At 37.9% G+C, this 144,179-nt stretch overlaps 2 long non-coding RNA genes and 2 pseudogenes across 2 annotated transcripts; 3 read left to right on the top strand and 1 right to left on the bottom strand.

The window, feature by feature from the left end:
• The first annotated feature begins 70,031 nt into the window (after positions 1-70,031).
• LOC123807742 lies at positions 70,032-71,255 on the top strand (annotated as a pseudogene).
• Positions 71,256-94,830: 23,575 nt separating this feature from the next.
• Positions 94,831-95,374, top strand: LOC123807741 (annotated as a pseudogene).
• A 6,666-nt stretch (positions 95,375-102,040) lies between these two features.
• On the bottom strand, positions 102,041-142,966 carry LOC123807566. Its single transcript, XR_006783668.1, has 4 exons — positions 142,894-142,966; positions 104,016-104,076; positions 102,998-103,043; positions 102,041-102,575 (listed from the first exon to the last, which is right to left on the bottom strand). It is a non-coding gene; the product is annotated as an uncharacterized LOC123807566 (long non-coding RNA).
• LOC123807565 lies at positions 109,055-110,474 on the top strand. The gene is made up of 3 exons (XR_006783667.1): positions 109,055-109,355; positions 110,051-110,098; positions 110,395-110,474. It is a non-coding gene; the product is annotated as an uncharacterized LOC123807565 (long non-coding RNA).
• Positions 142,967-144,179: the final 1,213 nt, after the last annotated feature.

Here is a 144,179-nt window from a genome sequence, read left to right as displayed (position 1 = left end):
ATTCTCTCACAGTTCAGGAGACCCAAGGACTGAAATCACGATGTCTGCAGGATTCCTCATGAGTGCCCTGGGGAAGACTCTTGTCCAGACCTCTCTCCCAGCTCCCTGGCAGTGGGCAGTCCTTGGTGCTGCTGGGCAGTGGCTCCAGTCTCTGCCCACACCTTCACTGGCCTCTCTCTCCCCAGTGTGTATTGATTTCTCTTCTGTTCTTTTTAAATTTAGTATTTTATTTTATTGAACTTATTGGTGTGATGTTAGTTAATAAGATTATAGAGGTTTCAGATATACAATTCTATAATATATCACCTGTATATTGTATTGTGTGTTTACTATTCTAAGACAAATAAGTCTCCTTTCTTCACCATTTATCTCCCCTTGACCCTTTTCTACCTTCCCCTACCCCTGTCTTTCCCTCTGGTAATCACCATATTGTTTGTGTTTATGAGTTATGGGGTGTTTTTTTTTTTCTTAATTCCTTCGCCTTTTTCACCCGGCCCCCTAACCTCCTTTCCTTCTAACAGCTGTCAGTTTGTTCTCTGTCACTATGAGTCTGTTTCTATTTTGCTTGTTTATTTTGTTCATTAGATTCCACATATAAGCGAAATCATATGGTACTTGTCTTCCTCTGATTGGTTTCTTGTAAGGACATCAGTCACATTGGAGTAAGGAAGGGCTCACCACACTTCAACATGACCTCATCTTAATTTCATCCGCAAAGATACTCTTTCCACATCAGGTCACAGGGATTAATACTTGAATGTAAGTGTCTGAGGGATTCCACACACACAAGTAGTTCAAAACACACAAAAATTCAACCATGACTGCAGTAATTGTTTAGAACTTAAATCAACAAATATTTTTATGTGCATGGAGGAGTATTTTAACAGTGTTTACCATGATTAGCACATGGTGATAGTAAAAGTAGATCAATTTTATTTGCAATTGAAATAAACAACAAACTGATGGTTTTGTTATTGTGTTTAAATTCTTTACTGCCTGCACCCTGGGCAACACCCTCAGCCCAGCGCATGAGAGCCACTGACTCTAACCTCCTTGGCAGGTTTGTGATGGTGCTTGAAATTCCCCTAATGTTCCTTTTTGCCTGAAGACCACGCTTTCACCAGAGGTAGGACACCATTAAGGAGAATAATGGCCTATTGTTACCACAGCTCTTGAACCACTTTTCTTTCTGGACCATCAATTTTACTTGATAGCAAGCAATATTAATATTAACATAAATACAGTATTAAGTAGGTAGTGAGTTTTATATATACTTTAAAAATTACATAAGAGACAACAAAATAGATCATAATCTCAGGCATCTGAAGTTACTTTCCTGTGTATTATTTAAAAAGATACACAAATTTATCAGACGTAGTATTTCTGATTTCGTCACTTATTTGCTCTAAATCCTAATTGGCAATAGAAATCATGCCACCTTCTTATTATCTCAGTAAACATTTTGTAAACAGTAAAAGTTTATAAACAGTAAACAGTAAAATGGCTTGAACAAACAATATCTCGCAGGGAAAGAGCTCCTGAGTTCTCAGAGGGATGTTGTTTTCCAAGTGCTCAGAGCAGAGAGGGCAATGTTTTCCTGCAAAGAGCCAGGTAGTAAATAGTTTAGGTTTTGTGAGTCAGGATCTCTCTGTCCTAACTGCTCAACTCTGCTATTGCAGCCTGAAAGCATCCATAAACAACACACAAACAAATGAGTGTGGCTGTGTTCCAATAGGATTTATGAAAACAGGCGTGGGCTAGATTTGGCTTGTGGGCTGCAGTTTGCCAACCTCTGACTTAGAGGAAAAATAATTGGGAGAACAGAGTAAGCACTGATAGAATGAAAGAGAAGGCACTCAAGTTTTCTATGTATTATTTTTCTGTCTTGATGAAAAATTTGAGATTTTTTATACTTGCACAAAATTGAAACTATGACTTAGGGTTCATGATTTATGTCATTGATATCAGCAGCTTTGATAGTATTTGCTATCTATTCTCTAAAATATTGGGATATTACATGGAGATGAAGGACTGAGAGACGGGAATGGAAGGACGTTGGGTGAAGGAAAGGACCCTCCTCCCCTTACCTCACCCTCACCATACCTCACCCCTGTGATAACCCAGAGAGCCACTAAACCAGTGGTTTTCAAGCTGCCAGGTCCTGACTATTTGTAGGTCATTAAATCAGTTTAGTGGGTCATGACCTGCTTTTAAAAAATAGATGTGGTTCAACTACATTAGCTGGCTTGGAATATAACAAGGGTCATCATTTATAGCATGCAGAGTTTTGTGACTTTTGTTGTACACTTGAACATATGTATGTGCCTGGTTGCTGGACTTAAGTATAAAAACTGTCAGTAGGGAAAGTTGTTCCTGTGAAGTTAAAACTTTGAAAAAAAAAAACATAGTCAAGTCAACAATGTTATATGTTGGTATAGCAATTGTGAAAAGTGAGGAAGCAAATAAATCTAGGAAGATTTTGCATGTAGATTGCCTCCCAAAGATTTCTTAACTTCTTTAAAGTCCCAGCTATAATTTGGGAATAGGCACTGTGTTATTTCTGTAAATGAAAGAGAAAAGAAAGATGCTAAATTCCAATTAGTTAATCCATCTTTAACAAATGCCTTTACTTCTAAACAAATTATTCATGCATGAGTATAAAATGTATGGACAGACGATTCTTATAACTGCCTACCTGTGCCCAGCTTTTTTTTTTTTTTTGGAACTGATAGGCTAACAGTCCCACTTCCAGTCTACTGAAACACTCCTTGCAGTGGATGGCAAGTACACTCTCCTTCTACCTGGGAGTTGAGGTCAAGATAAGAATGACTTCAGGAGAAGTGAGAAAGAGCTATTTCTAGCCCTTTTCCCCTCAATATCTTGGAAAGATAGGTCTTGATCTCATCATTTCACTCTCTCCTGCCCCCTGCCAAGACATATGTGTGGCTCTGGGCCCAAGCACAGAAGATCTGAAGGACATAAGACGGACTCTACCAAAGCATCCAGACTAGCCAAACTGCCTCCTTAAGGCTTTCTTCCCACTCCAGAGTGTCTCCCCTCTTAGCTCTTGATGGAGGGTGTACCTGTGTGTAATCTAGGCATTTGCCTCCTCTGACCTAGTTGGGGATTGGGACTCCACAAGCATCAGGCAATCTCATGGTGCTAACACGTCTCAGGAGAGACCAAAGGAGTGTTAATCTAAATAGCAGCTGGTGGTGGCCAGAGGTGGTCAGTGGTAAAGGCAGGGAAAAATAGACATTGAGAGATACATTGAACTCAAAATCAATTTGTAATGTTGAGGAAAGTGATAATTTGTAAAGAAGACACCACTGGATACAAAAAATCTCTCTTCCTCTGCATAGAAGGAAGATTCATTCATTCTCCTTAGAAAGGTCTCTCTAGGGGCATTCTCCTTAGAAAGGTCTCATTCTCCTTAGAAAGGTCTCTCTAGGGGCAGTTCAAACTACAAACAACAGAAAGCAGGAAACACTCTGGACTGATGCTTAGCACCTATCTCCTGCCTTCATGGCTAAGCCCTGATGTCTGCAATCTGCCCAGCAGCCTCACCCCATCAGCAGCAGGCCTGAGAGCTGCTCTTGCCTGCTGGGACTGGGGGTCGTGTTTCCTGGTGAAAAAATGTACCACTCCATGTTTGTGTCCACACAACTAGCAGATCTCAGTACAAGGGGAGAAACGTCTTGTCCCAAGCAGGGAGGTGGGGTGATATAGCATTATATGGAAGTTTTAATTACATTCTCTTATAATATCATCAGCTAATGACAAATAAATTCCTTAATGTGAAACGGTATGTTCCCTGCTTTTCAGGAACCTCTGGGGAGAGGAGGGAGGAGCCCAAACCTTAACTTCAAATGATATAAATGGAAAATATACAGATATACTTAATTCATAAATTAAAGCTCAAAACAGCCAGTGGTGTTTTTATTAATGTATTTTGTTATTAAATATCAATTACTATTTAATACATATTCATTATTAAATACATATTTTTATTAAAATAAAAAGTAAATTTTGGGGGAGAAAGTGGAGGGATTGAGCAAAAAAGAGAAAAAAAGAAAAAAAAAGAAAAAACTCATGGACCTGGACAACAGCACAGTGATCAACAAAATAAAATAAGAAAAAATAGACTAGTATAATGAACTCTCATGTGCTTACCACCAAGGTTTGCTGTATATTAACTATTGCATTTTGCCACATTTGCTTTGAATAATAGTTTTTACAGAATCCACACATTTGATTCTATGGAAGCCCATCCTTGTTCTTACCATTCTTTCTAAAAGATTTTGAAGGATCATTTTTGCAAAGTGGCAACATTAAACAGTTGACAGTACTGCCTGCCGGTTTCACTCTGCAAGTGAAATCCAGAGGTCACCCGGCAGACGAGCATGAGGTTCAGAATGCACAGTATGGGGTCAGGGAGGGGGGAAAGCTGAATTTCAAACTAATGTCCATTCTGCATCAGCCTTATTTTTGGTTTTGTGACAGAGAAGATATATTGACTACTGCAAGCCTACATTCTTTCCTGATGACACATTCTGTACTGGGGTTGCCAAGAGGCCTGGCTGTGGAATAAAACACATTGCTATGTGGTCAGGTGGGACCAGGCAAGCCTTGACAGATCTCTAACACCTATCCTAATACAAAGGTTGCCACCACCACAATTCATTATAGATGAACTTTGAATTTCTGTGAAAAGGTAACTTTCCACGAATGGCCACTGAGCTATTTATTTCTGATTGCATGAGTGGATGAAGTCATCTGTTTTGTTGCAGGGGTTGGTGCCCTCCTATTTAGTAAAACTTCTAGCCCTCTGCTCCCACTGCCATGTTCATGGTAGGAGAAAAATGGAAACTGATGGTTTCCCATCAAAGTGATGGAGGGTTTTTCCAGGGGCAGGGTGAGATTTCTCTTTGTAATTTGCTATGATAGATTAAACATATTCTGGACAAGTTATTATTTTTATTTATAATTTTTAAAGATTTTATTTATTTATTTTAGAAAAGGGAAGAGATGGAGACAGAGGGAGAGAAACATGGATGTGAGAGAGAAACATTGATGGGTTGCCTCTCTTTCATGCCCCGACCAGGGACCAAACCTACAACCCAGGCATGTGCCCTGACCTATAATTGAACCTGTGACTTTTCGCTTTGCAGAAGGACACACAATCAATTGAGCCACACCAATCAAGGCAGTTATTTTTTTAAAACTATTTTTATTGAATTTATTGGGGTTACATTGGTTAATATATAGGTGGAACCACTATGCCAACAGCAGAGTGTCAATCTTTTGAAAAACAAGGTGCTACAGCATTTGGGTTGTCCTGGCACTGCTTAGGCTGCAAAAGTTGCAGGGGATTTGACCCAGAGCCATGGAAACCCAGGCTTTCTATGAGAACCATGTGGCTATGTGGTCTGAAGATGGATGCTGTTCACAAACCAAGTTCAAGTGGATCCAGGGAGCTTGCTCCCATTCACTCACTTGTTTCCTTGGCTGTCATTTTCAAAGAAATCTAGGTCAGATGAGGAAGCTCTCTGACAATTTACAGAAAAACATCAAGATGAGCTTTGGCAGAAACCAGGTGCCTTCTCAAAGCCAACTGCGGTCTCGGTGAGTTTTCACACTGAGGGTGATTGCCAGAGCTCATCCTTCTTTGTCCGCCACACAGTGAAAGTAAATTAGTGGAAACGATTGAAAGAATGCTTTGAAAACTTTCAGCTGAGGTTGAGAACACAGGTGTGTCTGGTAGAAGTAATATGGGAATTCTGAAATGACAGAAAAGTTCAATTCTTAGGACTTTGACTTTTGTACTTACCTCATAAAAGAGTCATTGGGAGGCTATTTAAATGTGTCGAGCTACAAAGGCTTTGGGGACACTGAGGTCCTAGAAGGGTTAAAGAGCAAATCCTGCCCAGAGCCTGACACCTGCCAGCCCTCTTCCCGGAATGCTCTTGTCCCAGATAGCTACGTGCTTTGCCCTGAATTTGTCTTTTGGTTTCCTGTTTAAATGTCACCTTATCTGTGGGGCCTTCCCTGTCCACCTTAAGTAAAACCTCCCTTTCCATCTCCTATATCCTGCTTGATTTTAGTTGTAGCCCTCACCACCACCTGCCACGTTGTATTACTAAGTGTTATTGAATTGTTTGTCTTCTGTTTACTTCTTCCAGAATGTCAGTTCCATGGAAACCGGTACTGATATATTTTATCTACTGTTTTATTACCAGCCCTGGAGTGGTGTCTAGTATAGACAGAACAAGCTCCCATTAATTATTTGCTATAAGAATGAAAAATTGAACAAATGACTAATTTAAAACTCTAGACTCCTAGACTCTAAAGATTGTTTTCCAGGGCTGCGGGAGGAGTCAGTATTTGTTCTTGTTTGTGTTGTATCTAAATAACTTATTTATATATCTTTTTCTTTTTGCAAAAGGAATGTATAGTGTCTCACAAAATGTACAAGGAATAAGATAAAATTAATAATGAGATTCAAGCTAAGTAAAGAATAAGAATGGTTTCAATGTTGCAGGCAAAAAACACATTCTAGAAAATTCATTCTAATATATTGTAAGACAGACATAGGAAGTAAAAGACATCTTAGGGCAATGCTTTTCCAACTATATTCCTGTGGAAAACGTGTGTTTTGCAGGCTGAAGCAAGAATTCTATTAAAATGAAACAAGAACTTCCCCCACTGCACACACAAGGTTGAGAAAATGAGTAGCATTTTGACAATTTAGAAGGTTCCCCAATAATTTTTTCTTAAATCTTTGACACATGCTACTGCTTATCTGCCAGGAAGTGCTTAAACTGATAAGAAAAAGAGTGACTAAGCACCAGAGCTTAGGAGAATGCAGCTGGATTTTCACGGAAAGCTACACTGACAGTTGTGAATTTGTATCTCATGCTTTCAATGTTGACATACTTTTAAGCACTTAAAAGAAAAAAAATTTACTTTTGAAAATAGAATTAGATATCCATATTGTATTACATTTTATGACTCTCTAGTGTTTCACTGTCCCTCACCAAATAATTTTAAGAACCCCTGTTTAGGCATAATGGCTCCACTGGATAGTCAAAAACATAAATTAAGGCATTTTTCAAAGACAATTTATAACCAGAAATGTATACTGAAAATAAATAGGCATCTGCTTTACTAGATTTTTTCTCTCTGTGTGAAGATTAGCTCTTCCTATCGATCAACTTGACCCCAAATAATTGTTCAGTACTTCAGTTGATGTTGGCCATTCTGCCGCACCCTAAAATGTAAGCCACAACTTTACCCTTTAAATATAAAAGTCCAGATTTTCCCCAGTGACTTTGGTCCAACATCTTTTATACAGGGTCCTGTAGAAGTAATGCCTGTGTGAGTGTGGTTGGTAGGGTAATAGCGTGGGTGTAAAAATTTGTAGTTTTAATTTGAACATTTTACCTAAAATGTCATATGTTGTGCTTGAGTGTGATATTGTTATGTTACAGAATTGCATACTTATGATTTTGTAATAAAAATTTTGTAGTAAAAGCGGGGGCGTTACTTGTGCCCTACCCTGTATTTGTCCTCAAAAGGCTCAGTTTGCTACAAGAGATTTTTAATGAGCTGATTGCAATTATTCAGCAAGTGGCACATTTCAGGAGGGTAAACAAATGGGTGTAGAAAGCATGACGTTCCCCTATACAATAATGTATAGATTTGTGTAAATCCTCACCCCCTTCCTCTCCTCCTCCCTTCCAGCAATCTAGGAAGGACTATGAGGTGACCTTAAATTTGCAAGGTAGCTCTCAAGTTCTGTGATTCTTCCTTAATTATTGAAGAAAAAGCATGTTTTTAGACCCCAGCTCCAGTCAAGACTGAGAACTTAAAACACTGGTGCCATGAAGGTAACAGTCACTCTGTGAAAGAGACACTTCCCTGGGTACTCATTCTGCATGGACTCCAGCAAATTTCACCAATACAGAAGGCACATCCAACCCGCGCAGGACATCCTCTCAGGGGTGGACTTCAGGACCGCCTTCCCCTGTGTACCTTCTCAACCCTTCCCTTCATTTTTGCCTGTTGACACAGATCTGTGCTCCAGATCTTATTAATCTGCTATTTTTTCAGACAGTTGCCTAAGTTTCCCCTTTTGCCTAAAGGTAACTGAGCCGCTTGGCCAGGGCTGATGGCAGTGACACTGTGTCATTTGCTGCAGTTCCAGCTCTTTTGCCGCAGATTGTCCACGTTTCCCGAGCCCTGCAGTAAACATCACCTTTTCCCCAGTCGACCTGCTGGTGTGCTGAAAACACACCCACCCCTTCCTGCTCATATTACAAACTTAGACTTGACCGTGGGCCAAGTTCCTTTTCACACAGGAGCAATATCTCTGCCTCACACTTGGTTTTCTATGGGCAGTCAGGACTAAGACCGGCTTAGACAACACTTAAGTCTTTTTATCCTCTGGGCCTCAGAGAACCACAGGACATTTATTTTGATTCAGTAAAATTTAATCTGTGTTGACTTCTGGGGGTGGGAACTATAAGGGGACTATATGGCAATGGAAAAAAATACAATAAAGATTATATTTAAAAAAGAAAGCAACTGGTAGGTCATTTCTCATGTGTCCCATTTGCAAAAATTTGTTGGTTCCCTACCCAACCACATGTCCCTATTTTCAAGCAGATTGTCTGAGATTTGACTTAAATTTGCTCAACCCTTCACTTGCTCTGGGGGTGCACATATATTCTATGACAGCTCCACATCTGTGACTATTGCAGGTTTGTCCTGGAGCAAGCTTTGTTACATAGACAGATTATACTAGTTCTTAGAAATGTGAGGGAAGTCCAGAGCTAGCAGGTGAGTTAGGCCACAAAACACATTAGGAAATATATTAGGAAACTCATGTACCATAAAAGCAAATCAAAGAACTGAAGCTGCTGGGTTAGGCTTAAGTGTTCTGGGAACAGGGTTAAATTATCTTACATATCCACCTGACTTTATGTAGTTTAAACAAAGGAACTTTCTTTGCTTCCTGAAGCAAAACTTTCAACTGCATTATGCTTTTGGTGCTGACCTGCTCCCACACGGACATCACTAGACACCAGGCACGGATAAGTTTCTGGAGCTGCCAACCCCTGCTATGCTTTACTTGCTTTCATGAGGACCTGCTGGCTTATGACCTTCTTCTCAGCAGCAAGTCTGTGTCTCCACCTCTGTTCTTCCCCTGTGCACCTGAGCGTGCAGAGCTGTTCCCTGGAAAATCACACAGCTATGTCAAGTGATATCACTGAGACTGGTGGTGTCCGAACAGCTGGGTGTGGATGTTGCTGTGGGGGGAGGGCAAGGTCCTCTTTCAGCCTCTAGAAAGCTGCTTTTCCCATTCTCCTTAGGGGCCATTTTAAACTTTTATGGTTTCCTCTTACTCCTCAGGCTATCCCTTCCCCACCTGCTTCCCACCCACACTGAGTGGTTGACCTTGACTTAGACTTCAAAGAAAACAGAAATCTCCAGGATAAACCCCTCAACTTGCAGATCACTTCCCCAGCAACCTAATTCTATCTGTTCACATATCTCTTTTAAGCTCCTATCAGAAGAAAAGTTATTTCTCTGTTATGGAGTGAATGCTTGTGTCCCCTCAAATTCATACATTGAAGCTCTAACCCCCAATGTGCCGGTATTAAGATAGTAACCAAGGGGAGGTTGGAGGGGATATTGGGGGGATTAGGGGGAAGGGCTGTCCAGGAACATGTATAGAGGACAGATGGACAAAGCCAAAGGGGATAGAATCAAGGGAGGGAGGTGGGGAAGGGTGGGGTCTGGGGGATAGAGACAACTGCACTTGAACAACCATAAACATATCATAAGGTAATAAAAAAGAGGTGTGGCTTATGGGAGGTAGAGTTAGATTAGGATGTGAAGGTATAGCCTCTATGATGGGATTAACATCTTTATATGAAAAGGAAGAGACACCACAGCTCTGTCCTCACTGCTTGAGGCCATGGCAAGAAGGAGGCCCTCTGTAGCCCAGGAGAGGGTTCTCACTAGAACAGAGCCATCTCAGATTTTTAGCCTCTAGAATTGTGAGAAATAAATGCCTGTTGGTCGACTTGCCCAGTCCGTGGTGTTTTGTGAGAGTAGCCCAAGCTGACTAAGACATTCTGTTACTCTTCAATGAAACACGCAACATTGCCTTTTTCTTCATCAACAAAGTCATCACCCCCCCACATCTCGTGTCTCTCCAGTCTTTTTTGCCACTACTTTAAAAAGGCAAGTACAAAAACTTCTATACAACTTCAATGTTAAGAATTCTTGGCAGGCTCCATCTGTTTTCTCTATTTTCTCTGCTCTTCTGCTATTTATCACATGTTCTCTAAACATGTTTTTCTTTACTTAGTACTTCATTATCATCATCATGCTGATGTTTACCATTTCACACTCATTCAAAAAATTTATTGACATGTACTTTACATCAAAAACTAGGTTGGCTCTTGAAGAATAGAAAAGAGAAAGCTACAGCTGTAGTGTATCTGTCATTCCCAGAAATTGTGTTGCTGATTTATGTGATTGCTTATTTCTAAGCATCAAAATTCCAAAACTTGTGCCTTCCCTACTGTATGCACAGTGGGTGTCTGGTATGTCATGGGGCTGAATAAATAATTTTTGAATGAATGACTGAAGTTTTCTCCAGGAGGTTACAGTGTAGGAGACACAAATAACAGCTTTTAGCACCACTGTGCATGTAATGTGGCTTGAAAAATGTCTTTGGGGTGTGTTATGCCAGAAATTCCTCCCAAATCTGGCTGATGGGGAAGTTTTTCTTGAACTGTGTCTTAGAGGATGTAAAGAAATGGGTCAGTTGATGGAAGAGAAAGGGATTGGGAACATTATAGACAGAGAAATTTAAAGAAAGCTCAATGGTGAAGGGCTGAAAACAAGCTGATGCATTCAGGGAGATTTTAGAGAAGAGATTTTCAGAGGACAAAATAGGCCAGGTGTGGACTAAAAGGAGAAGACTTTACAAAAGTGGTGTAAGCTTTTTAGCTTATGACTATTGGGGAGCCATGGCAGGAGGATGTCCCAATTGGCATTTATGAAGATCTTGTTGATTGCAAAGCAAAGTTTATTGGGAAGGGACAAGATTGCAGCAGGAAGACCTGTCTAGGAACTAAGGTGGTGAATAAGGAAGGCTGACCAGTGGCAGATGGTGGGGGAGTAGAGATGACCACAAGTTCATGCTACCTTGACATTGGAGGGATGAAGTGCTCAGAGAGTGAGGGAGGAGGAGGCATCTGTCAAGTTCTCTTTGGTTTTAGAATAGATTTAACTTTGCAAACAATGTATTCTATGTTATTTTTTACTCCAGTTTCCTCAAAACCAGCTGCTGTGCTGCAGAGAGACAGAGGACCAGTTTTCCTATGCAGTGAGGAGCTTGTATGAGAGCAGGGAGCAGGAGGAGGAAGGGCGAGGGGCCCCCCTTTTGTCTAGGCTGCCTGTGTTTGGTTTCCAGTGCTCAGTTCACTCTGGCTGTGGGCTGTTTCTCAATCCGATTCTATTGTCCTTCTCCTTAGCTGGCCTGTCTCCCAGATTCCGGCTGTGGGTTGATATCAGTCCTGGTTTTCTGTGTTGTGTTTTTATCCTTTTCTGTGTTTTCATAGGTATTCTAGTAGAAAATGGGAAGTGTCTGAGTCAGACACTGTTTGAAAGATACCATTTTTATACTGAACCACCCTCTGCTTGAAATAACTGTGTTGAGGAGAACAGTAAATTTTTTGGAAGGGAAAAAGAGTAACTAGAATGAACTATGTGGTGTTAGTTCCAGGCAGTGTGTGCAAGTGTGTGAATGTGTGCACTAAGAGTGGGTATGTGTAAACCAATGGAGTATTCTGGATAAGGCACAGAATTTAGAACCTTACAATCTGAGCTTTGTCAGCTGTGTGATCTTAGTCATTCTGTAACCATTCTGGACTTCATTTTTCTTACCTGGAAAAATAAGATTAATAAACTGTTAGTCCTGGATTTTTTTTGAAGAATAAATGAGATCCCTTTTATATGGTAAGCATTTAGTTCACTGGTTAATGATAATAATATGATATATGATTACAGTAAAAGCTCTTCTCTTTCCAAAACCCTAAACAAACAAATATGGTGTTACAATATAAACCTGTTTTTCATATTCCATATGGGTTAGTTACAAAGAAACAATCTTGTAATTTTTTCCAACTTGAAGGTGTTTCTCTGATTTTGTTGCTCCAATTTTTAAAAAAATTCTGAGCCTTAGATATATACACAGTAATCAGACAACAAGCCATGATTATTTATAAAAAGAAAAGTAAACGTGTTACTGAAATCCACTTAATAAAAAGATGACAATATAATCAATACTTTGGAGCACAAGTTGAATACATATGTTTTATTTGTTGTATGTCACATTTTAAAGCAGAAAATCTTTTATGGTTTTGCATCTCTAGCACCCAAAAGGAGTATGGTAGTGATGTAGCTGACATCGTTGTTCAGCACCCGTATCTGGATGCTGGCATTTTCTGAAAGCTTTTGCTCACGGCTCTGGAGTGTGGCCTGGCCCTGAATGCTATTTCAGTGTGTCCTGTGGCTCATGGTGAGAGATAGGTGACTGGAGAGTATGAATTGATCAACACAAACTCATACCCATTGTGGGAAATACACATTAACCCACATACTATGTTGAGATTAGTAGTAGTGGTTTGTCAGAGTTTTGGTAAAGGTAACCAGAAGGTACCATGATGCCCTGGTGGTTATGATCTGGAAAGCCAAGTAGATAAGCCTGGAAACCTATAGAGAAGTATATTGAAATTGTGAACTACAATGGAACTCAAATGTAATTAGTTATAACAAGTATATTAGTCATAAAGCATATACCTGCATTTTTCCATCCTCTATGCCCCCATTCCCAAGTGAGGCATCTGAGGAGAATTTTGGGTCTCTAGGATATAGACCAATGTAAGTTTTCCCATATGTGGCTCTAGATCCAACTATGGTAGGAGAAGAGCTGATTCAACACTTGAAGACAATTCCCCTTGGAGTATGTATCTCTGGTGTACTTCTCTCTGTCCTGATCATGGCATTCAATATCACTGCTTCTGAGACCTAGTGGCACACGCTCCCCACTCTTTAACCTCTAGCATTGTAGTTGGTAAGTCACAAGTAACATTACATTGTAGATCTCTCTTTTCTAGTTAACCACATACCATCTTAGCTCTTCATTATTATGTCTTTCCTTGGCCTCCAAACCCTCTATTGTCTGAGCACTCTGTTACTCCTACCCTTTCCCTTCATATCTTTGCTTCGTAAGTCAAGCAAGGCTCCTCATATGGGACCTGGAACATCAGCTTTCATATTTTTACACCCAAGGTATACTCCTGTAGAATTCCCATCACCATGTGTTGAAGTTTCATTCCATCTTCCAATCCCAGTCCCACAGGGACCCCCTCACCCGGACATCAGGTCTCTCTGCTGAAGAATCATGGAGCCTTAGCCTATATGTCTTCTATGGCTTTGCCTGTTTCCAGCTGGTAGGGTCGTCATTCATGGTTGCATTTTTGCACCACTTCTGCGTTAATCATGATAGTCTTCACTCAGTAGATGCTCAATGACTTTGCTAAATGGATGGAAGATGGACTCTTCTGTTTTCACCTTGGTTTAATTGCTCACATCATATCTATATCTATGTCAATAAGAGCAAGAGCCAGTTGCACACAAACTTTCTTTTTTAGTCTTTACCCAAACAATCTGAAGTGAAAATTAGAGCATCGAGTGCTTAAAAGTCATTTTTTCAATAAACAAATATTTATGGTGCATTGACTATGTTCGGGTAAATCAATGTATGTCTCCTCCCACCCAGGCAACCCCACCCCCCAAAAAATCCCTGCTTTCATAAATCTTATTTTTCAGAAGAAGATGCATATAATGAACTATAGACATAATAAATATATTACAATCATAATTTCTGTAGAAACAAAACAAAAATAAAGCCAGGTGGAGAGTAAGGAAGGCTCTAGCAGGTGACAAATTTGCAATTTTAAGTGGTGTGGTCATGGTGAGACAGTCTAACAATTAAGAGAGAGAAAGAGATAGGGAGAGAAAGAAGGAGAGACAAGCCAAGCTTGCTGTTACTGTTACAGTTGTTCAGAGGTATGATGGAAAATAATTTTCACTTGGGATATGATTTATAAGTAAGGCTCACTGGGTTTTAAACATAATTTAACTGTATTTTTCTATAGTCCTACATTCTAACTCTCCTAGAGATGAAGACATTAATTGAAAAATGTAGTAAAGATTTTATTATAAAGGAGAAGTTTATAAAATCTACAGTAAAGGGCTTTGAATCTATCTTAATTTTCAAGCAAAGGCTCAACTATCTAATATTTATCTAGTATGTGTATCAGATGAATTCTTTATTTAGCCATCTTTCTCATCCCTTATCTGATCCATCTGGATGTTGTTTTTCTATTCTAATTTCCCTAATCTTCTCTTTGACTTATCTATCTAACTGCTTATTGTCTTTGTGGTAACTGATCTTCATGTTGGGGAATAACATTTATATTAATTTTAATGCATGTCACATATCTCTTTAGTTAAAAGTATAAAAAGTTGATTTTCAAAACAAATAAACATATGTAAAGCTGTAATTAATGCTTGCTATTTTTCATTGAATTTTTATTCAGCTAATTGTAAATTTACATGGGATTGAAAAAAATAATATGAAGAGACCTTTACCTAGATTCCTCAAAGGATGATGTGTTACAAAACCATAATACAATATCACAACCAGAATGTGGGCATTGACACAATCCACCAATCATTTCAGATTTCCTCAGTTGTACGTGTACTCCTCTGCACAGCACATAAGTGTACTGCTTTCCAAATACCAATAGTCTCATGACCAATAGACTACAAACTCTATTCACTTATTACTGAATTTATGGCAGCTTTTTTTACATGTTTTCTCAAAGGTTTCTTTTCAAACAGAAAGATCCCCTTCCCTCTGTCTCTAACACACACACCACACCCATGCACACATACTAATCCACACACACTCACAAGTTACCCAGCCCTGAGAGCAGACTCAGCAGGTCTGGGGAAGGGCTTGATTATCTGCACTTCTAACAGGTTCTCAGGTACTGCTGACATTGCTGGTCTGGGGACCAACCTTTGAAAGCCACTATAATTTCGGAATCATAGACCCCTTTTCTCACCATCTACTCATCCCCACTCTTTGAACAACTGAATTGCCCTCCTGGGTGTCACTAAGGACCACACTGTTGCCTGATTTCATGGCTTTTCCTTAACACCGTTATCTTCTCTCATCTCTGCAGTGTCTGACCCAGCAGACAAACTTTCCCCACTCAGGAAGTGCCTCACTCACAGGCTCTTGTTACTCTCTGCTCACCACTATTGTATTTATCATCCTCTTTTGATTCCATTGGTTCTTCCCCTCCACCTAAACCCTTGGTCTAGCTGCTCTCCAAGGTTCCTTCTGTGACCGTCATCTCTCAATATGTTCTCCCCTAGATCTGTCACTCCCATTTCTAAGCATTCAACCTTCATTTCTAGGCTAATGATCTCCAAAACTCTGGTTTAATCACAGACTACTGAACCCAAGTCTCTCATTCTCCACTGCAAGCCATCCTTTTCCACCAGAACATCTGCTCTTTCTTTTGACATAAACCATTCAAAATAGTTTTTCAAAAGATTGAGAATTCAGTCTTGCTTTCAAATCAGCTCCCGTCTTTACCTGTTTCTGATACAGCCCTGTTAACTGCATTGCCCAGTTTTGTATATGAAGATCACCAGGAAGCCTGTCCATCCTAATCCTTCCATCCCCTCTGCATATCTTTTCTCCTGTCTTCTCTCTCTCTCCCCATTACTGCCATCAATGCCACTGACCTTGGGCCCCATTGATTCTCAGATGGATTGTGCCTTTCCCTCCCAATCAGTTTTTTTCTACCTTCAGTTGCTTGTTTCTCCAATCCATCACTTCCAGCTCCAATTTCCTGAGTGCAGCTTGGATCATTATGCTCACCAGGCAAAGCCTTGGCTCCATTCAAGCCCAACCCCTTGCTCTCTTGTTCGAGGCCTCTCACTCCAGACCTGGTAATATTTTATGTGTCTTGTGCTCTAGTCAGATCGATGGATGCAACCTGACTTTCCTCGGCTTGTGGCTTTTCCCTTATTTGTCTTTCCTCAAGTCCAAAATTGCCATAAAATTTTTTTAATTAACAAACATCTTTATGATCCTTTATTACATGCCAGACACTCTTATAAGCATCTAAAAAGTGCTAATTCATTTACTATTCACAACACTCCAATGTAAGTGCCAGCATTATCCCCACATTACAGAGAACACTGAGGTAGAGTGGTGAGTATATTGGCCAAAGTCGCACAGTTTGTCAGTGGCAGAGCTGAGGATACAAAGAGAGCCATGCTAGTGCCCACGATGATTATGTACATTAGATTTTGGCAGGGACTCTGTTTCATGCATTAAAGGCTCTGTATATAGGTACTTAAATATGTAAGGGGAAAAAAAACTCTCCCTGAGTTGCCATCCCTGACAACTATTCTGCGATTATTTGGGCAATGGTTAGTTTGTAGAGGGGATGCTTGAACTAGAATGCCTGAGTTAAAATCCAGTCCTGAAACTTGCAAGCTTGGTGTACATTTTATCACTGGTCAATTGGGAGTGATAACAGTGGCCAACTTTTGGGGGTGGGAAGAGCTTCAGCAAGGCAGTACTGGTCAAGCAGCCATACCAGCACTTAGCATGCATAGGCACTTCTGGTTGTCAAAACATCATAAGGTGTAAATAATGAACAAAATCACTGCAAAATTTAAAAAAATGAGCCTAACAAATTTGCTTCTAATTTTGCAAGAGCATTTGAAATTATTATTTCCAGTGTGAACAAAATCTGTTCATCTGGTATACTTGTAGTATGTGTGTGTTTTAATATTGTAAAGCATCCCCTTCTTTACTTTTAATCATATAATAGGGGCCCATAGAATTAGATTGTTAATGGTTTTTACCAAAATATCATGAGCCTTCAGGAAATAATCTGGAGGTTTCTGAGTGACCCAGGTACAGAATTATAGCCAGATTATATGTGCTCTAATTCTTGTTAACTCTACTTTAACAGTAGATGGCAAGCAAGCAAGCAAGCAAACAAACAAACAAATAAGAACATGACTTCACTTTGCCCTTGGCAGATAATCTTGAAAGAATTTTACCAAATAAAATATGTCACTTTTAACATAAAATGAGTGATAATGAGGTCTATGACTCAGATATATTCTTCAAATCATACTGGAAGCTTAGCTCACTTGAGCACTATTCACCATGTGCCTACTATGTGCCAGGCATGCCAATATGAATAAGACTCAGCCTTTGTTGGAAGAAACTGGACTCATAAACAGATGATTGCCATGGAGCATGGGAAATGCACATGACCCTGCCAGCAGGAAGAGTTCTATGGCCTCTTCCCCACCGCCTATGGTCTACATTTCAACTTGGCACACCTCCTCTTGGAGTCCCTTGTCAGTTTCTGCCTTCACTTCTTTGACTGTCTTCTTTCATCTGATCCTGTGTTTTAGGGACCATCAATGGCAGCCAGGATTCAAGCCCAAGTCTCCTGACTCCTGGCTGTGGGTATACTGCCATGGTGAAAGCACTGGGATCAGAAATCACGGTTCTTAACATTTAAGGAGCACTGGGGCTCACCCCTTAATTTTATGTGTCTCAAATTTAAACTATAAAATGCTGTCAACCTTCATTTGTTTATTCAGCACATACATGTTAAATTTCTACTGTGTGGTAGGCATTTTTTTCTGGGTCTCAGAAGCTACAGAAAGGTAGGGTGAACCAACCAGGGGCCACCAAGATGGAGAACAGGCAACCAATGAAGGCACAGGCAGAACCCTCCGTCGAGTCTTCAGTGCGCTCCTCTTTTCCAGTGTCACCATGTTGGGTAATTTCCATGATTATGGTCAGCAGGATGTGGAAGGAATTCATCTGTTTATTTCCTTTGGTGGACAAGAGTGTTGAGGATTAGCCTCTCCAGGACACACTTAAGAATCAACAGGGCACTGCTCGGGGTGAGTCACTGTTAACTACGTGGTGCAGAGGTGAGAAAGAAGGGAAGAGAGGTCAGAAAGCCAAGAGCAGCTTATGCATGGATCATAAGGGCAGGAATAGACAGACAGTTGTTGCAAATAATAAAGTGAAAACCAAGGAACTGGGTGAGTTTTAACAGAGTTGTGGCCCTGGGAACTGTGTTTTTGTCTCTTTTACCTGCCACGGTATAGTGAAGATCCACAAAAAAGGGCAGACCCATTGAAAAGCCTAAGAACTGGAAAAAAATGAAGTCTTTGTTTTCCATTCATATTATTATTCTCTGTGGGTTTACTTCATGTCTTCAAGATCTGTGGTTATATGGACACCATGCCATTTCCCCTGTTTATCTGTCCTTGGTGCCTAAGCAATTAAGAAATGTAATTTCTTACTCAACATTTACTGATGTGGAAATTGGGGATCTGAGCCAGGGGGTTCTGTTGCCATCAGGGCACGGGAAATGTGCATAAGAGAACACAAGGTCAGCGTACCTAGGTTGAGAAATCAGCTTGCCTATAAATCCATTCAAGTTGGCAAGGAAACCCTTTCCTATAGATAGCAAAAAGAAAGTCCCTTGACATTAGTTAACTGAAAACACATTTTTATTGAGTTGAGGATTTGTTATGAAATATACAAACGTGCATGGTTTCCAGGCCAAAGTTATTCAAACAACTAAGGTCTTGGCTAAGTTGGCAACTCCTTCTAGATGTCTCTTAGTTTCCCTGCAGTTCATTAAAACAAAAACTCAAAAGGGACATGTGAGTTAACCAGGAAACTGAGTAAGTCATGTACCCTAGAAAGTTTCATTGTAACATTGGGTACTCATCCAAATCCCAGTGACCTTTGCCTCAAAAGAGATTATTGCATAAAAGTGGTGCCACGTTAAGGCCTTGTGTGAAGGTATAATGGATAAGGAAAGTAATTTCTGTTTTCATTTGCTATTGCCCCTCATTTATTTTATTTTATTTCTTTTGAGATATGGTTCAGATATAATATCCTCCCATTTAAAGTGTACAAGTCACCACTATCTAATTACTGAATATTTATAGCACCCCAAAAGGAAGCCCATATCTATATATCACTCCCTACCTCTCTATCCCCAGTGCCTGGCAACCAGTAATCTATTTCCTTTCTCTATTAAATTAGGTATTCTAGGTATTTCATATAAATGCAACCATACACTACGTGGCCTTTTGTGTCTGGCTTCTTTCATTTAGAATAATGTTTCAAGTTCATCCATGTTATAGCATGTATTAATACTTCATTCCTTTTTATAATCAAGTACTATTCCATTGTGCAATATACCACATTTTGTTTCTTCATTTTTATAATAAGGAGACCTTTTTTAAATATACCAATGCAATATGCTGTTTTTGGTATACTTTAATCCTAACGCAGTAATGTCTGAGATGTTGTCCATCAGTGCTCCTGTGTTTCTTTAGTGACTTTTTTTACATTCTCAATGATGTTACATTGCTGTTTTTATCCTGCCTGGGTTCTGTCCATTTTGTTGGTTTGAAAGTGACTTTGACCATGCCCTTAGGATAGGTGACTGCTGGTGCTTTGCAGTTGTTATTTTCATGTTTTTTTCCTGAGATATGCTCTCTGGATGGGAGAAACACAGAGTTTTCTGAGAAAAACATTTGCTAGCTTCAATGCTCGGGCAGCACATAATTTTCCCTGAGTTGAGAGCTGGCTGCGGTGTGGGTGTGGGAGAATAAAAAGAACCAATCTTTTGTTTCTGATAGTTTTTCAAGACATAGAACAGCGTCCCCAGCAAGAACCTGGTGGTCCTGAAGATTCTGTTTTCTCCTTTCCATTTCCCAGCCCTCATAAGTTCAAGTCGTTCTGAGACTGAGTACCTGGTGAGGCCCATGTGTTTAATAACCCATGGAGGGGCTCTCGCCTTGACGTGACTAGGGACTCAACAGGACCGACTGAGTGCAACATCACAGCAGATGTGAGTGTTGAGCCCAGTAGGGTGAGGGGAGGGGTAATGTTGGGTAAGAGGAGACAGTTGAGCCAAAACCACTGAGTGTGCTCCAGCTGGCTCCATAGGTCACATCACCCACCAGTGGGAGGATGTGTTGTTATAGATTATAAGGTAAGGATCCTTCATGTGCTTACAGAGGAGCAAACGTTCTCCCACCTTCCACCCTCAGAGCGATGCTACAGCTGGCTACATTGCTCTTGTGGGCACAGCCTGAGGAAGGGAAGGGAAGAGAGGGCTCCTTCAGTGCAGTTTCATGTGTTGTTCCACTGTTTGTCTTTCATCCCAGCTCAGCCCACTGTGCAGCATATGTTCAGCAAGAGCTTGTTGAGTCATTTTTGAAGTCTGCCATGAGAGTGTTTTGCCTCTGAATGTAGCACTCCCCCCATTTCAGAACTATATATTTTGTTTTCCTATAGAAACAGAATTAGTAACTAAGCATGTCTCTGAGGATGTCTGGACAAAGACATTCAGGAGATCTAACACAGAGTCGTCTTTTCTTTCAATTGTGTCATATTAAGGAGAAGACAGAGAGGCAGGCCAGTGGTTGTTGTGTAGGTATAAATATTTGTTGGATTGAGGTTTAAATCATTACGCTGAGTGAAATAAGCCAGGCGGTGAAAGACAAATACCATATGATCTCACCTTTAATAGGAACCTAAACAACAAAACAAGCAAACAAGCTAAATATAACCAAAGATACTGAAAAAGAGAACAGGCTGACAGTGACCAGAGAGGAGAGGGGAGAGAATTTCAGGGGATAAGGGGAAGGGTTTACAGGAACAAATATAAAGAACACATGGATAAAAACTAGGGGGGGGGGAGTGGAAATGGGAGGGAGGTGGGGAGCACTGGTGGGATGGGCTGGGATGGAATAAAAGGGAGAAAACTGTACTTGAACAACAATTAAAAAAAGATCTACTTCAAAACAGCATAGGAAGAAACCTTGTCTTTGTTATGCTGAGTCAATGAAGAAACTGCCAAGTAGTGTCTGGCCTCAAGTGGTCTTTCAAAGTCTCTGTTGGGTACAGTTTAGGATGTGGATTTGTCCATCAATTTCTGGATTTATTTTGTGATAATTGGCTCAGGGAACATCAGCCAAAGTTAAGTCTGACCTGATCCTGAATTTCCAGCTGATGCCAGATGGAGACGCTTAGGGCTTGTGCTTACCCTGGACACTCATTCTCCTTGGGAGAGCGAAGGACGATGAGAAGTCCAGCCAAGCTACTATTCAATTCTTCAGCAAATCCTAGGATGTAGGAATAGCACAAACCCCTGTACCTCAGCAGGGCTGAGCAGGTGAGCCCTTAGCTGAGGTTGCCACCTGCTCTGTGGGCCTTTACCTGGGCACTGGGGAAGGATGCCATGGAGCACACAGAGAACATCTCTCTGAAGTCTGTTCTCAGAAGAGACCTTTTTCAAATATTTTATTAAAGGCAGCACAGCTTGGGCAAATGGACACACTAGAGAAGCACAAAAATTCCTTGGACCACTAGGAACAGCAGCTCAGAATGGGCAGGTGCCTCTGAATTTCTGAAGTGAAGGCTGTCTGTCCACTCTCATCCCTGAAGGCAGCCTTGGACAGCAAACCTCAAGGTGTCTAGGCTCAGGCAGGTGCTTCCCCCAGGGACAGGGGCCACAAATCCCAGGGAGGGTACGCTCATTTAGTAAGTGTTAATTGAGCTCCTTCTATATGATGACGTGTTGCTCACCATGTCTTTTTGATACTTGAAGTGCTGCAGTTCCCCAAGACCTAGGAAAGCACATTCCCACCAGGTTCTTATCCACTAGGAAGGGGCAGAGAAGAGTGACCCATTGTACCTTATTCTTTCACCCCTGCCTGTTCCTCCTGCGTTGCAATGCAGTGGAGTATACAGGGGAACACAAAGGCTCAGTGGAGGTGGTGTTGGTGGAGAAGGGGGCAGGGAATGCCCAGGGCCTCAGAAAAGCAGAGGAGGGGTCTCCTATCATAACTCACTGCATATCTTGGGTGTAATTAAAATTTGAATTATAACCTTTCATGCGAAAGCACTAGAAAACCGGATCCATATACTTTTTCTCATACCAGCAGGGTCTAATTTTACCTGACAGTTTTAAGCCACTTGGAAAAATATCAAAAGGAAAAAAAGGAGGGTTACGTTTCCAACACGGGAAAGGCTCAAGTAACGAAAGTTCTCTCTTAAACGTATACGTGCCCTTATAAGGAGTGTACTCTACCTTTCCTGCTACCTGTAACTATGTGTTTTTGAAGAACTATTTACTTTTTTTTAAAAAGTGACTTGTCCCTGTTCTTTCAAAGTAAATATCTTCAGAGACATTCATCACATTATCATATCTCTGGTTGGAAACAATTACATTTTTTATTTGATTGATTTTGTTTTACTGTTAAAAGCTGCTCTTTTATTCCCAAATGTAAAATTCTAGCTTCAAAGTAAATACCTAGTCAATCAACACCAAATAAGGGGGTAGGGGCAAAGAAAGAAAAGAAGAAGAAAAAAACAACTTCACAAAGCAATAGATTGTAGGGACTTCTAATCAGGTTTCAGAAATTCCAATCCAAATAGGCATTCCTAACATATTCCAGGCAGCTCTAACCTCCAGGCACTTAGCAACGGGCAGTCTTTTGAATTTGCTAAAAACTATTAAGAAGTAATTAAGTAGTTAAAGGGTCTTTTTCAGCCTAGCTGAGGTTTGGGAGGTGGCCTAACTGAAAGAGAACAGCACAATTGCTCAGCCTTGTCTTCCTTTTAGCTGACCTTGCACGCTAATAAATTCATCCTGTATTTTTCTGCTACTGCCAATTTATGGCCTACAGGAAACTAATCTTGTACAATAACTACCTTCCTGTACTTAGTTCCTAAGTAGAGCCAAATGGATTTGGTGGCGGAAGAGCTCCTCCGCGGTTCCTGTGAAACAATGCTGAGCCCACGAGAGCGGAGAGGCCTGGGTGCTCTCACAGACTCCACGGTGTCATTATGTTCTTGTTTTGGTCGCTGTGCACTTAAGAACAGAAAATAAAAAGCAATCCTCCATGCAATGACTCCCACAATGATCTCAGCTCAAACTGGAGGGGAAGATGTGTATTTGAAACATGCGAGAGACACAGAGTTCGGGTGAATTTAGGGAGTGAGACACACCAGTTATTCCTACTGCACTGAAGCCTTTGAGAAGAAATAGGTCCTTGCTCTGTGATTTTAAAAAGTAATCACAAAGGACTGAATTTTGTCATGAGCTAGTGAAAGAATTGTGTTCTTGTTTCAAAGTCAAATGTGTTTGTTATTTAGCAGAAGTGGGGTAGGTGAGAGAGATATCAAACTCAGCAATATTAATTCAGTAGTAGTTTACAATCGAGTTGAGATAAGCATGAACTAAAATAAGGGAATGTTGCCAAGAGGCAGGATACCCTGTGTGATATCTTGTCAGAGCCACCAATAACTGAGCTGGAAAAACTCAGTTTGTGCTTTAATGAAACCCAAAGCACTTAATCTTTGATAAGTGCAGGGCTCCTCACTGGTGCTGCTTCTCTGCTGGTCTGATGACTTCATGTCCACATCGATTGGCGCTGTGTGGAGAGAGTCCACTTCCTGCGTTAATTTAGAGTGTTGTTCTAGAACTATAATGAAGCCACTAATGCAAAGGGAAGTGGAGCTTTCTATAAGGCCTGAAAACATCACCCTGACCAAGATGAAAGGCAGGCATAAATAATCGCAGCTGGGTAAGAGGATGCTCACCTGTGGAGTTTTTACACCAGGAGAGGAGGGACTCCATTTAGACCTATTGGATTGGAGCCCCTGGGGCCTGGCCCAGCGTCTGTATTTCCCAAAATTTACACAGGGGACAAACTGGATTAGCACTAGGGTTGATAAGGACTGCCCTTGGCCATTTAATGTTTCAGGTGTAGTTAAGTAACTTATGGTCTCTGCTGATGATATACTCTTTCTTGTGAGGATTAGGGATACTGAATAAAAAGTAATAAATATGCCTGTTATATGTTGGGTGATACCATAAGTGTTTTAAAAAATCTTTATTATGGTGACTAGCCAATATTATCATCATTATTGTTAATAATATTAATAGGAGGACTGTATGATTCAGTGGTGTCTTTGAACTGTGGTCATCCTACATGGGGTTGGATTGGAGGAACTGAAGTTTTCTGAGTGGGTTGAAATGAACAACACAAGGATTACTGAAAGTGGCTAATAAGGAGATCAAAGAAGTAACTTTGTTCTGAATTCATTTAATAGTCATTTCACCTCATGCTCCTAAAGTAACTAGGATAATATTTATGCTTTATGTTTTTATAGCATTTTATAGCTTATATTTTCCTTTTATAGCTCTTGTCTACTTTAAACATTTAAACAGGAATCAGAAAAGAAGTGAATGTGGAAGAACACTCTCCACATTCCAAATTGACCACAATGGTTCCAGATTGTTATCGAGAAATAAAAAACATCAAGATTTGGCCTTCCTCCCTCAAGAGGTCTTGACACCACAAAGGAAAAGGGAATAAAACTTACCAAGAAAAACGGCTTAAGAAGAGAGAAGCACTCAACTCTGACTCACGGCTAGCTGTGGAAGCTGCATATTTGGGATCCATCCCTTCTAATTTTGGCCTTTCATTTCCTATCCTAAGACATGTTGAAACCATGTTTTTAGTTGGATTAAAGGGCATCGTGTATAAGGACACTCCCTGCAAAGTTCCTTCACGTTGGCTCCTTGGGAATATTAGAGTTCCCTGTCTCCTTCCCACTGCAGCACATGGCAGGACCTCTGTGCATGGTGGGGGACAAAAAATGGTCAAGAGTCTCCATGAAAGAACACTATGGGGCTGTCCCCAGAACCAGGCTCTTCCTCTCTCCCTTCACTCAGATCTTAGCATCCCACTGCTGCAGGGTATGGTAGCTCAGACTGCACTCAAGTAGACATCAAGGGGGCATCCTTGGTCACAATATCAATATTCCAGTTAAAAAGAGATGGCCTGGCTGGCTAGCAGTGAGGGGGAAGAATAAACTTTCCTTTACCCTCAAGTTTTTTCTGGCTGGTTCAATAATCAAATAGATGTGAGAAAAATTAGCAAGAGAAAATAACCAAATTTAATACTTACATAAGTATGGGAATTCTGCATACATAAGAGAGTCAGAGACCCCACATATAAGAGACGTTCAGAGACAGAAAGGGAACATAGATACATAAGACATCCTGAGCTAGGGATGAGGTTATGTGCCATGAGGGCTTCCAAAGGTTATTGAAGGATGGTAAGAAGAGCAGACCTTTAGTAAATAGAAGGTTGCTCTGACCTATAGATAGGTAAAACAGAAGTTATCTCTATCTCTTATAGGCAATACCTCTAATTCAAATTCTTCTAGATTGGGGGGTGGGTGGAAGTTTCTCTTGAGCCTTTAGTTCAAAACATACCACACAGGCAGACCCTGGGGTGACTCATTCTAGAACCCCACAGCAACAATAGGTCAGCTGTGGAGCTTCGGCCACTGCCATGTACATCCTCTGTATCTATGGGTGTGTCCTCCAGGCATCCCCATCAGTCATGGAGACAGTCTTAATGAATATAATGACTCCATGTTTAGCCCTGAACATTGACATTATTTATATATTTGAAAGAAGTGGCTCAAAAACAGCAAGGGTATCTAATGCCAAGCCTCCCAACCTGGGAACCCCTCATCTTGAGCATGTTGGGTATGAGGCTCAAGTTGCAAGATAAGATGCGGCTTTACCTGCTTTTTGAATCAGAGAGTTGACATAAAGCACAGAAAGGATGTTGGGGAGGTTGGGAAAGAGGAAGGAATGTGGTCTACTTCCAGAAAGAGTAGAGAGAATTGAACAGAAGGCCGTTGCCAGCAAGCAGTGGAGGTTGAACCCAGGAATATTGTTCCACTACCTCAGGCTGCTTAAAAAATAACTTGTAGTGCCCTGGTTGGGTAGCTCAGTTGGTTAGAGCATGCCTAGGTTGGAGGTTTGGTCCCTGGTCAGTATACATACAAGAATCAACCAATGAATACATAAATAAGTGGAACAACAAATCGATTTTCTCTTTCTAAAACCAATCAATAAAAAATTAAAAAGAAATAACCTGCATTGAAATGTGCTTACATGGCTTTTGGTATGAGCTCTATGGTGACAAGGACCATGTCCATGAATGCGAGCCCTTAAAATAAAGCCCTGGAAGTCAGGGGAGCACAGGGCTCAGAGAGCAGGTCCTGAGTGAGAAAGTTACTCACCAACTGTGTGACAGCAGGCAAGACACCAGGCATTTCTTTGTTTCAGGTTCCTCATCTATGAGAGAATATTTGTCCCTCTTCATAGATTACTGTGATGATTAAACAGCTGAGTGACCTTCACCTCCCTCCCTCCCTCCCTTCCTCCCTTCCTCCCTCCCTCCCTCTCTCTCTCTTTCTCTTTCTTTTTTCTTTTCTTTTCTTTTCTTTTCTCCTTCCTTCCTCCCTCCCTCCCTCCCTCCCTCCCTCCCTCCCTTCCTTCCTTCCTTCCTTCCTTCCTTCCTTCCTTCCTTCCTTCCTTCCTTCCTTCCTTCCTTCCTTCCTTCCTCCCTTCCTTCCTTATTTTTCTTTTCTTTCTTTCCTTTCTTTCCCCTCCCACCCTCCCTCCCTTCCTCCCTTCCTTCCTCTGTTTATTGCTGTGTAACTGACATATAACATTATATTAATTTCAGGTGTACAGCATGATGATTTGATATGTGTACATATTGTGAGCTGGTCACCACATTAAGTCTAGTTAACAACCACTGCCATATGCCAAGTTATTTAACCTTCCTGGGCCTCAGGTTTTACATCTCCTGTGGGGATACTAATTATACTCACTTTCCTGGGTGGTTGCGATGGTCATATGAGATAGTGTGAGGACAGGATTTAGCACAGGGCGTAAATGGTCGTTCTGGTTATTTTTAGTGTTGCCATTAGCCCCGAGCCTAAGATTCTCTGATCTCTTCTCATTGGATGTTCATCTGACTGGACACTAAAAACAGACTTTTCTTGACCCTTTCTGATAGAGCCAGTCAGCCTTTGCTGATTCTCCTGGGTTGGCAGCCGACAGACATCTTCTGTTGGACTCACTGTCCTTTATTTAGGATGCTGGCAAAGGGCAGCAGTTTTCATCACTATGCACTGCACTGGCATTCTGGAGCATGCCTGTGTCGTTACAGCCAGTTCTCATGTGACCTGGGAATCACTTCAGGTCATTGCTTGAGAGAGTAGAAACAAGAATACCTGAAGTGGGTGCAGAGGCTGTGAGGGGTTTGGAGACTTATTTTTATTAGAAATTTTTATCTTCCATACATAAAGAGATCACCTATAGAAAGTCTAAAAGAGTTTTTAAACAAGTATAAGCTAGTGAAAGAAAAATTGCAAGTATAGTACAAATAAATTCTTTTCCTGAACTTTTGAGAACAAGTTGCCCACATGATGTCCTATAACCTCTGAATATTTTAGGGTGTTTTCTAAACAGAGTAATGTTCTCTCATGTAAACACAATAGAGTTGAGACTCAAAGAATTAACAAGGATATATTCTTACCATCTAAACCTCACACCACATTCATATTTGCCCTGAAAATGTCTTTTAAAACAAAAGGATCCACTTCAGAACCACCTGTTGTACTTAGCTACTATATTTCTTTATTCCTCTTACCCTTGAAAAGTTCCTCAGTATTTCTTTGACTTTCATTAGCTTGGCACTGTAATGATTACAGGCTGGGTATTTTGGGGAATTTCCCTTAATTTGGGTTTGTCCAGTGCTTTCTCGTATTTAGATTTTTGTCGTGCATCTGGCAGAAAGACACAGGAATGGTTTGTCTCATTACTGATGGTGTTCACTGCCTGATTGATTGGGGGGTGCTGTCTGTTGGCTTCTTCACTTCTTTCCCCATTGTAACTAATATGTATTGGGTGGGAAGCTGTGTTAACATTATGCAAATATCCTCCTCCTCCTCCAATATTTAATTTATTCATTTTTGTATTTATCTCTATCAGTAGGAAATCATGGTTTCCATTTCATTCAGTGGATTATTTTCTTATTAACATCACTTACCTGATGCCCAAATGTTCTCAGATTTAGGAGAATCTAAGAATAGAACCCCTTCAAGCAGGCCTGTGTCATCATTCTTTAAGTACTTCTTCAACATCTAGTGTGACAATAGGCTACAGACTCCTCTTAACCTTTCCCTGCCCCAGACTATAAATCAGCCAGTTCTCTGAGGATCACTGATTCTTCAGAGAGGAGAATGGGATTTAGAAGCCAAGACCTGGGCTTTAGCTGTGCTGATCTCAGTGGACAGGGCTGGTCAGTGTAAGTATGTACACACATTTGGATCTATGTTTATATAAAAAATCACTAGTTCTCCCCAATGTCCCCAGTTCAAATACAGCTCCACAGGTTGTTCCCAGTTTTACACCCCATGTACATTTGTAACTCTTGTCCCCAACATTGAGCCTCCTCTCTTTCTGTCATCATTTTCATCCCTTCCCTCTGCACTGAGCCCTCTAGATTTTAGAGGCCTCCCACCAGACAGCATCCCCACGTGGGCTCTCCCCTCACCCTATCAGTTCTCTGACATTTCTGTCTGGACTGTAGACCTATAAACTCTCCTGGTTCTGCCCTGAAATCCTCCTGTAGGGACTTTCTCCTCCCTACATAGGCTTGGGTGGCCAGACCCTCCAATGCCTCTCTCACCCTATTGGGAGTGTGCTACCCCTCAGGGCTACCTCTGCTTACACACATCCCTCATCCTGCTCAGGTTCCCAGTTGCATTGTGCCACTTCACAACCCATCCCACTGGAATCTGACACCATGGCTCTACCACATCCCGGGAGATGCCCCTGTACTTGCTTGGATTCCAGTAAGCCTCACTAGATGCCACCCTCATCCACCATGCTCCTCTGTGGCTCCTTCCATTCAGCATGGACTTCAATCTTGCTCAGACCCATGTAGTGGTTTTGGGATTGAAATGTTCAGAAACAAAAGTGTATCAAAGACCTGAGAAAATGTCTTAATAGTCTCAGCTAATTTTTAGAACAGTGTTAACAAAATGTCACCCTAAATACTCATCCTATTATGCCAGGGGTATCAAACTCATTTTCACCGGGGGCCATATCAGCGTCATGGTTGCCTTCAAAGGGCTGAACGTAATTTTAGGACTGTATAAATGTAATTACTCCTTAACTAAGAGCAAAGAGCTTGGTGCTGTTGCTGGGTAGAAACAAGGTGCTGGACCAGATAAAACAAGGTGGAGGGCTGGATTTGGCCCACGGGCCTTGTGTTTGCCACCTGTGTACTATGTTCTAAGAATTAGTTGGCATAAAGATTGGTAAAGATAAAGCATCTTCTCACCCAGATTTGCCTATTTATGAGTAGTACCTCTGGAGCTGTAACTGGGGAGGAGGGGGACACTATAAGTGATTGCTTTTCTCAATATTTTTTAAAGAATATTTGGGTTTTTATTTATTTATTTTCAATATATTTTATTGATTATGCTACTACAGTTGTCCCATTTTTTCCTCCCATTTATTACCCTCTGCCCTGTACCCCACTCCCACCATCATGCCCCCATCTTAGCTCATGTCCATGGCTCATACATACAAGTTCTTTGGCTTCTTCATTTCTCATACTGTTCTTAACCTTTCCCTGCCTATTTTGTTTGTACCTACCATTTCTGCTTCTTATTCTCTGTACCTTTATGCCATTTTCCCCCTCCTCCTCCCTTCTGAAAACTCTCCATGTGATTTCTATTTCTGTGAATCTGTTCCTGTTCTAGTTGTTTGCTTAGCTGGTTTGTTTTTGTTTTTTAAGGTTTGGCTTTTGATGGTTGTGATTTTGTTGTCATTTTACTGTTTGTATTTTTATCTTCTTTTTTGTAGATAAGTTCCTTTAATATTTCATATAATAAGGGCTTGGTGATGATGAACTCCTTTAACTTGACCTTATCTAGGAAGCACTTTATCTGTCCTTTCATTCTAAATGATAGCTTTGCTGGATAGAGTAATCTTGGATGTAGGTCCTTGACTTTCATGAATTTGAATACTTCTTTCCAGCCCCTACCTGCCTGCAAGGTTTCTTTTGAGAAATCAGCTGATAGTCTTATGGGAACACCTTTGTAGATAATTATCTCTTTTCTCTGGCTGCTTTTAAGATTCTCCCCTTATCTTTAATTTTGGGTAATGTAATTATGATGTACCTTGGTGAGTGCTTTCTTGGGTCCAACTTTTTTGGTACCCTCTGAGTTACCTGTACTTCCTGGAAGTCTATTTCCTTTGACAGATTAGGGAAGTCCGCCTTTATTATGTTTTCAAATAAGTTTTCAATTTCTTGCTCTTTGTCTTCTCCTTCTGGCACCCCTATGATTCAGATATTAGAATGTTTAAAGTAGTCCTGGAGGTTCCTAAGCCTCTCCTCATTTTTTTGAATTCTTGTTTCTTCATTCTGTTCTGGTTGAATGTTTATTTCTCCTTCTGCTCCAACCCATTGATTTCAGTCCCGGTTTTCTTCCCTTTACTGTTGGTTCCCTGTACTTTTTCCTTTATTTCACGTTTCATAGCCTTCACTTTCTTTTCTACTTTGCCACCATACTTTACCATTTCTGTGAGCATCCTGATCACCACTGTTTTGAACTCTGCATCTGATAGGTTGGCTATCTCTTCATTGCTTAGTTAATTTTTTTCTGGAGCTTTGATCTGTTCTTTCATTTGGGCCATATTTTTATTTTTTTGTCCCGGCATGCCTGTTATGTAGTAGAGGGTGGAGCCTTAGGTATTTGCCTAGGTGAGGCAACCCTTGTCGCTGTGCTGTGATGCTGTATGTGGGGAGGAGTCCGAGAGGGAACAATGCTGCTTGCTCAGCTCTCCGCTAGCTTTCAGTCATTTCCTCTGCTATCCATAAGCAAATTGGGCCCTTCTGGTGGTGATTCCCAGGTGAGTGATTTTATGTACATTCTAGAATCCTGTGGGTCTCTCCAATGAACTCTGCTGTGAGGCTGGCAGTTTCTCCTACCATCTCAACCCCCAGAGATTTTTCAGTCAGAAGTTTTGAGGCTTTATTTCCCTGCCCTGGGACACTTGGTTGTGCAATGAGTCTTGCTTCCTAATTGTTCCTCCCAGTTCATCCACACACAAATGTGGGACTGGCTGCTGCACTAGCTGCCACCTTGCCCACTCCAGTCCTCCAGCCACCGCCTTGCCATGAGTCCTCTCTACGCCAGCTGCCCATCCCCATCCCTCTCGCTGGTCTGGATGAATGTTTCTTCTTTAACTCCTTGCTTTTTGGACTTCCATACAGTTTGATTATCTGGCAGTTCTGGTTATATTTTGGTTTTATATTTTTGGTTGTCCTTTTGGTTGTGCGAGGAAGCAAAGTGTATCTACTTATGCCTCCATCTTGGCCGGAAGTCTCAGGTTTAGCTTTTCTCAAATTTTAATTCAAGCATGGTGGCAGTGACTTATCCAAGAGCCTGCATTTAATATCTGCAATTGGATATACTCTGTTGCACCAAGTTACTGAATGGAGGTCCCTGGTTTCTTTGTTACCACTCCTGTTGATTCATTAGGTGATTCTGAAGATCTCCCCGGGCAGGTAAAGGCAGTAAGTTGGGTCTCAGGGTGGTCAGATCCCAAGGCAATGCTCCCAAGATTCTTCTGTGGCCTTAAGAAACAGCATGTACCTAGTGGTTGGACCCACTGTGCTAGCTATGTTTACTCTGACACAGATTTTGCATTTGCAAAACTCTTCAAAATGTAATAACTTGTTTAGTAAGCTGCAGGTTAGAATTAATGTTTACTCAGGAAATGCCAGTGAACCAGCAAAAGGAATTCTGAGCCCAGTATATATTAGCAAAAGGGACATTGTCTAACCAGGGAGAGGAAGCAACTGGGGAAAAGAGATGGCTTGCCAGAGAGACTTGCTGGCTCTCTTTGCAAGTCATGTAAGGTCTCATCTTTTCCCACCTCATCTCCAGATGTTTTCAGTCATATTAAGGGCATTTTCAGAGAGAACTGCCTGTACATAAAGAATTTATGTGCTCATGTAGTCATTTAGTTAACACGAAGTGAAAAATGATATTTTTTTAAAATAAATAATACTGGGACATCAGGTAATACTTGTAAAACACATAATATAACAAACAAACAAGCAAAAAAACCCCCTTTGATTCTTACTTCAAAGAAAAAGCAAAAATATCCAGATATATTAGAAAGTCAAATATAAAATCACATGCACAAAATCTAAACTAAAATATAGGTAGAAATGTAGCTAATCTTGAAATGATGTTTTCTGAACATAAATCAGTTGCAAAAACTTTGGAATGAATAGTCATGTATTTGACTTTATAAAAATAAAATAGGAAGTGTTCAAATGAACAAAAATGGAAAACAGGAACCAAATTCAAAGGCTAATATGGACAGGGCATTGACAATATTTTTGACAAATGGCTAATGGCCTTAATTTATGTAGCTCTTTTGCCTCTCAGAAAAAAAAAGATGATGACACCAAAAGAGGAAATTTTCCAGGATAAGAACAATAAAAATACAATTGAAAAATGGCGTAAAGGACATCGATCAATTGTAGAACTAGAGAGGGACATTTCAAATTGATATGTCAGTCCCTATGCAAGGATAGTCTCAATTTGACAAAGATTTTGTGACATATTCTGGTGTTACTTACAAATGAGACTGAGAAAAAGTTTTAACAAAAATTCTTATGTCCTTGATAGGAGTTTTGCTAAACCCTTAGCAGGCAGGGTGTGATAACACAAAACCTTATTAACTAATCCTACCCATATACCATTTCATGATGACATACAACTTATTCTTGGGTAAAATGTATCATAATTTTTTCTAGTTAATTTTTCACCATAGGTGTTTACTCCCTATCAAATAATCTGAGAAAAATGAAAAGAATAATAAAAATAATATTAGTTAACATATATTAACATTGTATTCAATCATCAAAACAAGACTATGAATTAGGTTTTATTATTATTATAACCTTCATTTAATGAGGGAGGACATTAGGGCTTGGTTCCTTGACCCAAGTGCATGTATCAGCTAGTGTCAGAATTCAGACCCAAGTCCCAGAGTATAATTAGTGGTAGGAAATCTGCACCTTGATGTTGATACTCATCATCATCATCATCAGCAGCAGCATTGTCATCAGCATTCCTGCTTCCTAATTCTTTAATTGATGTTAGTAATGAGCATTTCTCTAAAACATAACTTCAGAATGAATAAACTGGCAACAGAATTTCTTTTGATCTAAAAGGAAATGTGGTAATTATAGAATGGAATACTATAACTAAAACACAAAATTAAGAAGCTTCCAAAATAATTTCCTGCTCCTCATTTTTTTCTGGTTTGCTTATTAATAGCATTAATTCAATATATTTTTTTCTGAAGGCCAGAGGCTTTTTAGGTGGCTGATTTAAGCTTGAATTTTCCTTTTCTATAATCCATACCCAGTTACTAGTGCTAATGTATAACTTCCAACCTAGATTTTACCAGATTTAAGCACCATGGATGCCCAACCTAAGCCTATTTGCTTATAGCTATGTATTCAGTGCCTCTCTCAGAGCCTCAAAAGAGTAGTTATGTAAGACTTGCTGAATTTTCATCATGCATATTCAGCCGTGAGAATGTACACATTTATCTTAGAGGTAATACTGAAAAGAAATGGCTCAATGTCTAAATATTCGGTACCTTCAAAAGAAGAATCATTGAGATGATCTGCTAGTTTCTCCAACTTGCAGAAGTTTTATCAAAACTTTTGCCCTGTAATTTCTAAAAACAGCTGGTCTCACAAAGATCAGCTTGGTAAGTTAAAAGCCTTCAGGGATGTCCACTGACCACAGAATAAAGGCTGAGTTTCCTAGCTTTTCATTGACTGTGCCCCCATAATTTGGTCTGTCTATCCTTGTTTCCAACTGACCTTTGCCACCCCCTGTGTCCTGTATACCCAATACTGCTGTATTCTTGCAGTCCATCTGGCCATTTCACAGTTCTGGGTCCAGCTCATACTGCTCCCATGCCCCTATAAACTTCCCACCCCCTAATCTTTAAACCCCAACTTTAGCTGTGGGAAGATCTTTTTCTATCAAGTTTCATATCAAATGTCCTATCTATACAAACCTCTGTAGTTCCACAGCTTTAACATCAGGTGAACCAGTATCACCTTGTAGGGCCTTTATCAGTTACCTAGGGCTGCTTACCAAAGTAGCACAAGCTGGGGTGGCTTAAAACAACAGAAAAAGTATTTCCTCATCACTCTGGAGGCCAGAAGTCTATAATCAAGGTGTTGGCAGGGTTAGCTTCTTTTGGAGGACTCAGAGAGTCTGTTTCATGCTTCTCCCAGCTTCTACTGTCAGTTCTTAATGTGTCTGTAGATGATTCACTCCAGTCTCTGCCTCCTTCCTCACATGAGGTTCTTCCTGTGTCTCTGTCTTCTCTTCTTATAAGGACCCTATTCATGGGATGAGGACCCACTGTAATCCATTTTCAGGTGGTGAGTAATATGAATTTTGGGAGGACTCTATTCAATCCAACACAGGCCCCACTCAAACATGGGGAGTCCATTACACCAGAATGTTGTCCTGCCCTGGTTCCAAATACCAATTATTAGACCTGTGTTGTTACATCAGGAAATACTAATCCAATGCAAAATGGAAAAATGATGACCATCATAGACATTTAGATCAACAGAACAATAGAATGACTAATAGGTCAAGATAGCTTCTCTAACTATCCTTTCTTATGAAGGACTGACTTTTATTCTGAAATTATGCCCTTCCCATTTCTTTTTCACATTAGAAAGTATTTTTTTTAAATGAAATGATTGTAGTATTTGGTAGGAAGAGGTAAAGGGAATTGTTCTCATTTAAAAAATTGTCTTTAACTGGCAATTCTAAATCTATCTCTCATTTTCCATTTTTTTCTTTATTGTCCATGTCCACTTCTCACCCCATTTTAGTTCACTGATCTGTGAAACACAAATCTGGGAACCACAGCTTTATGGCAATTATTTATTTGTACATCTGTCACCTCTACTTGATGAGCACTCCTTGAAAGTAGAAATGGAATGTTATTTAGTTTTATTTCTTCACTGTTCTGCCTCTGTCTAGTCCATTATGTTCACTGAAGAAGGAAATAGATAATGTGTGGGCACAGGGAGTTGTGAGGATCTTCAGGGTCTGGGCACATGGCTACTTTTAAGAGTATGGACAACTTAGAGGTATCTAATGTGTGGCTTGCAGGCCGCATGTAGCCCAGGATGGCTATGAATGTGGCTCAACAGAAAATCATAAATTTACTTAAAACATTATGAGATGTTTTGTGGCTATGTGTCGCAGTGTATTTATTGTGTGGCCCAAGACAATTCTTCTTCTTCCATTGTGGCCCAGAGATGTCAAAAGGTTGGACACCCCTGCTTGAGCAAGACCTGAGGATAAGGAAGGCCAGCAGAGTTCTGGTTGTTGAACAAGAGAGAGTGCAACATGTTGATTTTATTGAGTTTCTCCATAGATTGCAGCCTGAGTCTGGCTAGTCATGCTGAGTTTTCTAGTGGGACCATTCATTTAGTAAAAAGAAATCAGGTAACTAGGGTAAAAAGCACCCAAGCGTTGCCTGTTCATTCCTCCTCCTAAGAAGGGTCATGACAGGGCACCTAGCAAGAGCAAAACCACAATGATTATGTTGGTCATTTGTGCAAAAAGTATTTTTACTAAACAAGTTGAATTAGAATTTTGTTTTAAATAGATACCTTTTTTTTTTGGATAACTCATTGGTTGTGCAATAACTTTTATGTGATCCTGGTAGCTTTCATTATTTTTTACTTGTATTTTATTGTTTATGTTATTACAGTTGTCCTTGCTTTTTTCGCTTTGCCCATGTTTACCCAGCTCCCTTCCCCTCCTTCAGGCAATCCCCTCATCATTGTTCATGTCCATGGGTCTCGCATACACGTTCTTTGGCTAATTCCTTCCCCTTCTTTCATCCAGTGACTCTGGTCGCTTTTAGAATAAACATTTCTGTCTTTCCTAATGCTGAAAAGGAAGAAAGAAAGGAGAGTGGGTGAAGGGCTGGATTAACCTGCCTGAAGGAGTAGGTGTAGCAGGGAAGCCGGAGAGTCCAATTGTAAGTAGCCTGTTTAGGAGACTGTAGGTCCTGGGTGTCTACCTGGAGAAGAGGAAATCCATTTATGTCAGCACTTGCTTCCTGAAAAATCCTTTCAGAAGAGAAAGATTTTCCTGTTTTTAAACTTCTTTAATTTTTGCAACTTACACCTGTTTTCAGGGCTCACCAGATCTCAAGCTACTGTCCACAAAGCAAGCTGCCACTTGCTCAGTGTCTACCCTGAAGGCATGTTGCTGCATTTTCTCAAACTCAAGACCTTCTTCTTATGAAAAAAGTCACTTACATTCTGTACAGATGGAGCACAAAATATAGAGAACCAAAAAGGATGGGGAAAACTCATAACTCCCCCGTATATTCTCAGTTATTATTATTATTGGTGATTAGTATTCCACAAATCTTCTATACATTTTACTTATTTTTACAATAAGACAAGCATACTACTTTGTAACTTGATTTCTTCTCTTCGCTTAACACTATTTGAGAAATAACTTTTTTCCTCTGCAAATAACTATGTCCAACACTGTTTTGTTATTCCAGCAATATTTAATTGTGGGATATGTCCTCATTTATTAAATAATTCTCTATGATGACTATTAAATAATTCTCTTACATGACTATTTTAATTAGCTTTGTAAAACCCCTCTTTTAAATCTTTGGTAAATTATTAACATTCATACTTGTGATATATATAAATTTAATTAAAATTAAATAAATTAATTAAAAATTGTAGTTTGCACCTGCATGGAGAACCAATACCAATTCCATGGTTTCTACATACCTGTAACCAAATACTGCTGGTTACAGGTATGTAGAAACCATGGAATGCAAACCACATTGCATACACTTCCTATATTTGTAACAACTTAGTTCCATACTGAAATGAATCACTTCTGGGGCAACTGCTATACTATACAAACTGCAGCCATGACCAGTAGGCTCAAAACTACAGTGCTTATTTTGGAAGAAATAAAGTTGTTTGATAGCTAAAATAAACTGATAGCCTGAAAAAAGTTACATTTTTTAGATTTCCCTCTATTTTCTATGGAATTTGATTCTTTAAATATGCCCTTAGAGAAAAGGTTAAACACTGAGCATGCTTTGAGTGTTGATCTCCTGAGAAAGTGAGTGATGCTTCTGACCTGTGGCCATCATTGTTTTAAAGCAGTGATGAGAAATTACGTAATCTCATCATCAAAAGAGGATATGTTTATCTGCACCAACATTCATCAAGGACAAATACAAGACCCACTTTAATTTTTTTTCTATGGCTGGCAAGGCATTACCAAAATAAAATTTGAGCTTGTATGAGTTTGGAAAGTGTGTATATGTATATGTATGTACACACACACACACACACACACTTGTTTTAAAGTGATGTTCTAAAATTATAGCTGAAGTGTACGGGCTTTGGTCCCAGAGCAACTCATTCTCTTCCATGACAACACTGCTAGAGAGAAATGTGTTTACTCCACTAAGATTTGCTTTTAGGATTTCTGAATTTGTAGCTTGCAAGAGCCCATCTGGAAAGATGAACAGTTTTTAATCCAGTTTATCCCAGTAAGCAAAGATATATCATTATGTGTGAGGTGTGAGGCATACTGATATTGCCAACCTAAGACACATGCACATAAATATAAAGAAAAGCTTTTGGTTGTGTACTTTGATACAGGGTTTAAGATAAGAGAGAATTTTTAAAAATATGCCAAGTTGTGCCCACTTCCTTCTAAATCTCCCAAAACTCTTTGCTCTGTCAAATTAAATATTTTTAACTTAATTATAAATGCTTTCATAGGGCTAAATTCTTTTAACAATACAAACCAAAGCTTCATGTTGTAAATCTGAGATTTAAGACTCCCCAAAACGACAGTGTTTGTATTGCATCTGCATGGCAGCCTCAAGCATGGGCCATGGTCCTGTGGCTCATTCAACTCTTTGATGATTGACTCCATCCATGGTCATCTGCTGACACAGTAAGTGACAAATGCTGTGCTTGTTCATTCTGGTTTTCACCAGTGAAAATGGACTGTCATTTTCTCTTGTATGCATTTCTTACAAAAATGGGAGGGTAGGAAGGAGAGAGTTGAGGCAGAATAAGAAGTGTATCAAGTAGGAAATTCATAGGGGTAAGAAAACTAAGTGATTTGGCCAGGTGAAATCATAACATCGAAATGGGAGGTTTGCAAGATAAAAGGCAGCTTACCTTGCACAAAAACATTTGCCAATATTCTGGGTTTCCTCAAAACTGTAGGTTATACTTGGGGAAGATTTTTTAGATCAAAACTAGCCAAGACAGTATTATCCATTAGCAAAGGGAGTTTTACCACTTTCAACATCTTCATAGACCAACTTCTTCTTTCTGCCATCTGGGTTACTAGAAGTATCTTTAGATATACTTTAGTCCCTACAGTTTAAAAGAAAATGCAGAAGAGAAATTGTGAACATTTGGGAAGCAGCCATCTCATGTTTCTCTTGTTTGGAATTTTGGAGAAGTCCAGTGTACTTTGGGTTACTGTGGAGGCGTTTGAGGTAACCTACCACTTCTTACTTTCTGCTTTTGCTCCTCTTCCTGCTCCCTCCCACAGAGCATACTTCTCTTCTGGCATCCAGTTGGCTCTCCTTTCCACAAAGGACTTCAAGGCCTCTAGCTGATCATACTTCCTGGCCACTTCTTCTTTTTGAGAGGTTCAGATGAAATGCATGTCTGTATAAAGCCACTTGTTAATATTCACAGGTGCTAGGTCCTGCCATGGGCATTTCATTTAATTTATTATACTATCCTCCCAAAGGCTGCTCTATTTATCCCTCATTTAGAAAAGTGGAAAAGCCCTAAAGGGGTAAAAATTTACCCAGCTCTTACATAGGGAGCTGAGATGCAAAGCAAGGCATTTAACTTCAGAGTTTTCTGTCTTTACCAAGAGAGCAGCCTTGAATATTTCCTGTGAGTAGTTCTTCTGACTTACTGTGAGGTGTTCCCTTGAACCAATCCTAATCTCCCCAGAATACCAGTCACATAACCATAAGGGGCCAGGAGTGACAGTTGGCCATCTGTGATATCTTTGAGTCTTATGCTTTCTCTGAATACCCTGGAGTAACCAGGGATCCAGGGGGCTTCTAACCTGTAGCCAGGAAGGAGTTCTGCAAGTGGGCCCTCAAAGAGGGTTCCTGAAGACCCATATAGCTAAATATTGTGATGCCTCAGATTAATCTTGTTTCAGCTCTGCACAGATGCTTTGTGACTTGTTCCCACCCATTCTGCTCATGATATGTTTTCTCTTGTTATCCATTGCTGCTTTGGGAGAATCCATTGAGAAATCCCTCACGTGTCATTTAACTGCATGTTATTTTTAAATTCAAAAGGAGGAGAAAGAAAAAAAGGGAAATGAAGACATCCTGGGTTTAGAATTTAACTCTTCCCCTGAAATTGGAAACAAGCATGTCATTTATGTTGAAACTTCAGCCTGGCTTAGCTCACAAAACACAATCTATCAAAATTCCTAGCTTACAGAGTCACTCTGCCAGACTCAATTATGGAGTTAATTCTGCCCTAACTGGAAACAGAGGTTTGGTTCATTTCCTCTTTGAAATCTCTGGGGATGCCTTTGATAAAATTCTAGTGTGTCCAAGTTCAAGCCATTTCAGTTTGAATCAATAGGCACTTTCTGGCTCATCTTCTGTGAATATAGAACACACACCCAGAGACACTCATACCTACTGGCACACACTGCACAATCACAATCACATACTTACACACATGTACTCACACATGTGTATGCATGCCACACACACACACACACAAAGAGTCCAAGAGTTCCTTCAAGCATTTGGTTAGCATATTTTTAAGAAGGTACATTTTTATTCTTCAACATTTGCAAGCCTTATATGTTTACTTCTTTGTGTTTCCCCCCACAAATTGTTTTGTTTTTAGGTTGCTGCTTTCATTCTCTTCCTCATTGCAAAAGTACATTTAGATGAACAGGAACTGACAAGAACTGAACACTGTGTCTCAAGTGAATTCACCACAGACTGTATTACCACATCGCTATCATCAGATCGCTTCCTTAGGTTAAAAGAATTCCTGCCAGTTCTGATATGCAACCAAATTGTGGTTTTAACTCCTTGTGTTAAAAGTATTGTGGGCAATCTGATATAGCATACATCATTATATGTATATCCATTCATATCAGCATAGGGAAATATATTTGCATAAACATATAACATATAACTCCAATACTCCAATATTTCTCACTCAGTAGCTTCAAGATATTTTCAGTTTTTTGAATTTTTTTTGTTCAACCAGACATATTAGGTAAACTATACAAAATTATCACTTTTGTAGCTGGAAATGATGGAATATCATAAATGTTTTGTCTTATTAAAGTTAAGCTTACATAGTTAAAAATTTCAGATATGAGAAGTGTCTGACTTTTGGTATTATTGTATGACCTGTGATGACTAGCTCAAGACAAAGCATAAAACTTTAAAATGTATTAATTAATGAATTAAACTATGATAATTTCCAAAAATAAAAATATATAAATACCAGAAACCTCTAAACAAGGGCATGTGTTTAATGGCAAACTATTATAATGGCACAAGTAAGCATGTACTTCAGGAGTGAAATACAAAAGTATAAGATATGCTCTGAGCAGGTATTCACATTAGTGAAATGGCAGTATGTTTATTTTTTTCAGTTCTCAAGATATTAACAAAAAAATCACAATATGGTCATACAAGACAAAATGTACTCCTGAATAGGAAAAGCACTTTTGTACATTATATACAGTGTTACCATCACAGACCCAGGAAGATAGATTAAATGAAAACGGTAGAAAGAGCATATGCATACAACTATAATTTAATGGGAAAACAGTAGTTTTGTCTTTCTTATATGAACATGAACCATTTTGATTTTAAATGTAGCTGTATTACCAAATCTCACATGAATTTTCCTTATAATTGGGAAGTTTTATAATATGTTTTAATGCTAGTTTTCGAATAACCAGTTACTCATGATGTCAAGCCATCTGAAGAAACAGCTAGTACTCAGAATTGGTTCTCCTGACATGGGTCAGTTGACACCATCCTTCTAGGACTGTGGTGAATAATCCTCACATCTACCTTAGATCAAATTTCATTTCTTAGAAGAAAAGTAAAGTTGTCTTTTAGCTGGGCATGTCCCTTTCTGACACTAATTCTGAACATTCAAATCCCATGTCTTTGGGCTGCAGGTGGGGTGTTAGTGATCAAGAATGTGGACCTTGGTGTCCAACCTCTTGAGTTTGAGTCCTTTTTATTGTGTGACCTTTGGAGAGTCATTTAACCTGAAAGTCCATTTCCTCCTGTGTAAAGTTGGTGTAACAACAATCTCTGCTTTATAGAATCTCTGCCTTATGTAGTTAAATTAGGAAATTCATGATGCAGTTTTTAGCACTGTGCCTGCCACTTGCTGAATATGAGGCTAGTGTTTTCTGATGTACTTTTGGTGCTGGGACTTTTAACCCTGTATCTAAGAACTTTGGCAATAAGGAAACACTTCATTTATAGGTTGGGAGAGAAAACTGTGACTCCAACTTTAAGACAGGAAATACAATCCAAATAATACCATTTTTTTTCCTAGACTTACAGTGTTGTCCTTGAGAACTTCACAGTTGCCTTTGCCGAATCTCAGTTGGCTATTATAACAAGTGGTTTCCAAAAACTAGATTCATAAGAGAATCCTGTGCCTTTCAGCACATGAAATATATATTTCTGAATGTCTGAATTATCTTTCCCAAATGATCTGAGTGGGGGCTTTAACTCTCTGTCACTCTTTCTACAAAGGAGAAATTCCTAGTGGGATCAAAGGAAGCATTTGGATGCCAGAACTCAATGGTCATGCTATAGTGTCATAAATCTCAAAATTGAAGGGAACATTCAATATTATTATTCTAATCCCTTCAATTTGTAGGTGATGAAACAGACTGAGGAAGGAGAGGGCAGATGTGTGTGGTTATTTCCTTGTAAATTTGCATATTACAGTCTGAATATTTAAATATTAGAGTCTAAATTTTAAGGAAATAGGAAATGGCAATAAGCTTTTTTTAATGGTTGTTCATTATAACTCTTATCTCCTTGCCCTGTGGGCAGCAGACCTGACTATTGACCTGACAGGTACAACTATGAGTGTGGATGTTCATTAGGGAGAAAAGGGTAGGGGAATCTTTCTTCTTTGTGTAACTGATAAAAAATAAAGTCCTAAAACTTTGCAGAATCTCCATAAGCAATCACTACTTGCCATTTTGTTCATTTCCCCTTGACCTTTGTCTGACTGGCGGGAGGGTTGGTTGGAGCTCAACTGTTCAGTTAGTTTCCTGTGCATATTTTCATTCCCACTTTTGCCTTTTGAAGTGTCTGGCTTCCATTCATCCAGAACGCTGTCTGAACGTAGCATGATCTTTTTGTCAGGGGTATAAACAATTTCTCTCTGATCTGGTGTCACAAAGCTTAAACCCAGACTGGTCGCTGAGCCTCTGTAATTTGGATTTACTCTAGGCTAATGCCTTCATGGTGCTCAGATCTGGAAGCCATCCAAGAAAGGAGACATACAATCCTTGCAAAGAGCAGACATGCAAATTTTTTTTTCTTTTACTTTTTTCTCTCATAAATACTTTAGTGAAATATTCATCTCATACCTCTCTCTCTCTTTTTAAAACCTTCCTCTGGGAAGGTTAAAGTGAAGGACCTAACTATTGCTCAGCCTATAAATCAGTTGATACCTGCACATTTAGATCTCCATCTTCCTGCTTATAATGCACTAGTTACCTTCCATTCTTCTTCATTTATTTTTATATCTTTATAAAGATATAATATTTCTGTGTCATAAATATTACTAAAATTAGAGAGAAATATGATGTTTATTCATATTCTGTATTCTAAATTAATTTACAGAGAGTTAGTAAATATTTTGGACTTTGTATCCTTATGCTTCTGTTGTAGTTGCCATTGCTACACAAAGGCAACCACAAATGGTAAGTAAACAATTGGCCTAGGCAGTGTTTCAATAAAACTTTATTTGTAAAAAACATGTGGTGAGCCATATTTAAGGCTTAGGCAATAGTTTGCAAATAAATAAGTTTATTAGTTTACAAACTTATGATTTCATTAAGCTATGATTCAACATTAAACCTGGTATAATTGTTGCTAAAATCTACCTTCTCTCATTGTTGCCCAAACACTTAGGGTCTTTAGGTGCCCTGGAGTCTACAGGTTCCATGCTAAAGGCCCCCTCTCCTGTTGTCTAGACTGGAGGTGGCAAAATTATCTTGACTGGAGATTTCTTTGTCTACTTTTATCTATACCCAAGAATCTTCACCCATATTACTAATAGAATAATCTTTGAAGAAATTTAAATTGCCAATTTATCATTGTTATTCTTATTATGATTATGCAGTAAGGGTGTGAGTTAATACTTGCTATGGGGGACACTTTTAAAGAATCTGTCTGGTAAATCTAGATAATCAATTTCACTTAACTAAAATTTGTTTCTGTAAGGTTTATTCACCTTTTGTGTAGTTATATTCAGAGATTACTTCTTTGAGAAGTGTGCTGTTCATTCTGTGATGTTAATTTTTGAAATATAGATTTTATTTTTTAGAGCAGTTTTACATTAACAAAAAAAGTTGCACAGAAGGTATAGAGAGTTCCTTTATAAGTCCCTGTCCCCAAAAGTGCACAAACCCACACAATGTGATGTCAACTTGACTGGGCCACAGGGTGCCCAGATATGTGGTCAAACATTATTTTGGGCTTTCTGTGAGGGTGTTTTTGGATCATATTACAATTAAAACAGTAAACTGAATAAAGCAGGTTGCCCTCTATGTGGGTGAGTCTCATCCAATCAGTTGAAGGCTTGAATAGAACAAATGCTAACCATCCCCTGAGTAATTCCTTCAGCTTGATTGCTCCAGCTTTTGCTGGGCCTCAAGTCTGCTGGCTTTGGACTGGAACTTAAGTCATCTGCCCTCCTGGGTCTGTGATATGCTAACTAAGATCTTAGGATTTATTGGCTTCCATAATCATATAAGTCATTTCCTTAAAATTAACCTCTTTATATATGTACATACTGATCTTGTTTCTTTGGAGAACCTTGACTAAATACATCTACCATTAACTTCCCCACCAGAATGGTATATATGTTACACTGGATGAATCTACATTGACGTATCATAATAACCCAAAGTCCACACTTTACATGAGGGTTGACTCTTGGTATTGTACATTCTATGGGTTTGGACAAATGTATAATGATCTATATCCATCATTACAATATCAAACAAAATAGTTTCACTGTCCTTAAAATTCTTTGCATTCTATCTATTCATCACTTCTCCCTCCCCTCTAATCCCTAGCGACCAATGATCTTGTTATACTCTGCCTAGTTTGATGTTTCTCAAGAATGTCCAAATTAAGATCATATAGTATATAATTTTTTTCAGATTGCTTTCTTTCATTTAGTAATATGCATTTAAGGTTCCTTAATGTCTTTTTGCTATCTTAATAGGGAATTATTTTTTAAAGCTGAATAATATTCCTTTTTTTAGATGTACCACAGTTTATCCACTCACCCAGTGAAGGACATCTTGGTTACTTACATGTTTTGACAATTATGAATAAATCTGTTATAAACATCTGTGTGCAAGTTTTTGTATCGGCATAAGTTTTCAACTCATTTGGGTAAATAACAAGTAGTGTGATTGATGGATCGAAGGGTAAAATTATGTTTAGTTTTATAGGAACCTGCCAATCTGTCTTCCAAAGTAGCTGTACAATTTTGCATTTCCCCTAGCAATGAATCAATGTTTCTGTTACTTCACATCCTCACCAACATTTGGGGCTTTCAGTGTTCTGGATTTTGACCATTCTAATAGGTCTATAGAGGTATCACATTGTTGTACATTGTTGTTTTAATTTGCAGTTTCCTAATGACATTTGTTGTTGAATATCTTTTCATATGCTTATTCACCATCTGTAATCTTCTTTGGTAAGGTTTTTGTTCAGATCTTTTGTCCATTTTACATGGGGTTGTTTGTTCACTTTCTTATTGTTGAGTTTTAAGAGTTCTATGTATATTTTAGTTAATAGTCCTTTGTCAGATATGTTATTTGCAGGTATTTTCCTCAAATGTGCTGTGGTTTGTCTTCTCATTTTCTTGACAGTATTTTTTGTAGAGAAATTTTTAATTTCATAAAGTTTAGCCCACCTCTTATTTCCTTCATGGATCATGTTTTAAAGTTGTTATCTAAAAAGTCATCACCAAATCCAAAATTATCTAGATTTGCTTCTATGTTATCTTCTATAAATTTTATAGGTTTTCATTTTACATTTAGTTCTATGATCTAATTTTTGTGAAAGGTGTAAGTTCTGGGTCTAGATTCACTTTTTGTGAAAGGCATAAGGTCTGGGTCTGGATTTATTTTTTTGCATGTCTATTTGTTTTAGCATCATTTGTTTTAAAAGGCTAGCTTGTTTTCATTGATTTTTCTTTTCCTTTTTTGTCAACTATCATTTGGCTTTATTTATGTGGGTCTATTTCTGAGTTGCCTATGCTGTTACATTGGTCTATTTTGTATTTTTGCCAATAATGTGCTGTCTTAATTACATCTTACATTACATCTTAATTACATTTTACATTTTCAAGCCAGGTAGTATCAGTCTTCCAACAATTTTTTCTTCAATATTTTGTTGGCTATTCTGGGTTTGGTAATTTTTTAAAATTTCATAAGATTTTGAGAAATAGATTCTTCAATCCTATCTTCTTTTCTGTGACAAATCAAAATACATATGGTATTTAGTTAAGTGGTGTGTGTGTGTATAAAAATCTTTGTTTATGTTATAGTCCTTCAGTCTTCCTTTATTCTGCACCTCCTTGGCAGTCCTGTAGTACTTGATTTTGTTTTATTTTTCCTGTTGAGGCAATCATCTGCACAACATTGGCTTCTGTTTCATTAAAATTTTTCTATAAGCTTCTAATGCCCCAGTTACCATCTGTAGAAAGCCACAGTTTGGAGTTTCAAGACACCTTTACATAGCTGAGAAAAATGAATTTCCCAGGGATACAAGTGTGGTTTTTGGCATGTACAGTAAAAAACAAACAATAGTAAAAAGGAATTTCTAAGAACATTCCTCTACCTGTGAGTAATCTTGTTTTATTTCCTGTTTGACCTGTCTAAAAGAAATTGATCCTCCTGGGAATACCTGCTGGTTTCATGAGACCCTGAGGGAATTGTACTTTATGGGCAGAGCTAAAAGGGTTTGTTGAGCATTGCTATTATGAAGAAGGAATTAACAACTTTGCTTTGTGACTAAAGACTGCTTTCTATCCCCTCCTCCTGTCTCATCTCTGAGGCTCTTTGGGTCTAGAAATGTGGTGGGGGAAATCAAGTAGATTAAAAAATGTCCTTACTAGGGGGTTTAACACATGGTTGTCTGGATTAGAGTTTGATATAGCAACTGGTATAATTGCTATTAGAAAGGAAATAGAAAATTGTCCATTTTGAAATTGATGTTTACTATTACACTAGTGGTTTTTAGTCTTTTTATTAAACATTTTGAGACTTTCTTGGCAGTTATGGATTGGACCCCTAGAAAAACAGTTACACAAATTTTGCTTATAATTTTAAGGGTTGAGACCCTCTGTACCTCAAAATGAGAATCTGTGTTTTAAAATTATATTTTAGAACTTACATTTTAAGGGTATGTTTCATATATACTATATAAATTCTTCTGAGTCATACTTTATGGATGAAAAATCTGTTTACCATGATAGTTTTGTTTCAATGAAATAAACCAAGAGTAAGCAGACTGAAGCCTGATATGGCCAACTACCTGTTTTTGTAAAGTTTTATTGGAACATGGCAATAACCATTTGTTTATGTGATATCTACATCTGCTTTCATACTACAAAAGCTAAGTGAATAGTTGAGAGAGAGACTGTAGGGTTTGCAAAACTGAAAATATATACTACTAGACTTTTTAGAAAAAGTTGGCTGGCTCTGTCTATAGAGTAAAATTTGGGAAGATGAAATGTATGGCTATATATTTAACATATATCAGTTCTGTGAATCATGTGGCCTGGCCTTGACATTCATGTAGCAGGATGCTCAATGGGAATTTCCCTGTTATCACAATTTTTTCCAAGCCTGCAAACTGAAGACAACGATTGCTCACCATCCCTGCCCTCCCCAGGCCAGGTTAAAACAAGGCCCTCCTAAGCCCCTACCCACCCCACAGCTTCATCCCTGCTACAATGTAGACCTGCAGTTGCTGTACCCAACTTGCTTGTCTGATTCATCCCTGTATTCCTTGCTCTTGAGCACACTGGTAAGTAAGTGAATGGGTAAAACTCTAAAGGTCACCACTTATTTTATATTAATGGAGCATAATGTAAGCTTACCTTCCTCACATGACTGTGAGAATCCAATAAGTATTATATATATTAACATTTAGCACTCACTCTTAGCTGGTGTTCTTACGTCTAATTCTTGTAAAAAATAGGTACAAACAGTCAGTCCTGAACCTACTTGGGGATACCGTCATGTGGTTTTGAGAGTTTCATTTATTCATTTCTTCAGCAAGCATTTATCGGGCAGCTTCCACATGCACAGCTCTGCACAATGTTGGATGTAGAGAGTCAAACCACACATTACTGAAGGTTGTACAGCTGGTGGAAGAGCTCACACCCCAATTCCTGCTTGTGAGCTGTCAATCCAAGGCTTTATCTTCTTTCTTTTGGTCACACATCAGGAAAGGGGTTGCCCTGTAAGCTTGGTTTACTCCAGTCAATGACTGTAGGAAAGTCTAATCTTACAAATATCTTGTATATTGAAATCTGTTCATCTTTGTCAGAAGCAATTCACAAGAGTGTAAGTAAGTGCATCCAAATAAGTGGTCCAAAATAGAAGCAAATCTGCCTTGTTAATGGTGGAAGAGAATCTGAAAGCAAAAGCTGTGGAGGTGAGATGGTATTATGACAGGCCAGCCCAGATGGGTACTGGCTGCTGTGCATCTGTGAGAACCACCAGGTATCCCAGCTGGAAAGTGCCCGAGAGAGGGTCTGTCATGCAAAGCCCAAGAGTCTGACCCTTTGGGGAACAGTGCTGGTTGCCAAAATCTGGGGAACCCCATCTGCAGCTGGCAGGCATCTACTGGGAAGAGTGGTGTGAGGGAGGTGCCATTGAGACCTGCTTCTTCCAGCTGGCTTTGCAGGGACCACAAATCTACAGATGAAGAGCTGTGTTGCTCTGATCCTCACATTGCTAAGCCAGCACTGAGCGTGAGTTGAGATGGCACATTCTCTCACCCCTCACAGGAGGATGAGCTCTGCAAGAGCCACATCTGCAACCTATAAGAGACGGCCAGTTTTGATTAATGCTCAAAGGCAGTGCACATACCTGTTACTGGACATATGCTTATGGTTATGGCCATCTGCTGGACTGGCATGTGGCCCACTCTCAAATCTTGATGCCAAATGTAGACTGTGGAGGATCAACCAAAGGTAGGCTGTGTATCAGTAGGGAAAAACACGCTATGCCTGGGGCTGATTTCTTCATAGAAACAAACCAGTGGGGACTACTTCCTTCTGCAAAAGGTTAGAAAGGTTTTTGTATTGAAGGAATTATTGAGACAGTGCAGGTCTTTTGTTTGCATTAAAATTAATATGTATTTTATTCACTACTTTAGCACTCAAAATGTTTAAATATTTTCTATCAATCTATTAAATAGTGAATTTCCTTTCCTACCCACGATATAAAATGCCTGACAGTACTTGTCACTTGGCACCCATTCAACATCACATTTCCTGTCCTCTCACCTCCCTCACTCAATCCCAACCAACATCAAAGGGAAGATGTGATCAGCCAGTATCGTGTTTCAAAACCTTTCAGTCATCCATGGGAAGAGGTTGACATTTCTATTCACAGAGAAATACATGCTAATCTCACAAAGTTTTAAGATAAGGAAGATCATTTATTGAGAACCACTTATTTGGAAATAGGAAAAAAAGTTCAAAAGCTGTAGTTGATCTCCACATACCTTTTTTTTAAAATATGGGATGGGGAAATCATTGACTATGTAGACCACACATTCTCAACAAGGCAGTATTATCCCCAGGGGGTTCAAATTGATTTTTGGTGGACAAAAATCCTTAGATATCCCAACAGTTTGTGGGCCTTCAAATGAACATAGTACACACAGATATACAGTATATCTGTGCCATTAAAATTTCATGGGCAGTGGTTAGGAAAGAAACATAAAAAAATGATTCTCAAGGGGAGATAATGAAAAAGTTTCAGGGACAGTCATGTAAAGAAATAGCACACAGGGATGACTGAAGCACAAACAAACACACATCTACATTGAAGTCAGGGTGCAAATTTTGCAGCATTTCCTTTGTTTGCTCCAGGAATGGGCTGACCAGAAGGCAAAGATATTTAGTAGTTTCCATGTCCATCCTGGGAAATGCTCACCCACTGGCACTGAGCCCAGCTGGGGAAATGAGACAAATAGGAGTTTACTTCCAGGGAGATTGCATTCCAGTTGGGAAAAGGAAAAAATTGCAAGTCAAATATCAATTAAAAAAATAAGGACCTACTTAAATGTGGATGGAAAATCTTCTCCAAAGAAGTGCTATTTAAGTTGAAACCTGAGTGATGAAAAGAAGCCTGCCGTGAGGGATCTTCAGGCCTATCTAGAGGAGGAATGAGCACAGAAGGAAATGAGAGGGCCCCAGGGTGCAAGGACAACAGCAAGGAAAGTTCAGATGTGACTCTGAGATTAGGAGTTGAACCAGTTGGAACAGCACCCCAGAAATTCATCTACCCAGAACCTGTGAATGTGTCTTTATCTGGAAAAACTTTTTGCTGATGTAATCAAATTAAGGTGCAATGAATTAAGGTGAGCCCTATTCCAAGGACTGGCATCCTTGTAGAAGAGGAGAATTTGGACACAGACACATGACAGAAGACCATGTGAAAATGGAGGCAGAGACTGGAATGATATTGACACAGCCAAGGAACTCCAAGGATTGCCAGCAACCATCAGGAGCTGGAAGAGGCAAGAGAAGCTAATTCTTCCCTACAGGTTTCTGAGGGAGTGTGGGCCTGCCAACACCTTGGCTTTGAACTTCTAGCCTCCAGGACTGTGAAAGAATACGTTTCTGTCCTCTCAACCTCCTTGTTTGTGGTACTTTGTACGGCAGCTCCAGGAAACTAATACAGTGGCTGCACAGCAATAGCTTAGTCAGGGCCATGGGAAAGAACACTAAGTAGTATGGTCATATGATCTGATTTTTACTTTATAAAAGTATTTCACTGTCAGGTGATCAGAAGACAAGGTAGCAGGCTATTGTGAAGTCCAGGTGACAGGGAGCAGAGTCTCTGGGTGGTGGCAGTGGGACAGATGTTCCATAGAGCTGACAGATAGGCCCAAGTGTACTTTCTATTGGCCAAAACATTGTGGGTGGCCAAGCATAAAGTCAAGTGTCAGAAAAGAGGCTGTTGGAGTCATTTGGGGCGATGGGGGACAGCAGTCATGGTAGGAGTGGAGAGAAGGGGAAGGTGGTGGCGATGGGCTGGGAAGGGTGAGTGGAGGGTGGGTTATTCCTGGGTTTCTGTGTAGAGGGAGGTGCTATTGACTGAGATGGCAAAGACTGGGGTAAATCTAGGTTGAGGGAAGAAGATAAAGTGTTCTGGTCTTGAATTGTCAATTTTTAGATGTCTGCACAAGTCTGAGTGGAGGTGTTATCATTTCTATCCCACTCACCTCTCCATTTTCAAATGCACTAATTTTTTTTCAAGGTTGGGGAACATTTTTCTCTTATTCTCAAGCCCTGGGATGATAAACACTTGATGATATTTACAGTGACATAATGTGAGATGCAGAATGTCTAAGTTTGGGCAAGACGGAGCCTCTCCATTCAGAAATTTCCTTTGGAGTAAGTTGGCCAGTCATGTAGTGAAATGGCTCATCTATAGAAGGTAGTGTTGATCATGGGCCCTGGATGCAGGTGGTCCTGTGTCCTCCTGGTGATGGGAGAATGGGAGAGCATCTTCCTTCCATCCCTTGCAGGACCAGGCCCCATGGTTTCTACAGTCCACGACCACCATTAGGGTCTTTTTCCACCAGCATCCTAATGCCTTAGTGTCTTTCCAAAAAGGGTTTACTAGTGTATTTCTTTCTTGACTGTGCCTTTTTAATGTTACATGTAGTTAATAATTTAATTTAATAATTTAATTTAATTTAATTTAATTTAATTTCTTAGTTTCTTATAGTTCTCTGTTTCAAAGAGCTTTGGAAAAATTTACCTGAGGCTTATTTGGGGGATATTTATATAGTGCCACTTGCTGTACCCTAAAACCTGTTTCCCCAAGACATCAGCCCAGCCACAGTATAAGCCCTTGCTTGGGGATGCTCCCCTGCTCCAGCAGGGTGAGCCTTCAGAGGATGTGAATAAACTGTGTTGCCTTCTATTTTAAAAGTCTGAACTTCAGCTGATGCACTGGGCATGAAATATCTGTTTGCCATTTTGTTCTTGTATACCACTGTGTCAGTGAGTAATCTAATACCTGGCAACTCTCCTTGTCAAGCCAGAATTTCAGTGGAGGATCTAATAAACAGGAATGCTCCCAATGCCTACAAGTATGTTTCAAGCCTATTGTCATGATCAATATTTTTCTATGTAGAGGCAAGAAGGAAAATTTACAGGTTTTAATAAATTGATTTTCTCCAGAAATTTATTACATGAAATTAAGTTGAACAAAACATGCTACATTTTACAAGTAGTTTAATGTCTTTGTGGAATTTTCCTTTAAAAAATGGGAACATTTTAGGGTTAAAACATTCTGCAGGTTGTCAGACACCAGTTCACATTTTGGTGTGACATAACACAGAAGTTCGATGGGGCAATTGTCCTCCTGAGGCAATCATTTTCCATGTAGAGCAAAATGTCTGGAAATGTAAGATAGTTGGGGACTTCTCATTTTCTAACTTAGATGGACTTATCCAAGCTCATTTATGGAGACTTGAGCTGGATCAGCTAATCTGTGGAGTAAGCAAAGCATTCAGATGTGTTTAGCCTGTTGGCAATTACATGGTCAAAATCAATGAATCAAAACAAACAAATAAAGGTAATGTGTTTGGTGTTTGTGGGAACCTATTGCACAATTTGAATCCATTGTGATGGCCATGTAATTAGTTGTGAAGGTCCCTGACTTAGAGATACTTGGGTGGGGTGGAGGGAGCATGAATACACCAACAAAAAAAATTCTTATTTTTACATGGCCTGATCTCTCCTAAAGAGTTCATTTGCACAAATAACGTCCCCAGTGTACAAAACCTAAGAGTTTTCAAAAACAGTGAACCTAACAAAAATGAAATGATTGGTGGGCAAAGGTAGAAAATCCAAATCAATTCAACAATATAAAGAGGTGAAAAAAACTGGGTGGTTGTTGGCATGAAGAATAATGACATGGAAGGAAAATGTGAGACTGCAGCCTTCTCTCCTCAACCTGGGTCAGACTATGCATCTTTTTTGAATGTGACATGAGCCCTGGAAATATGAAAATGAAATTTGATAAATTGGTACCTTGTATTTTTTTCTGCTTTTGAACAGCAAAGACTTTTTGCTTATGATAGAAATCAGTATATGAAAAGAAATCAATCTGTCAATATTTTCTTGTTTTTCTCCAGCAGATAAGTTGAGCTTATTTTGAAAAGCCAACAGGAACACGAGCTGTCACTTATAATTAAGTCCCCAGGAAGCTTAGCCTTTGGAAGGCACACTTTCTTCAGGGACAGTCAGAGGTATTTAGCTTGTCTGACCTCGCAATGGTGGAGAAAGACTGTTTTGATGAGATGCACTTCCTTGGGTGTCTTGGAAGCTACTCTCCTGCCCACTGTGGAGGGTGGGTCAGGCAGGGGAATCCACAGGAGCTCACATGGTTGAGAGAAATGTAAACTTCTGCACAATAAGAAATCTTAGGGATGCAGGCCAACAGGGGTTAGGACACGTTCTTAAACTCTCTTTTGAGGAGGTCTGTGATTGACACCTGGCCTAGCTAGACAAGTATACTATTCCACAATTACCAAGTCCCCCTAGAGTTTGGGAAGCAGAGACCAAGACAGGGTACTCTAATTCCTGTGAAGTAGTTTATTAAGAAAAAAAATCAAATCTTAATCTGTCTTCTGTCAACAATTGCTTCTCCCTCTGAGCCTCATTTCACCTTGGCCTTCTCATTTTCGAAGAAGGGAAAGAATTTATATCAAGCTGTAGGGTATTCTTGCCAGATCTAGTAGATTCAATTGTTCAAAGCTTCTGGATTTGTATAAAGAAGTGAACATGAAAAGCAAAGCCCTAAAACCCTGAGCATTTGAAATACACAGTAAATGAGTGACAATATTTATCTTTCAGAAAAGATCTTTAAATAAAGACTCAGAGGAAAAACAAAAGAAAAATAATCATTTGGTATATTTCCCCAACATATTGGCTTTTTAATTGTCAGTGTATGCATTTTAACTTTCGCCAGGAAATCTGCATCCTGCTTATTACTAAAGATTGAGCAGCACCAGGAATGTCTGTTACTATGGCAAATGCTTTTATCAGAAGAGGAATGTAAATGCGAGTAACTTTGATAAAATGTACGGCTAAAAGATGAACACAGGAAAAAAAGTCATCTTTCTTGGTCTTTAGCATCATAAAGGAGATTATGACAATTAAATCAGAACTAAAAATATTTAGTAATTACTTATTAGGTAAGCAACCCTATTTTAAGAACTGCGAGAGATACAAAAGCAAAAAGGAGACCTGTTTCCTGTGCTCAAGGACATTCCAATCTGAATAGAGAATGCAGACATGAAAAAAACAGTGGGCAGGTGATGACCTTAGTGTAAAGCATTCATGATTAACTGAGAACTAAATTATTTAGACAATAGCTGGTTTGGGAATTTAGATGAGAGATCTAATAGGTAATATTTGACCAAGAAAGGCCTCATTGGAGAAGGGGTGGGATCATTGATTTTTAAATGATGGATAGTGTTGGGATAGGTCTGGGAGAAAGTAAGGATATGGAAAAGTTAAAATGTATATTTGAGGGTTTAGAGGATTGACTAAAATAAGGCTTTTGTGAAGAAAAAAGGTGGAATTCCAGATTAAAAAGATAAGTCTACATTCTGGGGGCAGTGGGGGGAGGCATTCCTATAGAAATGCTAAGGGATTTGGATACTAACCTATAGGAAAAGAATAGATGCAATGTTGTTGTTGCTGTTGTTGGTTTCCCACTTCTTTCTAAATGATGACAACTGTCTAATGATGACAGTTGAGTCAGCCTTGCTTAGCATGTTCTGACAGTGGGAATGGAGGTAATCCCTATTCCATAGTTCATTTGTTCACCATCCAATCTTGCTCTACTTCTTGTTTTGACATTGGCAAATGCATCCCTGAAGTGTATTGTACTTTGTGTTTCCAGACTACTTCTCATATAGCTCAGCCTACCCAGAGTTTAGGCTTTCTGCCAAGTTCCAATCTGTCCATAAATCAGCTTTCAGTGTATGCTATGGTATCTTCCTAAAGCTTACTGCCCACCCACTTGAACCTGCTGGTTTCCAAGGATACAGATGCAGCCAGGCCCAGCTTCTGCCATGCTGACTGTTATGGATTGTTCTGAGCTTTTCTGTGAATGGCATGCATACTCCACACACACTTATCCTACCTTCATACAGTCTTCTGATTGCCACTCAACTCTCCAGACTCACATTTCCAAGTGCACATTGCTGGAAAAATCAGTTCTTGATCACACTTTTATAGCTAGATGCTTAGATCTAAGGAAAATTCTGTCCCTACCTGGTACCTTGGCTCAACTTTTTCCCACCCAATCCATCTCACAGCTAACTAGTCAAGGGCAAGGGATATGATACATAGCAATGCATTAAGAGTACTTAATATGCTATTGTATAAAAGATATTAGAAGAATAAAAATGATAGCAAGGAAACTAGTTAAGAGGGTATAAGTGTACCTTGAAGCCACAAGGTAAAAAGACCTGGGCTATGGTGGTGATACTAGAATTGAAAAAAAAAGTGATTGTTTCTTCATATCTGTATCTATCTATATCATTTATACCTATACCTATATCTCTATCATCTATCAATCTGTATCTATTTATATCTATCTGTCTCTATATCTATCTATCTATCTATCTATCTATCTATCTATCTATCATCTATCTATCTACCTGGAAAGAGAGGAGAGAGAGAGATTGGAATGAGTCTGGACAAGCGTTGGTGACTTCTTGGCTCTAAAGAACAAAAAGAAGGGATTTGAAGCTTCTAGTGTGGGATATAGGGAGAATGAGGGTGCCATAAATAGAAGCAAGAAGCAGTAGGAATATTTAATTGGAGACAGATAAGTTGAATTTAATTTCATAATAAAGTAAAAGTAGAAATTTTTCTTAATGTCTTAGAGAGAGATATGTTGCTAGTGGGTGATTTTTTTTTAAAGATTTTATTTATTTATTTTTAGGGAGGGAAGGGAGGGAGAGGGAGAGAGAGAGAGAGAGAGAGAGAAACATCAATGTGCGGTTGCTGGGGGTTATGGCCTGCAACCCAGGAATGTACCCTGGCTGGGAATTGAACCTGGGACACTTAGGTTCCCAGCCCGCGCTCAATCCACTGAGCTGTGCCAGCCAGGGCTACTAGTGGGTGATTTTGATAGTGAAGAAAATATAGGAAGAAACAAATCAGAGATAAAAGAATTAATGTGGGGACATATTAATATTTATGAATAAGTTAAAGGGAGGAAGAGAAGAAAAGTTAGTAGAAACATAGAGAAGAGTAAAAGAGGTTAAATTGAACCAAGGTAATTTAGGATCAAAGAGCTTAATAAATAGCTCAGAAAATGAATATTTCAGTCATATCAAATGTTATTGAGAGGTCACCGTGTTACAGGATAAACACAATTTTGGAGTGAGAAATTCACTGGTGTTTATTGGTACAACATCCCTTTAATAGGTAGAGACAGAAGACAGACTAAGCTAGCCAGGAATTCCATAATTATAAATAATTCTGGAAGTTTGCACCCAGTTATGGGTAAGTATAAGCATGAATTAGTAGTAATCATTGAGAAATCTGGCAGAGAAAGAATCAGGACTTCTGCTTTGTGTGTACAGGCAAAGAGAAACAAGTCCTTGCAGTAATAAAGACTGGAGAGACACAAGACAAAGAAAGCTAATCAATGAGACAAACAAGCAAGCAAAATAGAACCACAGACATGGAAATAAAGAACAAACTGACAGTGACCAGAGGGGAGAGGGGAGGGGGATAATGGGGGAAAGAAGGGTAATGGTATAAAGGACCCAAGGAAAAAGACAAGGGGAGGGGGAGGATTGAATGTGGGGAGTTGGGCAGGGCAGGGGAGAGCAATGGGGAAAAATGGGAAAAACTGTAACTGAACAATAAAAAAAAGAAAGGGAGAAGAAGATGATGGAGTGTAGTTCTCATGTCTTTTGACCTGTTTTATAAACAAATTGAAAGTAAAATCATTTATTTAGAAGGGATATGGAGGACTGGAAACTTGAAGAAAATATATGGTGGAGATTGTTGTTACACATTATGTGTTAAGAGAAAAACAGAAGGCATAAAACATTAAGAAAATCATAGTGGTGCAATAGTAAGGGCCAATTAAAGGTACATACATTTATAGTAGGTTTAAGCAGCTTTGTATGAACAAGGTTGTGGATCCCAACAACTGGATTTAAAGTAAAAAATGAAGGTGACCCAAAAGTAGACCCTGTCCCAGTAGACATGGCTAAAGTTCAGAGGGTGAAGGAAGTTCGTGTTAGTAACAGTTGAAACAGCTGACTACTCAGTCTGGTCTAGACAATGTTTGAAGTTCAAAATTATCAACAGGGGATTAGAAATGATAGGAGGTTGCCAAGAAGGCATAGCAGTGCAGATCTACTGGGGGAAGAAGGCAAGGAGCAAGAAATAAGTAGAAGAGGAGTTAGACACAAGGAGGATTCACTGTTTTTTGGCTGGTGTGGAGTATTCATGATTCCTGTGGAATTATGAAGCAAAGAAATAGGTAGGTTGAGGCACTCAATAATCCCATTGAATCCCATTTTATATATGGACCTTTTAGAGAGGACTTCTCAACCTTGGCATTGTGACACTCTGGGCTGGATCATTCTCTGCTGTTCTGTGCATTGTAGGATACTTAACAACATTCCTGGTCTCTACCCACTAGGTGTAGTAGTGCCTTCAGTCATGATAACACAAATGCCTTCAGACACTGCCCTTGTGGAGGATGCAGAGTTTGCAAAATCACCTCAGAGTTGAGAATGCCTAGGATGGACAATAATGGATTTCCAGGAACAAGAATAAAAGGAACCTAGTAAAGAAGTTATCAAAGTAAGAGAAAGGAATTAACAAATATAAGTGACTTGCTGAATGGGTAAAAAATGTGGTATGTGCATACAGTCGAATATAATTCAGCTTTAAAAAAAGGAGGAAGTCCTAATACATGTTACGACATGGATGAACCTTGAACACATGCTAAATGAAATAAGCCAGATATCAAAAGCCAAATACCGTGTAATTCCATTTATATGAGGCACCTAGAGCAGTCAAATTCATAGAGACAAAGTAGAATGGTGGTTACCATGGGCTTTGGGAAGGGGAGAATGGTAAACTATTATTTAATGAGAACTGAGTTTCAGTTTAGGATGATGAAAAATTTTGGAGGTGGATGGTGGTGGTGGTTGCACAATGTTAATGCACTTAGTGCCATGGAGTTGTACACTTAAAATGGTTAAAGGAGAAAATGTTGTGCTAGGTATATTTTACCACAATAAAATTTATTTATATGTATTGGTCAGGCATGATTGCTACACTTGTGTTCTCTGATTTAATGATTACAGAAGAGCAATTAACAACCATAGTGATTTGAACAGAGTGAAACAGAGTGGTTACATATTGGCCTGAGCAGTGAGTGGAAAGTTAGCTTCTGTATTAGTCAGCCTGGGATGCCTGACAAAATACCACAGACTGGATGGCTTAAACAACAGAAGTTGATGTTTTCGGAGTTTTGGAGGCAGAAAGTTGTCAGCATAGTTGGTTTCCAATGAGGGACTTTCCCTGGCTTACAGATGGCTACCTTTTTGCTGGTCCTCACTTGGCCTTTTCATTGTGCACATATACTCCTGGTGTTTTTCTCTCTTCTTATAAGGATAGTAGTCCTATCAGATTAAGGTCTCCCACTTACAACCTCATTTATCCTGATTACCTCCTTAAACCCTTTCTCCAAATATAGTCCCATAGATTGTTAAAGCTTTAACATATGAGTTTTGGGAAACACAGTTCAGTCCATATTAGCTTTCTTTTCTTCCCAGATTGGGCAAGGGGCTGAGGCAAACTTGAGAGGGAACTGATAGTAGTTGCTTTGGTAAACTCCTGAATGAGGTACAGGTTTTCCTGTAGGTAAGGAGATGACAGAAAGTGGTGATGTAGAGCGTAGACACAGCCAAAAAAAAATCAATAATCATTCAAGGGAAGAGAAACAGCAGACTTGGATAGGCACGATAATGAGAACTAAATGGCACTGGTAAAATGCATGCCTGATTTATAACCTCAGGAATAACTGACAACTAAGGCATTTGTTTACACAGCATAGAACAGCTTAAAAACAATGGATTTCTACAATACTCAAATATATACTTCCTTCAATGGGTGCAAAATAACCACTGTTTTCCAACACTATTAAATATTAATAACTAGGAGATGGCCTTCTCTTTAAAAGTACTTGTGGGAATTTCTGCATTAAGGGTGAGACTTGAGTTAATCCCTGAGCAGTGGGACTGAGAGCATTTAAATAACAATCTTTACTGGACCGATGCTTTTTTCCTATTTATTCTGAAGGCCTAATCTTTCTATGCTTATATTCTCATGCAGCTGTGTTGAAATAAGTGGCATTTAGCTGTTCAATAAGATGAAATGCTAAATATGGTTTATGCCAGATCTAATTGCCTCTACAAACGACATCAAGACTCTGTATCTTGGCATAAAATTATACTGCAGCTTGGCTGATCCTATCATTTTGGCCATTTCTCTAACTGATGCAGATCACTGCAAGATTGATTTGACTAGTATTGATTGTAAAAGAGAGGTCAAGTGAACAGTTGGGTTGGACCAAAGTCTAGTTCAGATGTTCAATTGAGATACAATCATGATCTAAATGCAGATTTAAAAATAGAAATTAAAGCACTGACCAGTGTGGCTCAATTTGTTGTGCATCATTTTGCAAAGTGAAAGGTCACTGGTTAGGTTCCCGGTCAGGGTACATACTTGAGTAATGGGTTTAGTCCCCAGTCAGCATGCACATGGGAGGCAGACAACCAATGTTTGTCTCTCACATAGATGTTTCTCTCCCTCTCTTCCCCTCTTTCTAAAAACAAATGAATAAAATATTTAAAATAAAGAAATTAAAGAGAGAGGAAATATAAAGGTGGATCAATAAATGCTTGTTCCATGAATGAAGGAAGGAAGGAGTGAGAATTCCTAGTCATATTTGTATTGGGAAATTGATTGGAGAAGATAGGGGTGAATTTTGGCAGGCCAGTTGCTTCAGTGCCTCAGATGGTGCACAACAATAGTTGGGTCCAACATGGGACAGTGATGCTGACTACAGAAACGTGGCAGACTTGTGTCTCATCGCCATGTGTCCTGTTGAGTTTGTAACCACGAATATCCAGTGGTAAGGATATACCTGGTTCTGTGATACTCTCTGATAATATTCAGTATTTTCAGTATAGGTTCAGAGGAGATAGAAATTGTGATTTATTCCCTCTCTAATTTTCTACACAGATTTGGTGATGGTAAACTGAGGCAAGGACTTTAGGCTATTGTGAAGAGAGTAACTGAAGTTATTGACAAGAGACTATAAGCTAGAAAAATGGGAAGTGAAGAGGAAGAGAGATAATTGTGAAGGCAGAAGTATAGGAGTGACTGAATTGGAAGGATCAATGAGATTGAAGTAAGTTGTGCTCAAATGTTTAATTTTGTATCAGCTGTAGCACAATTTCAGGTAGTAAAATGTAGAAATGGAAATCATTAGAGGTGAGTAAAGAAATTGAGTGGTCAAAATACTGATAGTTTGTCTACACAGACACTGAATGCTATCAGTTGCTGCAAGATTTGGTGGTGAGGAAGACTCTGACCCAGTTAGCAAAACCTGCAGTTTTAACCTCCCTTTACGAGGTTAAGAGAATGGCAGGAAGCAAGCCTCATGGTATGGGAATGTTACCATGGCAACTGCATGCAAAGCTGTATTCCAGAAGCTTTGGATATACTCAAAACAAGACATTGTCCTTTGTTCATGGAGCTTCCATTCTTGTGGGGAAACATGGACAATACTCATTACACAAGTAAAGGACAATGAGAGACAACCATTTGGTTGAACAATATGAAAAAGCTGATAGTTCTTAGAAACATCACTCACTATATCTACTTATATCTCATTTGCCAGAACTTAGTCATATGACCACACTTGCAAAATGTAATCTCACTAATCAGCAGCCACTAGCCCAGATACAATTAGGAATTCTGTTTCTATTAAAGACATAAAATGAAAAAATCCTGACAGTTCTAGGAATCTTATTTAAAAGATAACTTGTGTATGCCTTTTGTAATTTTTTCATAGTTCTGCCTTTATTCTGCTGCCTGGAATGCACTTATGATTTCTGGAGTTCTAGCAACTCTTTTGGAACATGAAGATAAAAAGAAGGATACACAAAGGATATACCCTAGAGATGATAGAGTGGTTAGCTAGAAGTAGTGTGAGTCCCTAAGGGCTTTGGTGGCAATGCTGCCATGTCAGTCTTGGACAGATAGACAATTTCTATTTTATTAAGCCAGTGTTTGCAGTGAAACCTACTCCTAACTGATACATAATGAATTTGAATTATTTCTTTATATGCTTGCTTTCTCATTAGACTGTGAGTTCCTTGAGGATAGGAATTATATTTCTATTTTATTTTATTTAAAAATTATTGTCTTATTTTATTTTTAAAATTTATGTTTAGTTATAGATGATATACAATATTAGTTTCAGATGTACAACATAATAATTTAATGTTTATATACCTTACAAACTGATCACCACAATAAGTGTAATAACCATCTGCCATCATGGATAGTCATTACAATTATTGACTATATTCCCTATGCTGTACGTTACATCCCCAAGAATTATTTTAAAATTGGAAGTTTGCATTTTTTACTCTTTCCCTTTTCAAACCCACCTCCTACCCCATCCGCTCTGCCAACCATTAGAAATAAACTCATAGATTGAGAGAAGTTGTATTTTTAAATATCTGTGCCCTCAAGCATTCCGTAGCAATAACTGGACATGGCATATACTCAGTAATCTTTGTAGAGTAAAATATTTTGCTTTGACCACAGTGATTTTATAATTAATTGGTTATGTGAATGAAAGACTACATTTATATATTATCAAAGTTAAAGACAGACTTTCAAAAATACCAATAAATGAATATAAAATTGATAAAATCATAATCCATAAACATTCACAAGATAATGTCAATATATATCAAAGCATGACATACATATTTGATTTTGGTGAGAAAAATTCACCTAAGCCTCTTCACTCTGAGAGTCAAAAGATTGAGGCCAATGAATAGTAAACCAAAGAAATGGTTAATAGATGCTTTTAGAGAAAGATGAAGGAAAACAAAAATAGTTGGGAGTAAAATAACTGACTTTAATGGGGCTTAAACCTAAGCAAACCTGAAAATCTAGTTTCAAAGGGAATCCATGATGTTTGAGTTTAGGCGATGCCAGCAACCATCCTTTCTAAACTGAAAAGGTTAGAAACTCTAAATCCTCCCTCTGTAAGTTATGGTTTTGTGTTTAACAGCCAGGAAAAATATGATGTCTGCCCACAGCAGACTATGAAATTATTATAAGTCAGAAACCAAACACACAGCTTCTCAATAACCATATGTGATTGGATATTGTAGGCTGTACCCAATTCAATTCAGTCTAGCAGTTATGGGCTTCATAATGAGATTATAGCAGCCCTATTTTCACTTGATGTGAAAAGTTTAGCAGTACAACTAAAACTATCAAAATAATCAACTTATAAATCTAAACAAACCATTAGAGTGAAGGAGCCCTAGTAGACATTAGGGTCAATGTCTAAATCAATAATATTGTATAATTCTAGTGACAAGTCAAATATACAGTAGAGGATCAGTTTTGCTGCTGCAAATGAAATCACTAGCAATCAAATTTAATTTAGTATCACAAAAGACATGTGGTGGGCATAATAGATCTAATTCCCTTCCTCTGATCAAGGAAGAAGCTGGTCAATTATTGTTTCACTCTCTGGAAAACAACTTGCTAAAGAGAACATGTTTTCATTGTGCTAAGATATAGATGTGCAAAGGTGACAGTAGCAGTGTAGCATTACCAAAACGGAAGTGAATAAAAAGAAGAGAACCCACAATTTTAACTTAGTCCTTTCTTCTTCCTAACTGGCTGTACTTGGGTAAACCATTTGGTTTCTCCTGGGTTTAGCATCTTATGTAAAATCAGAAAATAGTGGTTTCATAGGAGGGAGAGTTCAATGAGCTGTGAAATGTTTTGGGAGGTGATACAAACTCACCTGGCCAATTTGGAATCATGGAGAGGGAAGAGATATAGCACAAGCAAGTCTGGGAGACAAAAATAGACACCTGCTTTTAGAGAATAAACAGTGAACCAAACTGGCTTAGTTACAGTTTTGGCCAGTGCATCAGACCCCTGCTGGGCACCATTGGGAATTTCCTGCCTTTTTTCTTACTCCATCAGCAACTTTCTCTGCATAGTCTTCAGGCAGTGAACTTACAGTTCCATATTTGGGGACCACGCCATTCCTATCAGTTTCCTAAGTCTGCTGTAACAAATTACTACAACTTGGGCAGCTTAAAACAACAGAAATTTATTGTCTCAGACTTTTGAAGGTGGTGGTTCAAAAGCAAGGTCTCAGCAGGGCCATGTTTCTCTGAAGGCATTATTGGAGGATGAGATCCTTTGCTGCCTCATCCTGACTTCTGGTGTCACCTGGCGATCCTTGGTGGTCCATACTTATAGAGGCACCAGTCCAGTGTTGGCTTCTATCTTCCCTGTGTGTCTCTCTGTGCCCTTTTGTCTTCTAATTAGGATACTTGGACTTAGGGTGCACTCTACTCCAATATTGCCTCATCTTAATTTACCTAATTCCATCAGCAAAGACCCTATCTCCAAATAAGGTCAAATTCTGAAGTTGTAGATGACATGAATTTTAGGAGGATGCTATTTAAACCACAACACCAGGTATTTCTGATACAACCAGGGGTTTTTCTGAAATCACATGGGATGCCCCCAGAAACCCAGGTAGTCAGGTACCTGTGCATAAATCACAAGTGACCTGTGAGATGTTAAACATTGGAGTTGCTGATTTGTGCTTGTTCCTTTGATGCTAGCAGAGCTGACAGATTGCAAAATCTACCAGTGTGAAGCAGTGGGTAGAACCAATGTGCTTCCTTCTTCCTGGAATTCAGACTCTCAGGTTCTGTCTGCTGTGGTTGTTCTTGAATGCCTTTACATTGATTTTAATTGTTTTGTTTTGTTTTTGGTGCTTTATTTGGCTTTTATAGTTTTTCTTGGAAGGGTTGGCCTTCTATAAGGTCCTTGTCATAGCTGATAGCAGAAGTCTGCTGTCTTCCTTATTTTTGCAATCTATCCTGCCTTACTTTTAAGAGGAGATAAAAAAGTAGTCCACTAAATTTACATAAACTCCACTTTCAACTACCATAATCTTAGGACTATTTCTAGTCTACTAAATTTGATAAAGTAACACTGGTAACTTAAAAAGTTCTTTCACATACACCATTCTCATAACTAACTTTATGAAGTCATTAATGTAATACTATATCTCAATTATCAATAAATATATATATCAATAAATTGTGATGTAGAGAGTTAAACCATTATCTCAGGGCCTATAACTAATAAATGAAAAACAAATTTATACATCCATGTTTCTTAACTCCAAACTGTGCTGTGGGGAGGGATTATTAAATGACATTATCTGGTGGCAAAATAAGTACTAGACATAATAGAGAGCTTTTGGTGCCAGTATGTTTCCATTTTGTTTAGAAAGAATAGAAGTAATTAAAAAATGTTAGTCCATTTGGTTAATTTTCAGAGTTTGGAACTTCTATTGGGAATAATAATTCATTCCTCTCCATAATTAAATTGGCTTTTGAGCACTTTCCTCATTCATGGTCTAGGTAACCCCATGTTTTCTGGGCTAATGGCCATCTTGGGCCTACATTTCATGTGATATTTGTGAATGTAACTCATGGTAAATTGCAAGTTAGTTATTTAACCTTTCTGCCTCCGTTATTCAATTTATAACATTGTGATAATTTAGTCCATTATTAGAAAAGAAGAAAGAAAGAAAGAAAGGAAGGAAGGAAGGAAGGAAGGAAGGAAGGAAGGAAGGAAGGAAGGAAGGAAGGAAGGAAGGGAAGGAAATAAACTGAATATTCAGTTTTACTAGGCTATGAGAAAACTGGCATACTAAATGTATTAAACACTGTTTATATGTATAATCTTATTATGTGAAAATATTTATATGAACTAACACTACATTAAAGTTGTATGTACTCTCTATACAACTGGATTTTAAAAATAGGAAAATAGTTCTTTAATATCTAATGACAATTTTACTGTTGTGATCCAAAAAGAATAGTGATATTCAAAACTGTATAGATGGCCCTCACAGTTTATAAATATTGTGCATAAGTATCATCTCAATCATTCTTCCACGTGAAAAGAATACTGAAAAGGAGAACTGTGAAGAGGAAATGGAAGTTTAATGGTAGCAAACATCAATTTGTCCCTTTTGATGATTACTTTGGCCATCCTCCAGTGATTGGTAGAAACTATCCTTTGCAGTTTTTCCCAAAATGTGACACTCAATCTGTGATTTGCCAGATGATTTGAGGTGCTTTTGGGTTACTGATTATGTTTTTATTTATACAGCTGCCTTCTACTGATGGCAGGCAATAATGCCATATGACAATATGGCAATGAATATGGAGACTCAGTTTAAATCAATATTAAGTAAAAAATAAAAATATCTTATTTATTCAACTTCAGACTCTTAGAGAGACCCCAATTATTCTCCAGGGTATAGGTTAGGTGGTTCAAACATACAGAATAAATAGAATTACTAAAGTACATAATCAGATAACTTAAAAGAAGAAAAACCAAATCATCATCCACTTTGGTTGTAATACTCTTCTGCAGAGTGGACTGAGCTCTTAATTACTTATATCTTAATTATTCACCTACTGTATAAACAAAATCATCATCTTTCCTCTATAAATTCTTCTTTAAGTCCATGCCTTTGTTGGTCAAATTTTCTCACCAGTAGACTACTGTTTGTTTGTTACTACCTTTCTCCCAGGCTCCCTATAACCCAAATGAAAAGTTGATCATTTTGTTAACATTTTGTTTTGTTAACATTTTGATTTTTGAAAATGTATCTGGTTAATTTTGCAGAAGGTGTACCCGAGTAAACGAGGACTCATGCACATGGCACCTTGTTGTATGACCTAACAATTAGTGTTGAGGGAAACAGGTTTTTATTTACAATATTCCAACCTTGAGGATGCTCAGGGCTCTGTTCTCCCATGTGAACCAGAACTTCCCTTCCTCCCCAAAAAGGCTATAAGCCAAAACCAAGCCCAATAGTTCCCCATATCCTTACCTGTTCTTAACCTGGCTGTTCAAATAGTTCTCCATCTTCTCTGGAAGGTACATTTGTGTGTTTCAAGTTTGCCATCCTCTTGCAGCAGCTCTCTTCTTCAGTATCTGGGGTACATTGTTCTCAGTCTCCATGTAATAGTTCAGGAAAACATGTGCCATGTTGCACTGGATCATGGTGAAGTCCAGGAAGGCAGACGTCCCAAGAGGGTGGCTTCTCCATATGTCCCTCAGGAAAGTATAAGTCCATAGTCTCTGGTCACAGTTCAGCATTCCAGGCATCTCCCACTAATCCATACTTTGTTAGGCAGGTTCCTAAGCAGCTTCCTCAGCTTTGCCAGATCCCACACAGCTCCATCAGCTCTCTCCTTACACCCTTTTCTCCTGCATGGATTCTACTTTACTACAGACCATATGTCTGCTTCCTTACTATACCAGGCCACATGGCCAAATCCTCAGAGGAGCAGACGTATCTCCTCCCTCACTACAGGTAGTGTGGCAGAATCTCTCCTGGCTCATGGCTCCTTCCTCCTGGCTACCTCTTCCTCTCTCTCATGGAGACCTTTATGGCTGACTCCTGCTATAGTCCACATGTCTCTTATCTCACTACAGATCTCATGGCAGACCAAATCCCCTTCTCTTTCCAATTGCCCTTATTTTAAATGCTGACCTGGAACTTCCTATGTGACTTCATATCTGACCCCTCCTACAATTGGCTACTTTTGTCAGTTTCCTCATATTTTTACCTTCATTCAGTTGCCATCTTTAGTCAGGGCAAGAGTGCCTCAGTGACACAAGGGCCTTCATCTCCCCTGGCTTTGTCACAAGTCAGAATATATTCTGAAACTCATGTACACCCTTTTCCTGGGACTGTAACACAGCTATTATCTTGTCTTTTTTAATGCAAAATATCTTAAATGCTCTATCATTGCCTTCCCCCATCCTCCAACCATGGGCTGTGGGGACTTTGGGAATGCTGTGTTCTGTACCCCATTGCAAAGATACACATAATTTTTTGGTGTGTTTCTCTTTTAAATTTTATTTTTGCTGTTGTTTTGCTGAAGTGGAGAGCCAAATAATGAGTTGGCATTCTTTTGTATTTTTTCTTAAGAGTGCTGTTTTCTTACTAATACCTGATGAGCTAGGATTACCACCTGTTTTATTAATTTTCTATATTGACTTATGGAATGTGCTAGTAACTGAGATATAATGTAAATGAAAAACCTCAAAACATGAAAACAATAAAGAAGTTTGTGCTTTTGATAAGCAAACTGGTTTTGGATAATTGTGCAAATAGTAAAGAAGAAAAATGACAAATTATTATTTAATTCTATATGAAATTGTGTGGTAAGATTTCAGAGTTGTAGAGATTGAGGAAAAAGTAAAGATCTCTGTGTTTTATTGGATACTAATGTTTTAGAGAGGGGCTGGAATGAAACTGGTATTTAAATAAAAGCATTTGACTTGATAGATCGTGTAAAGGATGGAAATAAGAATATAGGTGAAAGAATTTGAACAAAACATGGCTTTGAGAAGGATCATGATGTCTGGGTGTGATGATATTTATTTTCAAGTTTTCTTTTTAAAACTATTAGAGGAAACCTTTTAGGAAAGAGATACAATCAGGTGAGGTCTCTGCAGGCCAGAGTGAGGTTAATTTGCCTGGTTAACAATAGAGAGTGAAACTCTATTATTATATCAATATTTTCTGATAAGTAATATCTAATTTTATTGAAGGGAATTTGGAGAACACATGAAAACATTATAAAGAAAACTGAAGTCACTTGTAATTTTACCACCATAAGAAAGTACTATAATCATTTTGAGGGGGGCTGTATATAGATAGGTACATATTTTCTTGTACAAAAATGGAATTCTTCTCTGTATACTGGTAGCATCCTTATTTTTAAAATTAATATTATCATATAGTTATTTTCAAGTCATTATTCTTTGAAACATGTTGGATGGTACTAATATGTTCCCTAATACTAAATTATTCTTGTATTCTTGGACTAAATTTTGCTTGACGATGATGTATTTATTATTCATGAAATATGCTGCTGGATTAAATTTGCTAATTAAAAAAATTCTCTATTCATAAAGAAAATTAGCTGGTGGTTCCTCCTTATTTGTGAGTACAATAAAAAAAGAATATCTTCAGGCTTATATAAGTGTTGCCGAATTAATTGGGAAGGTTTTCATATTTTGCAATGCTCTGGAAAAATTTAAATACCAGTTAGACAAACACTGCCGGTACTGGGACTTCTGGTTCCAGCAATGTTTGTGACAGAATTAACATAGAACACTCCTATTACAATTACCTGGACATGGTAAGTAAAAATACAAGCAGACAAAAATTAAAGAGATAGCCTTGTGCCCAAGAGAAAGAAAACCCTGAAGTTTCCAGAACTAATGGCAGTGTTACACTGAAAAGCTGCAACAGGAAGTAACCCTAGTGCCACAGAGTTAATTAACATAGAGAGGGACAGTTCCAGACAAGAGGTGAGTCTTGGTCTTAATGTCAATATAGGGGTTTGAGACTAGAGGAAGTGTCCCTATAGTTGGGAACTGAAATTGTTTGTCTTGTTTAGTGCTGGGCCTGACAGTACCAGTGTCCTTGTGAAAAAGGCAGCATATGAATAACATCCCTTGGATTTCAGGCTCAATTTATATATCCAAAGGAATGATACAATAACTTGTTATATCAACAGTAATAGTATCAGGAGAAGGACAATAGAATAACTTCAATATTCTGGCCAAAAAACCCCTGCTACCTAGTTATATTTCAGATCTAGAAAAATATCTTAAAATAATAAAGACAAATTAATTTTTAGAAAACAAGTGCTGAAAGATTTTGACTTCAGAGGACATTCTAATTAAGGAAAATTCTAAAAGTTATACATTAAGCAAAAAGAAAGTGATTCCAAATGGGATAGCTGAGATACAAAATAAAGAGCAGAAAATGGTAAAAGTGTACGTTAATCTAAAGGAATATTCAGTGAAACAATAATTATGTGTTTTTAAGGGATTAAACACATAGAAATTAATTGCATAGTCAAAAATTACATTTCCATTATGATAAAGAGTAATAGGCTTTAACTATTTTGAAGTCTGTATATAATCTAAGATGGTAAATGTTTTGGTTAAGTTTAGATTTAAATAAATAAATATTGCATAATGTAATTTCTATGTCACCAAAAAACAGAATGCATGACTTCCAACGAACAGAGAGAAAAAAAAGAGTGAGAAAATGATCAATTTTTGAAAAGAGGAAGAACTTGGAAAGTAGAAAACATAAAATTAAATAACAAATATAAGTCAAAATCAATTTCATTAGCTGTAAAGAGATTAAGTGCCCCAGTTAAGCTATGATTTCATACAGAATGAAAAAAAATAAATCTAACATATAACAGATAAGCATTTTGAAAAATGGAAAAAGAGACTTTGTGAAATTGGACGAAAGGAAGAAGATGTAGCAATATTAATAGATAAAATAAATTTCAAACAAAAAGTGTAATAATACAGAGGTTACATTACAGTGATAAGAGGTTTAATACACCAGCAAAAAGACAAAACCACCAAGAATTTCTATGTGCTAAAATCTATACAGCAAAAATTGACAGAAGAAATGATCACAGTGACTTTTAACACATCTGTCAGTAACTGTGACAGAACAAGCAGACAAATAAAATTATGTAGAAGTGTTAGACAACACAATGAGAAAAATAGACTCCACAGTCATATACAGAACACTGTAACCCTAAGCTGCAGAATACATATGAGACTTTGATAAAAAAATTGATCATATGATAGATGATTTAGCCAATTTTAATATAATTCAGGAGACTAAAATTACACAGGGTAAGTTCTTTGACCATAATGCTGTTAAGCTGGAAACCAGTAACCAAACAATAACTAGAAAACTCAGTCAAGTTTGGAGTGAACACATGCAGAAGACCATTGCCAGCAGAAAGAAAGGTCTGAAACACAAAGGCACTTTGGAAGAACCTCAGAAGGCTGCAGTCATTGTGGATAGGGTGACTGAAAGAGGGGTCCAACCCTGGAAATCATTCACCTTTTCTCCGGGCTTGCACATTACGGGGATTAAGACCAAAGAGCAGCTAAGATTAATGATCATGCGGTGGAAACAGCAGCAGCAGCAGAAGGAAAACTTGGCAGATAAGAAAAAACTTGAAAAAAAAAAAGACAGGCTCTTGGTGATAAAGCTCCACCAAAGCCTATACCCAACCTATACCCATAGGCTGCATGTGGCCCAGGATGGCTATGAATACAGGCTAACACAAACTTGTAAATTTACTTAAAACATTATGAGATTTTTTTGTGATTATGTGTTCCAATGTATTTAATATGTGGCCCAAGACAACTCTCTGTTTTCCAGTATGGCCCAGAGACTCCAAAAGGTTAGACACCCTGTGCCAAGACCATTGACATCCAACAAGTGCATAATGAAACCACAGTAGACCCTAATGATGAAGAGGTTACTTATGATGAAGCTACAGATGAGTTTGCTTCTTACTTCAACAAACTTCTCCCAAGATTCTCATTATAACACCAGATAGACCTCATGGGAGTCCCAGACTACTCTGCACAGCTCTCCACAGTTATGCTAAACACATATTTATTACAGAAAAGGACTGGCTCTGGAAAAAAAAATTCCACAGTGCATCTCAAGGGATTTCACAGATCTGATCGTTACTAATGAAGATTGTAAAGCACCAAATGGATTAATTCTGAATCACTTGTCAAATGGACCAGATGCTCATTTTAAAATGAGCAGTGTTTTTCTGTGTAAACAAATTAAGAAAAGAGACAAGGACCCCATAGAACATAAACTTGAAATCTGAATAATTTTACAACATGGCTGGGTTTCTCTATTTGGATGGATGTTTGCATCTCTTTTTCCCCATAATCCTCAGTTTACTGGAAGGCAGGTTGCAGTATTCCACAATCAAAAGAATTATATCCTCTTCAGATTTCACAGATACATATTCAACAGTGAAAAGAAAGAGGGAATTCAGGTTCTTAGACCACATTTTACCTTAAAATTAAGATTTCTTCAGAAAGGAACCTTTGATTCTAAACATGGAGAATATAAATGGGTCCATAAGCCCTGGAAAATGGATACAAGTAGAAGAAAATTCCATTTATGAAGTACTGAAGGAATAGTATTGGATTTTGCTGAATAAGCTTATCTTGAATTTGTGACAGATGAATCTTCCAAAAGGTATTTATTTTGGAAAGAAAGCTCATACACTTTCTTTGGTGTCTAGATAAATTACCAAGTGCCATAAATTACCACTCATTGTTTCTGTAAGAAATACAAATAAAAGTCATTTTGGTGAGAAAAAAAAATTCAGGCAAGTTTGGAAGTTATGAAATACATTAGCAAAGCCCCATGTGTAAAAGAAAATAGCATAATGGATAATAAAAAGTACAGTATTTGAACTTGATAAAAATACTACATAGCAAAACTTGGAGTATGCAAGTAAATAACAATTTAGTGGTAAATAAATGTGCATTAGGGAAGAAACGATAAAAATTAAAGACCTAACATCATCTCAAAAGTTATATAAAGACTACTAAATAATTCCAATGAAATAAGATAAAAATATAAATATAAGGGAAAAAATTAATGAAATATGAACATATAAAACTTTTTTTTTATCAAAATAGTTATACAACTGACAAACCACTGGTGAAATAAATGAAAGAAAATAAAATAAAGACACAGAAATCAGTATCAGGAATGCAATGAGTGATTAAAACCATAGCTGCACACATTAGAAAAATGATAAAACAATAAGAGAATATGTGAGTAACTTTATGACAATAAATTTGAGCCTTTAGTTTTAAAGAAAAAATATTAAAAATATATTACCTAATTAAGTAAAGAGGAAATAGGAAACTTGAATAGTCTTACAACTATTAAAGAGATTGAAACAGTTATCAAAAAAAAATTCCAAACAGAAAATTGCAGCCTAAATGGCTAACTAGAACATTAAGGTGGGAAGCGTTTTCAGGAACATCTATAAAGGACACATGGACAAAATCAACAGGGGTAGGGCCTAAGGATGGGAAGTGGGGATGGCTGGGGTGGGGGAAGTGGTGTGGGGCTGGGGGGAAATGGAGACAACTGTATTCAAAAAACAATAAAAAATAAAATAAATAAAAAAGAAAAAAAACATTCAAATGACAGATAGTTCCAATTTTATACAAACTTCCAAGCAGTAAAACAGGAATATGTTCTCTTATTTTATGAAACTGTCCAGGGGAGTAGTCCAGGTTTTGTGGAAGTTAAGCATAGAAAACTTTTGAGACATTTTAAAAAGAGAAAGTAATATAAAATTATGAATATAGCACTGGTCATTTGGTGGAGTTCTATGCAAGTGGCAATCCCTAAAGCACAAATTCATTACCATCACAGTAGATCTGCTTCTGAGGCTAATAGAGTTTGAAATTGATATTAAAGAACTGACAAAGATAGTGTAATTAAAAAAAGTACCACCCAGTCTAATTCACAAACACAGAATAAAAATAAAAATATAGCCAATCATATCCAACAATATCTTAAGTGAGATAATATATCATGATAAAGTTCTATTTATTTCATGATTGCAAGAATTGATAAAATTAGTTAATATCATTTATATTATATAATAAAATAATTTATGTTACCAGATTAGGGAAAGATGCATGGTTATCTCTATAGATGGAGAAAAATGTGATAAAATGTTAATATTTATTTGTGTTAATGTTCATTTGTATTAATATTCATTCATATATTGTAAAAGCCAACTCCTAGCCAATTGGATATATAATGGAACTTCTGTTACTTCAAGAGAGACATCAAAAATAGTCTTTAGCAAATATAATATTCAATGAAATAATTGAAATGACTATTTCCAGTAAGATGGATGAATTCCACAAATATAACATTGGTTTGGGGGAAGTTCAGAAATTAACATGTTATAAACTGAATTATGCACCCCCCTCAATTCATATTTTGAAGCCATACCCCCAATGTGACTACATTTGGAGATGAAGCATGTAAGGAGGTAATTAAGGTTAAGTGAGGGCATAAGGGTGGGTTATTAATGAATGAAGAGCCAGGTAGTTCACTATAATTGCATTTCATTTTTTATATTACTTTATAAATTAGAGATGTATCATTTTTTTCAATTTGCATTGAATCTTCTTATCCTTGCATGCCTTAAAATGCCATTCATCTTCCTTGAACTTGATTTTAGAATTCTAAATTGAATATTATTTTTTCTAAAAGTCTTAAATGCGTTGCTCCATTTTCTTTAGTACTCAACTTTGCTTTTGGGAAGCCCTGTGTCTTCTGGGTTTTATTTCTTAGCATGTTATCTCTTTTGTTTAGTTTCATGTTTAGACTTCACTCGAATAAGCATGTTATAAAGTATTGTAGGAGAAAGAAGAATCACTGAGGATGCCTTTCATCCACTTCATACACACTTACTGCAACTTGAATCAGTTGATAACCAACTTACATTAAGGTTTCCTTCTTACATCCCCTGTTGACTCTGAAATTCTTTGTTGTTTTTTCCCATATTCTATTTAGCATGCATTATATTTCACTGTGAGTCACTATTTAGTGAATACTTCCACCATGCCAATTATACTGTCCTCATTCAGAGCTCAAAAACACACAGTATGCTTTTTTATATCACCAGAGCTTTATACAAGAAACTACGGCTGGTAATCTATAGTCTTAGCAATATTTTTGCAAAATTTCTGAAATTCCAGATATTCAACAAAGCCAACGTGTATGACCATCTTCTGACTTTTGAAACAAGATTTTTCAACTCCAAATCTCAGGTCATTTTTGTTATTGTTGTTGTAGACACGGTTAAGTATGGACTAAAGAGACAGTATTATCTGTTCTTACTCATTGGCAGTGTCTCCTTTACTCTGTTCTAGTGACAGTCCCAACATACACAAATACATTTTGCAAGTGTGATAATGTTCAACACTGTATAAAATGTATTAAAATTGTCATTCCCTACATATTGCATCAACTCCATTGCTTTCATCTGTAAATCTTGTAATTCCATCAAAAAAGCAATCAAGTTGTCTATGGAATGATTTGTTACCCACAAACACCTGGTGATTATAGCTCCTGGTTCCATTATCCCATGGTTGCCTTCAGATTTCCACCTTTCCTACATCCATTATTTACTGGAGATTTGAGATGTGCACAGATAATTCAAATTTGCCATGTATCACTGATCATTTTAGAGTGCCATTAAATAGAAGATAGTACTGTATTTCACAAATGAAGAAGTTAAAACAAAGATATGTGTGAATTGAAGTGCAATGATCCAACCATAATTTTCCCTGCAACTGAAAGTTCAGCTTTGACTGAACCCAATTTGTTCAGCATTTTTTTTTGAGGTCTCACAAAACCTTCTGTTTTAGTGAAGTTGTGAGTAACCAGCACACTTTATCTGCCTACATAAAACCAAAGCTGTATTAAGTATGGCTCTTCTCAATATACTTACTTAATTTGCAGACAAGTTTTCACACTTTCTTCATTTTGCACAATTTGGAAACACATCCAAATATTGTATATAATTCACACAATCACTATACCAGAATGTGTTAATGTGCATGGAAAGCATGTAGTTCTCAGTCCAAACTGCAAAGAGGATCACAGTACAGTATAGAGGCAGTTCTATGGTCCAGGTCTGCTGCCTTCTCCCTCTACTAATCTCTTTTCCTGACAGATGGTTTGTTGTACTGGGTCTAAGAAAAGAATAGGAGAAGAGATATGGGGGAAAGAAGTGGCCAAAATCTTTTCTGGCTTTGAATAGGAAGTGGTAAGCAGGATGTGCACACAGCAGTTGCTGTTTTCATGATAGAAACTTGGAATGCTCGTTTTTTGCCTAAGGACAGTAGAAATTGGCATGGATGGTTAGGGAGAGAGGGTTAAGATATATTAATAAATGAGGTTTTGAAATAGCGAGTTTCAATCAGAACAATTCTAGAAAACTAGTGGCACAATTGCTTTACAATATTGTATTTTATTGAAAGATTAAGGAGCGAGTGAGATGGCTATTTGGGGATCCTGCACAGATTCCTAAAATACTGGGGGACTAGGGATATCACTTCTCTCCAGTGACAAAAGCAGCTTCATCTCATCAGACGATAGGATCTCAGACAGGGAAGCCTGGGCAGCCTGCCTGATGGGCTCAGGTCTCACAAAGAGAACAGGTCTTGTCAATGTCTGTAGAGAGGGCAGAGCATATTTACGACACACTTCATTTGCAAGAGAAAATGAGTGAGGATGCTTGGTCACATGATTTTTACATTTGGTGATGATCTGTGGATGCAAGTGAAACATATGAGGGAATAACAGAACAGGTTTATAACTAAAATTTATAGGTATGTATTTGATATCAATTGCTTTTCTTTTTGTAGAATGATGTCATTCACCTCATATACATGCTAGTCACAAAACACACATGCAATTCATGAGTTAAAGACAGAGGAGTTGCAAAGCGCTGGATTGAAGAGATACCATGAATAAATATTTTGTACATGGATATCATTGTGGTTGTATCAAAACTCTCCCATTTGTGGGGTTTTATCAGCACCATAATGGCAACCAATGGGCTACATAAACACTTCATATATTTATAATAGAAATACTCTGGGCCAAATATGCAATATTTACTGTAGCGTCAAATATTTCCAGCTGTATTCACTCCACAGTCTGTACTTTGCACATAATTTAAGCCATGTGCTTTTCTATGTGTATAAAGTTTATTGTTTATTCTAAAACACAAGTAAGACTCTCCTATTTACCACAGTTCAGCCAACTACAAGTTAAAGATTGTGCAACTGGGTGTTCCAGATTCACCCTTTCCCATCCATGAAAGCAGTAGACTTGTGGAGCTGTAAGCCATCTTCTGTGGGAGAAAGGCTGTAGGGTGAGTACATATGCTTCATCAGAGATATATATGAAGCAGTTAGTAGAGAATGGTCATCCTCAAAATTGTAGTAATTGTTTCTTCCTTTATTATAGCTGGTAAATAAATGAGGAAGCACGTTAGATTTCTTGGATTTTTTTGCTCTGTTTTGATCTTATCCTGAACAGCAAAGAAATGGAAATAGCTTTGCAAAACTAAGTAAATTTGATTTCTTGTAAAACCACCAAATCAAGAGGCTATCGATTAGCTCTGATGACAGATGACTTCTGACTACCAAACCAACATGCTCTGCCTGAAAGAGGTCATCTTTTACTCAAGATTTTAATTCTTTAGCCAAGTTCAGTTGTGAAAGGGAGAAATTTCTTTAGTGGAAGGTGATAGAGAAACATTTAAATAAATAAATACTTTAAAAAAGACAAATAGAAGTTATTCCAAATAAATATAGGATGACTAGAAATTTCAGAGGAAAGGAATACAGGTTACCTGGTCATTAATAGGGATCTAAAACCTTATTCTACATTTCTCTTTCATTTTATTAGTGCGAAGGATGAGAATATCTTAACAGCTGATAGATATTTATATTTCATCTGAGACTCAATTTGTAGATCTTGTTATTAAGTGTGTACTGCTAATACTGGGGTAGTTTTAGTCTATAGAAATGTGTATGAAAGGAACAGAGAAATATGTGATGTTTGCTCCAGTTCATGTGGGTTTATGGTTGGATATAGGGGGAATCCCATAGCAGCCAGCTGCAGGAAGCACAGTCTGAGTGCAGGGAAACAAGAAAGTGAGAAACAAGATGATTTTCCATATCCACACCCCTAAGTCTCCCTAGACCTTCAGTTTCTCATCTTCACTCATCAATGAATATCTACTCAGCAACTTCTTCAGGCCATGTTTCCTTGCTTCTACCTGGTCTGACCAGAAACTGATGACCCTGGTGTCCAGTTAATAGGCAATCCTAATTATTCACAGTAGTTACTGTATGCTCTAGAAAGTCACCACAAAGGCTGAATTAGTAAATACTAAACTTTGCTCTTAGGGGAAATAGAAGGTTATATTCTTATGAGCCTCTGGTTATGACATTTTCATCAACTAATAAATACGTAACTTTGTTTTATGTGTGTTTCTGTTTAAACACACCTTATTTTATATAGAGAGAGTTAATTCATTAACATTGACCTCATGGGTATCAGAAGCTCAAGTAATACCCATGTTTTCTCTGTGAGGCACTTGACAGCTTTCCTGAGCTTAGGAACGCCAGACAGCACTCCAGCATGGTGTTTTGGGGTCAATTTAAACAGTGAATCCACCAACAAAAGTGCATAAAACATGGCACTAAATAGACAGAAAAAGCACTTATTCGCAGTATGAGAGATGAAATAGGAAGCGTGGCCTTGTTGGAATTCACAGGAATGTGTGGGTCAGGAGACAAAAATTTGTTGCTCTGCACAAGTCCGTGAATGACTACAAAAACACTGCTAGCTCTATTTGGGGTTACACATACATTTTAGCAAGTAGGCAGATTTGCAAATATAGAATCTGTGAATAATGAAGTTGGACTGTCTATGATGCCATAGAGTTCCTGGCCTCAGCCTCTGTATTTTGACATGTGGAAAAGGGAATCTGATTTGCTCTGCTGGTATCAAGCTTCACCCCCCTATCAGCTGCTGGCTGAGAGAGGCCTACCAGCTGGCTGAGGTCCTGCCATGGCAGCAGAGTTCACAATGGAATTTTGTCCTTGCACTAATAGCTCCCCAGCCTGTAAGAATTTGTAAGTGAGAAAAGCAACTCTAGACAACCAACTCAGCAGGATTCCGTAAATTTGGTTTGTTTGAGTCAAATCCTGGTCTCACCAAAATCTCAGATAAGATGACAAAGGGTATCAAAGAACTCAGTTCTGATAGCTGTCAAAACCTAAAAGGTGACACTAATTATTGTTCCACCATTAGTGATGGAGACAGTTCTCTAATTCATATGAGATGAATTGCCCAAAAGATGTGGTTGATGTTTGCCCGTCCAAATGTTGAGCAATAGATAAAAATGTCATAAATGGCAAGAGGGCCTATTTCAGCTGTTATAATTTCCTTGTCCCAGGCTTAGGCAGCTCCATAGCCACACCACTGGGGACCTAAATTCCTTGTTCTCTCTGCCCCAGACAGTGGCCATCTTTCCCATTGTTGGGACACTAGTCTGGCACCTATATTTTCCAGATATTTCTGTTTCACTCTCAGGTCATGCTCCTTAGGATCCAAATGGCATAGCCTCTAAAATTTAAACTTACCTTCCTGAATTATTATGTAACTGGAATGAGAGGGAAAATTTTCTTTTCTCTCAAAAAGCAAACTCACCCTTGGGCTCAGATAATCCCAGTGGGCATCTCTCTTAGCGTGAGTGAGGACAGTCAGCACAGCTGGGTATGTGAAGGTTTATGGCTTGATAAAGCACTGCTTTCCTCATTCAGGAGGTTCCTTGGGGTGGGGAGAAAGATAAATACAATTACCAATACCTATCACCTATTCTGAGAGAGGTGACATATTTGGTTATCATTTGATTGAGATAACCTATTAAGGCCAGCCCTGGACATGCCTAGTTAAGAAGCTTAAAAAAGAAAGTGCAAGGGGTGCTGATGAGGTTCAGAGAAACAACCACAAACTGTCTTATTTGAGACAAGTTGCAACTCCCAAGCTCTTGTTGCTCTTGCTTCCATTGTCTTATCTACCCTCCCCTTCCTAAGTCCCAAGAAAAATCATGATTCAGTGAATAAGAGGTTAATAGGGATTTGGCTGAGACTTGTACCCTTCTCATTGGTCTGCTTCTGTGGCTTACCAGTTAACTATTTTGAATATCACCTAGTCTGCTGCACAATGTTGCCTTGCAGGGAAGAAGTATTTGTTTCATATTGTAGGAGGAGAATTGTTCATAGTCAAATGAAGATAAAGCTGGAAATGAAGAGGTGATATTTGGGGACATCCATGTAGATAAGAGCATTACATTACTTTAATTGAGGTGCCATCTCAGCTCCCACCCACCCCGATTGTCGGGACTGTTGCCTGACAATGACAGCTGACAATGACAGCCGAATGGAAACAGCACTGAAGTACCACAAGCACTTGGCAAGGAAGGATGGCACAGGGAGCAGGGCATGATTTATAAATCCTTCTTAGAGCAGAGAGCCATCTTCCTATGAGTTTTATTGCTGACTCCCCCAACTCTCACAGACAGACCTGTGATATCTGCATTATTACAGCTTCCCTGCATTCATCCCTCGCACTTTTGTTATGTAGGAAAGAGAGAGATTAATTGTATGGTGAAACTCTTCAGCAATTTGCTGAAGCTCTGCATTCCTGACATTAATCTTTCCCCAAGTGCCCTATCATTAACTTGAAAAATCAACCGGGCAAAACCTTAGAGTAGGTTCATGCAAATGGAAACACATAAATAGTGTGCAGGATGGAGATGGGGCAAAGCTGTCTGGCTGCCTGAGAATCTGTAGCAAGATGATACATTAAGCTTTTTTCCAGAATGCTTCATCCGTGGAGCATGTCGTTTATCTATAACCCTGTACTATTTAGTTAGAAAAGTTTATTTTGGGTATGAGCCTAGTAAGAACGTGGAAAACATTTTTATTTTCAAGTTGTTTTCAAATTATGCAAATAAAAAATCACTTCTATCCCTGGTTTCCGAAAGAAAATCTCTTTTTCCTCTCCATTTGTGGAATTCAGCAACCAGCTGCCTTTATCTAGAATGTCTTCAATGTGAAGAGAAAATAAGCAAAAGGCATTTATTTGGAGATTTTTCCATATAATAAATGTTCTTATGATGCCAAATTTGATTAGTCTTATCATATGCAAAACTGACTGAAACCTTCAATTGATGTATTAATTTTGGAAGTTTTGAATCTTTTTCTGATAAGACTCCTCCACATGTGAATATGTTCCCATATAAATAGAACTTTCTGTGTGTGCTTGAAAAATCACGATGATAAGACAGATGGAAAAGTAGAGAGTTTCTACTGAGGGGAAAAAGGCCCTTGAGTAGGGTTTGTGTGTATGGAATTCTTTTACTCCAGAGATTGCTCCAGGGTTGCCAATGTAGGCTATATGTTCTTTCTTTCATCCACAAACAGTGATTTAAGTTTTTTGTTACAGAATTGGACATTGAATGTTGATAGTTCAAGAATGAAAAATAAGCATGCACCATAGGTTAATCAACGAGTTTTGAATTCCATCTTTTATGTGTGCACTTAGCTGAATCTGCCCCACATGGAGCAAACTCTTCCACATTCACCTTTACCAGTTACCTGAAGTAGGCAAAGAACAGAATACATAATTTAAATAAAACTAACAGATACAATTAGAGATCCTTGAAAAGGGAAGTTTAGGCATGTGCTCAGACTATTTTCTAGGTTTAGTTCAAAGTTAAATCCATAAATCATATCAAACCTTTAATATTTATGATTGAAACAAAAATGAAAGTGGAATTTAAGATTAAAAAATTACTTACCACTGATTGTACATTTTTCTTGGTAAATGGTGAGTGATTATATGATCAAGACAGTTAAAGCTAAGTAAAAGCTTGGATTTGAGTAAAAAGCATGTAGGTTTATTTTCAATTATTCATTCAATTAATGTTCATTGAGATCCTCCAGGGTGAGCATATCAGTATGGAATGAGGCAAACAGTCAAGAAGCTTATAATGTAGGCAGCCCAAGACAAATAGTTGGATACTAGATAACATAATGACATATAAATAGGTAGCATGCAGTTTCCCAGAGCAAATCCTCTTCTCTCTCCTCTGCTAGTGTGTATAGCTGGGAAGAACAAAAAATAGTAAGATGCTTCATGATCAGGGATTTGTTTGGAATTTGATTGCTAGCTAAATTAATAATTTATTTTCATAAGCTACATGTTAAGTTTAAATTAAAGTCATCTGAGTTTGTATGCAAAGTAAATATGTTCAAATTTTCACACTTTTTTAGGGGTATCATTATCAGGGAGCCATATTGGCCTAAAATATGGTGGAAATATCAGTTACCTAGACAGATCATTTTCTTTTTGATTTTTTAAAAACTTAAAAAAATTCTGACCGATGGACATACTTACTGATTTTAAAAGCAACAAAGGAAGGGTGAAAAATAGGGAGAGAAATATTGATGTGAGAGAGAAACATTAGTTGGTTCTCTTTTATACACACCCTTATATACACTGGGGACTTGAACCCATGACCTTCAGGTTTATGCGATGATACCCCAACTGAGCCACACTCACCAGGACATCATTTCATTTTCTTAAACTTAAAGTAATAATTCATACTTCTATAGAACCAATGAAATGCCAGGCACTGTCATAAAACACATAAATATACACACATACAACTCATTCATTTCTCTAAAGCAACCTTATGAAGGGGTCACTTTTTCAAATTTGCCTCTCTTTGTTCAATCTAGTAAATGGGCACTAAGATTTTGCCACTTCTCTGGATCTTCATTATTCCATAGGGCCTCCCATGTTCATGTAAAAATCTACATGTTTTCACCTGGTAATCTGTTTTATGTCAATTTAATCCTCAGGACCAACTGGATTCCCTAAGAGGATAAAGATAAAGTTTTGCTTCTCCTGTGCTAATAAATGTGTGCAACTTAGTGGAAGTTTTAACAGATATTCTTTCTTTTGCAAGAGAATTAGGGGATGATAGTGATCAGCAACCAAGTATTTATTAAAGACCTACCATACGACAGACACTGGAAATACAAAGATAGTCAAGACCTGAGTCTTGCCCCATGGCTTACCTTCTAGGGAGTGATGAACACGTGCAGATGAGGGCAGGGTGTGGTGGAGGCACTATGATAGAGGTCCATAAGAGTGGAGTGGGACATGCAATTCTCCTTGGAGTCTTCACAGAGCATTTGACCCACTGAACTTTTGGATTGTCTTTTACCAGAACATGGCCTGGTGAAGCTGAAGTCATGTGTAAGGATTCTACAATTTCTAACCCTGTACTTGAGGCAATAGGGTGGTTCTAGCTATAATATTTTATCTAGGTTACAGTATCTTGCACAATTAAGAAAAGGCATTGCTAAGTTTGTAACATTTAATGTAAAGGTCTTGGTCAGCACTAGGAGGCAGAGAATGGAGACAATATCCTTCAGTTAAAAGTAGAAGAAACTACAGGTCTCTGTAGATACACTGAAACCTCTTTCCATTTGCCCAATTTTTGTTTATGAGAAAATTCATCAGCCACAGTCACTGACATTGACTCAATATCCAGAATAATAACAGTATAAAAGGTCACAACAAATAGAGATGAATACCTTTGAGAATTGTTTAATCTAATAATTTTAACATATAGAATTATTTTTATTTATTGTTTTTTTATTTTAATTTTTGTTCAAGTACAGTTTTCTACCCTTTACCCCCCATCCCAGCCCACCCCCTCAGCTCTCCCCATTTCCCTCCCACCTCCACCCTCCCCCTTGTTATTGTCCATGTGTCCTTTATACTAGTTCCTTCAAACCCTTCCCCTTGCCCCCTGATATTCCATCCCTTCTCCCCTCTGCTCACTGTCAGCCTGTTCTCAATTTCAGTGTCTTTGGTTATATTTTGCTTGTTTGTTTGTTTTGTTGTTTAGATTCCTGTAAAAGATGAGATCGTATGGTATTTGTCTTTCACCACCTGGCTTATTTCACTTAGCATAATCCTTTCCAGTTCCATCCATGCTGTTGCAAAGAGTAGGAGCTCCTTTCTTTCTGCTGCATAGAATTCCATTGTGTAAATGTACCATAGTTTTTTGGTACATTTGAAAAAATGTACCAAATACTTGAAAAAAACCATGGGACTTTTAGAATTATTTAGCATTTTTTTTAGGGGCTAAAAATGCTGGGACCTGCAAAGCACTTTATGACAGTAGTGTATTGGGAATAAGGTTGTAAGGATGGTGTCATCCAATAATGCGTGTATGTGCCTGTGTGTGTGATTTAACAGTTTCAAATAGTAACATGTGATGTAAACATGCCAACATAATTTACCAAAGACCCTTTACCTTAGCTTGTTAAATCAACCACACTTTTGCATACACATTCATATCTAAAATCATGCATATTCTATGGTTGTTTACTTATGAAGTTCCATATTGAGTAAGATTGAACTCTTGCCCTGAGCATACTATAAATTTTCACATGATAGCATTTCAATAGAATTTCAAGTATTTGTAGGTCACTAGCAATCTATGCTAACTTTTAAAAGGTGTGTAAATTGAGCATGTTATTCAAGTCATGAATTCTTGAAAACTCACTGGCTATCATCTTGGAGCATGCTGTGCATCTTAATTTTGCCTAAGGAATGTGCCTGAGGGAAATATTTGGCCATTAACACTATAAAAACTTTATCAGATTACTGGGCACTGGGTTCATAAAAGATACACAGTAGTCATGAAAAAAGTCAAAGTTCCAATTTGAATGTGTAAATAACCACTATGAAATGGGAGGCAAAACATGAGTTCTTCAGCCTTACAGTCCTAAAGAACATACATTGCCTGATTTCTCTCAGCTTACACACTATATTCTTTGTCTGAGTTAGGGAGATCCATGGAAGGCCTCAAAGCCCTGTTCTCTCCTGCACCAGGGAGAGCTTGAGAGAATGACTGTGCCACATGGAGAGTGTGAAATGGCTGTGGGGAATTCCCTTTCAGAAATCCTAGAATCCTGGTATGCAGGGTGACACAGGGATTTGAGAAGCTGTCAGCATGAAAAAAAGATACCATCTCTTACCTCCCCTAAAAAAGATCATTATAGTGTGCTTTCATCATATTCTTTGAAATGAATTCTCAGAAATTAAGACACATTATCCACATGCAAGTACAAAATTCCAGTGTTGGTGATGATGTGGAGAAATTAGAACTCTCATCCATTGCTGGTGGGAATGTAAAATGGTGCAGCCTCTTTGGAAAATACTTTGGCATTTCCTCAAAATATTAAGCCTAGAATTACCATATGGCCCAAAAATTTTACCCCAGGTATACGTTCAAGAGAAGTGAAAACTTATGTCTATGCAAAACATGTCTGTACACAAATGTTCTTATCAGCATTTTTCATAATAGCCAAATTGGAAATAACCCAAATGTTCATCAACAGATAGATGGATAAACAAAATGTGGTATATTTACACAATGGAATATTCAATATTTTATAAAAACAATAAAGTTCAAATACATGCTACAACATGGATGAACCTTTAAAACATTATTATGCCAAATGAAAGAAGCAATAATAAGAGATCACGTATTGTGTGACTCCATTTATATGAAATTTCCAGAATAGGCAAATTCATAGATATAGAAAGTAGGTAAGTGATAATTATACAGTGGCAATGGTTTTACAACTCTTTGAATACATTTTAAAAAATTGAATTGTACACTTTAAAAGAGTGAATTTTATGGTTTATGAATTAGATTTCAATAAAGCTTTCGGAGCTGCTTTAGATAGTCCAAGCTATATCCCTATAAATTTCCATAAGTGATCAAGATTTAACTAGTTACTCACCTTGGCCAGGTAGCTAAGTTGTTGGTGCAGCTAAATTGTTAGTGCACCATCTCAATATGCCAAGGTTGTGGGTTTGGTCCCCAGTGAGGGCACATACAAGAATCAACCAATGAATATATCAATAAGTGGAATAACAAATGTATCTCTCTCTTTTTCAAATCAGTAAATGTAAAGTTTTTTTTTAAGATTTTATTTATTTATTTTTAGAGAGGGGAAGGAGGGAGAAAGAGAGAGAGAGAAACATCAATGTGTAGTTGCCTTTCATGTGGCCCCCACTGGGGACCTGGCCTGCAACCCAGGCATGTGCCCTAACTGGGAATCAAACCTGTGATACTTTGGTTCACAGCCCTCACTCAATCCACTGAGCTACGCCAGCCAGGACCAAAGTTTTTTTAAAGTAATTTTTGAAATGTATTATAGCCTAAAGATGAAATAAAAAAATTAAGATAAGCAAAGACAACAAGGCAGTAAGAAGTCATTCTTTCACATGTTAGAATTTCATGTTTTCAAACATCTGAAGAGAATCATCCATTAAGTGAATGAGGATAATAATAGTTTTGTTTTCTTTTTTTTAAAGATTTTATTTATTTATTTTTAGAGTGGGAAGGGAGGGAGATAGAGAGAGAAAGAGAGAAACATCAATGTGCAGTTGCTGGGGGTTATAGCCTGCAACCCAGGCATGTACCCTGGCTGGGAATCGAACCTGCGACACTTTGGTTCACAGCCCGTGCTCAATCCACTGAGCTACGCCAGCCAGGTAATAGTTTTGTTTTCATAATGTCTTTACAGATGGTCTTATTCAAACACATTCTGAGTGATGATCAATACAGAAGCTTATAGAGGACTGCTATGAGACTCTGAATTGGAGATGAGACCAAAGAGGGTGTTCTCTGAGGTAGCATTTCTTATTTGTCTTTGTATTTTCCAGGGTATGGAGTACCTTGTGTTAGTTGAAGAGAGGATTAAATGAGTCATCATTTTATAGCTGTCTTTTTCTGAGTGACATCTTCAACCAGCAAGAAAATAAATATCCTTTTATTTCTGGATACCATAATTTCAAAGAATAGCCCATTCTGGAATATGCTAGACATTCATAAATGTTTCATGAAAGAATGCAGGAAGTAATAAGTATGTGAATGGTAAGTGTGGACTATGTACAAGTGGATATCAGAACAGAACCTCCTACCTTAGTGTCTTCCTTTGTCTCCAGGGTAAGCATTGGAATTTTGAAGCTTTTTTCAAAAATGAAATGAAATTCCTATGACAATTTGGGCCACTTGCCATTTTTGAAAATGATTTTTAGCAAAAATCAGTCTCATGGTATTGGCATAGTTTGTAGTCAGATTTTGATATTTGTTAACTTAAAAAAACATGAAGGACATCATTGGATTTTTCTAAAAACAAACAAATAAACAAACAAAAACAAGTTGATTCACATTTGCTACAGCCCCCCTCAACATCTATTTATTAGGTCAAAGCTCATAACTCAGAAGGGCAGAAATGACATGTCAAATTAATTGGTTTTTAAACATTCTGAGAATTCCTTACAGATTTATGTATATGGATTTACAGCTTCTGAGATCAGGTGCGAAGTAGGTACATCAGATTTCTCATGGAGAAATTCTTAAACTAAAAAAATGGTATGAAAATATTATAATACCTGTAAATATCATTGTATTTTACATTTACAAAAATATTACAATTTGCTCTCTTACTTCTAGAGCTTAAATAGTTATTCTAGTTTTGTCTAATAATGTGGCACCTTTTTCCCACCCTTTGACAGCTCATCAAAACTCATAATACAATAAGTTACCTATATTACCTCCATTTATAGTCACATCTCAAACTAACCCTATTCATTAACTCCCTTGTCTAGACAAACTTTTTAAATTAATTCTTGGCCCTGTAACTTTACTGCCTCTACTTCCTTGTCTTAACATCTTTTTCCCATTAAAATCTTACTTGCCATTCCTTAACACAAAATCTATACTGTAAAATGGTCTCTGAATAAAAGATTACAAGTATATAATTCTACTCTGAACTCTTAACAATTATTATCTGTATTAGACAGGTGGAATACACATTTACAACTTCATTTTGAAGTTACGTGTAGGTATATTCATGCCCAGAGTGAGATTATAAATGCCTGGAATTCATGGATCACCCTAATTGATTTTTGCAAGTTGCTTCACAAATGGCAGCCTTGCTATGAATGTTTGTTGACTGTGTGAGTGAAAGAGAAGATATGAAAACAGAGACAGTTACTCATCTGAGTTGTCTAAATGGTGATTGATTAATCAAATACAGTAGCACATACTGTTCTTCCTTCTGACCTGTGCTGTTGTTTTGGAGATCAAGATTCTCTGGTCACTAAGTAATCATATGTATGGATATACTTCCTTGAGGTGTGCTTGAAAAGGACTCTGATTGTCACACTTAAAGCAAAGACCAGGGCTAGTCTTGTTCCAGCCCTCTCTTGTTTTTTGCAGAGGCATACTCCATGCAACACCCTTTGTCACAAAATGGTCATCCATTGTTCAAAACAGTGTTTAAAATTTCACTTCAGAATGCTTACAAGTAACTCAGGATGAATAGATGTATTTTCGGGTGACAATAAGTTTGATTTTTTAACCAAAATTGTAATTTTGGTCTCTCTTATGTAGCAGAATGTTATAGCAACAGCGCCACAGGATTTCAGTAAGTACCCTGTGCACATTCAACCAGGTGGATTGTTTTCAAAGAGTTCCAACACAGACCACTCGGTACAAAGGGTCAAATGCAGTCCAAACAAATGCTTGACAATAACAGGTACAAAGGGCTGTGTCCTTGGTGAATGATTAATCATAAGCTATCATAAACAAAAGTGTTCTATACATTTGATAAACAGGTTTGTAAAGAACACAGGAAATACAAAGGGCAGTCATATCTTTCAAAATTAAATGTCAGTCATAAGACAGCTGGGTGACACTTGGGGCATCCATGTATTTAGGGGATTTTGTTTAACACTTTGAATTAGGCTACAGTGGCTATGTCGGCACCCTGACGTTGGTAACATACATGGCATCCATAATTAAAATGTGCCCTTTGTATTCTTATGTATTCCTTTCATTCCATTCTCTGTTCAGTAGACTACGTTATGCACACTCACTCTCAGAAGCAAATGTAATGGGACACCACTTTTCTTCTCCTATACTCTCTCATAGGAATCAAGGGAGCAATAGCCATGACAACCACAGAAAGGCTGATAAACCAGTTTTGCAAATATAAAAATGAAATGCTTTGTTGCATCTTCAGAGTAGTCTAAGAATAAATGTGGGACTATAAAAAAAGGAAATAAGTTTTATTCTTTTTCACAAATGTGTTGGAATGATACAGCCAAATGCATGTGACCATCTCAAGTGGCCTCTTTAGATAATTAAACAAATATTTTTAAATTTTCCAATAATTTTGCTATAGTTCAGAATACTTCTAAAGCTTAACTTTAGAAATCATATTAAACAATACTTTGTGAATCACATAAAAAAGAACTTTCTTCCTTAGTAATGGTCAGCTGTGGCATGGGTAGGGTTATTAGTGTCCTTCTTGATACAAAATAGGTAAACTAAGTCCATTGTGCAGGCAAAGAAAATGATTGCATTAAAAAAATCCATGGGCCAACCAGAAGTTAGGCAGACCTCAGTGACTTATGGAAATTATCATGAAATGCAAAGGGAATGGGGCCTGGTGATAACAGCACTTTCAAGGGGTCATGTGCCAGTTGAGAGGCTTTAGAAATGGGTTCTTAGTCTTGTAATTGTAGGGGGCCTACAATACAACACCTCCCACTTCTTCAGTACCAAAGTTCATGCATTGTATTTCTAAGGATAATAATGACAAATAAAAATGAAACAACAAAACATGTTAATTTCAGAGCCTTTTGGTCATGAAGGGTGAGATACCTGGTTAGGGCATGGGGAAAAAAGGAAATAGAGAAACAGGAAGGCCAAAAAATATAGACCCATGTGTCCTCTAAAGGATTCTTTCTTTTATGTGGATCTTAGTTTTTTTAATTTCTTTTTATAATTCTAGAACCTATATTCTCTTCATTCTCCTCCTCTCAGGAATACAGGGTCTGAAGGGTCCATAAATGGAGTTCCCCCCAGGAAACACTTTTTCTCTACTTTTTATTATGGCCCTGCCTGTAGGAAAGAACCTCAGAGTTGATGTGCATCTAGAGGCATGGTCCTGTGAGACCTCTTTCCTGCACCAGCCTCTCAATGTGTCCCAGCCTCTCAGCTTCCAAATAGTCATGATGCTTACTTCCCTTCTGCCCAGCCTGTAAAAGACTGTGAAGGCCAAAACCCTTGGGTTCCGAATGGATATTATAGATTCTGTGATTTTTTTTACCACTTTATGCTAGAATTCATCTCTCTTTTGAGAGGTTCTCCAAAGGGACTCTTTTCCTTAGAGAGAAATCTCAACATCCCACAAAGTGATATAAGCCATAAAGGAGAAAATGCAAGTAACTCATATAATGCAGGGCTGGGGCATAGTGGGAACTCATTTGATAAATTATTCTTCCCCCAGAAAGCTCAGACAAGCATCACATGATTAGGACCTTACTAATCTGAAATTTGTCCCTTATAACTTCATTAATTCTAGGTGTAGTCATGAAACTTTACAAAACAAAGACAACTTTTAAAGATTCTGTGTCTGCTTTTCCTCATGTCAACTGTTTCTTGTAGGATGTGGCTATTTTCCTATCAGGTTCCAGTTTATTCTTGCCTGCCACAAATATTTAATAATTACCATTTTGATGTAAATTTTAATGTATTACATATTATTTATAGGTTGTAAACCTTAAATGTATACAACTTTTAATTGTCAACTATACTTCAATAAAGCTGGGAAAAATTTGTGTGTATATATATCTATTTGATAATTTATATATATATAAACATATGTGTATTTATAATATATGTATATATTATATATTTGTATCTATAAAATACTGCTATACTATTTTGTGGTTTATTTTTTAACTTATACTTCCCTTTCTAAAATTCTCTCAAACCATGCTTAAAACTATTTAGATTAATAATGATGATGAGGGTGACTATGTGCAATGCCAGGCAGGTACTTGGGATAATGAGGGGAGCACAGTGTAGGGTATATGGTTTCTGACCACTAAGGTCTATACCTGAAACCGGTACAAAATAGTCTTAAATGTAAACTGTAATTGAAAAATTCTTCTAAAAAATGATGGTAAGGGTAAATGTATAATGAGCTCTTGTTATGGACCACATACTATACCAAATATATTTCATTCACGTCAGTCCTCTGAGGTAGGTATGCTTATCATCAATATTTTATAGATAAAAACCACAATCAAGTCACAGTGTGTACAGGCTGGAAAGCTACCAAGCTCACCTGGAACGACAAGGACAAAGACAAGATTTAAACCTAAATATGACCAGTTCCGGAGCCTACACTCTTCTCTGCATTCTGTTATGCCTTTCTGGTTCTCCTTTATATTTTGAATATACTAAAATGACCTTTTTGTCACTCGTTAAAATTTTCTAACTTCACGTCTTTGGAACTTTAGCCTAGTGTATTTTCAGCAGTCTACCTTTCTGGTTGTATGTTTATCTTAAAATTATGTATATAAACTGCAAAAAATCTGAGCCTGTAGATTATCTACCTGATGGACACCAGTTCATGAACTTCATGCTTTCAGGTATGTTCCTTTTTTTTCATTTGAATCAGAATTGCTTTTCAAGTTCCATTGCATGGGATCTACTTAGGTTTCCTTAGAAACTATTGAAGTGCCTTGCAGATTCCATGGTTATGTGCGTAACTTTGGAAAGTTCTGTCTCTGCTTCCTAGGGTACCTGTTCCTTTCTTGTCAACCAGTAGTCAACCTCAATGTGTTTTCATTTTAGCTTGCAGGACAGATAGTCTCTGTCACAAATGGTCAAATCTGCTGTTGCGGTGCAAAAGCAGCCAGAAGCAATATGTAAAGAATGGGCAAGCTGTGTTCCAAATAAAACTTTATTCCTAAAAGCATTTGAAGAGCAGAATTTGCCTGTGGGGTGTATTTTTGCCTCCCCCAGCCATAGACTGTAAAATTTCCTGTGGAAAATCAAAGTTGTTATGCAATAGTCAATCACTGTGGATTAATGATTAAGTTCAACACAATGAAAACCAAACTCCTTTCTCTACTAAAATTAGCTCCTTCCTCACATTTCCCTATTTCTGTCAGTGATAACAATGTTTTCCAACTCATACACATTTAAAAACATGGAATGGAATATTTTTTTCCTCCTTTCTGCTAACTGCCACCTATCTCACATCTGTGTGTTTCCATTTTCATAGCTGTCATTATTTTATCACTTCACATATGTACTTATATTCTTGGCTTTGGGACTGGTTGATTTACTTTCAGGCTTTTTCCCCCAACTCATTCTTAGCATGCCTTTTGGTTTATCATTCATAAAATGTTACTTTTATTAATTCTTTACTCTTCAGTCTTTAAAATCTGCCAAATTCTGACCTGAATCTACCTTTCTCCTACACTCACCTGCTGCATAAGTCCACTAATGTTGTTTTCTTTTTTTATCCACTCTGTTGGGGTATGATTGACACATAAAAAGCTGCACATATTTAATGTATACAAGGCACTGAGTTTGGAATAGCATCCACTCATGAAATTGTCATCATGTTCAAGGCCTCAGACATATCTATCATCTCCCAAAATTTCTATCTGCCCCTTATCGCTACTGTTATTATTTGTTAAGAACACTTAATATAACATCTATCCTCCTAGCAAATTTTAAGTGTATAATACAGTACTGTTAGCTACAGGCATTATGCTCTATAGTGAATCATGAGAACTTATTTACTCTGCAAAAATGAAACTTTGTACCCTTTGACCTTCACTTCTGCATTTCCTCTTTCCCCTGACAATCAGCATTATGTTCTTTATTCTTTGAGTTTAACTGTCTTAGATATCACAAATAAATGACTTCATACAATATTTGTCTTTCTCTGGTTTATTTCACTTAAACAATATCCTCCAGGACCACCCTCATTGTTGTATATGAAAATGATTGAGAATATATATATATTCTCATATATATTATAATATATTATTACATATAATATATATATATTTTCTATTTATATATTTATTTATCTCACATTTTCTTTATTCACCCTTTAATGGACATTTAAGTTTTTTCCATATCTTGGCTATTGTGAATAATGCTGCAATAAACATGGAAATACAGTATCTCTTTGATACACAGGTTCCACTACAAAATTAAAAGATAGTCTATGGAATTGGAGAAAATATTTGCAAACCATTTATCTGACAAGGGGTTAACTTCCAAATTTTAAAAGGACTACCTACAATTCAGTAACAAAAGAACAAATATTGTTTTCCTCTGACAGGGAAATCTGCCTTGCTGTGTTCTACCTTTGTCCTTTTGCTCACACCATTTCCTCTGTTCAGAATACTATTTTACGTGAAAAACACCTATCCACATTGTGTCCATTGCAAAAGCAAAGCTCAGTTCTTACCTTCCCCATGGAACTTTCTTTCTCTAATCTATCCTATAATGATGTCTCCCACTTGTGAACTCTTACAGTAAGGGTTGTCTCTAAGACTCATTTGTTACCTAATCCTATACCACTTGTATTATTTCCTAATGTTTCAGAACTGTTTGCCTTATTTCCCTAATTAGAGCAACATTTGTCAAGGTCAACTTATACTCACAATGACAGGTGGTGATGTGTTTTCATAGAAGTCACTCAACATGTTTACTGTTAAATATGTAAAGGAAAGAATGGTGACATTCTATCTTTCCTCTACAAACTCCCATTCTATCTCTTTATCATCTATTGGGTTTCAATGGGATATAAAAAATAGTTAAATAAATTACATTTATAGGCAACCCCCAATTTTCAAATTAGTTGTGTTTTAGATGTTCATTTGTAAGTTAAATGCTGTTATTTTTCCCATGGAAACACTATTAAAATTGAAGTTATAATAGGACCCCAAGTCTCTCCATCCAAATCTATTGTTTCAATAAGTGGTTTGAATATCCTGACAGACTAAATGGCCACACAAAAGAAAACAATGCCTTGCAAAGCCCATAATTAAAACAGAAATGAATTAGAGTGTTTCCCTCTCTATTTTTGTGTGTGGGGAGGAAATACTCTTACTTAAGATTAACCAGATTTTATTATAAGAAAATAAAGTGATAAGTAATTTTGCAGATTTACTAAAGGGGATTTTTATGTATTTTTAAAGATACTAGATGTTGATAAAAAGTGTTTTTTTCTAAATGTTCAATTTTTCTTCAAAATTAATGGTTTTCATTTTCCTTTAGACATAGGATTATCATTGCTTTTATATGTATCAGCTTTAATTGAGAAACTTTTGTTCTGGGTCATAAATGGAAAGAAAATGTTCATGAAATATAGATTGCCTAAATGAACCATCACCTGTTTCTTACAGCCTGCAAACTAAGAATGGTTTTTACATTTTTACTGTAAAATATTTTGAAAAAGTTAAAAGAAGAATATTTCATAGCATGTGAGAATGATATATAATCTAAATTTCAGCATCCATAAATAAAGTTTTATTAGCATACAACTCAGTCAGAAACAAGTGTTTACATATTATGGTTGCTTTTTGTGCAACAATGCCAGAAGTGAGGAGTCCGGCAGAGATCTGCAAAGCCCAGAAAGAGAGAATATTTACTGTCTGGTCATTTACAGAAAATGTTTTCTGAGCCCTGCTATGCAGTTAGCAAACAAGAAGGGGATTTTTTACAACTATGATGTGGAGTGAAAAAAGCTAGACTTGAGAGTACATGCTATAAAATCCAAGAAGAATTGGTTTGTGGTGAGGTAAGTCAGCAGGATGGTGACCTCCATGTGGGGTGAGTAGGTGTTCTGTGTGAGGGAGGTTTCTGGTGCTGGTAATGATCTACTTCTTGATCTAGGTTCTAGATACTTGGATGTGTTTTCCAGAATTAATTCACTGGGTGCTTAACATTTGTGCTCTTTTTGCATTCATGTCACACTTTAGTCTGAAGTTTACTTTACAATAGAAAAGGAGGCTAGGAAGAATAAAAAATGATTAGAAAGAGAAATAAAAACAGAGAAAAGAAGATGTGTGCTGAAAGAAGATGTATTCCGATAAGAATCGGAAGACAGTGGAGCTATCTGTGGGTGCCTGGGCCCCAGGTGGAATGAACCAGGAGAGGGGCCAGAAGAGGTCTTACAGGCCTGGTTAGTCCCTTTGCAGACACTGACTAGTTTAATCATCAGTATCACCCTAGCGGGGCAAGGAATACCATCTTTGTTTGATAAAAATGGATACTAAAGCTGAGAAAGACCCAGCATCCTGTCTAATGATTCTCAATTTATATGAAGAGAATATATTTTAATCCAAGAGGAATCTATGGCTTGTTTACCTTCTTCTGAAAGAGGAGACAGGTGATGTGGAAGAATTGACCAAGATTCCTTCAATGACTGCCAGGGATGGCCAAAGTCCTAAAATGGGTTTGTCACTCCTTGAGGTGGAGAGACCTGGAGGTCCCAAGGGCATTTTGACAAGAGATCCTATCTGCATCCAAATGATTATATCACTATTCGGTGGTCTTGACTCAAGAGGCTCTGGCGTATATAGTTTTTCATTTCTTCCACATAAGGTGAAGATATTTTCCCATGCTTGAGGTAAGAAACTTTATCTGTATGTGATATCCATATATAAACTACACAACCATTTTAATACACTATAATGTGAAGATGAGTTTTCAGTAAAATAAAATATGCTGGAAATTGGTGGCTTGCACATACTTATGAATTATTCTTGAATATCATGAAAAAAACAAGAAACCTTTTTCTGTCTTGAAATGGCATACAGTCTCGAAGATTTCTTTTCACAATCACACCTATGTGGGCCTGAATAAAATGTTAATTCAGATTTCGCTTAGAGGAAAATTCAAATGGTTGAATTGAATTTTGTATAATAAAAACAAAATGAACAAATAAACATCAAACTACATGATTTCAGTGTATGGGTGAGTATAAAGTGAATATTTGTGTTTATTTCTTGTACTTTGCACATGTGAGGTCTTTTTGGGTGTCGAATTTGGGTTTGGGTTTGGTACAAATTCCTGGTCAGAATCTGTACATTAAGAAAGTTACCTGGTTCTCTGCCTTTCCTTATCCTCTCTGCGGATGCTGCCTGGCTCTCGTCAGCCTCCAGCCCGCTCTCTACTGCCCACCAAGCCTTCAATTAAGTTGCAGAGATATTCTCTGCATCTCTCTGATGGAGAGATATTTGAAGTTGAATTTGAAATTGCCAAACAGTCTGTGACTATCAAAACCATGTTAGAAGATCTGTGAATGGATGGTGAAGGCGATGATGACCCAGTTCCTCTACCAAATGTTCATGCAGCAATATTAAAAACAGTGGTGCACCCAGCACAAGGATGACCCTCCTCTTCTTGAGGATGATGAGAACAAAGAAAAATGAACTGATGATATCCCTGTATGGGACCAAGAACTCCTGAAAGTTCACCAAGGAACATTTTTTTAACTTATTCTGTCTGCAAACTATTTAGACATCAAAGATTTGCTTGATGTTACATGCAAGACTGTTGCCAATATGATCAAGGAGAAGACTCCTGAAGAGACTTGCAAGGCCTTCAAAGTCAAAAACTTTACCGAAGAAGAGGAAGCCCAGGTAGGCAAAGAGAGCCAGTGGTTCGAAGAAAAGTGAAATGTTGTGCCTGACACTGTAACACTGTAAGGATTGTTCCAAATACTAGTTGCACTGCTCTGTTTATAATTGTTAATATTAGACTAACAGTAGACAAATGCAGCAGCGAATCAACTGTATTAGCAGAGTACTGCCCTCATTGCATGTGTAGTTTGGGTATAGACTCCAAACCTATGGCTGAGTTTCTTCCAGTATAATCAAAAAGTTTCTTTCCTCTTTGCTCTGAATAAAACTGAATTGTCAGTTCTCTATGGTTAAAAAAAGTCAGTCCAGAAAGACAATTAGACAAGCTTTGGACATTCAAACACTTCCATAAATTATGCATACATTCTCACTGCAGAAACTGGTAATGTGTGTGCCAGCCAGTTCCAGCCCAGTGGAGACCTGCTCAGATACTGGCTTTAAGTTCCTTAGCTTATTAAAAAACAACAATGACCTCCCCCCGCAAAAAAAAAAAAACCTTCTACTCTTTCTTCTGTTTATTTCCTTCTAAGCAGTTGAAAATGGTGTCCTGTAACCACATGTTAAGATGTCACATGAGTTATACCTCCCAACTATAACCTAGTTACCTTTTTACCATTGAAAAAGAAACACTATGTCTGCATTTATTTATTGCAATACCTTCATGAGTCTTAATTCTCTTCTCTAAAAATGTGAAAGTGTAAGGAATAGAAATTAACTTACTTGGTTTAAATACAAAACTTTAACTTTTCATCAGTTTTCCTATGTGATCAATAAAACAAAACCAAAATGTTACTTCCCTCCTCTGGAAAAAAATTATGTAATTATGTGTTTATAGAAGGATACATTTCCAGTCACCTTTCATGACAGACGCAAGAACTGATCTAGGAAATGGCATTAGGCTATTGGGACTGGCTTATCTGGAGACAGAGAATCTTGTCTGTGCCTCTGAGAGTATCGATGCTTGCCACCTCTTACGCAGGCCAGTTGGAAAGACTAGTAAAGGTATGTATCTATTATTGTTGAAGGGAGTCCACCTATTGAATATAAAAGGAAACACCTTTTCTTTGATCGCAAGTAGGTCATTACAACAGTCCAAACTCTGGTGATGAGTGAATGGCAAATTACTGTTTCCAGACATGATTATCCAGGAAGTGACCTCCAAAAGGAGCCAGAACCATCCAAAATCAATAAACTGATGGCAGAAATGCCACACATTTTTATTTGTATTTCATGTATCAATGATAAAAGTACTATGCTGGTAAGAGAGATCTGTAGATATCACACATTTAGGCATACATGCCAACTTATTCTAACATTAAAAGATGACACTATGAACACCAATTAATTCACGGGTACAGGTGGGGCTGTACCTGTCAGGTGAGACACATGACAGCCTTAATGGAGAGCAGGTGTGAAATGAATGTCCTTTGGGTAGTGGTTACAACCATTATTTGCAGATCTTGGGTTGTCACAGTGGCTCTGAATTTTATATTTTTGAGCAAATTGACTTCCCCCACCTCATCCCACCCAAGTTGATTTGGTTATGAAGTGAGGTATAGCATATTAATGACTGATATTATGTCAGGAGATTAAATTGAATGAAATGAAATCCAAATTGGCTATTCAGATGTAGACATAGGAATGTAAAAAAAGAGAGAGAAGCTACAGACTGTTAAACTGACAGCTCATCTCAATCAGCATTCCCTCTTCTATAGTAAGAGACTATTTGATTTATGATCTACCCATGCCCAAGCATTATCTCTATCTCCAGTGTGTTGACTGTCAGGGTCTGTTCTTCATTTTTTTTTCCTTCTACATTCTTTCTTTATGACCTTTCTCCCTCTTTAAACAAGAATATGTTTTTATAAATAAGAGATAATTTGTTCATCATATTGAAGACAACCTTTATTTGTTCAGAAGACCGTGTAATTATTTGGGTGCTTATTGGGATCTTTGCCATGGTGCCCAATCAGGGCTATCTGAAAGGATGTTCAGACAAAAAAATAGGGGAATGAAAGAACATCTTCAAACCTGGGAGCTCTGATTGCCTACCCTACATGTGGGTGATGAATGGGGTTAAGCTTGTCTCAAAACTGCTCTGGAACAGCTGATGCACAAGATATGTGTGCACAAATAGTCTTTGTGTATATAACTTTGATTTATTTTAAAGAATGGAACAAAAATCAGGGAAAGGTTATATTTTTTGGTATCTTACATTCCTTAAGGCCCCTACTCTCTAATTATGGAATCCTGCTTTTTCTCATCTCTCATATTGCTGCTTCTTTGATAGGTGGCAGGATAGAACTGAGGACAGAATGTAGAAAGCTTATGGTGATGCACAAATGGTGGTGTGCAGTACTTAGTAAGCAAGAAATGATCTCATATAATCATCAAAACAATTCCATGGTTAGCTTATTATTCTGATTTTACAGGTAAGGAAACAGACTTGGAAGTGTTACATAATTATGCAAACTGTACCTTCCCTCATCCCTGTACCTCCTATATTAGTCAGTGTTCTCCAGAGAGACAGAACCGATCGGATGTTTTATTTGTTTGTTTATCCTGAGGAATTGGCTCAAGTGACCACAGAGGCTTAGAAGATCTGAGAGGTCAGCAAGCTGGATACTCAAGAAAGCCTATGATACAGTTTGTCTGATTCCCAAGGCCTGAGAAGAACCAACAGAGCTGACTGTGTAAGTTCCATTCCAAAGCGAGCAGGCTGGAGACCCAGCAAAAGTCTATGTTTCAGCCTGAAGCTGAAGCCAGAAGAGCCCAGTGTTCCAGCTCAACAATCAGGCAGGAGTTTTCTCTTACAAGCCTTTTTATTATGGTCAGGTCTTCAACTGATTGCATGAGCCCTACTCACATTAGGGAGAGCAATCTGATCTACTCAGTCTACTGATTCAAATGTTAATCTCATGCAAAAACACCCTTATAGATACATCCAAAACAATGTTTGACCAAATGCCTAGACATCCTGTGGTCCAGTCAAGTTGACACATAAAATTAACCATCATACCTCCAAACTGAAATTCCTAGCTTCTTTAAAGATATTTTAATAGTTGAAAAAGAAGCTTACATCTCCCTCTCATGCCCCTCTGGCAGTGTATGAGGTATATTAGAAAATAGATAACTACCAGTAGTCTAGATTGTGAACTGTGGGTAATACTGTATGTGTGTATGTGTGAGATTAATAAAATATGTGATATAAACATTGAGTTTAAAACAGGTTTTTATAGCATTTTGCACACTAAACTGCATGTATATCAAATGTAATTTGTCTTTCCAAATAAACCGACACCCATAGGTCTCCATGCCACCTGACTGCACAGATTTCTCTCTGAAGCAGCCTTAGGCACATTCTAAAATCTCAGTGAGCCAAGTGTTGTTGAAATTATTCTTCATACTATTTTTCCATCCAAGGAGTAAATATCAGAAGGGAAGACAATTTGCATGCTGCTTAAATGTCTGCCCAGTTTCACGGGATAAAGCCTCGGTGTTCCAAAAGGATGGATTTAGTATTGGAAAGGTATGTTTTTCAAGTTTCCTTCTGCTGAAAGTCATTGACCTGCATGTAAGAATGATTTTCATGGAGAAACACATACACACAGTACATATGCAAACATACACATACATACATGCAGACACACAGAACAATGAAAAATGAAAAGGGAAGGGAAAAATATGAGTTGAAAAGCAATGAACTTCCAGAACTTCTACTTCTCTTAGGCAATTTTCATGCCAATGGGAAAATAGAAAATGTGAATAAGATCTTGTTTTTTCACACCTGAGGGAAGATTCTATCTTTACCCCCAAATTCCAGTGTATTCTGTGAGAGCTGTCAATTAGGCAGGCTTTTTAACTGAGATGCTTAGCTCAACCATTCCTTTAGATGGAGAATGGCTTACTGTCACATGTATAAAAGAATCTCTCCTCCTCCCGCTATATCTTAAATCTTTTAGAAATCTTTAGCTTTATTATTTTAAAGTTATAACTGTTACCAAAAACTCAAACTATGTTTCTTTAGATAAAGGAACTCTTTAGTTCCATTTTGACAATTTCCTTTCTCATCATTGTAGCTGATTAGAAGTGCCCCAAGGGATTGTACTAATTTAATTCTTTTGTACAGAGAAGATATTGGCAGGATTCTTCCTTTCTGTTATTTTAATAGTTTCTAAATTTTACTTCTCCCTAAGCCTCCATTGGCCACCAGCCAGATTTAAGGCCAAGACTTCTCACCTATTTCCACACTGTTTAGACAGCTACCTCAGGCCCTCACCTATGTCTCTTAAGATGCCTTTATTAAATTGCTTTCATGTAATGAATGTGTGTATTTCATTTGATGATTTGTAATTAGTAGCTTAGTACTTTTAAGGGGTCTGTTTCTATGCATGCCTTTGTTGCTTATTCCTAAAAGGTCTCTCTTAGATGGGAGGTTCCAGGGGTTGACCTTGACTATTCATTTTGTACAATGGTTTTCTGGGATCCCTCCAATATTTCAACCACTTTATCAATTATAATAAAACAGAATTCTAAAAGAAAGCCTCCATTTAATAGACATTGGCCAGACTTAAAAACAAATATTTTAATATTGTATTTAACCACAAGATCATTTATAACTTGAATTAATTATTATCATGATTTATTGACATGATTCCCCTCAGTGTCAGGCAATGGCTTCAAGGACATCACAATGCATCTATTGCTTTTTGCTCACTGTAGCAGTTGTGCTCCAGCAATATTTCTACATGGGTGCATTGTCCCACTGGGTCCAGGTGTATGGAACTGGGGTACTCTGCAAAAAAATACTTCTGGTCTCCGTTTCTTCCTCACTGAGGTCTCAGTAACCTTAGGGTTTAACCACTAAGTCTGAGTAAGAAATGACTCTACTTGGTAATAATTTGTTTCCTTATTTTTCTTTGTAATAACATATAGATTATGTGTACACTATAATCTTGGTGGTTGGGGGCACAGAGGGAGATATTTCATTGTTACCTATTGGAAAAAGAATCAAGGTTGTCATTAAGTAAAGTGTATGACAACTACAGTACAGAGTAATAAAGCTAAATTGTTAACCCCATTAAAAGAGTTACTTTGGGAGGCTTCAAAATTCTCTCTGAGAATGCTGCTATTGCTAAAACGTATCTCTATTAACAGACATTTTTTCCAGTCATTTCCAAGGCAAATCCCTTTATTTAAAATTATATTTCCTTTAACCCTATTAACAATATTATTTAGTTTCAGAACTGATTATATTTATTTAACTAGCATCAAGATATTTGGTTGTTTCCCCAAATAAAAAACTCCCTCAAAGTTTGCTAATTTTTTTTTCACTCAGGATGTTCCAAAGAGTGCTGCACACTCTAAAGAGAATTTTTAAAAGATAAACTTCAAGAATGTTTTGGACAAAGAAAGGTTACTTGAATTAAAAACACGGTATACCAGGTGATCATATTGCCAGTGATAAACTAGGTTGGAAGTATGTGAGTTCCTATTTTAGTATTTAAAAAAAAATCACTCTGTATAATTGTGTACCTATGTGTGTGAAGACAAACAGATTGGTAGCCAGCACCTATAGGTGAGTCATGCATATGCACCCCATTTTTTTAATCTTGAAGAGTGTGGTTGCACATGTGACTTTCTCCATCCTGCCCCCCACTCATGGGGTGTTACAGGAAAATTCAAGATCTGAATATGAATGCATGGATTCTGTGCACTGTCTAAAAAGAAAATAAAATAAAATTGCCTCCAAACCCCTACCCATATCCCAGGGAAAATGTCCAGTAGGCTTCTGGGATAGCCTTCCTCTGGCTGGTATCATAAAGTGAGCACAAGCTTTCTTAAGGTATGAATGAAGTTAGTTTGGCTTAAGTAGGAACAAATGCAGTGAACCTTGAGCAATAGTATATCCTCTTCCTCTTTTACCTTTCTTTTTGGCAGGTTTTCATGGGAATCTGTATTTATTTGTTGAGGGCTGATCTCTGTGTTCGTAGTTAATTGAAAAGGATAAGTAGGCGGAAGAGGTTAGTCAAATTGGGCAGGAAAAGTTTCATTGACAAATGTGGGTGTGTCTAAAACAAAGTTTGATTTTTTAAAAAATTTGTGACTTAATGACCTTTCAAAATAGTTTTTAATCACATAGGTGTTTTAAAAAATCTAATAATAATATAATGATGATGCTAGTGATCATGGCTGAAAATATTAATCATTTTAAAAGCAGGTTGCTAGTTCATGGCTTTGTATTTCTTGCCTTGCATTTTCAAACCTTTTCACAGTCAGAGGACAGAATCCCATTTTAAACACAGAACAATTCTAAGGAGAAGGTGGGAGACCTATCAGTATTCCTTGACTATAGAATGCAACTGAGGCACAAAATCTCAAAGACTTGCCCAAGATTGCACATCTGATGGCATACAACTGGGAGCAAGTCATCACATTCTAAATCACATTTCTGTTCTCTTAAGATAGAGGTTATCTAGCATGCTTTGTCAAGTGGAATTTTCTAAGTGACTCTGGTCTGCACACAAATGCACCACGTCAAGTCAATGACGTGTCTCTCTTTTAAAGCAAAATATTATCCCTCCCAGTTGTCCCCATGTGCGTAGATGGTGGCAAATTATTGTTTGCCAAGCCTTCTATCACCTCTCTTTCTGTGTTACATTGAGATCATGGAAATGCAAAGTAAATAACCATGGAGTAAAATGCCTCTGAGAGTATTTATTTAAGAGTATTGTTCCAGGATATGCACAAAGATAAAGACTCTGTGTAATGAATGAGTGACTCCTGAGGCCAAATACCAAGAAGTTATATTCTGTACCCAGTGTGTCTCAGCCAGGGTGAGGTTGCTGCAGGTTCCCTTAGGACATGTCCTTAAAAAAGGGTCATTTTGCCAGGGTAAAAACCTGTCCTTTGAATCCACAGGGGCAGGCAGAAACTCAAGGAGAGGAGCATAGGAAAAATTCTGGGCCATTGTCAGTTTGTCAAAATGTCAAGGTGGGAAAGAGGCAAACTAAAGTTGGTTCAAAGGGGAGGGACAGACAGACTGTGGCATGGAGTGTGGCTTGCTACAGGCAACATGTAGGGTGTCACACATCAGAGAAGGCTGTCCTGGAAGCGCAGGCTTGGGGCAGCTTGGGCAGAGTTGTGGAACTGGAAACGTGGCAGCAGGGAGCTTTCTTTTCAGTTCTTCAAGGGTCAAAGAAGAAATAGTAGCTTTGCTTTTGGTGTCATGTAACCTCTATATGAAAAGCAGGAAAACCATTGTTATTTTGGAACCCAGTGCAATAGGTTTCAACATCACCCATTCCCTATAGATACAGAAACAAAGAAAGAAAGAAAAACCACTGATAGCCTAATTTGGAATAAAACACAAAGTAGGAAGCACACAAAAATCTTTGCATATTTAATGATTATTGATTTTTTAAATTGGTTTTAAAATAAAAGCTTTCTGGATGAAATACAGATTTGAAAGGACTATTAGAAAGTGCGACTTAAGCATGCCACTTATTTCACATTAAGTCTTTGCCTTTATGCATTAAGCTCTACCATTCCCCCTAATTTTCCATAAACATATATCTTTAGTAAAAATTGTTTTATCATGAAAAATGCCATCGATGCAATCTGATGGTGTAATGAACAGATTTTTTTTTATAGACAGACCTTTTATTCACCAATCACATATGATGAAGTAGGCTGCAAGGTGTTTCTGAAAAAACAAAACAAAACAAAACAATTGAACCCACAATTGGACAAGACAGATGCTGTCTTCTTCAGGGAGCTGGGCTTATTGTTTTACATAATAAGAACATAAAGAATTAGATTTTATTGATATGGGAACACATTTTATTGCTTTCTCTGGTTTAACATCTTTACCAAATGCAGTGGATTAGACTCCCCATTTCATTAAAGCAAGATTACTGGTCATATTTCATTATCACTGCTCTGATTCTTGGGGAAAATAATCTTCCACATAGCTTTCTGTTACTCAATTATTACAGTGGGTTGTGATCTTAAAATTTATATGGAACTCTCATTGTAGAAGTACACAGAGAGCACACTCTTTGGAGAAACTAAAGGTTGTCTTTTTCTTTTTTTATTAGATACCATAGTAGGAGAAACTCTTATAGCTCACATGTGATTTTAGAGATTTTTCTGTTAATCACACACTATATGATTGTTCATATCTGGTGTACACTGACTCTCAGGTCAGTTGGATTTCAAAGAAATACCCACTTCATAGATAGAAATATGGATTACGTCAGCATCAGTAACACTCCCAGGAAGATAAAATGTGTGAGTTGAAAATCTAAGAGAAAAATTTGAGTTACTCCTAACTTCTCATCAGCTACTCATCCCAAGACAGTTAAGAAATGCCATGAGGGCACAACCAAAGTTTTTGCTAATCGATATCAAATATAGTCTTTTCCATTTCTCCTCTCTTGTAATGGACCCAAGAAAATCCTTTGTTTGTCTCTCTCCCAAATGTTCTGTCCCACTTGGATGCTCGCCTGCTTCCAACAGATGATCCCTCACCTGCATCATTGGCCCCATAGCTGCTGGCAAACACTGGCTGGTCCAGGCCACCCACACATCTACAGACTTTGATGCCAGGGAACCTGGGAACACTCTGACTCACTTTGTCCCTCATTCTGCCTAAACAGAGAAAGGAAACACTTACCCAGCAGCCAGTATCTGTAGGAGATGCTTGCAAAAGGCACAGAATCTACTGCACAGGGGTGCTGAGGATGAAAAAAGGCATCATGTGTACAATGCTAGAACAGTCCCTTCTACCTGGAGAGGACACAGCGTATGCCAACCATGATTTCCCTTATTAGTAGAATATTTATATTCATCTCCAATGCATGGGTTCTCCAGAGTGAAGTCTCAAGGGAATCTTCACAAACACTAAGTCCAAGTGTGTTGTCACACATTGCTCTTCAGCTGAGGTGGGAACTGAACAGGTTTAAAACCTCCCATATGGTTGAGATAAAACAGGCAGGGTTGAGAACCCACTGATGGTTCCCTAATTTTTGAAGGAGATCCAAGAGGCCTAAGGAGATTTAGCCATTTGTTCAAAGTCACACAGCTGAGTGTGGGAGCTATGATTACAATCCTAGGTTTTCTGAGCTCAAAGTCAATACCATTCAGATAATCGCTCCCAGTGCTGGCTGAGTATTCAAATCATCCAGCATGATTTTACAAGGACTAATGCCAGGATCCCCTCCAATGGAAGATATTCTTATTTCCAAAGTTTACAGAAGAATCCAATGTGAAAACTGGTTTTGAAAACAACTTCACTAACCTGAAAGTTAACCACCTGCGCCAAAATCTCCTGGGGTATGGGTTAGGTGCCAAGGATCTGAATCAAAAATCTAGATAAAGTGTTCCTGGTATTTTTTTTACACACAGAATTTTGGGAACTAGTGGCCTACACTATACACACAAGTGTTTACATTTAGGTAGATTTCTCTCTGCCTCTCTCTCCCCTCTTTGCTCTTCCCTACATGGCTTCCCCTCTTCTCTCTTCCTTACTACCTTCTCTTGCAGTTCTTATTGCAATAATACTAATTTCTAAATTATATTTTACTTGATCTTTGTAGCCTTCAAGTATTTTTTTAGTTAATAGCTGTATATAGAAAAAAATTGTAACACACACACATACCTACATACATGTCATTTGCAGTTTGCCTGTGGATTAAAAGAAAATGAATCTAGCTTCTTAGGATAAAGTTATTTTTAGACACAGTCTTATCCTTTATTCCTTAGCAAGTAGAATTATATATATATTTAAAATTTATTTTATTTATAATTTAGATTAACTTGGTTCTATCCTTCCTTTTCTTGACAGGGTAAAATGGTATGGTATTTTTTAAATTAACATTTCCTGAATCTATTGATACAGAGAACAGAGAAAAACAAAATACAAAATGTAGACAGAAGAAAAGATGAAACTGCAGAAGATAAAAGGACAGACTGAAGATAATAAACCAATTACTAGAAGGGACAGAGTAGAGGACAGTTAAAAAAGAAGGGAGATAGAAGGGGATGTGGAGTTAGAGAAAAATCTAGAAGAAATTCAGTAGAAAAGAGAGGAGAAACCACATGGAATTTTTTTTCAGAGTTTTATCAAGTTTTTGTTTATTTGATCCTCAAACACTCCTTTGAAGGAAGTAGAACATTTGCCAACAAACTCATGAAGCCCATGAGAACTTTAAGGTTCAAAGAGGTCAAGGACCTTCCTATGGTCCAATGCTAGGAGGTGCCAGGAGGTAGTGGTGAGAAACTAGAACCCTGGTTTTCTAATTATTCTTTCAGTTTTGCTTTCTGTTCAACTAATCTTACAAAAAAATTTTTATACCCTTTCTCCCTATACCTCACCCCTCTGGCAAACATCATCCTCCTTCTAGGTGGTGGGGCTGCAGGAAATAGATGGAAGATGTAAAGGTGGAGCAGAACCAGGGCCCAGAGCTTCACCTTGAACTTCAGCTTAATGGTCTGCACCTGCCTTGTCACATCAGGGAAATCCTAACTCAGGGCACAAGTCAAATATGTTTTTGGTTTTTTAGTTTTCCTTCTCTTGCATAACTCAGGCCAAAACTCAAGTTACAATCAGATGTGAAGGCTTAGTTTCAAGGTGACTGGAATTTCCTTCCTGGGTAGTTCAGATGTCCAGGAGGCCAATGACTGTGGGTGCCCTGACTGCCATGGCAGTACTAGATTTGCATAGTTCTGGGGAGATACCATTCATGCTCAGGATGACAGCTCACATGGAGTCCACAGTGAGCCAAATGACACAATAGAACATTAGTATAGTATACTTTATAACTTGCCAGCAATATATGCCTTTTCTTTTTCATGCTTGGAGGAATGGGTGTTTTAAATTTCTTGTTCCTTATTTCTCCTCCACTGCCTAGAAGTACACAGGGATTTTCTATCTCCAATTGATTTGTGTGGCACTCTGCCTAGAGTTGTTTTTTCCCTACATTGAGAAATGTGGGAACTCATTCTTTTGTAATTGAACTTGAAGACATAGTCACCTGTATTCAGAGCTCAGAGTAGGTGGAAGTCTGGGAAATAAGCTAGACATTGACTTTTTTGTACTATTATTAATAATTTTTAAATGATTTTTAAAAATGGAAGTAAAGTTGATATATAATGTTATATTAGTTTCAGGTGTACAACATAGTGCTTTTACAATTATACACATTACCATGTGATCACCACTATGTATCTAATAACCATCTATCACTGTACAAAGTGATTATGATATTATTGACTATATTACCTGTGGTATTTGTGGTATTCATTAGATCTCCTTGACTTATTTATTTTATAACTGGAAGTTTGTACATCTTGTTTCTCTTTACTTTTTATAGCCTTTCTGCCTAACCCCCTCCCTTCTGGCAGCCATCAGTTTGTTCTCTCTGTATATGAAGCTCTTTCTGTTTTGTTTTGTTTGTTCAGTTTTTAAAGATTCCACATATGGTAGAATTATATGGTGTCTGTCTTTTTCTGTCTGACTTATTTTACTTAGCATATACCCTCTAGGTGCACCCATGTTGTCACAAATGGCAAGATTTCATTCTTTTTTATTGCTGAATAATATTCCATTGTATGTATATATATTTGCCGCATCTTCTCCATTCATTCTTCTGTCTATGGACACCTAGGTTATTTCCATATCCTGGCTGTTGTAAAAAGATGGACATTAATTTTAATCCAATGGTGCAGAAGGCAAAGATTCTAGGTAGAGAACCAGCATGGAGCAAGGGATAAAATTAAGTGGAAAGAGTGTAAAGCTTATGGCAATTTGGGAAAAATAGGAAAAGTATATAATTATCTTGGATAAAATTTTCCAAGTTTGATGCATTGTTAAGTCCAGAGACCTTAGATACACACAGAAGAAATACCTCTCACCTCCTCCCGGTTTGTATGATTTAACAGCTTCCATTAATTGTCACTAGGTTATTTTACATGCCTGCATTTTCCTATGCTAAAAATGGTGCATTGATGGAAAAAACCATCACACGATTATCATGTTTTCCTCTACTTATCTCTAATGCATGTTTTAGGAGCCAAAGTTGTGTCATCTGAGCAACAACAGGAGTAAAAACAGGGGCACAAAGATCCTGCTGTGTGTGCAATTCTTAGAAATCTGTTTTCCTGAACAAACAAGTTAGTTGAAAGAACAAAGTCTGAAAGTGAATCATAAACTCTTGTTTTGTTAGAACAGAAACTGTTTTTGAAAACATCCCTGTTGGATTTGGGGGCACATATGAGCAATGGGGACCAGAAATTAACTATAAATTTCCAAGAAAGAGCTAGAACAACTGGAAAATCTGTTCTGTCTTTTCTTTCTTTTTCTTTTTCAACAATTCAAAGGCAAGATAACACAAATTTTCAACACATTGAAAACATTGTACACTGTTTAAGGCTTCAAGTAAACAGATTTTGTGAACTCTCACATAAGTGAATTTAATAAATGGAAAAATCATCCTTAATATAAAAAGCTTTGTCAAGGCCCAAAATGAATTTTAAACTTGGCTGCTTAGGGACTAATGTAAGCCATTGGTGATGACATTAAAAAAAAGCCCTATGGCATTTGAATGATTTAAAATTATGTAGCTGAAAGAATTCCTCTAAATTGTATTATTTTCACTACTGGATGTTGGTATTGTTCTTTTCACTAGGAAAGCAAACAATACTAAATTTAAAAATACAAATACTTTACATTGAGGCAATTTAAGTGCTTTTTTCTCAGAACATTACCATATCTATTGGGAAAGCTTTGGAAATCTGAATGAAATGTATATGGCTACACAGAATGATTTGTTTAAATCATTCAAATACTATTTGAAATTTCTCTTTAAATTACAATCTGGGGTTTAAGCCTAATGAGGTTTTTAATTATACACATATGATGCTTTGGAGATATTTGTCCATTCATAAAACTTGATTGACTTTGGAAATGTCCAACAAGACTTAATCAAACAAAAATAAAATATCAACTGATGCTTTTTTAAAATTATTTCAAGGGAAAAATCAAGAGGATTTTCCTGAATTATAAAATAAATAAGTTAATAGAAGTTCCCCACTTTTGGATAATACATAAACACCCTAGTAACTTTGTTTTGGAAATCCCTGAATTGAGCTCTGTATTCAGCTCCATTTGCTTCTGACACCTCTGTGACTAATAATCAACAAAATTGAATGGCTATAAATTTACAAAAGAATGAATTTTATTCTTTGATTATCTGTGATTTTTTCATTGACTTACAAAATACTTGATAAATGTTCCTTGTCATTTTCATGTCTGACCATATTTAAATATCAAGGGTATAAAACTATAATGTTAGTTCTATGCATGCTGAGTTTTCAAACAAAGTTATTTTATTAGTTTCTCAGTTAGTTTGTCATGAACTATCAGTGTGAGCATTGGCAAACCATTACTTTTGCTTCATATTATTGAGTGCCCACAATGTTCCAGAGAATGGTTGGTGGGCACTGCTAGCCTCCTGGTTAGCATTCAGTGATCACCTGTTCTCTGCACTGCCTGGTGCTGGCTCTTGGGCACAGAGTCCCTTTGAACATTCCGTTTAGGTGTGGCATGAATGTGATTTTGTTTACAGGGCAATGGTCCTCCTGGTTACACTCTGCCAGGAATTGAGGCTCTTTCCCAGAAATAATACTTTTCCAAAGGGTAGATAAATATCCCCTCCCATTGTATGGAGAGTTAATAAGATAACCACAAACTGCAGGCACACACCCAAGGACAGCGTTGAGTGTGAAAGCTTGAAACACGATTCTGTCACAAGGAAGACTGATGGCATGCCGGACACCAGATAGATGACGGGGCAGAGAAGCCCACAGACCAGAGTGTCAGCCATGAGTGAGCTGCAGAATCAGAAAGAGCAAGAAGGCAGACACTTCCCAGGCACCTAAGTTATACACAGGAGAGGTTAAGAAGAGTTGAAGAGAAAACCGAGAACAGGATCTATTTATAAGGAGTGGCAGAAAGGTAAGAAAGTCATGCACACATTTATCAGTTGACATGTTGAGGCGTAATGACAGAGACTAGAGATGGTGTAGTTAATAAAATAAGGTCTGTGTACTGAGGACACAACCCAGAGGAGACAAATATGCAGACAGTCAGCATGTGAGGCAAACAATTGCACTTCACTGAAGGTTTGAGCAGAAACCTGGGGCAGCACCAAGGAAGGGAATGGCTAACTCTGTCCTGGGGATGTGGGGAGTCTCTGCTGAGGAGAACAATTTCAGTTCAGTCATTGGGAATGATATATGATTTTTCTAGGTGTAAATTTAACAGTTAAGTGTATACTTTCCTTTCACTGACATAAATCAATGAAAAGAAAATACCCAGCTGAAGCATTGTGAGAATTTCAGCATGACTGGAGAAAGGCATTATGTGAGGAAAAAATGAGGGATGGGGTGGGAAGGGCTGGGGCTGGAGGGATGAAATTCACAGGGGAGTTTTGAACAAGGCTATAAATAATAAAATGAATTCCTGTGGCATTTAGATTGGTCTCTGAGGAACATTTGGGGGTTGTGTGTGTGCACACATGCTCAATGCATATATGTGGTTGTATAGATGCTTATTTCATTGACTGAGGACGAGAACAGAGATGAAAGGCCAGGCTCTGAAGGAATGATAATGATCTTAATCTTGGTAATTTTCCACTTAAAATGCTGTAGGACCTCCATGGAGAGATGACCAGAATGCTGATGGAATTATTGTAAAGTGTAAGGAAATCTTTAACAAAATAAAACCCAGAAACCTCCAGGTTGGCAATGGCAACCTGTGTCTACCTAATCACTTCCCAAGGGCCCCACCTCCTATTACCATTGCATTGCTGTTGGATTCCAGTGTAAAATTTGGGAGGGACACAAACATTCAAACCATAGTAGTTTGATTTGATCCATATCGCTTAAGGATTGAGACATGGTATGCAGGCTGGTGTCAGGGGTGAGTCTAGATGAATGAGTGCACTTTTCCACCAGAAATGATACTGATATCAGATTATTTGGCTTGTTTCTAGGGAATTACCAGAGAGGGATTTTGAAGAGCCCATTATCTGCTGAACTTTTCAATGAGAATAAAATTATATTGCTGAAAAAACTACCAGGCCTCCCACAATTTTGACTACCATTTCTTGGCTCAGTGGTTATATATTTGAGTATATAGGTAAACCAGAACAGAATTAATCTAAACAGTTATAACCCACACAGAAATAGTACCAAAGTACTAAGAACCCCATCTTATTTTCCTATTTTCATAGAAAGACACTAGGTTGTCAAAGGCAAGGCATACTGAATATTTAGACCTTAGAAATTTAATATTGGGAAGTAAAGAATAAGGGGAAATAAAGTTCCTTCAAAGAGACATCAGAGAGACACTCAAGGCATCAGTCCTATCACAGAGTAAAGTACCTGGCACATAGTACATGTTCAATGAACAAAGATATATATGTATATGAAGGTATCCAGCCATGCAATATGAAAAATAGAGGCATTTGTTGAAGAAGATACAAGATACAAGAAACATTGTACATGGAACAATGATACCTCAGTTGCCTTCAAAATATGCACCTTGGGACACAGTTTTCCTTATCAACATCAGCTGCCCCTTCACAGTCTCATTGATGGTCTGAAATCTCTTCCCTTTCAAAGGTGATACCAGTTTTGGGAATATATAGATGTCACAGGGAACCAAATCTGGGCTGAAGGGGAACTGAGTCACCTGGGTGATTTAATGTTTCAACAAAAAACTACATGAGACATGATATATGAATTGGCACACTGTCGCGATGAAGCTGCTAGTCACCCATTGCCCATAACTGTGGCCTTCTGAATCATCTGAATATTTCCAATGGACAAATAAATGTTCAAGCTTAATGCAAAATCTGATGCCCATTTGTTGCTGTACTTGCTCAATCATTTTGAACTGGAGGGTCACACAGTATACACGCTCAGTCAGTGATATCTACTTCCCTCACTGACTAGTACAGTGAAGTTATAATGTGCCATTGTTCACACATGTGCACTCCTGTCTACTCTCCTTGGCTGCCAGGTTACATTGATGTCCTGCTAACTGTTCTCATTATATTAACAATGGCTGGGCTTTTTCCTGACAGACTTCTGAGGGTAGACCCCTCCACCCCCAGAAAAACCCTGGAATTATCTTTTAGAGGGCTTGCCCCTCATAGTACGGGCTTCCCTTGATAGGTGAGTCTACTAGGACCTATCTGTATCAGTGTACCAGCTGATGTTGTTGTGAAAGGCTGAATTCAGTGAATTTTTTTGAAGACTCTTTCAAGGTGTTTGTTCCTTTTATGATGCAGCCTAATGAACACACCTGTCCACATTGTACTGAGTGTTCAGCAGTTTTTGACCCAAACTATCATGACCCCCATACCCTACCTTCTCTATTCACCCATTCTCACCCTGAGTGACTTTTTGTTTCTCCAGATGACAAAATTCCTCAAAGAAAAATGTTTTGCTGATGTGGAAGAGGAGAAAACAAAAATGGGAGAAGCACTAAAAGTCATCAAAATCAACAAGTTCAAAAATTGTTATGAGCAGTGAAAAAATGTCTTAATGGTTATATTGCATCAAAATGGAGAGTACTTTGAATGTGATGGAAGTTAAACATGTACAAATAAATACACAATTTTTTATAACTAAATTCCAATTTTTTTATTCATACATGAGTACAAACACATGGAATAACCAGAACAACTAAATTCTGAAAAGAGCTTGAAATCTAACTTGACATTAAAGGTGAAATGAGAACTTATGTACCTAGGGCAATTTGGCAACTCTCAAAGTAGCTATGTGACAAGTGTTTTATTTGGACCAATGTTGAAGAATCCAATCTTTAGTTACTGCTACTAAGAGGCCACTAAATTCCTAAAATTTGAGAGGAAGTAAATGATGCATTAATTTTTTCCTTTTTTCTGCATCTTTTAGGAGTATTTAGCTGTCATCCATCTTTCTCTCTCTCTCTCTCTCTCTCTCTCTCTCTCTCTATCTAGATATACATAGATGACATAGACTATATATATAATATATATATATATAATATATAGGCTATATATTAAATACTGTCTTGATTCTATAAGTAGCATGTTCCAAAATTCAAAAGCAAAAAAGAGAGGGATCATTACTATCGTATTTGATCCTCATCAGTTTAAAGCAGTGAAAAAATTGCCTAGATTTGCCAGTGACTAAGATGTTTCTGGGTCTCACAATTGTCCCTTTTATGGGTTTCAGATCATAATGATTCTACTTTGTACACTGGCCTTGGAAGTTGCATACCCATTTACAAAAGAACTTTGTTAACTACAAACCAGCAGTAGATTGGGAAAAAGAGAATTCAAATTTTGATTTTAAAAACATCAAAATGGGCATGCCTAGATGACCAAAACTCATTAAAATTAACTAAGGGATTACCCTTAGTTAATGGTGTTAAGCTTTAAAAAGACAACTATCAATTGACCATAATAAGATGGGGGCATAGGTAAACGGGGCTTGCCTTCTCACACAACAACATTGAAATTACAACTACACTATAGAACAACCATCATTCAGAACTGTCAGAAATTGAGCTGATAGAAGTCCTACAACTACAGAATTAAAGAAGAAACCACATCGAGACTGGTGGGAGGGGCACGGACACAGATCAGACTGGTTCTAATCTCACATGTGGCAGATAAAAATCAGTAGGGATATATCAGGAGCAAAGGGTCCTAACCACACAGCAGGTCTCCCAGTCTAGGACTCCACTGCCAGGTGGATAAGTCTCCATAATTTCTGACTATAAAAGCCAGCAGGGATTGAGGCAGTGGAAGACGGAAACTGTGGGAACCTCAGACAGTTCCTCTTAAAGGGTCCATGCACAGACTTACTCGGATTTACTCCCCCTTTGCTCTAGTGCTAGGGCAGCAGATTAAAAAGCATCAGAGACATATGAGGAGGAGCTGAATTGTCCAGAATCAGGGTGAGACCCGTGGCGCAGCTTTTTCTCAGGCAAAAGTGCTAGAAGAGGCCACTGTTTCCTTTCTGAGCTCTCCTCCCACAGAGCCACAGAACTTGCTGGCAGGCAGGCACTATATCTGAGACTCCATCAACTTGGCTCACACTGTTTGCTCACTCTGATGACTCCTTGAGACCTTGACCCACCCAGCTTTCAGGCCCACCCAAGCTGTTTAGTGGCTTTTCCATAGGAATACCTTGTCTTGGTCCATGATTCAGATATTCCTCAATTCTCTCCCACAAAAATCATCTGGCTAGAGGGAGCCCAGTACCTTTTGTTAAGTTGCCCCAGGTCTTGACTCCCAGCTTGGCCTCTTCTGGGCACCTCCGAGCCCAGCAAAAGCAGCAGCCATCTGCAGAATGTTTTGTAGCTTATGCTGTATGACCCTCGACAGAACACCATCGGTGGCTGACCTTGGACATGCAAACATCAATCAGGACTCAACTACAAAGGGAGAGTATACACAGCCTACACAGTGGGCAAACTTTGAATACACAGCTTGGGTATAGGGAAAGCTGTGCCACTGGACCCTACAGGACACCTACTACATTAGGCCACTCTATCAAGCATGGGAGACCTAGCAGTTCTACCTAATACATGGAAACAAACAAAGGGAAGCTGCCAAAATGAGCAGACAAAGAAACATGGACCGAATGAAAGAACAGAACAAAACTCCAAAAAAAGAACTAAACAAAATGGAGACAAGCAATCTATTAGATGCAGAGTTCAAAACACTAGTTATAAGGATGCTCAAGGAATTTAGTGAATACCTCGGCAACATAAAAAAGATCCAGTCAGAAATGAAAGATACACTAATTGAAATGAAGAACAATTTATAGGGAATCAACAGTAAAGTAGATGAAACCAAGGATCAAATCAGTGGTTTGGAATATAAGGAAGCAAAAAATAACTAGTCAGAACATCAAGAACAAAAAAGAACTAAAAAAAGGATATAGTATAAGGGGCTTCTGGGACAACTTCAGGTATACCAACATTCTCATCATAGTAGTGCCAGAAGAAGAAGAGAAAAAGCAAGAAATTGGAAACCTATTTGAAAAAATAATGACAGAAAATTCCCCTAACTTGGTAAAGGAAATTGGCATACATGTACAGGAAGCACAGAGAGTCCCAAATAAGGTGAACCCAAAGAAGCCCACACCAAGACACATCATAATTAAAATGCCAAAGGTTAAATATAAAAAGAGAATCTTAAAAGCAACAAGAGAAAAGCAGTTAGTTACCTTACAAGGGTGCTCCCATAAGACTGTCAGCTGATTTTTCAAAGGAAACTTTGCAGGCTAGAAGGGATTGGCAAGGAATATTCAAAGTGATGAAAAACAATGACCTACAATCAAGATTACTCTACCCAGCAAAACTATCATTTAGAACTGAAGGATAGATATAGAGCTTCCCAGACACAAAAAAGGAAAGGAGTTTATCATCTCCAAACCAGTATTGTATGAAACGTTAAAGGGTCTTCTTTAAGAAGAAAAAGATGAAAAATGTGAGCAATAAAATGGCAATAAGTACATATTTATCAACAATCAAATCTAGGAAACAAAATAAACAAGCAAGCAGAACAGAAACATAATCATAGATACAGAAAATGTTTTGATGGTTGCCAGATGAGGAGGGTTGGCAGGATGGGTTAAAAAGGTGAAGAAATTAGGAAGTACAAATTGGTGGTTACAGAATAGTAATGTGGATATAAAGTACAGCATAGCAAATAGAATATCCAAAGAATACATATGTATGACCTATGGACATAGACAACAGCATGGGAATTGTCTGAGGGAGTTGGGGGCTGGGTGGAGAAGGACAAAAGGGGAAAATTGGGACAACTGTGATAACATAAATAATAAAGTATAATTAAAAAGCAACTATACCCACACACACACACATTTGATCTGTTGAATATATCAAAGAGCTGCCATTTTTAGGGTTTTATTTTTTGTATTTATTTCTGATTCATGATTCATTTGGCATTTTGGTGAATGATTTAATGTAGACATCTAATTTTATCTTTTTACAGTATGCATACAACGTTACCTTTTTCCAAATGGTTATCTACTTCAATAAAATTTATTTAAATGCCCATTTTTCTTAAGTGATTCAAGAGGCCACCTTTATTAGAAACCAAATTTCCACATGGACTTGGGTCTACCAGAGGTATCCAACCTTTTGATATCTCTGGGCCACACTGGAAGAAGAGTTGTCTTGGGCCACACATTAAATACACAAACACTAATGAAAACAAACAAACAAAAAATCTCACAATGTTTTTTTTCTTTAAATATTTTATTTTTTTAATTTATTTTTAGAGAGGGAAGGGAGAGAGAGAGAGAGAGAGAGAGAGAGAGAGAGAGAGAGAGAGAGAGAGAGAGAGAGAGAGAAATATCAATGTGTGGTTGCTGGGGGTTATGGCCTGCAACCCAGGAATGTACCCTGGCTGGGAATCGAACCTGGGACACTTTGGTTCCCAGACCGCGCTCAATCCACTGAGCTATGCCAGCCAGTTTTTTTTTTAAAATCTCATAATGTTTTAAGTAAATTTACAATTTTGTGTTGGGTCACATTCATAGCCATCCTGAGCCACAGGATGCACACCCCTGCCTAGACAATCAGAGTAATGAAACATAATAGAGTATCCAATAATAGACTCAACTGAATATGAGATGTCAGGGTAATGGTCACATCCAAGGGAAGGAAGGGGGTTGTACTGGTAAAGAAGGTTCACTGGAGAGGTTTCTGGGCTGCTTGCACAACCCAAGAGTTGGGTGGTGGTTACGTGAGTATTCATCTTAAAATAATTCATTAAGGAACTTTCATACTGTTTCCACAGGGCAGTAACAATTTGCATTCCCGCTGATAGTGCACAAGAATCCCCCTTTCTCTTTATTCTTGCTAGCACTTATCTCTCATCTTTTTGATGACAGCCATCCTAATAGGTGTGAAGTGATATCTTACTGTGTTTTTGTTTTGCATTTCCCTGATGATTAGTGATTTTGAGCACCTTTTCAGGTACCTGTTGACTATTTGAATATCTTCTTCGGACAAATGTCTATTCAGATCCCCTGTCAATTTTAAAATTGATATATATATATATTTTAGCTATTGAGTTGTAGGAGTTCCCTATATATTTTGGATATTAGCCCCTTATCAGCTATGTGATTTACAAATATTTTCTCTCATATTTTCTCTCTTTGCATTTGTTGCCTTTTCATTTTGTCAATTGTTTCTTTTGTTGTGCAGAAGTTTTAGGGTTTGATAGACTCACTTGTTTATTTATTGTTTTTGTTTCTTGTGCTTTAGGTATCATATCCATGAAATCATTGCCAGATCAATGTCAAAGGGCTTTTTCCCTGTGTTTTCTACTAGGAGCTTTGTGATTTCATCTTTGATCTATTTGGATTTAGTTTTTTGTTGAGTGATGTAAGATAGGGGTCCAGTGTCACGATTTTGCATGTTAATTAAGAATTACCATATGATCCAACAATTCCACTTGTGGTATGTGACCAATAGAAATGAAATCACTGTCTCAAAGAGATAACTGCACATTCATGTTCATTGCAGCATTATTTACAATAGTTAAGACACAGAAACAACCTAAATGTCCATCAAAGAATGAATTAAGAAAATGTGAGACAATATATCTATATATCTATATCTATCTATATCCATCTATATCTATATCTGTATCATCTACCTATCTATGATTGATCTTAGGGGCATCCATTGATCCAATGATCTTGAGGGTATTATGTTAAGTAAAATACATCAGACAGAGAAAGACAAGTACTGTATGATCTCACTTGTATGTGGAATACAAAAATATATGGATGAACTCATACAAACAGAGCAGATTGGTGACTGCCAGAGGCAGAGGGACTGGGAGGTGGGAGATGTGGGGGTAATGGTGGTCAAAAGGCACAAACTTCCAGTTATAAGATAAACAAATACTAGGGATATAATCTATAGTATGATGACTATAGTTAAAAATATTGTATTATATATTTGAAAGTTGTTAAGAGAGTAGATTTTAAAAGTTCTCACCACACCAAAAAAAATTTAACTATGTTAGGTGATGGGAGTGTTAACTGACCTTATTATAGTAATAATTTTGTAATATATACACATATAAGATCACTATGTACCTTTATACTTATACATTGTTATATGTCAATTATATTTAAATAAATCCAGAAAAATAAATAAAATTCTAGCTTTTCTAATTCTCTAATATAACATGTACAGCCAAGTCTTTCATTTCTTTCAGTCCATTTTTGTATCCATGTGACAGTGGGAATTGTTCATTGTTTTCCTTTACCACAGATTTTATATGTATATATTCCTCTCTATATATCAATTATATATAATATCCTATTTTTGCTTTACCTAATACATTTCTACAAAATAAAAAAAGGAGCATCCTGGGTCAACATAATTGTAACCCAGCATCTTTGGAATGAAAAGCAATACTAGTATTAGTCGGGTTTCCCTGAATCAGCATCTCCTCTATCTTACCATGTACACATGGGGCATTTCATTGCCCTGAAGTCTATTTTCATTAAACTGATTCCTTTGCCTCCTTGAAAAGTTGTAGAACTGTTTTAACAAGACCATTTAGTTAAGAAAGACAGTCATAGTGTGGCATTTCCATATTACATGAAAAAAAAATGCCAGAGTAAGAAATTAATGAATAACATGACTGGAAATCCAGGAATTCTCTTGTAATTACTAGCGATCAGATTTTGATGGTTTTTGTGAGCTCAAAGTGGTCTTGCATCTTATTTCACACGTGGTTCATTTGCTTTTGAATTTTTCTTAGTCTTTTAAAACAAAACCATTAGACTAGATCTAAGGCCATGATGAACATTTACTAATAAACCTATATCTCCAAAAAGTAGATTTGAAATTTTAATCTTGACTGACTTTTAATTTTAACATAAGCTCAATAAGGGTCTCTATTTAGAAAAAAATTCTGAGACATTATGGCTTTGGCAAAGGCAGATAAAGTGCTGATTTCCTATGCAATTATGAGCTCCCATTCTCCCCTCTTTTGGAAAATTAACATATTATGTAAATTATTTTACAAATATGATGCAGATGTCATTAATAAAACATGAAAGAGGGATCTGTATCTTCAATTAGCATTTTCATTGTATTTCCAGTCCAGTATCAGTTTACAGCTTTCTCTACCTTGTGAAAAACTGTGTTGACATCATAGAAATCTTCTCTATTTATTTGATAATTACAGCATAAAATGTGTCTGTGCTGAAGAGTTGATTGGGGAGGTCTGATGGAGGTTGAGGAAGGAGACAGAGGGAAGAAAGTCCAGAGAGAGTTAGCATCACCCCAGCCTATGCTGACACCTTGCCTATCCTGGTTTCTACATTCTTCACAAAGCCATGAGTCCATTCCACTTGTTTCCTGGGTGATGACATTAAGGGCTTGTTTATGGATACTCACTAGGCAGAAGGTCGAATTTAGATATGGTAGAGGTTACTCTCTTCTAATAGGTTGAGATATTGTTTCATGGCTGGGTTCAGATCGTGAGCACAGCATGGTTTGACCTTCATTTAGGCATTTGTTTTTGAAGAGGAGACACAGCTTTCTGTTTTAAAGGTGAGGTTTCTGGTAGACCATGGTAGAGCAAGCATTTTTTTGCACTACTATAAATATTTAAAACCAAAGATATTTACTTCAAAGCAACCCATATCTCTCAGTCAATACATACATACTATTTTTAAAAAGGTTTCTTTTTTAAACATCAGTAATTTATTAATTGTCATCAATCTTAACAAGGTCTCACATAGATGAGGCAATGCTGATAAACTGCATGGAAATCATCAGAGGAAAATTATTCTGGAAGTTATGTCTCAAGCATGCATTCTAAAATTAATTTCCCAGCAGAGTGAAAACAACACTGCTAATAATTAAAAGGTGTGTGTTATCAGAGGGCCAAATAAGAGAATTTGTATCTCCTAGCTTAGATCAACTCAGATGTAATTATGTAGATTATTTAGCAAGAGAGAGACCCTGATTTTGCCTGGGTTAACCAGATTTAAGGAGAGAATGTGGTGGTGACTGAGGGGCTGGGGAAGAACGAATAAGCCAGGCTGCCATGTTGACCACAGTCAAGAACTGTCAGCTCTCCCATTCTCTCTGAGCTGGCTAGGCCTAGCTACAGATAAAATGTGTAACTTCTTCCATGTTTTGGAATTCCCCTTTTTGTCATCAATCACAAGTAACCCTTTGTGACATTGACAGCAGCTCATAGGTGAGGATGCACCAATAAGAGTCTCAACTGCTCAACAGGTAGGATCCAAACAAAGGAAATACCTGCCCCACAAGTGCTAACAGTGGCTGCTCACCACAGCATCTGAAATGCTACCAGGAGGCGACACTGGTGCTTCTCGTCCATGTACCATCCCTGAGAGACTGGAGCTGTATTTAGTTTTCAAATGTTTAACTTTAACCTGTTTAATATTTAGTAAGGCTAAAGGAATAAAAGATGAATTATTGAAGAGATTAATGTTTTAAAAACCAAAAAGTCACAGCCGTGCAGCTTTGTATCAAAAACTCATTTCACAGGCATTAATTTTTTAATAAAACACTGATTGTGCAATGAACTACAGTGCTTCTAATAAGCTCCAATATTCAATGGAAAGGGTGTTTTATTTTCTTGGGCTAAATGCAGTGTGAGTTGAATTCTCTTATGTGGGTCCCAGAAACTGTTGGAAAAAACACTGGGAGGAATAGACCCTTCATTTTTCTCCGAATTTGTAACCTGAGTGAATAATTTGAAACCCTGTGACTTTGTAAATCTCCCTTATGAAGGGGTGGACATGACTTTTCAGAACATAACTGAGCAGACAAAGGGATCACCACTAGGAATTGTGTTTTCTGGGGGCAAAGGGAAAGGCAAGGGAGCCAGGGTGGTGAATTCAAGCAGAATCAATAGGTGGGGCTTTGTTAATTGAGAAATCTGGTATAGGAGCCAGCACAGATGGTAGGGTGGGGGAGGGGCAGGCAGGCATCTGGGAGGGGACAGAGAAAGGATGGTGGCTAATTGTCAGAGATGTAGTTTTCAATACTGTCCTGTATTTCTCTTTTATATCCACAGTTGAGAAAGGTAGGAGACTTTCATCTCCTATAAGAACTCAGGAAACTTCTTGGTAATGCCTACCAGGGAGCAAATATTTTCAGTGGTATATGGACATAAAAATGCTAGGAAACACTCCATTGAATATTGCTCAAAATGTAGATAGAGGTATAAAAAATGTAGGTGAACAAACAATGATTTGGGGGACATTAACAGGATTGAGATTAAAAATATTATTGGGACAAATAAAAGAGGGAGAAGGAATCTAGGATTCAGAAAAAGGTTAAACTGTTTTAATTGGAAAGGGAGAAAAGAGTCAGTCCTCCTGGCAAGCCCTGTGAAATTTACTTTTTGCATAGTGACAGTTTATAGGGATTTATGCTTGCCCCACTGCAGGGATGCATTTGTAACTGCATATTAATGAGTCCTCCTGAAACTCAGAAGCAAAACAATGTGACCTGTTAGGGCTCTGCTTCGGAAGTGACAGATTCCTGGGCCTTGGGCTAAGAAAGGCTCCAATTTTCACTGAGGAGAGACCCTCTGTGCTCTTGGGGGAGATTGAATCACATACTGCTCTTAAGTATCTTTTAGAACCTCTAAGAGATGTCTGTGTGTGTGCGTGTGTGTGCACATGTGTGTGTTACTACAAAGACAGAACAGGGTACAGGTGGTGAACATCGTACTGGTGAGAGAGGAAAAAAAGATAGGATAGCTCTAAAATAAATGGGAAGTGACTTTCAAGAGATTCTATTTCAACAAGCTGATGCATTCCTTTTGTGTTTATTCTTTTGACGGAATGGAAATTAGCTCCCAAGGTGAAGGGTAGCTGTAGTTGCATACAGAAACACACGCTCAGTACTTAGCTTTCACTGGAGAAAATGCAAGAGAGTGAAAACTCTTTTCAAAAACATCAATACCTTCTATTTATAGAACTTGTAAAAATGATTTGAAGTCAAAAGCAGTAATAGTCAATGCTTTAAAACTCTACACATGTAAAAAAAAACTTTCAAAGGTTTTTTAAAAGCATTAGCTCAAAGGTCCAAAAGTGTACCTGAATCTACCATCTCAATTTTGTTTTGTAACCATGGAGGTAGGTATACAACATGATCCCAGAAAACAGTGGTTTTTTTTTATTGTTTTCAAGTACAATTGTCTCTGTTTTTAATGGAATACTATGCAGCAAAAAGAAGGAAGGAGCTCCTACCTTTTCTGACAGCATGGATGGAACTGGAGATTATGCTAAGTGAAATGAGCTAGGCAGTGAAAGAGAAATACCATATGATCTCACCTATAAGTGGAACCTAATCAACAAAACAAAAGAAGAAAGCAGTTTTTATGGCAACTCTTATAAACTCATCTGATGTAACCTACAGGTTTGTTTGAAATACAAGAATTTATCTGATGATCTTTGGAGGCTGAATATTTTATTTTTCCTGAAGTATATCTCATCTATTTTAGAGAAAGAAAAATCAAGTTTGAGGATTATAGTTATGAGAAATCATTCTTTGCAAATTCTTAAGACTGACAAGTTTTAGATTTTCATAAAGTTTCTCAAAAGCATTATTTTATTTGAAGATTATCAATCAAGCCTTTCAATCAAATACAAACATTTCCTATTTTGGGGGGATGGTGGAAGAAAGATTGGGGTGATTTTTCATACAAAACCCTTGTTAAATACACAAAACACTTTGTTTTTATAAAAAATGTTTTTAAAAGATCTTTGGGAAACCTTAAGATGCATGATAGAGATTGTCTTATCTGGATGTGAATTTGCTTCATACACATATGGACTCGAGAACCAATTTTCATCAGGCATAGCCTTGAGTGTCTTGTGATACAGAGACCACCAAATGTTTCGTGTTCCTCAGGCTCTCCACCTAAATCCTGATAACTCTCAACAGATGGCCTTCTCTCCAAATTTACTTAGATAGACATATCAGGTTATTTGCTATTCTCTATTCAGCTTCATCAATTTTATCTTTCTTACTTGGACCCTATGCACACATATTTTCCTATCCAGCTAGGAGCATGCTGATCATCTCTGTCATATTGTCCACATTGTCCCTAACCTTCCCTACAAGGCCCACTGTATGCAAAAGCATGCCTCCATTTCACAATTAGCTCTCAGTCTGCAATTGTGTGCACTTTTAAAAAAGATTTTATTTATTTATTTTTAGAGAGGGAAGGGAGGGAGACAGAGAGAGAGAGAGAGAAACATCAATGTGCAGTTGCTGGGGGTCATGGCCTGCAACCCAGGCATGTACCCTGGCTGGGAATCGAACCTGCGACACTTTGGTTCGCAGCCCGCGCTCAATCCACTGAGCTACACCAGCCAGGAATTGTGTGCAATTTGATTGCTAGGCTCACTGCTTGATTAAACTGCTTGTGAAAAGCATTACTACACTTCAAATCCTCCAGGGCAGTTTTTCCTCTTTCTTTCTTCCCTTCCTGTATTGTCCTTCTGGTCCTGGGTTTCACTTCCCACACCTATCCAACTTTCACTCCATCGCTACAGTGAAACTTCTCAGGATTGCAGGTTTAAAGGAGTCCTCTCCTGACCTGGCAGTGGTTTAATGAGTGTCACCTACCCATGTGAAACACTCTCCCCACACTGAGCCATCTGTTCCCTCTGTCTCCATGACCCCAGATAGGCCTTTTCCCCTGTTTATCTCTGAGGTAATCATCTCTTGTTTTTTTCAGTCTTTTCATCCCCCCTGAACGATAATTCTGGGTGCTCCTGAGGGCTCCCTCTTCTTTCCTCACACTATAGGTGTGATTTAACCCATCTAGATTTAGATGGGTTAGAATCATGGATGGGCACTTACAGGGCACTCATGCCTGGCTTTGGAGTTGTTGTGCTTCTGTGCAGTCCTGCCTCAGTGAGACAAAGCAATAAGAAAAGGGTCACTTATGCTATCACTAGATGAAAATGTTATAATAAGGGGCATACGGAGCACCATAGGAACACAGAACACAGTGCCAACTGAAAGAGCAAGGGAGGAGAAAGTTCTTGTTGCTGACATAGAGGCAGGAAAGAACACAGTCTTCTATGAAATGCAGGTGGCTCAGCCTGGCTGGAGCTGAGTGAAAAGTGAAGAGTAGAATGGACAAGGCAGGAGGTGGCCTACGGACAGGAATGTGTTGCATTTCACAAACCTTTGTAAAGAGTTGGTACTTTAGCTGGGATCAGTGAAAAGTTTTTGAATAAAGGGGTAATATGATCACATTTGCATTTTAGAAGCTGGACTCTTACAGCTCTGTCAAAATTGACTGGAGAGGTCTCAGGGAGAAAACAGACAAACCAGTTAAGAGGCAATTTGAAAGCTTTTAGAAACATAGGCAGGAGATAAAAATTTTCTGAATTAGCATGATGGTGGCTGGAGTGAACAGACAGAGAGCTTGCCGGCAGACAGGAGGCACACCAATAATTTTAAACTCATTACTAACTTACTAACTTTTGCAAAATTTGGTCTATCTTTACTGGTAGCTTTGGTAGATGGATCCTAGGCCAGGTTCTGATTTACCCGCATTTGGTCCTGTGGCAGGGACATGGGATGCTTTGGCTGAGCTTGGCTGGATAACAGAATCAGTTATAATTCTATCACATGAAAACATCCCCATAAAAATAATTCTTCTGTTTCTAGAAGATAGGGGAGATAATGCAAGGAAATCTAAAGCACGGTATGTCTGTGACATATTTTTTTTTCAATTCAAAGCATTTCTTCTTGTTTTCTTTCTGGTTGGTTACATAAGGAAGGAAATAAAAATGAAGGGATCTGTGAAAAAAATAAAATTGCAACCCACTCAGTGATAATCTGAAAACACAGTTCTTCCACAAAATTTTTGATGCAGACATAAATAATTCAATGTACCTACATCACACCACTCAGTTCAGTGATGATGTGCACAGCTATCTTCAAACTGGAAAGCCTAGATGCCTTCATTGTTCAGAGCAGAACTTTTGTAACATCTGAGAGAACTTTCTAGAAACATAAGCTTCTTTTGCTCAAGCCCTTTTCCATCTCTAGAAGTGTGTCATCATCACCAGTACTTATCAATTCTTCTATGTTTTGTGCTTTGCTTTACAAATTCCCCAACTTGTACATGGGCAGTGGCAGAGAGGCAGAAGAGAAGAAATCTTTACTAACAAAAGCTGTCTGAGAGTGCCATGTAATATGAGAGCTTATGTAATATGGTGGTAGGTGTGAGAAGGTTCAGTTTTTTATATTTGAGCCCCTAGTCTATTCCAGTGCTTTTTAGGGCTACAGATACAGAAATTAGTCAAAGCTCATCTGCTATTGTGAAATTCACATATAAGGAGATAAATCGATACAGTCTCAATTATCATCCAATACATCAAGTGCTTCAAAAGAGGCTGAAGAGAAAAAAAGAGTCTATGAAAAATGTTTGTAAGTCTCATTTCAGAAATCATTTATTATCATACCACATCATCTGTGTTGTGGGAGAGAAATAACAGAAGCTATATAACATAAAAATAATGATAACAATAGCTTATGTTCCATGATAGAGCAGTTATGTTAAAACTGAACTATGTTATTTCGCTGGTGTATGTGTGAGAAAGGATAATAATCCCAAAGCTGGTATCCAGAGTTGGTTTATTTAACTGCTTCCCATATTTCCAACATTAGAGTAGTAGATGTTGGGATTATGGTGTATCAGTTATGACTCCTACCATCAGAGAGCTTGGGGCAGAGAGAGTGAGAGTGAGTGAGAGAGAGAGAGACAGAAAGAGGGGAGAACACCCAGCAGCTAAAACATGTGGCATGTTACAGATTTCATAATATAATATGACATGTATGATAACTGACAAATCCATGACTAGGAGATCACTCGCTTTTTCTTACACCCACAGAGCTCATTTAGTGACATTTGACCTGGAAAAATCGGTAAGTGTTTATCAAACATGCTGCCTCTTCTCAAGCAGGGGAAATGCAGGACTAACAGCAGAACTCATTTTTAGGGAGACTCACTGGGTAGGAAGTTGTCAGGCACAAACAAATGCCTTCAAAAATTAGGTGAGAAAGAGCTATTTTCTGATATTTGTAATTTTAAAGCTGATCTTCATTTTAAGCATATTCATAAGTAGAAGTTTTTAGCAATTTTGGGTGGACTTTGGAGGCAGAATTCTTCCTTGCTGCTCTTGACTTAGGGGATCTCTGCTGAGGTGACCACACTCATAGTATATAGCTGAAAGTGAAACAAAACACTATTTTACAAATAGCTGGGCAAGCCCATGATTCTTTCTGATATCTGGTGAATGCTAAATTCAATAATTTGGGTTAATGATTGAGAAAAGTTAGGAGATCTAAGCAAGGTTTTTTCCTTCCTACTATTCTTTCCCTGAAACCAGACTTTGGGCAGCCATTCACCACATAGGATACTACGGGGACCTATAAGTAAGAGATCAGCTTGGTCTGCTCACTGCAGAGCTTGCTATCTGTAAATGCCAAGAGATCAGGCCACCTACCAAAACGAGTCCAGCGAAAAAAAGTAAGGGGCAGCTGATGAATGGCTGTGTGCTGCTATTAAGGTTCAGTGACACTGCCCACTAGTAGAGCCAGTCTCAAAAGTCTAACCCATTGGATAAAGTTTTGTCCAACTGGCATGTGGTAGTGTGGTTCAGAAGGATATGTACATGTGTAGGTGTGCATGTGGGTGGGATAGGCAGAGATAAGGAGAGCCCCTGCCTCAAATTACACAAGTGTCCAGAATGAAGGGGATGAAGAAGATAATCATGATAACCAGACTTCTCTAAATAGATTATTCTGCCCTCCAGCAGCTTAGATTCTAGATAGGATCACTCTTTATTAGATGAATTTTTAAAATCATAATTTGATCATTAATAGTACAAATTAACCTTTTAGATGAGTTGAAGGGAGCAAGAACACTAAGCTGGTGTTATTGGGTAAGATCTTGTAATGGAGGTGGGATTTTAATAAAAATTTTATCTGAATTCTGTTTACATAAATAAGAAAGAATGACATTTTTGATGGGTGAGACTAAAGCAATAGTAAATGTTCAAGTTCTTATTTGGTTATTCATTAAATCCTTTGATTTGGCATTATGAAGTTGTGACAATGACTGGGTAGCTTGATAATTACACATAAAACACTCCCTGTTTTATAAGGAATAGAAGTAGTTTTTATAGAAGTGGCCAAAAATAGGACTTTATCAAATTTCACTCCTCCATTTAATGTTTGTATTTTAGAATCCATGGCTATTGTATTAGCTGTTGCACAAATAATGAATAGTTTTCTTTAACTGCTTCAACTTCTAAAGTTAAAGCTTGAATTAGAAATGTCGAAATATACATTTCCCAAACACTGGAGGAATCTACATGGAGGGGAACATGCTTATCACTTGAAGTTGTATCGCCTTGACCTATTTCCAGATAAGACAACTGTTGATGCTTTAGAGCCTGGTGCATTGTATTTTATAGAACAATAATCCAGAGCATTCCTACAGCCACACCATATGGGGAGAAATTCTCGTCCATTGTGAAGATTCAAGACTTGGCTTTGTCCTAACTTTGGATCAAGGCAATTGTGGGGAATTAAGGAAATTAGCCTTCATTGCTGTCCTATAACATTCCACCCCTGTGGTCACTGTTGGCATTTTTGTTTTATAGATGAGGAGAAACCCAAGGCTTCTTGGAAACTCATCCAGTAACTATCTGAGCATGTTCTTTAAATTCCATCTCTTTTCATGTCTAAGTCCATCTTTAGGTGCATAGGATGGAAGATGTGGCATCTTGTAGCAGAGTAAATCTCATTTAACTCTTCTTCTCCTTTTATGTCTCATAAGCTTCCTCTCCTCTATGACTGATGTACCCAGATATTTTAGGTCATGATACTTACATCAGTATAGAACTTTGGAAAGAGTATGTTTCCAGAATCCAGTTATTAATTAAATGATCTTCCAGAAATAATTAGACCTCTCTCAGCTTCAGTTTATCTGTACACATCAAAAATGATAATATTTACCATGCATAGAATCATAATGGACAGATAATTTTAAAATATGGGTTGTTTGCATTCATATTTTAAAATGTGTTCACTTATGAATCAAACCTATTTACTGAGTGCCTAGTATGGGCCAGGGTGATCCTGCAACTGAGAACATTAAAAATCCTCTCAATTTTTTCAGCCGAGTCTGTTTTCTTCTATGTTGGGTAAAAAATGCTGAAGGGTTTGTTTTATTTTTATTTATGCTACCACTCCCTTGTGAGAAATGCCTTATTATAAGACTATTTTTAGTGTTATCCTCTGGGCAAGAAGAGTTGTTCTGGGGGGCAGTAGAGTGGGGCAGGAGAAAATGGAACATTTTATATTAGTGGTATAATGGTAGCCAAGGTGTAAGGGTAAACATAACAGATTCTGTTTTCTTTCTCATGAAGCTCACAATTAAATAGAAGAGGTGCAGACCATACTTTTGAATAGATACAAAAATAAAAATTCTGTGAATGAGGTGCATGGAGGAAGATTTGCACAATTGTCCAAATTGATTTTCAGCATCAGGCTAGACTTCTTTGAAAAAGTTACCTCTAAGCTGAGTTCAAAGGGTGATTTGTATTAATCCAATAAAAAGGAGACAGATGCCACATTCCAGAGAGACTGTAATAGCGTGCATAGAAGCAAAGTGAGCAGGAGCTGTGGGCATTGTGCGTATTCCAGAGAACCACATGGAGAATATGGGTCTTATTTTAAAAGCAAAGGGGAGCCACTTAATGAATGATCTTGTTATAGCATAACTTGTCTCTCTTACTGTATTGTAAATTCTGGGAGGTTAGAAACCAAAATGAAAATGTTGCTGCCTCTCTTACAGCACCAGATATGATTTGTTAACCAAATATTTGCTAACTAGAATGTCCTAAGTTACAGAGATAGCAAAAGTACTTCATGAGGCATTTTTCTTAAGCGTGAATGGCCCTCAAATTGCATGAAGAATAGAATGTTAACTTTGTTCCATCAAGCTAGGAATGTTTTAAAATTAGAGGCACAGACTTCACCCAATATATGTATACTTCATCTGTGTGTATATTTGAGTAATGATGAATAACTCCACATATTACATTTCCTTCTTTTTGAAGTGTTTCTGATTTGTTTTTTCTTGTTCCCCTTGGGTTTTTCAGGATATTACAATGATGCTAGTGAATGTTTCACATAGCTCTTGGCTGCCATTTCATAGAAGGAAAAACAAATAGAAAGACCTCAGGGTAATTGTCTCTGTGGTCTGGGCAGGGATCAGTAGCCATCCCATAAATTTGTGCTCCTAGCCTGGCAGACACGGGACCCTGCCCTGATGTTTCATTTCATTGCTTAAAATGTGAATGAACAATGGAAATGTCCTCTTTGTAACAGTCCTGTTACCCTTTTATCCTTATTTCTGCTGCATTTTTATTTCTGGCTTTTCACACCAGAGAATGATTTCATGACATCTATTTCCACAAAAGGTTTGGTAAAAATCAGAAAGCTCAAATTTTCATTATGCTTTATATGTGGTTTCTCAAGGTGTTTTTTATGGATTAAAACATCTTTTTATAAATTCATTATTATAACAACTAGCCATAAACATGGATTTCATACAGAATCCTCTCAATTTTCTCAGTTGAGTCTGTTTTCCTCTATGTTGGGTAAAAAATGCTGAGGGGTTTGTCTTATTTTCATTTAGGCTACCACCCCCTTGTGAAAAATGTCTTATTATAAGAATATTTTTAGTGTTATCATTTGGGCAAGAAGAGTTGTTTTGGGAGGGCAGTAGAGTGGGTCAGGAGAAAATGGAACTTTTTATATTAGTAGAAATTCTGTTGATATTTGGAGCCTTTTGTGTTAGAGAAAGTATAGTGGAAAATACTCATTTGATAAATATGAATCAAATGATGAGAACACATCAATGAACAAAACCCAATCATTTCCTAATGGAGGTCCACCTCTGCATGTGGAAGCTGGGATTGATGTGAAGGAATTACGGCCACTTTGGCTATTCACACTTGTCAGGTCCTGCAGCTTGCAGTATCCAGAAGCAGGAAGGATTGTGGGTTTCCTCCCCAGGGACATTACCACTGGTTATAAACAGCATGAAAGCAACTCACAGGCCAAATTCCATCACATGGCCTAACTTTTATTATCAAGTAGGCACAGAAGTAGTGATACAGCCTTTTCTGTATGTTCAATGAAGCCCCCACTCTGTTTCCCCCGCCCCCAGGCAGTCCAGTGAGTATTTTTCATGAAAGGAAAAACACAAGAGCATTGTGCTGGTAGGATCAGCTATCAGCTAACCTAGTGATCTTCAAACACTTCTCCTGTGGCTCCTTAAAATATTTGGAAAAGCTATGTATTTCTTCATATGTTTAAACTGAAAATGAGAATTGTATTGCAAGTTTAACAGTTGCATAGATGAACTATGCACTATCATGTGGACTGTGGTATATTCGTACAAAGTAGAATTTGGTTAAAACCTTGGAGTTAAAGATTTTTCCATTGCATTCATGTAAAATGACCATTAGATAATCTAATAGAACAAGCCAATTTGCTAAAGCAAACTTGCTTTCTGACAGAAAAAAATATGACTTGTTTTTTTTACTTCAACTAAACATTGAAGTCAATTCTGAGTTCCATCCCAAAGTGGTTTGGTAGGTAGGCAACAGAATCAAACTTGCTGAGTCGCACACACTAGTGGAAGGTGTGGTCATCTATGGCAATTGATTGCTTCTTGCTTTGGCTTGTTTCATCAACTGTGCTTTTGCCCTGCTTCTCAATGACAATCTTTTCATTCATTTCAAACTTGCACTTAGGCATGCTACCCAGGTAGTTCTTCAGCACCACCTGGCCTGACACATGGGCACTCAACACCTGCTCTTGTGGGGATGTAAGGAGGTCCACATTCTCCAACATAGCCAGGAAAATCTCATTCCAATGATACCTGATGCCCTCCCACCTCAAACCAATCTATAGGTATATAAGCACTGGGCTTTGCTGTAAATGTGTTTGTTACCTAATGAAAAAAGGTGCCAACCCTTAGTATGTCTTTCTTAAGCTTTCTTTGCTTGCTGTCAAAGGATTCTGATGGTCATGTTGTTACTTTGTTTAGTGCCCAGAGTCTCACCTCAGAACTCAGTCTGGTCAGGATGGGTGTGTATGTCACTCTTTGGTAAAATGGGAGATGAGATGAGCAAATATAGATAGGGGTTAATGGGGGGTTCCACTGCAGGCTAAAGGAAAAAGAATCTATACAAAGTAAGGATCTGAAAAACAATATCATTATAATCATCTCTCTCTACATGCTACTAAAAATCTCATACAAACAGAATACTTGCCCTCCCAGTTAGAAGACTGGTTGCCAATGATGGCTCTGTTGTAGATAACAATTAAGGCACCTTCATAAATGAAAAGATATGGCCAAATGCACTGGAGAGGACAGAAAAACTAGGAAAGTAAAAAAGGATGAGTTTGACTTTTGATGTTAGTCTGATATTAAGTACTTGGATATCAAGGTTGTCCTTCAGCCCAACCTGATAATCCTTCCTCCTTGCCTTCATAGGTGACCCACCCACTGGCTCCTCTCTGAGACAATCCTTCCTCACATGTATTTAATCCTATTTTCTCCCTTTGACTCAGAAACCTCTCCAGCAGTTCCACCATCTTCCTTATGAATTTCCTCCTTCCCTCTGCATCAGTCCCATCACCACCTAAAAGTGCTTTTATATCTTTCACCTTAAAAAAATCCACATAAACCACTTTCTCCTGACTCCATTTCCCCTCCAACTACCACCTCAATTATTTGCTTCTCTTTGTAGCAAAACTCAATTATTTGCTTCTCTTTGTAGCAAAACTCTACTCTCTGAGACCAAGTTCTCTTCTCTCATCCTCTCTCAAACACATACAAATCATTCTTTCATGTCCACTTTTATATAAAACTGCTCTTGTCTAGGCCTCCAGTGACCTTTCCAATTCTCTGTACTCAGGTTGCTTGACCCATCAATAGTATTTAACATATTTGGTTTTTCCCTTTGCTTTGTTAATTCCAGGATACCACACACCTTCTCATTTCTCATCCTACATCACTAGATTTCCCTTCTCAGTCTCCTTGGGTGGACTTTTCTCTTCTAGACTTCTAAGTGTTTGAGTGTCCAAGGACAGATGTCTTGAATCTCTTCTCTTCTAAGTCACCACTCATTCTCCTTGTAATTCTTACCCAGCCTCAAGGCTTTAAATACTGTCAATACACTCAAGACTCCTACATGTGTAACTCTGACTCAGACCTCTTTCCCAAGCCCAAACCTTGCTCAATCCCCTGACTTCTCAGCACCTCCACTTGCCTGTCTGGTAGCATCACATAGTCAATACATCCAACACTGACTTCTGGTCTGTCCCTTAGAGGTATTTCCTGGAGACTTCCCCATATTAAAATTGTGGCAGCAAAATTTTTTCTATAGTTCAGGCCACAGAACCACTTGTCAGAAAATGCATTTGTTTCTTCCTGCAGAGTACTTTATTTATAAAATATCCAACCACTTCTCCCCCCTCCACTGCGGCTTCCTACTCTAAGCCCCCGTAAACTATTATCTGAATCCTGGTGGTAGCCTAACCAGTTTGCATTAGTCTACTCTGCTCTTATTCTCAACCCAGTAGCTAAACCAATCTCTTTAAAGTGTCAGACAGATTAAGCCTTTCAATTGCTCAAAATTGGCAGAGCCTCACCATTTCAAACAGAATAAAACCCAGTGCCCTTATAATGGCCACAAAACACTACTATTCTTCATCTTCATCTTCAACACTCGCCTTTCTGCTCCACTCTGCTCCATTTCCACTGGCTTCTTCCCCATTCTGCAAACACACCTGACATTGCCTACTTCAGTGGCTGTGCACTGCCTGGCTCCTCTGCCTAGAATACTCTTACCTTAGATATCTTTCAAGTTTTTGCCGTAGTCTTATCTTCTCAATAAATTCTATCCAGATAACCCTGTTTAAAATTATGCCTTGCTGTCATTAGTTCTGGTTCCTTTTATTTTGCTCTGTAATCACTACCAGTCCAAACTCTCTGTGCCTGACTCTTTGAAAGGCCAAGACTCAAAATGTTAGAATTTGGAGTAAGGATTTATAGATTGAGAAGGTGCCAGCTGAGAAGATGGGGAGTCCTAGTTCTCAAATCTACTTTAAAAAAGTACAGAGTTTAGACTTCTTTTATGTCAAGGAAAGGGAAAATGGAAGGGTTGTTTTCATAAAAACTCAAATCCCAAGCACAATTCCTCTCATGATTAGCCTGTCTAAAGCAGGAGCCTGAAGACCACAGGAATAACACAGGCTTAAACAAGATGGAGTCAGAGAGATGGAGTATTTCACTCTGCTGCATATTTTTTTTGTATTACTTAGCATTTTATAACATGATCTATTATTTAACTATATGTTATGCTTAGTATTTATTGTTTGTCTTCCTTTGGATAGAATGTCAACTCTATAAGGGCAGTAGTACTTATCTCAAGAGCCTAGTATAGTGCCTGGCATTTAGTAGGAAAAATAAACCAGTCATTAGAATTTGAATGAACACTGAAAGTAGGAAATTAAAAAAAAGAAAATGTAAATACTTAACTTCAAAACAGAGGATTTCTGCATATATTAAATGGAAAAATGGGTAACTGTAATAGACAGTTGAGATAAACTATTTCCAATGGTGGTGGATAATTAAGGTCTTGGAAGGAATTTCTGGTGTTCAGCAATATCAAGTTTAGAAGAGAAACTGAGGAGTTAAGAACTGAGACTATACAAGTAGCCCATGGATGAGAAGAAGGTGCTGTTACTCTTAGAGAGTTTAAGTGAGGAGCCAAGTTGGAGACACAGGCAGACTCTCTAAAGACTAGCACACATTGTAGAAATCAAAACATTTAAAAATCAGTACAACTCAGTTATCAGTTTCTAGAAGGAGTGAATTTGTCCTTCTCTATCTAATTTTCCCAATTTGCAAAGTGGGAATGATCTTGGTTTCCTACAGTTTCCAGAGGACATCAGTTTTAAAAGAGATTGAAAAAGACCTGGATGTTCCCCCAGATAAACAGCTCTATAAACACAGGTCTGTTGTGATGATTCAGCAAGTCTATGGGAAACACAGCTGGCCATACCTGCATTGCAGGCTTGGTTTCAGTTTGACCTACCAAAAAGTGTGATTGTCAGCAAAACATTCTCCATGGCCCTGCATTTGCTGATTTGCATTTTATAATAATCACTGCCCCCTTTTATGATGAGACTGCCTAGTGATTAAAAAGGTTAATATGGAAAAATGACTGATGTGATCAATAGAACATTCATTCAGAATGTTCTGAAGCTTTTATTTAAGAAGAAATTTGAGGGGGAAACAAAAAATATTTTCTTCCTATAATGGAAAAGAGGGCAGATCTTTTTCAAGCTTCTTAGTATTGATGCCTCAAGAATATTTTAAGTTATATAAAATGGTACTTTTGAGAATTATATATTTGCAAATACTGAAATACTGTAACTTTTCAATTTTTGAGTTTTGTTACCATCTGATTGTTAATAACCATCCACTGAATTTCTTTTTTTATTTAAAACTTTAAAAAAATTTAATTGTTGTTCAAGTATGGTTGTCTCCATTTTACTCACCCCCTAACCTCCCCCCCCCCCACCCGGGAACATCTACTGAATTTCTATTCTTTACCCTTCAATTGAAGATGAAAATGACAGTGGAAAATTCTCTTCAGCACTAGAATTTACGTATTGCTAGTGTCAGAGAAACATGGAACTTTTCCTCAACATTTGTTTCTTGTAGTAATTCAACAAATTCTTATCAAATTATGTGTATAAGTTGTTTTTCAATGCCCTGGGCGCTTAAGGAAGTTGAAGGAATTGTTTCTGCATTGGGGGATTTTGATGTGATCACTGAAATAATATAGAGGAGAAATTAGGGAACACAGAGAGAATAGGCTACTGGACAAATTAAAGAAGACTTGTGGATAGGCATAGTCATTGAATAACATGTCTGAAAAATATCTTCCACTTCAAATATGAAGAAACTGAAGCATAGAAAAGCTAAGGAGTTTACCCAAAGTGAAGGTTGAGTAAATATTCAGCAGGGATCAGTAGAATAATTTTTAGTATTGCTTATTTTTTAAAATGATTTTGGAAACTCTAGATTGAGAAGAATATTGAAAAGGACAAAACAAAGAATGGGAAAGATAATCATCACCAAACAGTCTGAATTAAGGTATAAAAGACCAAGTGGGCAGCTTAGGCACCATTTTTCTCCCTGGTCAGAAGGGCTGGAGGAAGGTCTAACAGATCAAAGGAGTGTAGATCTGATGTCATAGCCAGATGATGGCATTGCTTCATCTTTCAGCAAAGAGAAAGGAAGAAAAAACTGACTCATTCTTTTCCTTCATTATTTCTGCCTGTCATCTTATTGCCCTTTGAATTTCCCCTTCACCCTGTCATTCATATCCTCGCTTTGATCATTTCACTGCTGTCACCTAAGCCTGGGTTCTCCTCACTCTTTCAGCTCCTAATATCCCCTGGCTGAAGCCAACCCTCCTTGTGCAAGTGTTGGCCAATGTTGACATGGTTAGTTGATTATATCGTTTGCTTTTTCTGAGGACTTTTTTCATCATTGACTTTTCTTCACTGATTGACTATTTCTGATTGTTGTTGTCCAGAGTTCTCACCTCTATCAAAGAACTACTACCAAACACAGTTTTTAATGATGACATTCTTCAGCTTGAAAAGCAAGCACACTCAAAAGTGATAATGTCAGCAGTAAATTTCAGTCTCCCTTGCTAACTTTAAAGAGGCTCTGCAACTTAGTCTCAAATTCCATTACCACTTTATATCACCTTATCTAACTGACTATATGATTTTTACTTGGGCAGGATGATGAATGACTCTTCCAATTATCTTAGGCTACCTTCTATTTGTAAGTTTTTCCAACCATTTGCCTACCTGGATTACCTTTTCTTTTTTCAAATATTTTTTGTCAAAATTCTGCCACCCTTTAAACCACAAGACAAGTACCAACCTCCTCTATAGAATCCCTCTGAATCCCTAACCTTCTTCTGAACCAATATTGATAACACTTGTGCTTTATTACTTTTAAGTCATTCCCCACAATCTTCCTGTTTTGGAATCATTTCTGTGCCTGTATATGAATCAGGTCAAAGTATGAAAACTTATATACAGAATGTAGGCCAAAAAATTGAGAAGTTTTTGCAAGTCTGACTAATGAAATAAGTAAAAATAAATGCCTCCCATATATTCCCTGGCATAGTTCCCTGTATAGGAGTTAAATGAGACTTCTGCTGGGATATGATCATATAAGAGGAATTTGAGAGTCTTTCTGTCCTGTTGTATTGCTATGTGGTTATGTGTACATTTATTGAGGAGTAAGTTTCAATAATATTGCAATGGGTTATAATTTCTTTCCTGGACACTCACAATATGGAAACTTTTATTTTTCAATGCATTTCAAAATAGAAACAAAAACCTTTTAACTGACATAAAAACTGTGTCAAGAGTTCAAATCACATTATGGAGAAAAAGTATTAAAAATATATGGTAAAGCAAGTTAGCACCCTCAAGTTTTAGGACCACTATTTAAAACAGATTTCATCAATTGGCTTTGCTGTTACCACTTGATAACAAATAACACCAGTAAAAAAATTCTGAAAAGAAACCAAATGTTCAATCACTGAAAATTACCTTTTCCATGAAGAAATAAAATAAAAGCTTGGGGGTATATTTATTCCTCATCTCAGGAACAAGAAATCCAGCTTCAAATATATACAGTAGTTTCAAGCTCTGCTGAGCCAGAGTTATCCTATTAATTATGGATGACATTATGCTTTAAACAAATACAAATTGTTTTGCCCTCACCTTTAGAATCTCCTGAAGCAAATGTTTGATTCCCAGGGAGAATCATTTTGCACAGCTCAGGTCCTGAATTGTTAGCAAAGATGCAGCAATATTATGCCATCCAAAAATATAATCTTGTTTTGTTGATACCTAACTTCCATTTTACTGTGTACTGTTATTTAGTGGGAAGGAGCAGGGGAAAGGAAGAACACATTTCTCTCTCCAGTTACTGAGGATGACTCAATAGGTAGGATGATGAGCAAAAACTTCATCTAAATTAAGGATTGTATACATCCTGACATTTTGCCCTATTCTGGGCTCATGGCTGACATCACTGATGGGTGAAAGCTTTTCCACTCAGCTCAAATGCAGCTTAATTTGTTAATGCCACTGCTAGGACTTGCAATAGTTATACTGATGATATTGGAGGGAAAAGAATTTGTTAAGAAATCTTACTCCAGTTATCCACTAGCAATTTATGGAACAGCCTGACTTGGCATCTCAGGTATAGCTTATCAAAGCCAGTAATTCTTATTTCTGGATTATTATGGACTTGATTGGGTTGGTCTGGTCTATTCTATTCTATTTTCCCATGAAGATTTAAAGTGTTTTTTAAAATGATCTCTACAAAAGATTTTATTTATTTTTAAAGAGAGGGAAAGAAAGGGAGAAAGAGATGGAAAGAAACATTGATGTAAGAGAGAAGCATCGATAAGACCAGGGTCCTAACCTGCAACCCATGCATGCACCCTGACTGGGAATCAAATTGTGACCTTTCCCTTTCTGGGATGATGCCCAACCAACTGAACCACAACTGTCAGGGAGGCTTAAAGTACTTTAAAACCTTTTTCAGACCTTCCTTGCTGGACTGGTGTGTGGTGTATAGATGGTGAGACTCTGTTGCCTACACATTCTCCAACCCAGTGTCTGTTTTTCCATGCACTAATTGCTCAGTTTCCCTCTGTAAAACCAACCTTCAGGAAGCACCCCAGGTGAAGGAAAGTGCTTTCTCTTTGGCAAAGTGTTATTCTAGCCATTGCTCACATAATGGGGTCTACTGAAGTGGGTTCTTAGTGCCACACCTTGTCATTCACATTCAGGTCTTCTCCACTTGGCTCACAAATCTCTCTTGACCATCTCTAGACTAAGAACATAATTTAATGAAAAGGAATACTGGATCTAGAATCAGAAGTCCTAGCTTCAAATCCAGCATTTTAAATCTATGAGCCTTTTACATTCATTATCTCATTTAACTTTACAACATCCCTAGTGCAGAGTCACTGATAATTATTTATGTTTACTACTACTGTGAAAATGGAAGGTGAGAAAATAGGCAGAATATCACATCGAGAAAGTGTAGAAGCTATGATATGAACCCGGTTCTAGCCACCTCTGGAGATAATATTCTCAATCAAGATACCAAATTGTCCCTGCCAACTTTGTGACCTTGGTCAAATTAAGCAATATTTCAGACCCATGATCTTCCCATTTGAGTTTCAATTTCCTAATGTGAAAAAGTAAGCCTGATAATAACCTCAAGGGCATCACCATGTTGGTCAAAGGAGAAAAGAAAGTTCTTTATGAGCCTTGATGGTATCTAAGAAGGTTATTTGTTATTTTTTATAAAAGAGGGGGGAGAACACAGTTTGAAACTGGGGAATTGGTTAGAAATAATAAAGCAAAGACTTCACTGTGCCTGTCTGGAAAGCATCCCCACTTCTGACATATAAGTAGCAGCAAGAGCTTAAGTTTTCTCTTCACCTCTGGGTCTTATGCATATGGGACCATCTGGCTGAGCAGCAATGATGGTAGCTGAGGTTTAAACACACGTACAACTGATACTAGAAAAGAGAAGTTTATATCACACATGGATGAATATGTAAACAAGAAAGGAGGAAAGAAGGAGGGAAGGAAGCAAGCAAGGAAGGAAAAAAATAGTCTTTGGTTTCATTAAGTAACAAATTACAATAATAATGTTAACAGATGTTGTGAGTCTCAAGAAAATTTTATAAGTTCCTTATTAATTATAATGATGGGGAGAAGTCTCTTCAGTGACAATCTAGGCTTCAAAAATTCATCTAGTTTTAGACTTCTCACCAAGATGGAGGCATAGGTAGATATACTTTGCTTCCTTGCACAACCAAAAGAAGGACAATAACAAATTTAAAATAGAAAATAACCATAACTGCTAGAATATTGAACTGTATGGAAGTCCGACAACCAAAGAGCTAAAGAAGATATATTCATCCAGACCAGTAGGAGGGGCAGAAACAACTTGGAACAAAGCAGTGGCTGGAGGACTAGGGCAGGCAAGGCAGCTACTGGCAGAGTCAGTAGTCTCACATTTGTGTGCAGATAAACCAGGAGGAACACTGGGGAGTGAGACAGATAGTGCAACCCAGGGGTCCAGTGCTGAGAAATAAAGCCTCAAAACCTCTGACTGAAAAAATCTGTGGGGGTTGAGATGACAGGAGAAAATCCCAGCCTCACAGGAGAATTCATTAGAGAGACCCAGAGGGTCCTAGAATGTACACAAACCCACCCACCTGGGAATCAGTAGCAGAAGGGCACAATTTGTTTGTGGATGGCAGCAGAAGTGACTGAAAGCCAACAGCATTGACTGAGCAAGCAGCATTGTTCCCTCTTGGACAAATTTCTCCACATGCAGTGCCACATGCAGCCAAGAGGGTTGTTCCATCCTGGAACCTAAGGCTCCACCCCTTACTATATAACAGGCACACCAACAAAACTTATAACCCAAATGAAAGAACAGATCAAAGCTCCAGAAAAACAACTAAGTGACAAAGAGATAGCCAACTTATCAGATTCAGGGTCCAAAACACTAGTAATCACGATGCTCACAGAATTTGTTGAGTATAGTCACAAAATAGAGGAAAAAGTAAAATAAAGAAAAATGTACAAGAACCAGTAATGAAGGGAAGGAAACAGAGATTCAAATCAATGATTTGGAGTGGAAGAAAGAAATAAACATTCTGCCAGAACCGAACGAAGAAACAATAATTCAAAAAAAAATGAGGAGGGACTTAGGAACCTCTGGGACAACTTTAAACATTGCAACATTGGAATCACAGGGTTGCCAGAAGGAGAAGAGGAAGAGCAAGAAATTGAAAACTTATTTGAAAACATAATGAAGGAGAACTTTCCCAATCTGGCAAAGGAAATAGACTTCCAGGAAGTTCAGGAAACTCAGAGAGCCCTCAAAATTTTGGACCCAAGAAAGCACACACCAAGGCACATCATAATTACATTACCCAAGATGAAAGATAAGAAGGGAATCTTAAAAGCAGCAAGAGAAAAGGAGACAGTTACCACAAAGGAGTTCCCATAGACTTTCAGCTGATTTCTCAAAAGAAGCCTTTCTGGAGAGAAACAGCTGGAAAGAATTCAGTATTTGAAGTCATGAAAGGAAAGGACCTACATAGAAGATTACTCTATCCAGCAAAACTTTCATTTAGAATAGAAGGGCAGATAAAGTGCTTCCCAGATAAGGTCAAGTTAAAGGAGCTCATCATCACCAAGCCCTTATTATTTGAAATATTAAAGGGACTTATTCAAGAAAAAGAAGATAAAAAATACAAACAGTAAAATGATAACTGTCAACTATCAACTGTCAACAACCAAACCTAAAAACAAAAATGAACTAAGCAAACAACTAGAACAGGAACAGAATCACAGAAATGGAGATCACATGGAGGGTCATCAATGGAGAGGGGGAGGGGAGAGAATGGGGGAAAAGGTGCAGGAAATAAGAAGCATAAATGATAGGTACAAAATAGACAGGAAGAGGTTAAGGATAGTATGGGAGATGGAGAAGCCAAAGAACTTATATTTATGACCCATGGACATGAACTAAGATGGGGGAATGATGGTGGGAGAGGGGTACAAGGTGAAGGGGAATAAAGGGGAGAAAAAATTGGACAACTGTAATAGCCTATTCAATAAAATATATTTAAAAACAAACCAAAAATATTCATCTACTTTTAAAAGAAATATTTACAAAAATATTTATAACACAAAAATGAAAAAAATTAATACTAAATTGATCAGGGCAAAGAGAAAAAAAAACACAGGTAAGACTAAGACATAAAAATCCATGCCATATAGCCCAAAGAGGTGGGGAAATGGGTAGCACATTTTGCTCTGCATCTCCTAGCAGCTAAGTCAAAGGTGAATACATGATTTATAGTGTGATGAAATTAAACAGACAACAAATAAACAGCTAGGCAGGTGGAGCACATCTTCTGATATTTATATTTAAGCACAATTTCTTCTATGGGTGCTCAAAAATGATATATATGAAATTATTGGGACTTATACATTAAATAGCTTAAAAGTAAGTGTTAGGAAGGTAGTTCTTAAAAAAACATCCATTGATGTAGTTCCATGAAAATTGGAGCAATGTGGTCCCTCTGATGGTGTGACTTGATTCAAGGAGAGAGCTAAAGCTGTAGATTTCCCAATATCTCAGGGAAGTGAGTGTAGGGGCCTATTGCCTATTCCTCTTCACCTGGTAGATAAAAAGTAGGGGAGGGGAAGGCACAGAGGTGAGCCCTGACTGCCAAACTCAGAGCCAAAACACTCAGGGCCTGGAGAATCTGACTTAGGTCAGAACCTGACCTACAGCTGCCAAGATGATCTGCTACTGAAGTTGTGCTGCTTTGCAGGATTGCATTCCACAGGAACTACTTCAAGATGGGGATGGAGACTGACCCAGAACTGATTACAGGTACAAAAGATAGCCTCAGAAAAACAAAGATAAAGCTCTGACAGCAGAGGTTGCCACTCTTATAATCTTCGATAATCTGTTGGGTACTTGAGCTCTGTAGTTAATTAACTATTCATTCAACTAACCCATAAATGTTTATTGAATCCCCTTTGTCCCAGGGGCCATGCTAAAATTTTGATTATGAGATTATCCCTAACTTCCTGGAGCTTATACCATCTCAAAGAAACATGACACAATGGGCAAGTTGCGTCAACACCTGATATCAGATCGGGTAGTGCAGGAAGCGAGAGAACTAAGGAAGGTCACCCAGAGCAAAATCATTTAAGGTGAGCCTTAAAGATGGTACGAATTTACTCAGTGGAGGTATTAATGATAGATGTAGGAGGAGAGCGTATCACCCAGAAAGTTAGAAAGAGTATGTTGCATTTGTGGAAGTGAAAGAATTTCACTATGTCTGGGATATGCAGGGATGGGGAGAACGATGGTTAACAGGGAGAATTTCAGTAATGGAAAAGAACAAAATATATAACAAAGTAAACAGAAAACAAGATAATTTATACAGGATGGGTCAAAAGTAGGCTTATAGTTGTGAGTATGTAAAACAGTTTATTCTTTTATTATTACTTATTAATTATTATATTATTTTCCATATGAACAACTACAAACCTACTTGTGCTCAACCCTGTGTGTTGGTCCTACTTTATAAAAATCAATGGCAGTCGTTTAAAGTACCTTATTACAAATAAAAACTCTCAGATTTTACATATACAAAAAACTAAACTCCAACCATATATCACTAGGTTTAAAGTTAGATATATGGAAAATACATACCTGGGAAAATGCAAAGAGGAAGGCAGGAAGGGATGAAGAAAGAGGAGGGAAGAAAAAGAAAATTAATAGTCATAAGTGTAATTCAGTCAAGGCATAATTCAAAGTACACATTAAAAAAGAAAACATAGATTTGAAAAATGCAAAGAAAACACAGAAATAAAATGTCACAGATGTTCCAAATATCAGGAACAGTGGCTTCTTTCCTTTAGTCCTGCAGGTAAAGAAGGGCTAGTTTCCTTGCAACCGATTTGCTCTTCCTATTGTCTTGAATTGTGCCCACCAGAGCTTGGGTTGTTTCTGTGCCACATCAATCGATTTTCACATAGAAAATATAGTTTTAGGAAGAGATGAGTAAAAATACTTTTAAAGAATACAATGAAGTCAAAAGGCTTCTTTATGTTCATATTTACTACAGGATTTAGAAATGTTTTAGGGACTCCAGTGGAGAGCAGTGCAAGTTTATTTGAGGAGCACTATATCTCTCCCTAAGGGGCCTTTTGGAGAAACTTTGGTCGCTGTAGATGTATTTAGCTAACTGGTAGCCAATGTAACAAGCTCAATATCGAATGGATACAGAATGGGAAATTTATGTCTGAAAGTTTATATTGGTCCTTCCTGCCTGAGGGTCCTGGCAAACTCTATTCCCTCCCACCTTGGATGATTTTACCATCTCCTATATCCATAAGTGCTGTGAACTGTGTCCACCTTTCAAGACAGCTGAACTGTCTACAACTGGGAAAGGACTTCTTTGAATCCTCTCCCCCTGGACTAAATGGTAATAGGTACTCAGTCAGTTTTATATTATGAAAAAGTGTGCTTGAGTCAAGTTGAGATCATCCACACTGGAAGAACAGAGATGATGCTGTGGTAAGGGGGAGCATGACAGTGACTCAGTAGTAAAAGGTGAAAAAGTAGGCACAGCATGGGTGGGATCAATTTGTCACCTACCTTCTGGCTCATGGTGTTCCATCTGGGCACATTCACACACACACACAGCTCTGAAAGGATGACTCCTAACTTCCTGACACAGAGCAGAACTCAGGATGGGTCAAGGTACTATGTTGGTTTTCCTTATATAACGAGGGTGGAACTGATAGTAAACAACCAGGCTGAGCAATTAAATTAAGACAGATTGATTTCATTTCACTGGGTCATAAACCTGGTATGCAATATGGTGTTAGGAGGAAAAAGCAGCCAAGTATTTGAAGACTTTGTATTTGGCACTAATAGCTATGTGACTCTGATCTCAGTTTTCATAGGTGTCTGTAGAGGTATAATAGATTGACTGGCTTTCATATCCTGTCCTATTGCCATTATAGATGCAGAGCAAGAAATCTACTCTAGTCCTTTTTCAAGGAAGGCAGGAAATTATACTAATGTTATCAAATGTTTTTATACCATTTAAGAAGGTCTGGCCTGGAGAGAGGAGGTGGGAATGCATTTACAGAGGGCCCAGAAAGGAGACACATAACGGTCGCCTCTCCCCCATGTAGATGTATGTCAACACTCCCCACCCAAGAGAGATGACCCTAGAAAGCTGTTTTCATGCCTCCACTTCAAGCTCTTCCATGAATTCATGGTCACCTGATCACCTTAAACTTAATGAGGTGAATAAGAAAGGCTTCACATTATCAACTCAAGGATGAGCTTGATAAACCAAGATAACCCTGGGCCTATGCCCTCTTCTGAGTGTCCAGGTGACTCTGAGGGACAGCCATGGGTCTACATGATACTAATAGGGTTGAGTATCTTAGCTCCTTCTCTGGTCATGCAGTCATAGCCACAGGCTTGACAATTTTTCCTGTCTCGGGGACCCAACAAAATTTATTTCCTCTCCTTTGGAATGATTTCGCCATCTCCTATACTCTTTAATTGTTGTGAACTGTATTCACCTTTCAAAACAGCAGAGCTGTCTCCAACTTGGGGAGATCTTCCTTGACCTGCTTCCCCCTGGACTGAGTGATAATAAATGCTCCATCAGTTATAATAAAATAATCCTATACAAACATATGGTTATGTGTTCATCTCTCCCGCTAGGATTAAACCACAATGAAACAGGAACTGATTTTATTCCCAGCTGAATTCCCAATATCTAGCCTAAGCCTGTATGTAATAGGCATGCAAATATATGTTATATAAATGAATACATGCATCACTGCACTTTAAAGACTTTCTAGCTTTCTGCTATGGGTCGAAGTATATCCCCCGAAAAGATGTGTTGAAATTCTAAGCCC

The sequence above is a fragment of the Phyllostomus hastatus genome, unplaced genomic scaffold (assembly GCF_019186645.2).
Source record: "Phyllostomus hastatus isolate PE091 unplaced genomic scaffold, TTU_PhHast_1.1 phas_scaffold_46, whole genome shotgun sequence".
NCBI lineage: Eukaryota > Metazoa > Chordata > Mammalia > Chiroptera > Phyllostomidae > Phyllostomus > Phyllostomus hastatus.
Note: the sequence above shows the minus strand (reverse complement) of the source record. Positions and strands in the feature narration are given on the sequence as shown.